This window comes from Drosophila rhopaloa, unplaced genomic scaffold (assembly GCF_018152115.1).
Source record: "Drosophila rhopaloa isolate 14029-0021.01 unplaced genomic scaffold, ASM1815211v1 contig_155, whole genome shotgun sequence".
Lineage (NCBI taxonomy): Eukaryota > Metazoa > Arthropoda > Insecta > Diptera > Drosophilidae > Drosophila > Drosophila rhopaloa.
The window spans coordinates 9,927,437-10,048,183 of NW_025335034.1; the positions used below are offsets into that span (position 1 = coordinate 9,927,437).

The window sequence follows — 120,747 nt, forward strand, 5'->3', positions numbered from 1 at the left end:
TTGCTTCATCTCTTGCTTTGATTAATATACTATTTTTTATTAAACTTAAATAAAAGATATCTTTGGTAAACAAAATTAATATTTTGTTCCACTAACCGTAACACCGGTTTTCACATTTTCAATTTCCTTTCGTTCGTTATATTTCTGAATCAGTATTATTTAAAGGCCTTGATAGGCGTAAGTCATCAAGCCTTCAAAATATGCTTGGTTAGCCCGTATAAGCTGATTTTGTCAAATTTGGTAAGTATTGAGTCAGTTTTGCGTATATCCTTGTCAACTCAGCCGAGCATCTCTGATGTCAGCCACTTTGCCTGAAAGCTGACAGCGTTTGGGCCATTTTGTATTAGAAAAGATTAACTTCAAGCCGAATCTGGGTCGTTGGTGCTTGGAGGCAATGCAAATTACCCAAAATCTTTTTCGGGCGAAAACTGTTTGTTTGTCTAGTTCCAGTGCTTCTTGGTACTCTTTTTGTTTTCTTTTCCAGTTGGCAACTCAATTGAGTGTAAAACAATTTCATTAAATTGACAGTCGACGCGTTCCTTCCGCGCACCCAACTTTTCTCAGCGTGTACGTGTGTGGGCTTGTGTTTACTTTATCGAACACTTTCATGGGGACCCAGTGTCCTCCATTTGGCCACATTCATTTATTGAACAGCGGCAGCAAACCCGGTCCCAAACGATCCGAACCTCATCATTGTGGATGTCGTCTGCTCGCCGGTTTTGTTCTATTTTTATTATTATTTTATTGTCTGGTTGCAAGGTCCATGTGGGAGTGGGGTGTGGGGGGACCGGAGCTCGAAGCCCTGGGATCGAGGACCAAGGACCTTCTTGCCATTGCAATTTATCGCATACGCTCTGGAAACATGTTCGCAGGCATTTTTATCATTTCCGCATTTATATGGTTTCCGCTTGAGCTGCAAGCAAACTAAGAAGTGGCTTTCTGCCTTATTGCCCCGAGAATCCGCCATTCGCCGTCCTCCATCCTGGATGTCCTAGCAGCTGGAACAGAAACCGAACCTCGCTCAGCCGAATGAATTGTTTAGGTTTAATTTATTGTACCGAGATTGGTTATGGGCTTCTGGCCGGGTCAAAATCACACAGTAACACACACATTGCACTGCCCGAAATGAATGACACACAAGGGGGAAATCGGTGGGAGGTCCAAGGCCGAAGTTTGACAAAGTTTCAGGTTTCAGTTTGATGACATCAATTTATTCATAAAACCAAGATGCATAAAGATAAATGAAAATGTCTGTGATTTCTGAAGCAATCTAAAACAATGAAAGAAGAATGGCGAATTTCTACACAAAAAGTTAATTACATTGAGTTAGACTCAATATTGAATTTTGGGAGTGAAAAATGATTTTACCAGTGGCAATGGAAACAAAATGGCATGCTAATCGATAAAGAAGCTTTAACTAGCATAATATTTTAATTATTTGCTTAATTATAAATCACGCTTGGAGCAAACAAATTTTAAATAAAACGAAGATCTTGTTTTCAGATAATTGAGTTGTATATCTCAATACATTTATTACCCTATTTAAGTCGGTGCTTGCCAAATTCACAAACATTTCTAAGGCTCTTTGTAACTATTAAGTGCTTATATAAATGAGATTGCTGAAAATTAACAACTAATGCACACGAAATATGCCACAAATAAATGTTTGAAGCCCATTATCTTAAATTAATTTTAAATTGGTAAATAATGACATATTATGTTGATAAATGTAGTACTTAATTAAGAAATTATATTTATTCAACAAAGCTACTTTAATTGTTAATTTTGATAAGTGTTGTCGAAGAAGCCAGACCTTACAAGTAATCTATTACATGAATCTTGCCATATGGGACCTTTAATATGATGCGTTATCATGGAGGGGGTTAAGCGAAAGACTACTCCTGTAAAGTTTTTAAATTTTTGGCATATTCTTTCAGAAATCGGAAAAACCATGATAACGTATTATTTGGAAAGCCATTGTCCTTCTTAAGATAATATACGATTAATAATTTGATATTTGGTATTGTTATTTTTAGGATTTTAGTACTTCGGTCTTACTTTTATAAAAATCGAACGACTGAATCATAAAGCTGTCATAGCAACGATCGAAAAATGTGTAGGAAAATAAATCATTAACTATGATGTATTTGGACAAATGAACAACTTGAACTGTGTTTTCTCATATCAAAAAATCTCCCCTGGCCTATGAGCACTAACCCAAACTTCTTCCCTGTGTAATTTTCAATAAAAAATATAACACTGGAAAGGATAGGAAGCAAAAAATTACAACTCTTACATTGTGTCTGCTGCCAGTTCTCCTCCATTAAAAAATGGCAAAAAGGAAGAGAAGGGCCAGAAAAGCAAGGGACACAAAAAGGGGCAGCGAGACTTGTTAAGGGTCAGTAATAAATCTCGGCAGCTTGTGCTGTAACTTAAATTAAATGCTGCAAAATCGGCAGGGCAATGGGCATCTCGTGTGGACTTTTGACAGCCGCAAAGGAAAACTACAAGGAAAATGTAAGAAAAGAGAAAAAAAAAACCGCGCCGCACGCAGGCGACTTGAAAAATGAGAGACAAAAGCGCACTGAGACGTGAGCTAGGCGAAACAAGAAACCAAATTAAACAGAATTTGGAAAACAAGCGGCTAAATATGCCGCAATTGCTGGCTCTGTCAGGAGGTCTGCTTTGCCCGTCTGCCATTTCTCAGTTTTTGCATATGCAAAAGTCAGGCAGCCAAAAACGGTCTGCACGTGGCAAACAAAACTGTTGGCCACTTTCTAGCAGAAAAACGGAAAATTTATGGCTGCCAGCATTTGCGTGTTGGCAACTTTTTTGGCCACTCTCCACCTGGAAAAGATGAAAATATTACATATCCCACACGTAGCGCATAGAAGAGTTAAATTGGTAAAAAAAAAACAAAATGCAAACAAATGAGTTTTCCTATCAAAACTCCTTTATAATGGGGTAAACTGAGCCCTCTCTGACTATTCAATTTGCGTTAATGGCTGAAATATCGGTAGGGCTCAATTGGGGCCTCTCAGTCATGGCATAAATATTTCACCGGCAGGGCAAAGTATTTCGCAGGAAAATCGGCTTACATCTAATTTGATTTTGCTAAATTATAATTTCATAGAATGGGGCTAAACAAATTCCGTTTGATTTATTTCGTTCCGGTGCGTGGTATTATTCATGATAAATTGGAAGCTAAGCGTCAACCGCGTTGCCTTTCATTTTCACTACAATTGGTTTTGGCCAGACAATCAACGCCGAAAACTAATCTAAAATTTCCCACCAAAAACTGAACCAAGGGGGCCGCCACCGTCGTAAATTAATATCATGGCGAAACTATAAAATTGAAATTATGGCAACATCCAACTAATGAACAGCGATAAAAATAAACACTGGAGCCTGGCTCTTGCAAACTGCCGGAGAAAGTTCGCCACTTGCACCTGAATGACTTTCGAGCCAGCTCCGAAACTATGTCAATACATTTTGAGCCTGGGTTCAGAGTCATTGCTTCGAACTCGTCCAAAGTTTCTGAAGTTTGCGATGCGAAACGTGTAGCATGCTCTTGTGCGTCTCTTATCGCAGTCGACTGAAATCCGACCGTTCTCACGAGCACTTCCGAAAGGTCTCAGAAACCGAAGGCACTTCGGAGCTTTGGTTCTCTTAGTTTTCCTGGCTTTGCAGACTCTCTTAGTGTGAGAGTGAGCAGGGGATATATTGCTTGCGCCGCGAAAACGAGATGGCAGCCATCAGTCCGCACCACTCGCACCTCGAAAGCTCCACGGCGAATGCCACTTGTGACTCCTGGGAACAACAATCCTTAACAAAGCAAACTGACTTTGAGTTTGTCAACAGGAGGAATATAAATAGGGAATTCGACGTTCAAAATTCCTCATCTACCCTAAAAAATAGAAGGCTTTAAAAATTGGAATCATTTTTTAATACTGCAGTTTGAGCAAACCGTAAACAACAATGCCAATAGATAAACAACTTTTAAATTTAAAGAGGATACATAAGTTCCAACTCTTAACAATATATCAGATTTATGTCTCAACAGTTCTTAAACCACATAAAGCAGCGATATTAAAAAATATAAATTATTTTTAAAGACTATAAAATATCCCGCAAAGTCAATTAATTATGTGTTTTGCAAGATTTCTAGGGCTTATCTATTATCTATTCTAAGTTCTCAGCACGGTAAGTTTAAGTTTGAATTCCTTTTTTTAAGTGTAAGACTTGTGTTTGTGTACGGGTGCGGGATGCACATGCAACATTTGGCATTGTTGGTAGGCGGTGTTGACTTGTTTCCTAGTCGCCGCTTGCTGCTTAGGGATTTGCGATGGCAAATGAAAGGGTGCAGTGGGGAGGGGGAAATGCATTTCAAGTCCGCTGGCCACCGTTGCTGTTGTTGTTGATTGTTTGTTGTTTGCACCGCTCACACGCACACCAACAACAAGGCGACAGCTGAGTGGGACACGTCTGAGCCTTTAAGCGGGGAAGAATGTGGGTTAATGGGTTTTTAGTTGCCCTTTTCATTACTCAACCGGCACCCACATACGCGCCAACTGCAAATTGTTGTGTTCTGCGAAATGCTAATCAAATTGCATTCCACCCGCTCCTTAAGACGCTACAGATATAGGTACGGCCCTCAAGTTTTAGCCAAAGTTTGATTGCCTTTCGGCCAGGGTAAACACCTGCCCATTGTGGCCAAAATCCAATAAGGCCCATATTCTCGCAAAGTTCTAGCCGCATATTAATGGCAACAGTTTCCTTTTTCACGCTCCGCTGATTAGCATGTAAAACGCGTAAGCTACGCACACCATAAAAAAGAATGACTAACGAGAAATATTACACAAAAAAAAAAAAACAATTCTATGATCGATTGGTTCAATTGCAATACAGTTATATACTAAAATGTTTCAGGTGTAAATTAGTAGGTATTAACTTATGATAATACAAAATCTAGTTTTCGAATACATAACACATTTATTACCTTTTTTCATATTTTTTAAACTCGAAGTGCAGTGCTCAAATAATAATCAATCTCCCAATTGTTTTAAATAGTGAGTTCAATAACTAACAAATTAGAACGCAAAAATTAAACATTTTATTAATTTTGTCAGTGCACATTAACCTTCAAGAGAGTGCACAGCTAATTCAAATTTAATTAAATGACCGCTCTGAGCACGTGGAAAACCTTCGTTGGGATGCGGCCAGGCGTTGGAAAATTCGTGGAACTCGTTGCGCCTTCCATCGCTAATTAAATTAGCAACCGTATGCATGCAGGGAACGATTTATGAATTACACTCCGGTCCGAAAAGGTGCAACATGGAATGGAGGTAAATGGGAAATGCTGCACCGACCAAACCGTAAAAATGCCACACAAAACGAGCATTTTCCTAATTGAACATGTGTCCGACATTCAGGAGCACACTATATGCAAGCAATGCAAACACAGACCCAAAGTACACCTTTCGCATTTGGTTTTTGTTCCCACTCCGGCGCTTTACAGTTCATTAATATTGCGGGGCTGCAGTGGGGAAGGTTTATTGGAAATTAAAAGCCAACTTCATTTGTGTTCTAGCTGTGCTTGCCTCACTCTCTTCCGTGGGTGTTTTCCCATTTCCCTAGGGCCAGCTAATTTAAATTTTTTGCTTGTTTGCTGCGGAATTTATGCTTGACAGAGGGTGGAGACCACACAAATTGAGGCATAAATTCGGTTGCATTTCCATCTTTTTTTCTTGTTAATTTAAACATTGCCTTGGCAACAAATATTAACTAATAAATATTCAAGCTCAGACTTTTTCCACGTCAAGGTAATGGGATAAATGTTTTGACAACTGAACAAGTAAGCTAATATTGTTAAGGTAATAACTGTGCTATACATAAATTTAATAAAAATTGCTGAATAGATAAATGCTTCCTCTAAAATTGTCATACAGTTTTATAATGAATGTAATGTAATGAATTAACCGGAGAGAAACGTTATTATGTGGAAAATAAAAGATTTTAGTTTTGTTAGTTCAGTCCTTTTTTAAGATACATAGTCAATGTTAATTTATATGTAAAACCAAATTTAAAAGGTGTTAAATTTACAAATAAATACTCAGGTTGCTCAAGTCAGCCTTGATGTTCCCTTAAATGGTTTTATATATTGTTAAATCCAAAATGTCTTAAATATTTAAAATTACATAAATGGTTAGCAATTAAGAAAAACTTTTTGCAAATTAAAATAAACCTTTAAACTATTTCTAAGTTAGCGCTTTTTGAAAAATTCCAAAACAAAGATATAGTGCTTTAAGTTAACCGTGAAGACAGAAATGTTTTACATTTTAAACCAAATAGAAAAAAACCGAGTATTTTAAAATGCATTTCCAGTTTAAAGCCCAGTCGTGGCATTTAAAAAGCCCATTTCGTAATAACTTTAATGACAGACACTGGAAGGGCACTCAAAAGTGTTTTTAATTTCAATTAATATACAAGGCTCGAGGGTTAAATACAGACCCGGTGAAATCGACTCACAAGTGACTCGGGTCCTTGACCAAGACTCAACTCATCTCAATGGCTCCGAACGGAAATCAACTCAAGTGGCTTCTGGCTTTGATGGCTGTCCAGTCGTCCATCTGCAGCTGCACGAAAAAAGAGGAAAAGTGGGCGCAGCTAAGGGGCGATCAGCAAATGCCTTAAAGTTGGGTTAGACTTTCGCTGCTGGCCAAGAAAATTAGCAGTGATACCCCATCGTCGGCTTAAGGGCTCCTGCGCCATAATGCCCTCATTAAGGGTAGCTAAAGTCAAAGTTTGAGCGCTGGAAAAGAGTGTTCCGACATGTTCCGAGCTGGAATGCCCTGCCCTAGCAGGAAAATAATTTAACAATGCTCAGGGACTGCAGGACGGAGTGGAGATGAGACGAGCATGGAGCATGATGACAATGAGGACCCTGGTGCATGCAGCTATGAAAATGGCAAAGTGCTGACCTAAGCCCACAAACAAAACGGCACACTACACGGACACACGCAGAGGACCAGACAACAAAAAAGTGTCACAGCAACTCAACACAAAAACTCAAATTCCGAGGGCTCGGGTCGAACACTCCGGCCAGTACTGAAACAGAGCCCGGTCATGACGAAGTGTCAGTGGCTCAGAGCAACGAAATCCCTATGTAGCCAGTGATAAGGCCAACTACAGAGCCACGTGTTTGCTTTTCAATTTGTGCCAGCAGCGGGCTGCGGAATTATGAATAGGCCGGCACAAAAACAAAGCGCCCAACAGAGATAGACATCGTGAATGGGCCAAGTGGAACGGCTTTCTGGAGGCGACGAGGAGCCAAGGGTTGGCCAAGGGGGCCATCGGGGGTCCACGGAGCGTTAGAGCCTTCATTGAAGCTAAACAGGATGCGAGGTGTGGCGGGGAGGGATTGGGATTGCAGGGACGGGATGTGAGTGGACGGGGTGGGAGGACCACGCTTCGATGCCGACAGCCAAAGGAAAACAACTTTTGCAAAAGTTGTACTCGATTTGTGTTCTACTTTAGAGCTCCTGTTCGTCCTCTTCTTTCCTGTTTTTACATCACTACTTATGGCAAGCTGCAGTGCATGAAATGCAAATGTTAATCTGCAAGGATTCAAAGTCGCTTCGGCTGAGCACACAAATTTCATGGAAGGCCCTCTGATTGCTTCAAAAATTAAGGTCCAAGAGTTCGAAATAAGAACTACCTAACCAGAAAATTAAGCTAAAAAAATTAGAATTATTTTAAATTTTTATTTTATAAATAGGATATGGAGCAGATTGGCTGATAGTTGTGTATTCAGTAGCAATTTATCAACAGATTCTTTTTTACTTAATAAAAGCATGAGTAGTATAACTTAAGTTTTTTAGGGCTTACATATTTAACATCTTTAATCATCCTATTTTACAACTACTTACTTAATTAATTTAGGTAACAGTAAGGAGTAAACACACTAGCATTATTTTGCGATTTTTATTTTATAAATAAGATATTATTTATATTATGCTACAAATGGTACAAATTCATAAGCATTTATTAGTTTTGAATTCAATGTCAGAATTTGTCAGATAAGTCAATAAAAATGATCTATTACTTTGAGTAGATTTTAAAAATTTTAATTTAAAAAGGACCATTTCTTACATACCCAGAGCCTAACACTCACATACAGACATACATAACAGTCCGAGAGTCACACACATGTAACAAAAATATACGATTTAATAGATCGAAACATAAAAACTCATCCACAGAGATACACATCCACCCAACACCAACCTTCAAAATGAGCGAATCGATTGAGCGCAAAACCCTGATTCAGGAAAAGAGAAAACTCATGGAGGAGAAGAGGATGAGCATGGGAATGAAGTCATTCTGCGCTTCTTTTGTCGGGACCAATTTCCGACTGAGTGAGGAGCCGCAGTACTCGTTCTCGGCCATGATAAAGCGGCATAAGGCTGATAACCAATTTGTTGATGTTAATTATGAGGACTTAGAGCAAGAGGAGTATGTGCCCATTTATCAAACTGTATTCTTTGACGACAAGGACCCCGTGCATGAACCCACATTCTCTAAGCACCGCATACCACTGTAAGATCGCCAAGAAAATTAATGTCAATCTTTCATATATTTTCCTCTTACAGGCAAATACGATGTCTGGAGCGGTACCACAATTCCAAGCGGGAGTACGCCCAGCAGTTCAAGCGCGAAATTAAACTCCTGATCGACAATCAGTCTACGGCCGAGAGTGCCTGGCAATTCGTAAGGTATATAAATAAATATGTTAAACAAAGAAACAATTCCCCGGAAATTCAGGAAAAGTTCAAATTTTATTTTATTGATGAAATTATAATTAAATAATTAACTACCAGAAAAAGATTTTATACAATATTGAAATGAATATCTTGATTTCATTTGATACGAATTACATTTCTTTGATAGTGCACAATGAGCTGAATCATTTTCTTAAATAATAAGGCACTCATACTAATGACTTTAATTACAACATTAATATTTTATAGGACAATGGCTTATACCACTCTTTGGCCGCCGCTTCATACAAGAAAAGAACTAAAGATTTTTGAAAAGGATTTTTGCAAACTTTCTCCTACTGAGCAGCATCGGTACAATAAAATAATGGCGACAAATTTTACATGAAGGCTCTGAAGTTACACATGTGAACTATTTATAATTCCAAGAAAAATATAATTTTAAGAACCTTAGTGTTTTAACCCCTTTCGATTTTTATGATTTTTTTTAATATTATTTTTTCAAATCAATTTAAAGCAAATTAAGTCCGAATTTGTTATCCGTGACCCACATTAATCAAAAAATGTTGAACCGACTTCTTGAAAACGATTTGAACACTTAATTTCGATTTTATAAAATAATGGTACTCAAAAGAAAAGTTACTATCTGTATATGTTTTTTAATCATTTATTAAATTTAAGATCAAGAAATTGATGATTTTTATCTCATAGAAGCTCAAATAATAAGATTTAAGCCAGGATGTTTCGGATGCTTTTAAAATTAAACGACTATATAATGGATAATGGATGGCTCGTACCAAACTCAACTTGATAATTATAAACATAATATTAAATAATTTATTATTTAAATTCTTAATTTTAATAAAAATATTTGTATTTCTTGGCTATAAATAACAAAGAACTGCTTACTTATTTATTTATTTACTATGTACTAAAATAAATGTTATTTTATTTATAATTTAAAATAGCGTTGCAAGATTGATATTACTAAATAATACGACAAAAGACAGTTGATTATTAAAAATAACGCGTTGAATTCTATTTGAGATATAACTGATAGTAAAATAACGTCGGTGGAAATCCAGCAAAAGAAAATTTGTGAAGGAGAAGGCTATGCCTTACTGTATCAATCGCCCTGCTAAAGTCAGTAAAAATATCATCAGCCTAAGATTTAGTAAGGAGACTGCGGTGAATAAGTGAACAAAAACATAAAGTACTTTTAAATTAACCAAATGGCCTGATAAAAATTACAGGCTTAACGACAAAATGTAAACTGTCTGAAGGTGGAGTGGCGAACACGTCCAATAGATTGAATTCAGTGTTCTAAAATATGATTCCTAAGATATGATTTGCAAGCCTAATTAACAATTAACGAATAAAACCTCTTTTTTGGTTAAAATTTCACAAATTGTTGTTAAAATATGCGCTTATTTCTTGCTCTTCATACCATATTGCTTTATTTCATTTTATTTTATGTGTTCAGTGAACAATTTTCTTTCTAATCTTCCTAACTATTTTATTATTTATTTGTTTTTTTAAGTATATTTTTATTAAAAAATTTAAAAAGTGTTGTGCTACCCATGTGGCAGCTTGACCAGGTTGTAAATATAATATTGCTAATAATAGGTATTAGACTTCTGCATGAATGTACTCATTTGTAGCATAACAGATCTGTACAGTAGTATAGTGTTCTTAAAAATACTGCACTCATTCTTTACTGTACAGATGAAGATAGCACAACATTTTCAGTGTACTTACTTCGAGTGAGTAGAATATATGGTTGTAGTCTTCGTGAGTGAGTACAGCATTTGTCCTTTTTTAAACACGCAGTGTGTTGACTGTGTACAACTGTGCAGATGAGTGCAGTCAAAAATTGCCACCACTGAAGACATGGTAAATAAAATAATGTTTCTTCATTCCAATATTAATAACTTGAATATAGATTCTTTAATAACATAAAATAATTGTTACAATTAGTTTTAATTAAAATATTAATAATTTCTAAATTCTTTATTTTATAATAAATACATTTGAAACGAAAATACAAATCAAATTCTATGACATACATACACACGATTTTGGATGCATTCATGCAGAAGTCTAATAGGTATAACATAATATACATATCACATTTCAATAGTATATATTTATAATACTTTAGAAATTTTAATTAATATATATATTTATAATTTTGAGATCTCTTTCGATGTCTGTAGTTCTCATGTACCAGGGGGCATTGCAAAGTAATCTAACGATTTTACTTTGTGCAACTCGAATTTTTATACCCGTTACTCGTAGAGTAAAAGGGTATATTGTATTCGTGCAAAAGTATGTAACAGGTAGAAGGAAGCGTTTCCGACCCTATAAACTATATATATTCTTGTTCAGGATCACTAGCCGAGTCGAACTAGCCATGTCCGTCTGTCCGTCTGTCTGTCCGTCTGTCCGTCTGTCTGTCCGTCTGTCTGTCCATATGAACGCTGAGATCTCGGAAACTATAAAAGCTAGAAGATTGGCATTTTGCATGTAGATTTTAGGAGTTCCTACGCAGCGCAAGTTTGTTTCAAAATGGTGCCACGCCCCTCTGACGCCCATAAGCCACAAGCTGTGGCCACAGATTTGATGATATTATGAAAATTTTAATTGATATGTATTTGTTTCGTCAATAAATATCGATTGGCCTAATAAAAGTTTGCCACGCCCACTCTAACGCCCAAAATCCCATTAAACGCTTAAGCCTGGCTAGCGCCTACATTTCCGCCTTTCATGGCGCCATCTAACGGATGACTTTGGAACAGCTGGCCAAGGTGCTCAACAGAGTCAACGTTAATTCTCGATAAGGATTTCTATTAAAGGAAATTGCGATGGTTTTCATTTGTCAATACCGAACTATATCCCAAGAACTATGCAAATCAACTCTAGTTAGCCAAATTTGAGGTCTGAGTCAAACAATGGCGTATGTGTGTATGTATGTAAGCATATACATATGTATGTATGTATTTACATTGTACACAGTTGCAATTGCCCGGCAATTATAATATTAAGTTGTTTAGCTGAGTAACGGGTATCTAATAGTCGAGGCACTCGACTATAGCGTTCTCTCTTGTTTTAAGGTTCGATTTAGCCGTTAGCCGTAGACTTGTAGCTCGTACTTCCATATTGGGCTTAAGATGTTTGCCAGTGAGAGCTTATTTCTCGGAGACAGGAGCCACGACATCTTGGCTGCCTTTGAAAGCAATGACTGCTTGATCATTATTTTATGTCTCTGAAATGTAAGTTCTCTGTCCAAAATCACACCAAGGTACTTATAAAAAGTCTCGTGACGAAAAGTAGTGCCAAGCATAGTGATTCCAGTCAAAAGGTCTTTTCGCAAATGTGACACAAGCACATTGGCTGCAATTAATGCCTATGTTCCATTCAGGTGTCCACTTTTCGAATCGTTACATACTCCTGTTGTTGCAATGTCTATGCTTGTACTCCTGACCATCACCGCAGAGTCGTCGGCACACGTTGCAATAAGCATGTCAACTACATTCATAGGAATCAGGCATATCTAAAGTATACAGCGAAAATAGAGTCGGGCCCCATATACTGCCTTGGGGTACGCCTGCGGAGATAGGACGTTTGGACGACTTCTTACCGTCGACAACTACACTAAATTCCCTATTTGATAAAAAGCTTTTGATAAGGATAAAAAGCTGGGCCGTTAATAGAGTCTTTAGCTTGCTCAGAAGACCATCATGCTATACCCTGTCAAAGGCAACTGTATACATTTTGTGCTCCATAGCTTCCAAGGCAAAGTTTACCCGGTGAAACCAAACTGCCACTTTGGAATATCTCTACATGCGATTTCAAGTTTAAGAACTCGATCCAGTAAACAATAATTTTATTATAACCATTTCCTGACTAAATTGGTGATGCATATCTTTCGGCGAAAAATTTCTTGTCTAGGCAGCGTTAGTTGCTCTGAACTGGTAAAAGTTGCAGTTCTTGTTGCTAATTTGTTTTAAAAGCCAATTTTTAAAAACATTTAGTTTGAGTTAAAATTTGAGGAATCTTAAGGCTTTTATACTTTAAAGAACATTTTAAATGCAGGAAGCCAAAAAAAGATAAATTTAAAAAAAATGTAGCTAACATTTTGTAAAATGTTAAAATGTTAAATGTTAAAATGTTAAAAAAAAATATTTCTGTTCTTAAAAAAGAAAAAATAAGAAACAAATTTTAGACTTAAGGCCATATTCAAATATAATTTTGTTTTGTTTAAAGGCGAAAGGTAACGATTTTTATGAGTAAGCCTCGATTATTAAAGAACATTAGTTTTGAAATTGTCGCAATTTACATCATATGTATCTCAGCAAAAACTTCAACATATTCGTGTTTCAAATTCCAAAGAGAACGTATACAGCTCTCAGCACTCTTAAAGCTTTTTACCGAGATCTCTTTCTCAGCTGGAACAAGCTAAGCCTGAGCCTCTCGATCGGCTTCGAAGCTTTACTCGCGACCTCTCTCTACCGCAATCTCTCATTGATTATCATCTCCAGTCGTATTTAAAGGTCTCCCATCCGTCAGCTCGCGATCAGTTGTCGGGGCGTCTCAAAGGCGGTTGTAGTTTAAGTTGCCTTCCCGGTTTTCTGGTTCGAGGTCGGAGTGCGTAATCGCAAAGACGCGTTTTGATTGAATTAGCTGGAAATTGTGTTATTACGATTGCGGGAAATATCCCATACGATGAAGTCAAAACTCCAAGTAATTTGGATTTTTTGGACAACCTGCCTTCTGCCGTTGACCGTTCTACAAAGTGCGCATGCCCAAGGAAGTTAGTACCAAGTTGCATGTGATTCACTCAGAGCTGACTCATTAATTGTACTTATCCAAGCTAAGCTCAGTATCTGAACTAAGATTCAATGTGATTGTCAGACTCGATTTTAACAACTTTCCCATGTCAATGACTTAAAAAAGTGCCCTTGTGTGCGAATACTGCTGAATGAATTTAATGGGTACAATCGTCCCACAACAGATTACATTATCAAGCTATTTGTGTTTTTATATTAGTAACTTATATTATTCTACACAGTACTCAATGTTATTTTATTTAAGACAGTAATTATAATAATGTTAAAGATAATGTAACTCAAATTTCAAAAATATTATAATTTGAATCTAAAGTATGCCACGCTGTGATGAATCCATCCGCTAGCCAATGAAGTACCCATCAAAATTATTGATAAGCTTAACCTGGGGTACCAATATAGAGATGTCTGTATGATTCACAAAACAAAATAAGTTATTAAATATTTTCGTTTGAACTGCCTGGGTATAAACGTTCGGGCTTTCCAAAGCAAGCTTTGTTTTCTTGTTTAATAAAAAATGTAATTGATTTTTTAAACTATCTAATCTACTGCTTAGTCTGTCGAAATCCAAACCAGACTCAGGGAAGATGCCTGTCTATCTACGACTGCCCAAGTCTGCTTTCCCTGGTTCAACAAGCTGTTGTAGGTCCGGAGGACAGGCTGTTTCTTCGCAATTCCAGGTGCTCAAATGGAGTGGGCCAAACACCATATGTTTGCTGCACAAGTGATCGGGGTATTAGAGCTCAGGAAACCACCTCAGCGGCACCACCAGTGACGCCTACCAGTTCAAGTCAGCAGGGTCAGCAAGGTCAGGGCAACCTGCTGCCCTCGCCACCCAAGTGTGGGCCGCATTCCTTCAGCAACAAGGTCTATAATGGCAACGACACGGCTGTGGATGAGTTCAACTGGATGGCCCTCCTGGAGTATGTAGATCGTAAGTTCTATCTTAGGTGATATGATGGAGTTGTTACTAAATGGATGTATTTCTCTCTTCAAAGGTAGAGGACGTCGTGAGCTCAGTTGTGGCGGCAGTCTGATCAACAGTCGCTATGTCCTCACAGCTGCCCATTGCGTCGTTGGGGAAGTAGAAAAAGAAGTGGGTCGCCTGTAAGTAATAACTAAATGACTCAAAATCCTACAGATTCTGTAAAGAAGGAAAATTAAATAATACAAAAATACTTATTTTTAGTTAAATAAAAAAACAACGAAGTATAAATTAATAATGTAATATTAATAATAATTAATAATATGACATTATTTTCAACATTCATTTCTTTTTTGACTCTTTCAAAAAACCGTAATTTACAAAATCCATTTTGTTTGTACTGAAATGATTACTATTTGTGTGTGCCTGTAACAATGGCGTCGAACACATAAAGACACAATGTATGTCTAAAGCATAAAGTGCTTTTCATGTCATTTATTTTAAACTAAATTCTCTACGTTTTGTTTGGCCATAGCCCTGCACCAAAATGACCAATGTTGTGGAGTATTTTTGAGTACAAAAAATAAGATTCGAACTTAGTGTGAAATTTTACAATCTTGTTTTTTACTGATAAGTAATAAACAAATTTTAAATGCAGTTGTGTTTTTCGATAGTCTACCATATGAATTAACTTCGTATTACTATTGTCTTGTTTAGCTCAAACTTTATAAATGGAATCAATAACTTTGCAAAAAAAATTATAGCCCTTAAACTTTTGATCAGAGTAGGATAAAAGGATTTATTTTATTAGCATAGCAAAGAGACTTCTACACCACAATAAAGACTACTAATTTTATTCCAGCACGTTTTTAGAAATCTAGGTTCATTTTATTAGGCGCGCTTTGATTAGTTATACCCGTTACTCGTAGAGTAAAAGGGTATATTGTATTCGTGCAAAAGTATGTAACAGCTAGAAGGAAGCGTTTCCGACCCTATAAAGTATATATATTCTTGATCAGGGTCACTAGCCGAGTCGATATAGCCATGTCCGGCTGTCCGTCTGTCTGTCTGTCTGTCCGTATGAACGCTGAGATCTCGGAAACTATAAAAGCTACAAGATTGGCATTTTGCATGCAGATTCTAGGAGTTCCTACGCAGCGCAAGTTTGTTTCAAAAAGGTGCCACGCCCCCTTTAACGCCCACAATCGCTTAAATACGATTTTAAAAATTTAAATATTTCGGAAAAGTAAAAATGCAGTTATATTGTGTTTATCAATACCTATCGAAATGTAGAAGAAATTTTTCAAATCGGACCATTCGTTAAAAAGCTATGCGTGATCAAAGTTTCTATCTCCATCTCCCTCGCACTCCCTTTACCTGAGTAACGGGTATCTGATAGTCGGGGCACTCGACTATAGCGTTCTCTCTTGTTTTAAATTGTTTATTTGAAGTTGAATAGGTTTCTAAATTTGACTATTGGATGATGTTTAGTTTAAAACGAATTTTTGTGATTTATTATGGCCTCTACTGATTTTATATAATTTCACCGACATGTTTTGAAGAATTTAAGTAATTAATGTTTCTGTTTTCTCTTTAAGTTTATTTAATATTGTATATCAAAATGATTTGAACAAAATCAATCTGGGAGTTGGAGCTTATACCATTTTTCGTTTTCCCGTGTTAATGAAAAAATTAATTAATTGAACTGACATATTTCAGCACTACTGTTCGACTGGGCGAATACGACACCACCAAAGACATAGATTGCATAGATGACTACTGCAACCAACCTATCCTTGAAATGGGAATTGAACAGACCATAGTGCATCCTCAATATGATCCTGCCAACAAGGACCGCATACACGACATCGCCCTATTGCGACTCGATCGGCCCGTTCTACTTAACGAGTATATCCAGCCAGTGTGTTTGCCTTTGATCAGCACACGACAAGCCATCAATCCGGGTGAAATTTTGGTAGTCAGTGGATGGGGACGAACCACTACTGGTGAGTTTAATGATAAAAGCCTTAAAATGGCGAGGACCTAAGACGTACTTAAATAGTGCATAGCTCTTGAATAACTTTTCGAATTTATAAGAACACAAAAAACTAGAGTTCTTCTAAGACTTTACTTTTGTTTAACTGCAACTGGTCCTATTAAAAGAAGGGTCCTTATTAAATAACGAATTTGACTACTAAATTTTTTTGCTGTAAATTATTATATATTATTATTATAATTATTATTATAATATTATTTTACGCGCTTTGTTTTCATTTGTTTATTTGATATTCAATAGGTTTCTTGACTTTCAATTGCACTTTGGTTGGAAGAGATTTTTTCTGATAAACCTTATATATTCGTTAGATTTTTTTTCCACCTTCTCAGTGAAATAAGAAAATTGGAATTGCAAACATCTTAAGTCTGGCCAGATTTATGGCAACTTTGTAAAGCAAAGTTTATTTGCCCTTGCTAGTTTAAGATAATGTCTTTTTAAACCAGTCAATTTCCTAATTAGTAATTTTAGAGACCAATTGGTGATACTTTTTTAAGCTCCCGACCATATGAACTAGCTTAAGAAATAATATTATTTTTTAAATAATATTATTTTTTTACAGCCCGAAAGAGCACGATAAAGCAGCGTTTGGACCTTCCGGTAAATGAGCACGATGCCTGCGCACGGAAGTTCGCCACGCGCAATATCCACCTGATCAGCTCGCAGCTCTGCGTCGGCGGGGAATTCTACCGGGACAGCTGTGACGGGGATTCCGGAGGACCTCTTATGCGGAGGGGGTTCGACCAGGCTTGGTACCAGGAGGGCGTCGTGTCCTTCGGCAATCGCTGCGGACTGGAGGGCTGGCCGGGAGTCTATACACGAGTTTCCGACTATATGGACTGGATCCTGAACACGATTCGACCCTGAGGAGCGCAACGAAGGCCGCTTTTGTTCAAATGATGTTTTAATTAAAGTCAAGTCGAGAGTGTTTTTCGGGTCTGGGCGCCCATCTTTTAATTAACTTGCATTCAATGCGATTTTATCAGCTGCTGTTGCCCCGCTGCGTATACGTAATGCGCTTACAGCCGAACGTTTGCGGTAATTAAAACCGGTTTTCCCCGTCCCCGTTGGTAGGAGTCGAGTGGAATAACTTTCGAGATGCGGCAAACTTGCCCTGCAGCACCTTCTTAGCGCTCTCAACGATTTTCTATGCAATTTGGCAATGAATTTCTATTATGCAAGCAGCGCTTTTCCAAGTATCTCGCGCTTCCCATCCCCAAGCTTGCACTTGTTTGCTGGCTGATTGCATTGCAGCAGGCGTGGCGAGGCTGGAAAACAAAGTAGACAATGGCTTGGCCCATTAATTGTGTGCGCGCAGAAAGGTTAATGATGCCTGCAGGAACCAGTTAGCACGGACAAAGGGGTGGTGCGCCTTTGTGGCTTGGGTTTCTTGACCAAATTCAATGTACAAAGTTTAATGGAGTCCCAAAAATAAATATAATAAGTATGCAAGCATTTTAAAGATACTCGGAAAAGGTAAACTTTAATATTTAAGTACACCACCCTCAATATTAATAAACGGATTTTCAAATCTTACAATTTTAAAATAAGTTGCATTGTTTGGTTTTTGGCGAATGCCATGCAAACGCAAAACCAACTCACCCACCCTCGAGGATAGTTGAAATAAAACGATTAAATGTTGTGTAATAGACGCAGATGTGCCTTAAATTATCTGTATTAACATAATTTGATGTCCCATAAAAATAAGTTTCTCAATTAGAAATATCGATTTTAATGTCAAACATGTATATATGAGGATATAAACATTTTGCTTAAATTTAAAGGCGAAAATTTACCATGAAGCGATATGCAGATAACAAGGTACAAGGTTCTATCTCCAAACGGAATGACCAAATTATATTCTTTTTTGTACCCGTTACTCGTAGAGTAAACGTGAATATTGTATTGTTTGGAAAGTCACGGGTAGAAAAAACATTTCCGACTCTATTTAGTATATGTATTCCTGATCAGGATCAGCAGCGCAGTCGTCTTGTCCATATATCTGTCCTTATGATCATCAAGCTCTCGGAAACTATGCTCTCTCTTAGCTTGTAGTATAGACACTGGATTTAATAATCCAGGCCAGTACATAAAAAATCACTATAGAGCAAATAACATTTCACCTTTATTTCAGCGTTATCTTGTTAACGTGTAAGAATATTGTCGGTGCTTTTCATTTTTTACGATGTGGACTTTATTTATTTTTATACCCTTGCAGAGGGTATTATAATTTAGACATCTCCGACCCTATAAAGTATATATATTCATGATCAGGATCGCCTCCTGAGTTGATATAGCCATGTCCGTCTGTCTGTTTCTACGCAAACTAGTCTCCCAGTTTTAAAGATATCGAATTAAAACTTGGCACACACCCTTGATCAAGGTATGCGTAAATAAATAAGACTTGGAAAAATTCATGTCAATAGCCTTTACACAGCGTTAAATATCATCAATTCTTGAAAGGTATATCCGATTGTTCCTATGGGAGCTATAGGATATAGACGTCCGATCGACACGCGCTTTTACCTTGATCAAAGAATGCATAAAAAAATACGATTTGGAAAGATTCCAATTCCGATTGTTCCCATGGGAGCTATAGGATATAGACGTCCGATCGGGGCTATTTTCAAACTTGATCTGCGTAAACATGTTTTAGGACGACTGTGAAAGATCGCTAGCTTTTAAACTGATCTCGCAAACGGTATTGAAACAGACGGACAGACGGACATGGCTATATCGACTCCCCTATTGATCCTGAGGGTCGGAAACGTCTCCTTCACTGCGTTATTTCGTAGCAAGTTTTAAACGAAAATATGTGGCAATTGAAAGTGTCCGAACTTTTTACTTTTTAAAGTTTAAATATTTAAACTGGCTTGGGCATAGCCTAATACTGAATCGAGACACATCTAAAATAAATCTTATAAAATCACAATAATAAATTTAGATAGTTTGAAATGTTTTTCCAAGTGCAGTCAAAAAAATTTGTTTTTAGTAAGTATATTTAGCAGGTATGGATTTTGATCGCTTTTTATATTCGGATGTTGATGCACTGTGATCACCGCAAACAAGTGGCCCTTAAGACACCAAGCAGTGCTTGTTACGCGCGGAGCATAATAGGCGTAAAAACGAGATCGCGAGAAGTTAAAAAGCACAATTCTCAATTTTGGGCATTCCTATGGTGTGAAAGTACCTAAGTACATAAAACAGCTTACTATATTACATAAATGTTCCATGTGGCTTACTGAAAATGTCGTCTCAAAAAGAAATGGTGGTGCTACAAGAATATGTACTTCAAATAATTGGAAAGACAGAACCCCAACTAAAAATATTAATAACGAGGACGGAAGCTAACTTCGGCAAGCCGAAGTTTTAATACCCTTGCAGACTTTCCCGAAATTGCTAAGCCTGAAAAAGTTGCCAAAGGAATAAGTAAACTAGATTTGCATCGTTTCATGTCAATTGCTTTTATACTGCAAAAATGTCATATAACGAGGACGGAAGCTAACTTCGGCAAGCCGAAGTTTTAATACCCTTGGAGACTTTGCCGAAATTTCTAAAAGTGAAAAAGTAGCGAAAGGAATAAGGTAGACATAAGTAAACTAGATTTGCATCGTTTCAAGTCAATTGCTTTTATACTGCAAAAATGTCATATACAAATAGAAAAAAGGGATACTTTCGCAGCCTTTAACAATTTTTCCTATCTTATTTAAGATATAGACTTCCGAGCGGCAAGCGCTTTTACCCTAATCAAGATATGCGTAAATAAATAAGAATTGGAAAAATTTATGATAGTAGCTTACACACTTCGCGAAATATTCTGATAATCATTAAATTTGGACCGATTTCACCCTATTGTTCCTATGGGAGCTATATGATATAGACGTCCGATCGGCACGCGCTTTTACCCTAATCAAGGTATGCATAAAAAATACGATTTGGAAAGGTTTATGTTTATAGCTTTTACACTGCGCGAAATATCTTCCATTCTTGCAAGTCATATCCGATTGTTCCTATGGGAGCTATAGGATATAGACGTCCGATCGGAACGCGCTTTTACCTTGATCAATGTATGCATAAAAAAATACGATTTGGAAAGATTCATGTCAATAGCTTTTACACTGCGCGAAATATCTTCCATTCTTGCAAGTTATATCCGATTGTTCCTATGGGAGCTATAGGATATGGACATCCGATCGGGGAGGTTTTCAAACTTGATCTGCGTACACTTGTTTTAGGACGACTGTGAAAGTTTCAGATCGCTAGCTCGGAAACGGTATTGAAACAGACGGACAGACGGACGGACGGGCAGACGGACAGACAGACAGACGGACATGGCTATATCGACTCCCCTATTGATCCTGATCAAGAATATATATACTTTATGGGGTCGCAAACGTCTCCTTCACTGCGTTACAAACTTCTGACCAAAATTATAATACCCTCTGCAGGGTATAAAAAGAAAGGAAGCAAACTTCGGCAAGCGACTACATTTCGATTTCTATGCATATTTCTAAGGAATAGAAAAACAGAAATATACAAATTTGTTAATTTTTATTATACCCGTTACTCGTAGAGTAAAAGGGTATATTGTATTCGTGCAAAAGTATGTAACAGCTAGAAGGAAGCGTTTCCGACCCTATAAAGTATATATATTCTTGATCAGGGTCACTAGCCGAGTCGATATAGCCATGTCCGTCTGTCCGTCTGTCTGTCCGTCTGTCCGTCTGTCCGTCTGTCTGTCCGTATGAACGCTGAGATCTCGGAAACTATAAAAGCTAGAAGATTGGCATTTTGCAAGCAGATTCTAGGAGTTCCTACGCAGCGCAAGTTTGTTTCAAAAAGGTGCCACGCCCCCTTTAACGCCCGCAATCGCATATATACGATTTTAAAAATTTAAATATTTCGGAAAAGTAAAAATGCAGTTTTATTGTGTTTATCAATACCTATCGAAATGTAGAAGAAATTTTTCAAATCGGACCATTCGTTAAAAAGTTATGCGTGATCAAAGTTTCTATCTCCATCTCCCTCGCACTCCCTTTACCTGAGTAACGGGTATCTGATAGTCGGGGCACCCGACTATAGCGTTCTCTCTTGTTATATTAAGTTGTTTAGCTGAGTAACGGGTATCTAATAGTCGAGGCACTCGACTATAGCGTTCTCTCTTGTTTTTTAATATTTTTTTTTTGTCTATGGGATGATGCCCGATTTTAATTTAATTAAGCCCGTAATGCCGTAGTATTTAAATATTACCAAATCCAAAAGAAACAAAAACAAAAAATTAATTATACCTTTTTTAATTTTTTTTTATTGTTCCTATGGGAGCTATACTTATACATTACCTGAAATAGAAAGACAACTTTTGGAAAAGTTTCAAGCAGATAGCTTTACAACTGAGGGGCTAGTTTGTGTAGACACGGAGGGACGGTCGGACAGACGGACGGATCAAAAATATTGGGTAATACTCTAAAGGATTTTAAAATCATGAATCCGTTCGCAAGTCATTGAGTATCAAAAATGACCTAATCATTTTTTTAACTATAGTAAAAATTCTGAAAGCGCTGACTTTTAGTAACATTCTCGTCGACATGATCAGATTCAGCATTATTTGCAGAACCTTTTTGTTTCAAACCCAAATTAAACATTATTCACATATGAATTTTAAAAATGTCATGTTACCCATTTCTGAAAATACGCCAGCCATCAATGAAGCCTGACATAACACTCAGTCAACATTTACACATAAGTATAATTAAAACAAACATACTCAATTCCACTGTACGAAAAAAAATCACCTTCAGAGATAAGCATCTATATAATGGCAACTTTCAAAATGAGCCATTCAAGTGATCGTAGAACCCTGATTCAGGAAAAGAGAAAGCTCATGGAAGACAAGAGGATGAGCATGGGAATGAAGTCTTTCTGCGCTTCTTTTATTGGGAGCCAATTCCGACCGAGTGACGAGCCGCGATACTCGTTTTCAACCATGACGAAGCGCCATAGGTCTGATAAGCAATTGGTTGATGTTAATTATGAAGAGACAGACGAAGAGGTATACGAACCTATTTATCAAACTGTATTTGCTGACGACAGGGACCCAGTGCACGAGCCCACTTTTTCTAAGCATCGCATACCACTGTAAGATTTAAAGAAATACAACCAATCAGTGATAAAACTTGAATAAATTTTCCTTTTCCAGGCAAATACGATGTCTGGAGCGGTACCACAATTCCAAACGGGAGTACGCCCAGCAGTTCAAGCGGGAAATAAAACTTTTGATCGACAATCAGTCGACGGCCGAAAATGCCTGGCAATTCGTTAGGTAACCACATATTCCATAAATTTGTCATAGGTGCTAAATAGGGTTAAAAAAAAAACTTGTAAATATTTTAAAAAACTTGTTAATATTTTTATACCCTTGAAGAGGGTATTATAATTTTGGTGAAAAGTGTGCAACGCAGTGAAGGAGACATCTCCGACCCTATAAAGTATATATATTCTTGATCAGTATCGCCTCCTGAGTTGATATAGCCATGTCCGTCTGTCTGTCCGTCTGTCTGTTTCTACGCAAACTAGTCTCTCAGTTTTAAAGCTATCGAATTGAAACTTTGCACACACCCTTCTTTCCTTTGCACGCAGTATATAAGTCGGAACGGCCGGGATCGGCCGACTATATCCTATAGCTGCCATATAACTGATTGATCGGAAATGCAATAACTTTGGTGTTTGTGAAGTTAGGAAGTTGGGATTTTCAATGGGTTTTATATTTGGCCAATCAATCCGACCTACCAAATAAGGATCGGCCGACTATATCCCATAGCTGCCAAATAACTGAACGATTGAAAATGCCATAACTTTGGTGTTTTTAAAGTTAGGCAGTTGGGATTTTCTATGGGTTTTATATTTGGTTAATCAATCCGACCTACTAAATTTCATAAGGATCGGCCGACTATATCATATAACTGAACGATTAGAAATACCATAATTTGGTGTTTTTATAGTTAGGAAGTTTGGATTTTTTATGAGTATTAAGAATGCATCATATGAAGAATTTTGGAGAATATAATTTACACAATATTCTGCAAGGGTATATCAACTTCGGCTCCGCCCGAAGCTAGCTTTCCTTTCTTGTTTTTAATTTTTTTGTTTTTCTTTGGGTTTTGGTAATACTTAAATATTAGGGAATTACGATTTGAATCAACTGCTAGGATTTATAAACATCGGCTTGCCGAAGTTTGCTTCCTTTCTTGTTTTTTAATTTATTTAGATTTAGGATGATTTCATACACTTTGAGTAAATTAAGTTTTAATTGTTTTTAAATTCAACCAATTAGGATAAATTTCGGATTTTGAAAATATAATGAGTTAACAAGAATTTAATATTTTGTAGGACCATGGCTTATACCTCACTTTGGCCCCCGCTGCATACGAGGAAAGAGCTCAAAATGTTTGAAAAGGACTTTTGCAAGCTTTCTCCCACTGAGCAGCACCGCTTCAATAAAATAATGTCGACAAATTTTTGTTAAAGTTTTCATGAACTTTTATACAAGTAATATTTTTTATGACAAATAAAATTGGACATATTAAAACAAAGAAAAAGAATAAAATGTATAAAACGCTTAAAAAATTGACGTAAGCGGAATAAAGAATAAAGACTTCTTATCTTGGAACATAAATCTTGCAATGATTTATTTATCAGAAAAACTAATATTTATATAAAAGGTAAATGTACGCCGTAATTTTACTAGCACACTTTTATCATCTTTTAGGTGGAATATTCTCTTTCTTTAAAGGTCTGGGTTGATACGTACAATATTAAAGCGATATAGACCTTTTTATACACAACCGAATCAAAAAAGATATTGGGTACTTATGTTTTAACAGAAAATTGTGTAATAATAATAAATCAGCGCATTACATAATAATATGTGCTATTCAAATCCGACATAGGCGTTTAAAATTCAATTCGTTTATACATGCACAAATTTGAATATCTTTTATCTTTACTAAACCATTTTCTTTTTTGGTTATCACTAGCTAAAAACTGGAAGAAACTTTTGCCAAAATAGAATGAAGAGAAAATTTCCCAGCTCAGCTAAACTCTCTGGGCATGTGTGGCTAAATTGCGCAGGCCAAAACAAATAACACTTTTGCTAAATGCTGGCGAGCGAAAAACTTGTAATTCAATTGTGAGGGCCAACTTTGCCCAAATGCAAGCCAAATGTAATTAACACGCACACAGACACTCGCACAGGCGTTGGTTATGCTGCAATGGAGTGGCAAAACGACTTGTACACCTGCCAGACGAGCAGACAGATATTCCCGACCCAGCCCAGCCCAGCCCATCCCAACCCCACTCTGCCCAGGCCAACCCAATCCCAATCCGACTGCCGTCGATTGGCATGGAGTGTCCAGAATCACACTCTAACTCCGTGCTTGTGCGAATTTCTGCTGCTCGTGGGCAGAAGTGGAAACGGCCAAGTGGGAGGCTGCCTCCGTCAGTTACAGGCTTAATTGAGTTGTGTTCGCAGCATTTAAAAAGGCCAACTGCGCTAACGATCTGCCCAGATACCGTGGCTGAAAAAACAACATTGAACAAATTAAATATTAAATTTCCATAAATTTACAACGCGTCAAATAACACTATTAAGCCATTTACCGTTTATTATATATGAAAATGCACTTCAAAACAAAAGCAAAAAAACTTACAAATCATTTTGGTTTTGTTTTATTTTTTGTTGAATCAACTTTAAAATTTTGCGTTAAAAATTTAAAACACATATTTTTTCTATTATTGAGACTAAATTTCCCACAGTACGGGCGGCAGAATTCGAAATTGGATTAAATGCCGACGATTTGCAAGCGAAATTCTTGCCCCTCTTACTAAGCAGAAAACAACATTTAAGCTTAAGTGGCCAAAATCTAATGTAGTGGTAAGCGGAATGAAAGAGAACCCTTTTTTAAACAAGTTTGCGGCAACAATCGCATAAATCTAAACTATTTTTTAACAAACAAAAAAAGCATGAACCTCAGACATATTCGGTGATTGATGAATTGAGCGAGCGCAACGCATACGCCATGTGGGCCGGGCAAAAAATTGCAATAATTTAATTGAACATGCATAGCCAAACTGGCTCTGTCACAACGCTGCCCAATCCCACGAACTGAACCGATACCAAAGCCCAAGCCCCCAGAACGATTCCCGATTTTTGTGCAATTTATGGCTTTGGCCTGGATGCACTCGTCACAAATGCCAAAGTCGATTTCGCGGCCTCTCGCGTGCTTTTGAATGGCTTTCAATGGCTCGAAAATCTATGCATTTCGGAATATTTGTGTAGGGGAAGCGAGAGAATTTAAGGAGTCGGGAAATTCAGTTGTGTTAGCCAACAATCGAGTATTGGAAATCCATTTTGTCGGGTCTGAACAGTGCATGCGAACGCTGCACATTTGACTACAGAAGGCCACGGGAGCTGGCTAATGCGATTTGCGAGTGCCCTGCTGATTGTTACCGCCGATTCTGCCTCGGCCACATCATTTGCCGTTTTTCCAATGACATTATTTACTTAGCATTTGCATTTCCAATTTTGCATGCTGTGCATTGGCAATTGCCTGTGCAAACACATATGAAATGCCAAAGGACAGTGAATTTTACGTCTGCTGATTGCGCTTTTATTATGTTTATTTGGTCCCGAATAATGAATGGTACAATTAATTTGAAAGGGAAATCAAAAGGGGCTCAAGCTATCACAGAGTGACCAAGGGCATTTTGACCATTTCCCAACTGAAATGTGAACTCCTTCTGGAAATCGAGTTAGAAAATTACAAACAAGCTGCCAATCAATGGCAAAGGGCTTAGAATGCCCTTATTGAGAGACAAAGTGACCCTTCTCTGCACAGTTTTTAGTTTCAACTGAAAAATTAAATTTGTCGTTTCAGTTTTTTTCCGATTCTTTGTGCGCAACAAAATAAAAGTCGAACGTGCATTCTCAGCCATTTTTCGGGCCAGTCAAATAGAATGCCTGAAAACATTCTAAAAGCATTTTCAACATGTTGCTGAAGCATGGAAAATTTAAAAAATTTGTTATACGCCGAAACTATGAGTTCAGCCTTTCCTCCCCAAAACCAAACTGGCGATGGCAAAATGTTTGATTAAATTTTCATTCTCGAAAGCATAAATTGAGGTTATTCATAAGCATTAAAGGCCTCTTACATGGGCTCAAAAGTTTCAAATCATTTGGCCTAAAATACGGCCTCCAGGTAAATGCGATGATGAGGCAATTTACTTGTGTTTATTTTCGGCATTCGTTTTCCCAGAGTTTTTTCACTTCTTTGCCGATGTTTTACAGGAGCCCTCCCCAGACCCTCGAAGCATTGAGATGATTAAGTGTTCGCTGGCAGGGCAAGTATTAATAAACTTGTGGCACACACTTTTCCACAGCGAGCGGGAAAAATGTGTTTGTTCGGCGAGGGAATGACCACCGAGCCGCAGAAACGGCTTGTAAAGGGAGCGACAATATAATTTAAATTTATTTAACAACCGACTAGTAGTAAAGCGGGAGGGATTGGATGGGAACACACACTCCCAGACTTAACAGTGAGAACTGCAGTACAACAACATTAAGTAGCTCATTAAATTTCCTTAACCAACAGAACACAACACAAACAAGCCACTGGCAGACCAACTGACTTTTCGTTTTTATTTTGTAAGTAGGAAATATTATAGTAGAAAAACGGCGCCAAAAGAAATGAAATCTCCGGCGAGGGCGGGTCAAGGGAGGCGTGGCGGCGGTCTGCCTCAGAGCGGGCGAGCTGTAAAAAACCCCGTAAGTGTATTTTTATTGCGTATAAAATGCATTTTGCAATGCCACACAAAACTCAAGTGGTGTGCGTTTTGAGCGGAAGTTACGACCAGCGGGCTAGGACCTCAAACACACAGATACTCGCCGGCTTGTGGATGTGTGGGTGCTTTGGTGCTTATGTGTGCGCCACGAAATCATGATGTCGGAAGTTATGCACTACGAAATCAAGGAAATCGTATGAAATTCTTTCACTTTTGCTGTTTTTGCATTTTTTAAATAGTGTTCATTTAGAGTAAGGCAATCAAGCGGAAGCAATCAGAATACTGGAACATTATTTAACTATTTATGGTGTACCTTTTGAACACAGCACGAGCCCATAAATAATTGAATTTACCACAAAATAAAACATTTTATGGGTTGCCAACTAGTTTGACTTTACCGCAATTGCAGTCTTACAAAAATATAAACGAAATTGGAAGAAATTATTTGCAAAAAGGAGCATAAACTTACGGAGGTAAAATATGGTTTTCTCGCACAACTATTAAACCGTTTTTAGTAAAATATATATGAAATATCTGTGAAACTCCCGCAAAAGAAACGCGATAATGTCTCTTTACCGCAGTCTATAATGAGGGAAAATTATACAGTCCTTAACAGCTTTGAATGAACGGAACGAAACACTACTCTGAGCACTCAAATATTCAAGACTTACACTACTTACGCTTAAGTCCGCAGCAGAAGTTAATCATATTTTCCGCAAAGCAAACTTCCTCAGCCAGTGCAAATACCCCAGTCAAGTAAAACAAACGAGTTGGCAAGCAATGATTGCTCAGCAAGGCTACTTGTTGTTAAATATGTTACACAAACAAACAACATTCATTACACCAGCAAGTGGGTTGCTTCGAAGGGAATGAATGGGTCTTAAATAAAGGATCGTTTATGAGATAGTTGGCAAATTGGGTGTGCGGCGTAAAAATCTGAAGGTATTGCCAGATGGTTATAGTTCGGTACTTTGGTGAAAAGTTTAAAGTGAAGAAGGCATTTCCGACTTAAGATATATCATAAGATCAGCATCACCAGGAGAGTCGATCTTGCCTTGTCCGACTGTCCGTCCGAACTTTTTAAGCTATCTGGATTAAACTTTCCCAAAAGACATTATATAACTCCTATAGGAACAATCAGAAAGAAAATTATAAAAAATTTAAGCTTCGTTTTTTTTTAAATATATATATTTACATTATATTATTGTACGTTAGAGTAATAAGTAAACTAATGTACCTATAGTTTGTTCTTTAAATGTGTCCAATGTTAGACATTGCTCCTTGAGTAGCAAACATAAATCGTATTCCATTCGAAAGCGCTTATGAATGATAAATGGTCCTTATGTTGGGCTGAGTAATATATATAATATTTAAATAAGTTGGGTACAGGTACTTTAGCCACTGCTTAGCCAGTGCGTATGAGTAATAAAAATTCGTTGCTTTACGATGAACAGCTTGTGGCTTGGCAAGCTTTAAGTTATGCATAGTTTGGTTTTTTTGACGATGCTCTTTTCGAGCGCTATTAATTATAATTTTTTCTCCGGCCACTCTGGCAACATATGTATGTATGGGCACGGACACGGGTGTCGGCCAAACATTTTTAAAATTATATATGTGCATAAAAGGGAGCAGACACCGACACGGACTCTGACACGCTCACATGTGCCGGAAATTGGCGCACACCTTGCAGCCATGCAGTGGCAAGGATTTTTTCCATAAGCATCATAAAACCAGGACTGCCGGACGATGGCCAGCCATTGGATATATTGTGGCGTAAATGGGGGCTGGGGCAGCTCAGCATGCGGAAATTATAATTTATAGCTCTGAGCTGCGGATGCCAGAGCTTCTCGTGTGTTTTTTCCCTGTGAGGGCTCTTCTTCTGAGAAGCGACTTTAAAATTGGTGCAACTTTGGCATTAATTGAAGCTGGCCATCGAGGTTGAAAGCCCACTCAAGCATGAATCATATTCTATGGCAGTTTCCAAGTGTCAGAGTGTGCCGAGAAAAAGGCGAGAGCCTCCATTTTTGTTAATACCGGGTGTTGCATGAATTGGAGCGGAATATTCTCTTTGTGTGCATAGTTTAAAACGGAATTAAAGCTCCATTCTATCTTGCCAATGATTAAAACATCACACTCTAATGCCCATAAATTGTTAAGTCACATTGAAAACAAATGTTTTATTTAATGACAGGCCTGACTGCATTCACAGCTCTGGTTTCATGTCAAATTACTTTCAGCTGACGAATCATTCATGATTGTTTATTATTGTGGGCTATGCAAAAACAAAACAATTAATTGTATTTGATTAATTTTAAAGAAATTTAGCCACGGGGATGCCTGAGTTAAAGAGCAAAATTTACATGACGGTTGCGTGCCATTGTTCACTAAGTAAACATTTGTCCAGTTGACCTTTTTCAGGTGTGTTTACACAGAGCAAACAAAGCTCGACTCAACTGGTAAAAAAATGGCCATAAACTAGCTTTTGACAAATGACGCACTTCCTGTCATCGCACACAATCACAAATGCATACATTTGTCTCATATCGCGAACTGGTATAAAAAAGGTCGAAACAATTGCTCCGCGTTTAAATATGAATTTTCCACATAGTTACATTGTTCAACAATAAAATAATTTATTGTTTGAATTTATTTATGAATGCATCTGCAAATTTAATATGCACAAACGGCAGTTTGTTTAAAAGCAATTTAGCGGAAAAATGTAAGCAGATGCGGATTTTATTCATCACTTTTTCGCTTACTGCCTGTAGCTAAAAATCTTTTTGTGAGAAAGATCTAATTAAAATTTAATAAGTTAATATTAACCGGTATTGTTTACTGCTTAAACCGCCCACAAAACATTCACAAAAAAATGTTTCGCCTTTTTAATTTCAGAACAGGAAAATACAACAGATTAATTGCAAAATTAAATTTATCGGTTTCAGATTTTTTCCATGAAGTAATTATCCCGCTATTGCAAAACATAATTGCAAAATTAAATCTGCTAATTAAGCCATTGCCAAATGGAATAAATGGCAGAATTTACTTTGCAATTGCATAAGCTTTAGCACCCTAAACCTAAATCGGTTTTCATGAGATATTCGACCCTGCGTTTTTCCTTTGGAGTCATTTGAAAGAATTTGGAGACAAAGTTATTCAGCTCTCGCTTTGTATGCAGAGGGGGCCAACGTGTTTTATAGCACAGGATACTGGAAAGCGAAGAAAAACCAGGTGAACTTTGCGTTTTCATTTTAAACTTTGAGCTTACTTCTTCAGAAAAAACTGGTCGCAGATATGGCGTTGATTGGCAATGAAGTGCTCCATTTCCTGCAAGAACTGCCGTTCGTACATCGCCTTGGCGTCCAGATACCGAACATAGCAATTTAGATCACTGTAAAATAGGGCAGCTTATAACTAAGAACTCAACACATCTGCTATAGCCGCACTATGAGAACTGCTTCATAGCGTAGCTGGGATGCAAGCTGACATCGGCCTCATCTCGGAACCAAATCCTCGGCTCCCACCACTCGTCCAGTTCCCGGAGGCTATTGAACTCGAACCGGGAGCTCAGCCCTCGCAGGGAAATCAGGGAAGCGGACTTGGCCTTGGTCAGGAACTGCTCCACCTTCTTGGTCTTTTCTTGGGCCTTGGCCATCAGACTCTGGCTAAGATGGCTAACGGGAACCTTCTTTCCCCGCAGCACATCCGCAAACGAGGTGTTGGAATTGATGTGTTCAATGTCCACTGCGTCCATATTGATAATTTGTCACTGCTTTACGGGAATTTCAGAGCCGACAGACAAATGCGTTCGAGTTGTTTTAAATGGCATACTTAAGCGAGCCGCACTTTGATCGAACAATTAATGCTTTAATAAATATGTCGCATAGCTGTCATTTTGAACAGCGTGCGTATCCTTGGGGATTTTTTTAAGCCGCTGGTGTTAATTAATAAAAATGGAAATAGCCGAGAATATCGTGCGGACTTATCAAACGATATCTGAAAACAGGACAGGCTGCCGCCTTTTATTTACAGAGCCATTCACATGGGCATTTCAAAAATCATTCATTAATTTTTTAATTCAACAATCAGGCTGTCGCAAAAAGGCGTTGAATAAAATCAAAAAAAATCTCTGTAAAAATATCACATGCAATTAATGCAGGCAATATGCATGCAGTTATGGTAAGGGATACGTATTGCCACAGTTGCCGACACAAAAGTTTCCTGTAGGCGTATTTATTGCTTTGGTCGATTGTCGATTTGATTGATGATATATGAGAGTTTTTGGGCCATTACAGGCCATTTTTGGGAAAAAATGGAACATAAAATAAAACTCTTGAGGAGACTCATGCTGAGTATTTTAATTTTCAAATTATTATTTTCGGTTTTCCAGTTAAAATAAAAGGGGAGAGAAATTAAAACACATAATGGTCAGTTCTAAATGAAACAGCTAGTCAACCCACATGTATGCTCATTATCCAGGTTGGTTAAATATTAACTTCAAAATAATTCCACACATATTCGCACCATTAAATATGCATTCGCGCATTTAATTATATTCTTTGAACCGCTCCGAGAGGAGGAAACAGAGCCATCCGCTGGACCGCAGGAGAGGCCTATCGAAAGGGGAATAGGAGCTGCCGCTGACAGGAGACCTGGCCAAATGTTTGCCCGCAAGAACATGGCCAAAATGCTGTGTCTATTAAGAGCACATTTAAGCAAAGACCGGTCTCCGGCACGTGTGCAATGAAAACAAACGAGCCCATTATTGTTACACTTTTCTTTGGCAGCCCGGCCGCACAGCCCATTAATGATGTGTTATGGCTTCAAGAGGCCGGCCTAGGCGATCCTTGAACTTTGACCAGGCTGAGCCTCTGAATTGAACTCTAATTGCACATAATGAATTGCACACATTAGGTCAATGAACAGTCCGGACTGCCACAAAGTGGCTAATGGAAATGCAATGAACTATTTATGGGCATTGGTAGCCGGCTGGCTAGAGTTTGATCACGCGCACGGATTATTAAAGCCGGATTTCCCTTTAAAGTGGTCCCCGTAATCGTGGCTGTTTTCCCTGGCTTTTTGTCCGGCATTTTGGCCACCACGAAATTGACAGCAGCTCCCCATAGCGCGTAATGACAAAACACTGACTAAAATGTTAACAGCAAATCCAATTTATTACACCGTCGACCGGCGACGGACATTAATTAGCAAACCGAACACGTAAAAGGTATTAAACGCAAACTCAATCTGCCAACAGGGAGAGTGCCAAATAACAGAGTGGTTGATCAAATCTGGTAACGCACGGGAACATCTAAAATTGCCGCAATCGGCGAAAAGTTCCCGCAAACTTGCTTCTTTAATAGCTGCATTTGATCTGGTTTTGTTTATTAGAAATACCCCTGCATGCGATTAACAATTAACATTTAAAATGTCGATGGTCAACGCGAATGCAAACAACATTTAATCCCTTATGTTAGGGGATTACGAATGTAATTTATAAGCCCCTCTGAAATGACATGAAACCAGACGTGCAAATTGATTTCATACAAGCTGCAAAGTCCATTAAGGAATTAAGATTACTTTTCACTCTGCCAATATTTTAAAAAATATGTATATTTGTCAATTATTTTACTTCGTTACTTACGGACTTTGCAACAGCAAAGTAAAACAATTTCACTTATGCACAAGTATTTCATTTTGCCACACAAATTCATTTTAAGCCCTCGCTCCAATGTCCCCGAATCCAGCAATCCAGATATAATCTCTGTCAAACCCACACACATTTGCACAGATGTTTGAACAACTCAACTGAGACTTAAGAGATTTTGCAGCTTCCTCCATTGTTTCAGGGTCCTTGGTCAACTTTTAATTTATTTGATTACTGCGAAATTGCGCACCTTCTCTAGTTGAGGAGGCAGCAGGATGACTATGACTTTTGTATAGTTTTGCTGGCAATTAATTTCAGCCATGGCCTCAAGCATTATTCACGTCAAGGCGGACATATTTTAATTTGATGAAGACCTAATAGGGTTTCGAGCATATGTTCTCAGCAAAACTTGTGAAAGGGAAAAACTTTAAATGCAAAACTTGTACGACAAACGATGGCGTTTCGGATGCGGTTTTCTCCAACATGCAGAGATAACCTCGGCAGTACTTAATAACAAGTCAGATTTGGGTCGAACCGAGTTGGCGGAACACCGCATTCCTGAGTCATCAGGTTAATTCAATTTGAGTTGTAGGAAAATTTTGCACAAATTAAATGCACAAACTTTTGCCATTGACAGACACACACGCCAACCTAGAGCAATAAATTTCCAAAGTGTTTATGTAAACGACTCGGATTGTTGTGGAGAAACACAAAATGAAAGCCATCGTCTGGCTGCACTTTGTCACCAGGCATGCGGAACATAATGCCGATTTTTTCGCCTGGAAAATGGCAGGGTGATAATAAATCTTCCGCTTGGAACAAATCACAGCCATTCCATTATGTACACATTTAATGATGTTGCGAGCCAAAGCCGCCAAATCCGAATCCCAATCCAAAGAAACGAGCCGGAGACAATTACTTGCAGCCGCGAGCAAATTCTATGGCTTCTTGCAGAGAAAAAAACTGGGGCATGATTCCGAAGCATCAGTAGATGTGGGCTATTTTTTTTATTTTTCCAATTAAATACTTGCGATGGCAGCTTAGTGAGTTTAATATTAAATTTAAAACATTTGTTTTCTCATTTGGAATTCGTGAAGTTGTTTTTTAGTGTGTCTTTGGGGCGAAAGGTTCTTTTGGTCTTCAGCGGGTGCAGCAACATGGCCAAGTTGTTAAAATAATCACAAGGAATGGCCAACCTGCTCAGGGAATTCCCCACGGCGGAATAGGAGAGGAGTGAGTGGTTTTCCGAGACAAAGACAAAGTTGCAGTGCAGCTCCGCTATTGCGATTATTTTTAATTAGCAAAATTTCTTTATGCATTGACAGTGGCAGAAAGGTAAAGGCAAAGTCTTTCATTAATTAGAGCCAGCCGCAAAGTATGCAGCCTTTTTGTTGTGTTCTCTCCCCCCAACACACGGAAAAAGTGAAAATAGGGAGAAACACCCACATGTGGGCACTAAACTTTCGCCACCTGCCTAGCCTCAACGTCATCACCTCGGCTTTATATTTACCCATAAATCTGCCACGAAATAGAACAGCCCGCAAAAAGGCGAACATGGACGGCGACAGAGTTTTCCCTCGGGAAAAATATTTCCCACTGAAGCTGCTTATTAGCTTTGACATTCGAGTGCGATGCACTCTGGCCAGAGGTGTTTCGCTTGATGTTTTGCAATCTTCGTTTCGTCATCCGCATATACATTATTTTTTAAGGGCCGCATAAAACATAACTGAGGAGGAGATGGAGGGACAACATAATTTATTACCCGCTGTCATGCAATTTTTAAAGTTTTGCCAGAAGTGGATCTCCTAGAAAAACAGGGAGAGCATACAGAGAAATTATGTTAGATGGATATTGTTATAATTCTACAATCCAAATAGTGATCTTTTTCGGTGTCTTAATAAAACATTATATTAAGTAAGAAAACATCTTGTAACCACAAAGGGACTATAAAAATATGTATTTATCTTTACTATAATGCAATTTTTACGACCATTCAAAGGATATTATAATTTTAGTCAGAAGGAGACATTTCCGTAATTAATCTTGATTAACTTGTAGCTCGATTTTAAAGCTATCCGTATAAAACTTTGCCAAAAGTCGGCACTGGTCGGACAAATACATATATATCAGCCATTAAACCTACAAAAAGTCTAAAAAAATTTTAAAATATAATTTTGCTGTTTCAGAACATCAATGCTTATAGTAAAATATAGGATAATAATAAATCAGACGACATTTTCGTTATAGATGCTAGGTTCAACTGAAGTTTGCCATTGTTTTAATTGTTTATTTAAGTTTAGCTTTCATTTCATTTGTATTTTTTTAAAATAATATATACTTTTTATTAATTAAATTTATTTATTTAGCGCATGTTTATAATTTTTTTGGCATCATTGACCTTTTTTGTCAATTAAATAAAAAGCAAAACCGAAAATGATAGCGTTTTAATCCGCAATAAGGTGTTTTAAAGTCGTCGCTCCTAATTTCATTTGTCTGCAATATTTTGGGAATATGTCGTATGGAAATACATAGTTGTCTTAAAGTTTTTATATGAAAGTATCTTGTCTGCTGACCTCAATGCGACACATTATGCCCAACTTTCAAGCTTTGGTCTTTGCCTGCAACGCTATAACCACAGCCAGGCATCGAGTAGCCAGCTCACCAAAAAATATCATAAAACTTTGTAACTTTTCCGTTTCAATAAATGTGTGTGAGAAGGCGGGTCGAAGGAGATAGGAATAGCAGCTTCTGAGCCATGTCAAAAATGGCTCGCTCACGTTGCGTTGTTGACCGCACCACGCTCCAGAGCATAAAGCAATTACTGGCCGTGCATTGAATCCTGCCGCTCCTTCAGATACTCGGGTCCTGCTGCACGCACCTCCCGGCGGCACTTTGATTTATGAAATTTTCCGGCATCAGACCCGGCTCTTTACACCAGCAACATAGCCAATGGTTTCGGGTTCGGGGGAGCAGATTTGATTTCTAGTCTGTCATTGACTTGACTTGACTTGGCTAACAAACTTTCTGACGCCACTGGCATGTGTGCTCGCACACGGGAAAAATAACAAGAAAGGAAAGCTAACTTCGGACGGAGCCGAAGTTGATATACCCTTTTTTTTCATATGATGTATTCTTAATACTCATAAAAAGTCCCAACTTCCTAACTTTAAAAACACCAAAGTTATGGCATTTCCAATCGTTCAGGTATCCTTATGAAATTTGGTAGGTCGGATTGATTGGCCAAAAATAAAACCCATAGAAAATCCCAACTTCCTAACTTTACAAACACCAAAGTTATGGCATTTCCAATCAATAAATTATATGGCGGCTATAGGATATAGTCGTCCGATCCTTATGAAATTCGGTAGGTCGGATTAATTGGCCAAAAATAAAACTCATAGAAAATTCCAACTTCCTAACTTTAAAAACACTAACGTTATGGCTTTTCCGATCGTTCAGTTATATGGCAGCTATATGATATAGTCGCCCGATCCGGCTCGTTCCGACTTATATACTACTACCTGCAATAGAAAGACAACTTTTAGGAAAGTTTCAAGCAGATAGCTTTAAAACTGAGGGACTAGTTTGCGTAGAAACGGACGGACAGACGGACGGACAGACGGACGGACAGACGGACATGGCTAGATCGACTCTCCTGGTGATTCTGATCAAGAATATATATACTTTATAGGGTCGGAAATGTCTCCTTCACTGCGTTGCAAACTTTTGACTGAAATTATAATACCCTCTGCAAGGGTATAAAAATGAGACAAAAGCAATGAAGATTTTTTGTTTATAAAAGATATAAATTGAATACAAAACCACATTTTTAAGAAATATTATTAAAATACCCTTTTAAATTTACAATTATCAGGTAGCTATTTGAAGCAGCCAAGTAAGAGATGCAATTAAGCAAATCAAGTTTACACGTGTTAATACAACAACAATCGCACTTGATTAATACAAAAACTTCAATGATTCATAATCAAGAACGTGGTGTAATGAAAGTAAGCTAAGAATACATTTTGTAACTTTTTATTTAAGAGAACAGAACGATTGGTCTTTTTTCTTCAAGTGGCCACCTGCAGTCGATTGAATTGGATCTGCTGCATGCCCCATTGCTCTGAAACTTTTTTGATGGATACCGGAAAAGTTTCGGTTGCATTTGGCCGTTGTCTCTGCAGCTCGGAAAAGTGGCTTAGACTGTCGACACAAAACTCCAGTCAGTCCCGGCTTAAATCTTGTCAATTCCTATCTTGGTTTTTTTTCTGTGGGCGGGAGTGTGTGCTTCTGGTTTTCCTATATTTCGCAGAAGTGACAATAAAGTTTTTAGTTTTGGCTGAGAGTGCGTGACGAGTTTTTGCCATTAGCCAGAGCCGAAAAACTTTTTGGATTATGGAGACCGAGGCGAGCTGCCTGTTAATGAAGCCATAATGAGTCCTGTTTTGAAACTTGATTCAAAGAATGGCCGGCCTCGTAAACAAAGCGAAAGAGAACACTTCGTTCGCAGCGGTAATTTTAGAGGATTTATTTGGGCCACCTTCAGTGCATGTCGGGAATTGCTTTTCCACTTTCACGCCACTAATCACAAGTGCCCAATCATCTTTATTGCTCCACTGAAACTCAAATAGCGCCTGTAGATGCCAAACAAGGATGCCGAGTACCTGGACAAGGATTTGGGGGTTTGCGAACCTCTCAAATTGCTGCCGTCAAAGCCGCTGAAATTCGTTTGCGGGGCGAAATTCACTTGCGATTGTTTGGCAGGTGGGCTTTTCATGTGGGTGGGGTCTGACGGGATTGTGTGGTGGCTTAGCAGGGGCAACCATCGGTAAAATACCCGTAAAAGCCGCAGCACACACACTCGGAGCCAAGGACAAGCAACTCGGGAAAGGTGCAAACCAGGCGGCATAAACAAAAAACACGTTGCGCTTCACTTAAAGGAAAGCAAAACAGTAACAGCTTTTCAGCAAGAAAGCATGGAGAATGCGGGCGAGGCCCAAAGGCAAACCGAAATCCTAAACCCAAAAAAAGTAACCGGAAAATCGGGTCCACAGAAAATGCTAATTTCGGTGTCTTGTGCGTCGGTTGGAGGTCCGTAATGTACAATGTTGGCCAGCCAATTGGGGTAAGCATGTCTATCTATGCGGCACGTACATTGGCATTATCTATAATCCATTAGGCTTCCAGACTGAATCAATTGCAGGCACTTGACACATGAATAAATGGCTTTTAAACTGACACTGAAATAAATTAAATAATAAAAATCCCAACAACGCCTTGGGATTTGTTTGGCCAAAGCCGTAAAAACTCAAATGTTTCTACTCTAGAACAAGGCAATTTGCGTTTGATTTCAGCTCCTTTAGAATTTGATCATCTTTAATCCAGCTTCTTTTTTAGAAAAAATTTACTTTCTAACGCTCTGTATGTCTTTGCATTTATTTCACCGCCGGCTCAGCACAACTAATTGGTTTTTTTTCTGTTTCCCAGTTCTTGCTTTGTGAAAAAACATCTAAATTCCAAATTTCAGCATCAACCGACTAAGCATCAGAATCCACTCGGTACAAGAAGCCGAACCTAGTTATGCATTTAGTTTGCCCGGTTTGGCATTCGGACATGCCAAAGCCAAATGCCAATTACCACGAAATCGCCATTGAGTAAGCTATTTAAATGCAGAGGCTAACTACAGCTCCCCAATGCGTCTGCGAGTCCTTCGAGAACCCAAAGCCAGATATCCCACAAGACTGGGTCATTGAAGAGAGCAAAGCGCGAGGGGCATTGCTAAATGCGGTCATTAGTTCGGCGCACTTGTCCAACTAGATTCGGCCGGGTGCGACGTCTACGCTACTCAATGTGGGTGCACTGGACAAAATATTTATTTCGGCTTCAAGTTTTATATCTTTTTCAATATTTCGGAACCCAAAAAATTTTTTTCTTAAGTAGTATTCAGTCCGGCAAAAATTTTATTCCTACCCTATGGCGTCCTTTAAACTCTCAAAAATACCAATAATACAAATGTTTTCTTTAAATAAAAAAATAAAAACCTAGAAAAAAGGAAACAATCTTCGGTATATTTACCAAATATATATTAATTTTTATGAATATATGTTTAAAAACAATGAAATTAAATTATATTAAATTAAATTAAATAGCTGCCATATGAACAATTGAAATAAAAATTTAAATTCGTTGTTTTTTAATATACACGTGTATTTCGATCTATAATGATTTTTAAGATTTTCGATAAACGTTTGAACTTTATAAAAATCCTTCAGTAACCAAAAAACAAAAGCTTTGTTCTTTGTAAATATAAAAGTATGTATTTTAACGAATAACATAATTTATTTAGGTTTAAAATGTCGTATTTATGTCTGCAAGGTCCAAAACTAATTAAATTTTAATTGCCTATAAGTATTTGACGATTACACCGCTATTGTCCAAAGAACTTGCCTTCTAACAAAATTTTGTTACATCAAAATAATTTTTTAAACTAATCATGAGTATATCTTTTTTCTCTTTGTACACTGTCTTAAGCCGGTTGAACGTATGGAATACGAGTGAAAGTGCAGTTTATTTATAATTCCAAGTAAACTTGTATTAAGTTAAAAAATCCGGATTATGAGTTTGCAAAATGCTTTTAATGCTTAATTCCCACGTGTCAATTGCTTGGGATATGCTTACCCAAACCAGAAGGGAAACCCCCTGCGTTCAGAAGGGACAATCCCACAGATTAACAACCTGAAAGTTTGGCTTGGTAGGTGGAGAGATGTGGATGGGTCACCGGTAAGCACGAGTCCGCGAACAAATGGGCGAATGATAAAAACCAAACATGTCCGTGGATGGTGTTTTGTTTTCCATCCCAGAAAAATATCATGATGTTTGACGGCATCATGAGCGTGCCTGGAGCTTAATTTAAGCATTTATGGCGAACGCCCCTTTTTTTCTGGGACTCTGCCTTTATATTTTAATACAACAGAGATTGACAAGAGACTAGCAATATTTGAGATTTGTTTTGAAAAACCTTATTTAAACCTTTTTAACATAAGTGTTTAATAATATTCAAAGGTAAGCAGCTTATTTTTAAATTAAAACCAAAAACAAATTACAATCAAATCTGTATTCATATCATTAAAGGTATTAATGCGACTAAAAAATTTTAAATACTATTTATAATATTTAACTGCGACAATAAAAATATTTTCTTTATATTGTAGGGCGACGCTATAGATTCCCTCAAAAAATTTTAATATTTACTATAATTCGAGGTTAGAAACTAAAAGTTTGATTTAGATCTACATATACAGCTGCGGTCAAAATAATAGTAGTGCCCGCAGAGGTTATCTAAAAACCGCAAAAAAATAACTTGTGAAACCTCTTTGCAAAATGTTTTTAATTTTCATTGAAACTCAGCTAATAGTAGGTAATAACAAGAAAGGAAAGCTAACTTCGGGCGGAGCCGAAGTTGAAATACCCTTGCAGAATATTCTGCAAATTATATTCTCCAAAATTATTCATATGATGCATTTTTAATACTCATAAAAAATCCCACCTTCCTAACTTTAAAAACACCAAAGTTATTTCATTTCCGATCAATCAGTTATATGGCAGCTATAGGATATAGTCGGCCGATCCTTATGAAATTTAATATGTCGAATTGATTGGGCCAAAATAAAACCCATAGAAAATCCCAACTTCCTAACTTTACAAACACCAAAGTTATGGCATTTCCGATCAATCAGTTATATGGCAGCTATAGGATATAGTCGGCCGATCCTTATGAAATTTGGTAGGTCGGATTGATTGGCCAAATATAAAACCCATAGAAAATCCCAACTTTCTAACTTTACAAACACCAAAGTTATGGCATTTCCGATCAATCAGTTATATGGCAGCTATAGGATATAGTCGGCCGATCCTTATGAAATTTGGTAGGTCGGATTGATTGGCCAAATATAAAACCCATAGAAAATCCCAACTTCCTAACTTTACAAACACGAAAGTTATGGCATTTCCGATCAATCAGTTATATGGCAGCTATAGGATATAGTCGGCCGATCCCGGCCGTTCCGACTTATATACTGCGTGCAAAGGAAAGAAGGGTGTGTGCAAAGTTTCAATCCGATAGCTTTAAAACTGAGAGACTAGTTTGCGTAGAAACAGACAGACGGACAGACGGACAGACGGACAGACGGACAGACGGACAGACGGACATGGCTATATCAACTCAGGAGGTGATCCTGATCAAGAATATATATACTTTATAGGGTCGGAGATGTCTCCTTCACTGCGTTGCACACTTTTGACCAAAATTATAATACCCTCTGCAAGGGTATAAAAATACATAACAACTTAGGATAATTCATAAGATTTTTCAAAAAAAAATAAAAATGTGGAATTTTACCAAAATTTGTTCGTTCAAAATAATAGTAGTGAAACTTTTAAAAATTCACCACGGCCAAAAAAAACGTTTAAAGATTAAATGATTAAATGTATATAATAGACCTATATTTAAGGATTATTTTAATATTTAGTTGCATATCCTTTGTTTGCAATAACGGACGCACAGCGCTTATGCATGGAATCAACTAAATTTTTACATCTCTTCACTGGAATAGAGCTCCAAGACCTTTGTACAGCTTCCCAAAGTTGAATGTTATTCTTTGGTCCTATTTCCGAGACTGCTCTTTTCACGTCACACCATAAATTTTCAATTGGATTAAGATCGGGTGACTGTGCAGGCCACTCCATGACACTAACTTGATTGGCCGCGAACCACTCTTTGGCGAGTTTACTCGTATGTTTGGGATCGTTGTCCTGTTGGAACGTCCAAACAAGTGGCATGTCCTCGGCAGCATATGGAAGCATCACTTCGTTTAAAATTTTGACATATAAATAACGGTCCATGATAGTTTTGATCTAATATACTGGCCCAACTCCATAGTATGAAAAGCTTGGCCAAATCATAATTGATGAACCACCGTGCCTTACCGATTTTAAGGTATATTTCGGAGAAAAAACACATAAGGGTGGTCGTCTAATAAACTGCCGAGTGCCACGGCCTCCAAACAAAACTATTTTAGACTCATACGACCACAAAATATTCCTCCACTTCTCCAATGGCCAATTCAAGAGCCGTCTTGCAAACTTTAAACGTTTCGCGGCATGTTTTTTTGTGAGTGACGGCACTTTTCTTGGACTTTTTGAAATGAGGTTATTATCTCTGACTCGTCTTCTTAATGTTTCCAAACTTGCATTTAAGTTACAAGTTTTTTTAGGGATGCAGCAGACGAGAAGGGTTCGATTCTTGACTGTCTTTCGAGCGATCCACTGACCTTTTGTCCAATATCTTGAGTCGACCAGGCGTTTCATTTGCTGGCTCATATTTTTTAGCATTTCTAACCATTGTAGAAGACCAGCCAATAATATTTTGCACTTCGACATAAGTTTTCTCAGCAGAAATCAAGTTTTAAATCAGATCTCGCCTCTCGGCAGCATAGAGTTTGCCACGCCCCATGTAGTCAGGACTGAATGTTAAAGAAAAATCTCAAAATACTTGGGACTGTTAAATAACACCCAAAACTATTATTAACCACCACAAAACTCTTTTCAAATTAAGTAAACTATATTAGTCTTGCTAATTTCTCTGGCACTACTATTATTATGACTGAGTCTAACACGTGAATCTTTGCAAATGAAGGCGAAAAGAATAAAAATAAAGGCGAGAATCGAAAATAACTACGAATTATTATAGAGCAGTTAATTACAGTTACTAATGTAAAAAAAATGAATTGGATTTTTGAAGAAATGGAGAAAATATTGAGAAAAAACTTGTTGCTTAACCGGCACTACTATTATTTTGACCGCAACTGTATATCTCTACACGGCCGTCGAGAGCCACACCGGGCATTGGGACACGGCCCCTTTTTCGATTCTTATTTGAATTATACATATATATTATACATTAGAAGCTACATGAGTTTAGTCACAGAACCAAAAGTGGACTTTTTGATTTATATTTTTCTTTCTCAATTTTTCTTAACATCTAAATTTTCGAAACAAATTAGTGCCATTTTGAGATTTTTTCAAACAAAAAAAGTCGGATTTGGATAGTTAATTTTGACCAAAAACTCCTTCCATTTTGTTGGAACTTTTATTGATTATTATTAAATTTAATATATATATGTCACAGTGGTCATACAATTGTCATAGAGTAAACATCTGTATAGAGGTGTCATTTGCTCAGAGCTGCCAACTTTTGCTAAAAACAAGAAAGGAAAGCTAACTTCGGGCGGAGCCGAAGTTGATATACCCTTGCAGAATCTTATGTAAATTATATTCTCCAAAATTATTCGTATGATGCATTCTTAATACTCATAAAAAATCCCAACTTCCTAACTTTAAAAACACCATTTCCAATCGTTCAGTTATATGGCAGCTATAGGATATATTCGGCCGATCCTTATGAAATTTAATAGATCGGATTGATTGGCCAATCCGTCTGTCCGTCCGTCCGTCTGTCCGTCTGTCTGTTTCTACGCAAACTAGTCTCTCAGTTTTAAAGATATCGAATTGAAACTTTGCACACAGCATTTCCTTTGCACGCAGCATATAAGTCGGAACGGCCGGGATCAGCCGACTGTATCCTATAGCTGCCATACAACTGAACGATCGGAAATGCCATAACTTTGGTGTTTGTTACGTTAGGAAGTTGGGATTTTCTATGGGTTTTATTTTTGGCCAATTAATCCGACCTACCAAATTTCATAAGGATTAGTATAGTAAATCCTACAGCTGCCATATATCTGAACGATTGGAAATGCCATAACTTTAGTGTTTTTAAAGTTAGGAAGTTGGGAACAGAATATTCTGCAAGGGTATATCAACTTCGGCTTTTCTTCCTTGTTTCTATTTTAAAGTGCTCCAAGATTTCCGTGATTCCTTCCTTGTTGGTTGACCAAATTTTCTCTACGGAAAAAAGGGTAATGTGTTTTAAAATTTCAAAATTTTCTGGAAGCCTTTGCTTTAGCTGCTTGATAAGCTCAATCACAAAAGTTAATTTCTTTTTACAAATTTTCACAAATTTATTTTTTAAAAACAGGTCAACTGCTTTTTAAAAAATCCAGAATTCCCGCTTTCCGCAATTTCTTAGCTTTTCCCGTATTTCGATAGAATTGGCAGAACTGCATTTGCTCAGCCTGCGAAAAGAATAAAAAATGTAATGTAGCGTGCACTTTTCAGTGCACATTTTAAAAAATGGAGGGAAAAAATACAGAAACCCGTATAAGTCGATTGCAGGAATTTACCTCTGAGGACAAAATAACATTAATACGATATGTTAAGTCCCGCCCAGTATTGTGGGATTTGTCAAATAAAAGACATTTTGATGCAACCATGATAAAAAGAGCGTGGGAGGAAATAGCTGGAGAAATAAAGTTGGTAATTGGAATGTCGGAAATATATCAAAATATATACATTTTTCCTCTTAAAAAATATTATCATCGCGATATTTTTTGCCAAAAATATTGATATTTTTTGAGATGATATTTCCGATATTTTATGATTGGTCATTCTTAAGCCAAAAAGCAACTCACCAGAAATGCTTTTAGTGGAGGATCTGAATATTTGTCGCGATTTTTTCCGTGTTCTCCAACCTTTTAAAGAAGCCACTGATAATGTGAGCGGAGATTCTTACGTGAGCAGTCGGCTTAGTGATTCCTATGATTTCTATGATTAATACAAAATTAAAAGAAGCTGATATGGTTACCGCTGAGGGCATCCAAACAAAAGATACTATTCTAAAAATATCAGAAAAGCGATTGAGTGGTTTGCTTCAGAATAACACACTGATGAAAGCTACTATGGTTGCTTATGCCACTTCACGTAAAAAATGTCACCAATGAAATCATTGAGCAGATGCTTGAAAATAAACAAACAGAAATACTGCCTTCGTCTGAAGGAGAAATGGATTGCGGAGAACAGGACATGGTCGCATTAAGCGTGGATCTGCACAACAGGACCATAGAACTCTGAGACTCTGTAGTCCAGAGTTCCGAAAGAAAGAAAACGCAGCTTTTCTTTAGAATGCCATTTTGTAGTTGGGAGACAAATCCTTTGGAATTCTGGATCTCACCAATATCAACTATGCCTATGCTAGCGAAGGTGGCATTAAGTTGAATGATCACGCCTGGTAGTTCAGTTTCACCTGAACGGTTGGCTTCTGCCATAAAGTGTGTTGTTTGTGACTCCCGTAGTCATATGACAGACCAGCATGTAACCGAACGAGTTTTTCTAAAATCATTAAATACAAATTTGCTTTTCAATTAATAATTAAAAGCATTAAGTACAAATTTATTCCATGAATTAATAATTAATACGTATTATTATATTAAATAAAATTGAACACAATGGGCTTTGCTCTATACCATATCCTTCATAATGTTGTTATTATTTTGTATATCAAAGAACGTAAATAAGAGTTGCTTAAGAGTGGGTATAATATTTGTTTTTTCAAGTTCGATTTTTATTCACTTTTTAAAGCTCTTGCAGTTCATGGTTGAAGAAATCAAATATTAAAACGTTTTTTTTTTGATTATACATATTCTTAGGCCTACAAAACACCCAAGTTTACAGAAACAGGAAACCTTTATTTAAAATTAGCTGAACATTAAATAATATCAAAAATACTCGATATTTTTACGATATTAACTGATTATAACTGATTGATCGGAAGTGCCATTACTTTGGTTTTTGTAAAGTTAGGAAGTTGGAATTTTCTATGGGTTTTATATTTGGCCAATCAATCCGACCTACCAAATTTCATAAGGATCGGCCGACTATATCTTATAGTTGCCATATAACTGATTGATCGGAAATGCCATAACTTTGGTGTTTGTGAAGTTAGGAAGTTGGGATTTTCTATCGGTTTTATATTTGGCCAATCAATCCGACCTACCAAATTTCATAAGGATCGGCCGACTATATCCTATAGCCGCCATATAACTGATTGATCGGAAATGCCATAACTTTGGTGTTTGTAAAGTTAGGAAGTTTGGATTTCCTATGGGTTTTATTTTTGGCCAATCAATCCGACCTACCAAAGTTCATAAGGATCGGCCGACTATATCTTATAGCTGCCATATAACTGAACGATTGGAAATGCTATAACTTTGGTGTTTTTAAAGTTAGTAAGTTGTGATTTTTATGAGTGTTAAGAATGCATCATATGAATAATTTTGGAGAATATAATTTACAGAGTATTCTGCAAGGGTATATCAACATCGGCTCCGCCCGAAGTTAGCTTTCCTTTCTTGTTATTAATATTTTTAGTTGGGGTTTTGTCTTTCCAATTATTTGAAATACATATTCTTGTAGCACCACCATTTCTTTTTGAGGCGACATTTTTAGTAAGCCACATGGAACATATATGTAATATAGTAAGCTGTTTTACATACTTAAGTACATTCACACCATAAGGAGAAATACTCAACATAAATTCTAAAATTAAGTGATCAAAATCCATACCTGCTAAATAAGCATAATTTACAGAATATTCTGCTTTCCTTTCTTGTTTAATTTAAGATTAAAACAAGAAAGGAAAGCTAACTTCGGGCGGAGCCGAAGTTAATATACCCTTGCAGAATACTCTGTAAATTATATTCTCCAAAATTATTATACCCTTGCAGAGGGTATTATAATTTCAGTCAAAAGTTTGCAACGCAGTGAAGGAGACATTTCCGACCCTATAAAGTATATATATTCTTGATCAGCATCACCAGGAGAGTCGATTTAGCCATGTCCGTCTGTCCGTCTGTCCGTCTGTCCGTCCGTCTGTCCGTCCGTCTGTCCGTCTGTCCGTCCGTTTCTACGCAAACTAGTCCCTCAGTTTTAAAGCTATCTGCTTGAAACTTTCCCAAAAGTTGTCTTTCTATTGCAGGTAGTATATAAGTCGGAACGAGCCGGATCGGGCCACTATATCATATAGCTGCCATATAACTGAACGATCGGAAATGCCATATCTTTGGTGTTTTTAAAGTTAGGAAGTTGGGATTTTCTATGGGTTTTATTTTTGGCTAATAAATCCGACCTCCCAAATTTCATAAGGATCGGACGACTATATCCTATAGCTGCCATATAACTGATTGATCGGAAATGCCATAACATTGGTGTTTGTAAAGTTAGGAGGCTGGGATCTTCTATGGATTTTATATTTGGTTAATCAATCCGACCTACCAAATTTCATAAGGATCGGCCGACTATATCTTATAGCTGCCATATAACTGATTGATCGGAAATGCCATAACTTTGGTGTTTGTTAAGTTAGGAAGTTGGGATTTTCTATGGGTTTTATTTTTGCCTAATCAATCCGACATATCAAATTTCATAAGGATCGGCCGACTATATTCTATAGCTGCCATATAACTGAACGATTGGAAATGACATAACTTTGTTGTTTTTAAAGTTAGGAAGTTGGGACTTTTTTTAAGTATTAAGAATGCATCATATGAATAATTTTGGAGAATATAATTTATAGAATATTCTGCAAGGGTATATCAACTTCGGCTCCGCCCGAAGTTAGCTTTCCTTTCTTGTTCATATGATGCATTCTTAATACTCATAAAAAATCCCAACTTCCTATCTTTAAAAACACCAAAGTTATAGCATTTCCAATCGTTCAGTTATATGGCAGCTTTAAGATATAGTCGGCCGATCCTTATGAACTTTGGTAGGTCGGATTGATTGGCCAAATATAAAACCCATAGAAAATTCCAACTTCCTAACTTTACAAACACCAAAGTTATGGCACTTTCGATCAATCATTTATATGGCACCTATAGGATATAGTCGGCAGATCCCGGCCGTTCCGACATATATACTGCGTGCAAAGGAAAGAAGGCTGTGTGCAAAGTTTTAACTCGATAGCTTTAAAACTGAGAGACTAGTTTGCGTAGAAACAGACAGACGGACAGACGGACATGGCTATATCAACTCAGGAGGTGATCCTGATCAAGAATATATATACTTTATAGGGTCGGAGATGTCTCCTTCACTGCGTTGCACACTTTTGACCAAAATTATAATACCCTCTGCAAGGGTATAATAACGTGTCCGGAATAGGCCAAGGGCCAGCAAGGTTACTAGCGGAAATATATACTGATATCAAATGACGACCATCAGGTGTCATAATAGAACTTTCCCAAGCCTCCCTGTCTCAGCTGATAAAATCTTTTCAGGCTTAATTCCAGTCGCGGAAAATGCTACAAAACTAAGTCCCTGGATGTTATGTAGCAGCCAGCCAATCTGTCCGCCTAATAGGCTAAAAGGGAATCACCACCCTTAAATTTCATGGTTGGATTAATAATTAATAAGAACAGGGCGTCTAACAGCACCAATAAAAACAATTTTTCTTCTGGAATAAAATAAATAATATAGAATAAACGATTTAATTTTGAGAACTTTTGCTATTTTCTGCTTTCCACTGCATTTTAAGTTTTACGATATTTACAGCTCTCTGCACTTTTAAGATATAATAATTTTTAACGAAACTCTCGGAGGACCTGTTTATAGATTGAATTATTGCGTATAAAACATAAATTCATAAATACATTTTTGAGTAACAGCATGGCCACATTTAGTACACATGCTATAACTTCTGCACGTTTGGGATAACTATAATTCAAGTCCCAATTTCCATTCCTTAATAACTGTTCTACCAAACAAAATTTATAAATATTTTCGACTGAATGCAACAGCCAATAGCTTATCCTTAAACCTCACCTATTTTACATTTTTTAATTTTACTTCTTATAACTTTTTTTTGACATGACTTCATTTATTATGTAAAATTTTTACATGGGTGGGTTCGAAACTTGGGACTAGAGATGGGGGTGTCAAGCTTTTGCAACACGGCATTATTAATTATTTACACTGCTGCCAAAAACAGACGCGGCTAAAAAGTTGTTGCGACCGATTCATACATGCGTCCGCTGTTGCAAAAGCAGCTGATCGGCGTACGAGAAGCAATCAACCTAAAAAAAAAGGAGAATAAATTTTAAAGCTGAGTTTTCTGCAAAAAAATTAATTACTAGCTATACCCGTTAAAGTAAAAGTGTTATTTTATTGCGTTTCTGACCTCATGAGCTATATTTATTTTTGATCAGGATCAATAGCTGTTTGTCCGTCCGTCCGTATGAACGTCGAGATCTCGGAAACTACAAATGCTAAAGATTTAGCAAGGGATACTGCTCGCTCTCATCTTCTGGTGTTCACTGCAGTTCGGCGGATGGCGCCAATTTCATATTTAATTTGCTTAGCATTAGCAATTGGAATGATTTCGGCAGCCAATTATTTCAAATGAAACTCGTCTCTATTAGAGTTGCCTGGACGCAAGGACTCAAACTAGCCTTTGATGAATGATGCGATGAGCACCTCTCTGGTTCATAATTATGCTGGCTTTCCTAATATATATAAATATTGTTTTTCTGCGCTCCTCGTAGGTCGTCTAATCTTTCGACCCAAAGGTCAATAAAACTATTTTTATTGTTTTATTGCGGAAAGAGAAAAGTGCTAAAAATCATCAACTTTTGCTTGATAAAACCACTGTATATGTTTTTTTTTGTAATATTTAACAATGAAAGTTTTTCATTTATAAAAATTTCCACACTTTGCTTAAAATGTGAAACTGTTCATCACAGAATCTACATCGCAGTATTTCAAGGAAAGTTTGAAAATATGTGTTTACTACACTGCAAACTTGTATTTTTAACCATACCTTTAGGTTGTAAGTTTATTATGCTTGGTATTTTTAAAGGTAAAAATCGGGGTAAAAATTGGTATTTTTAATTGCCGTGAATTTTACTTGACACTTTTGGTTACACCATATGGTTAGTGGTTACACTTACTGTTATTTACAAATGTCGGTTGAAGCTTTTTAAATGTATAATTTATTGAAACAAAGTTAAAGTGATAGCTCATTTGATAAAGCTTTGGTTGACGAACCCCGCATTACGAGTATTAGCCGAAAGCACAGGCGTAGGGCTGGGTATACTATACACAGGATAAAGAGGCGCGAACTCATTGATCCCAAAAGCATGGAGTTCTTCCTCGTTGATATTGCCACGCTGCGTGTGTCGGGATTCCTCATATTTTGGAAGTTCTAGAGATTAGAAAGATGTAAAATGGTTTCATTTAACGTACCAAACATGACGAAATATGAGATAAATATATATTCAAACAATAATGAAAGCAAACTCCAACAAGTCGAAGTTTATATACCCTTGCAGTTATTACAAAACGATTTCTATGCCTATATTACTAAAAACAATAAAGCTATGTCGATTTTGGGCTGCATTTTGCCATCGTTTCTATGAAACCCATATGACGGTGTCCGATTTTGTAAAAATAAAAGCGTAATTCTAATATAGCTCCCATAGACAAATCAAAAATTTAAAAAATAAAAAAAAATTGTATTTTGCAGTTTTTATATTTGTTAAAATATTCCTTTGAGATATAGTAATTATATAGTAATTATATACTATATCTCAAAGGAATATTTTAACAAATAGATATAGTAATTATATACTATATCTCAAAGGAATATTTTAACAAATAGAAAAACAGCAAAATACAATTTTTATTTTTTTTTTATTTTTTAATTTTTTGATTTGTCTATGGGAGCTATAGTAATTATATACTATATATCAAAGGGATATTTTAACAAATAGAAAAACTGAAAAATACAATTTTTTTTTTTACATTTTTTTTTTTTAATTTTTTGATTTGTCTATGGGAGCTATATGAAATAGATGTCCGATTTTAATTTAATTAAAATCGTAATTCCATATTATTTAAACATTACCAAATTAAAAAAGAAAATAAATAAAATTAAAAGCAACAAACTTATACTTTTTAAAAAATTGGCATTTTCGATCAATCAGTTATATGGCGGCTATAGGATATAGTCGCCCGATCCTTATGAAATTTGGTAGGTCAGACTGATTGGCCAAAAATAAAACCAATAGAAAATCACAACTTCCTAACTTTAAAAACACCAAAGTTATGGCATTTCCGATCGTTCAGTTATATGACAGCTATATGATATAGTGGCCCTATACGGCTCGTTCCGACTTATATACTACCTGCAATAGAAAGACAACTTTTGGGAAAGTTTCAAGCAGATAGCTTTAAAACTGAGGGACTAGTTTGCGTAGAAACGGACGGACGGACAGACGGACGGACAGACGGACATGGCTAGATCGACTCTCCTGGTGATGCTGATCAAGAATATATATACTTTATAGGGTCGGAAATGTCTCCTTCACTGCGTTGCAAACTTTTGACTGAAATTATAATACCCTCTGCAAGGGTATAAAAACAAGAAAGGAAAACTAACTTCGGGCTGAGCCGAAGTTGATATACCCTTGCAGAATATTGTGTAAATTATATTCTCCAACATTCTTCATATGATGCATTCTTAATACTCATAAAAAATCCCAACTTCCTAACTTTAAAAACACCAAAATTATGGTATTCCCAATCGTTCAGTTATATGATATAGTCGGCCGATCCTTATGAAATTTAGAAGGTCAGATTGATTGGCCAAAAATATAACCCATAGAAAATCCCAACTTCCGAACTTTACAAACACCAAAGTTATTGCATTTCCGATCAATCAGTTATATGGCGGCTGTTGAGAGCGAAACTAAATTGTTTTTACAGCAGCCCACACCACTCACTCGAAAGCACAGACGGAGAGCATTAAACTATGTATTGAAAATTATCTTTATTTAAATTTCAGCTTCCGAATCGATGTGAATTACAGTTTGCGTTGCGGAGCACGCTTAAAAACTTTGTCTTTTCTCCTTCTCTTATTTCGCTTATGTCATTTTTTGAGATGGTTCTTAACAACGTAAAATGAGATCGATATTCCTTACAGCGATATCTCGATGTTTATATCGAGTGCTTATATATAACAAAAAGAAATCAAAATTAAATTTAAATTATGGCGGCAACATTCCCCCTCCTGTAATTGATCCTAGGGTGGTCAGTTACCATCTTCTAAGCCGACATCTAGAACCGCAATCTTCGTAGCTGGTCGATCGAGAACTCAATGCTGCGTTTTAATAGTGGCTCGACGAACTTGTCCGTCCTTGGCAGGAAAAGTGTTGATCACGCGTCCTTTAAGCCATAGATTTCTAGGCAAGTTTTCATCGATGATAATGACCACGCTTCCAACTGATATTGGGGGACACTTTTCAAACCATTTAGTGCGTCTAGTGAGCACTGGTGTAAACTCTTTCACCCAGCGTTGCCAAAAGCGATCTCCAAAGAGTTTTACCTCGTTCCAATGACGTCTTAGGTTAATCTTCTCTTCCTTGATTGGCTTGTAACCGTTCGATGAACCCATTAGCAGGTGGTTCGGAGTCAACGCAGAGTCGTCCTCGGAGTCCAGGCTGACGAAAGTTAAGGGACGTGAGTTAATGATGAACTGTGCTTCCATTAGAGCACACCTCAGGCTTTCGTCGTTGAATGAGTAATTCGGGCAGATGTTTTTTAGGACTGTTTTTGTAGTCCGCACTAATCTTTCCCAAGCACCGCCCATATGGGGTGCTCCTGGAGGGTTAAATAGCCATTTAATGCCATCAAACTTGATTGCGATTTTATCAAAGTCGATCTTGATCAGCTCCTCTCGCAATGTCTTTTCAGTGGCCTTAAAATTAGTGCCATTATCGGAATAAATTTCTCTTGGTGTCCCACGAAGTGCCATGAAATTAGTGAAACACATCACACAGGAGCTTGTATCGAGGCTGTGAGCGATCTCAAAGTGGACTGCACGCAGGGTTAAGCAGGTAAACAGCGCAACCCATCTCTTCTCTTTGCGTCTTCCAACGTTGACTAGGATAGGCCCAAAATAATCGACGCCGGTGCACGTGAATGGTTTTTCAAAACTTGCCAACCTAGCTTTTGGAACCGCGGCCATTTGTGGAGGCTGTGGCGTGCCGCTACGATTTTTACATAATTGACAGGCTTTTCTTACGGATTTGTATAGTACTCTTAAGCGCAGAATATAAAATTGGGATTTTATATCATTTATCACGGTTTCGTGAGCGAGGTGGTGATATTTTTCGTGATAGAAACGGACTAATAAGAACGTTACTCGACTCTCTGGTGGCAATATTATCGCGTCCATAGTATATCCGATTGCATTCACTCGACCTTTAGTGCGAAGTATTCCGTTGTCGTCCAGATATGCGTTTAAGCCAGTCAATCTGCTTTTTGCGCTTATTGTATTTTTACAATTTAATGAATGGATTTCGTCCGCGAACTCCAGCCTCTGTGCTTCCTTGTATAGAAGGGTCTGTGCTTCTTTGACGTCAAATTCGGTCACTGCTGTCGGCATGTCCGTCCTTTGGCATTTAGCTTGTAGTCGCCGGATATATAGGGACATGTTTGCGACGGCTCTGTACAGGCGCCGCCAATCCGAGAGATATTCCACGTCGAGTAAGACTTTATTCGCACGGGTTATAAAGACATGTCTGCGGAGTTCGGTCGTATCGATCTCCGTTGCCCGTGACGGAACTGTTGGCCAGTTACTGGGTTCCGTTTTCAGAAACTCGGGTCCGTAAAGCCATGTGTCCACGCAAGGATTTTTGATGACCTTCGTTGCCCCGTCTGCGACGTTGAGCTTTGATGGGATCCATCGCCATTGATCCACTCGAGTGGTCTCCAGGACTTCGCCGATTCTGTGCATCACAAATTGTTGAAAGTTGCGAGGGTCCATCACCAGCCATTGTAGAACGGTTCGTGAATCCGACCAGAACGTAAGATCGTCGACTCGAAGATTACGTACGTTGACAATTTTGTTTGCTAAGCGTGAGCCCATCACGGCGGCTTGGAGTTCCATGCGCGGAATAGATAATGGCTTTAGTGGCGCCACTTTGCTTTTCGCGGCCACTAGCAGTACGTCCACCTCGTCTTTTTGTGACACTCGGAGGTAGCAAGCAGCGGAATAAGCATGCTCGCTAGCGTCCACGAACGTGTGCAGGTCGATTCGGGTTTCTGCAGATATCCTTGGGGAGTAGCATCTCGGAATGCTAATTGTTGCCACTTGAGGCAGTAGCAGCTTCCATTGATTCCAGTCCTCCGAAAGTGATTCTGGCAGCTCTTGGTCCCAGCTGATATTTGCACGCCAGATTTTCTGCAGAAGGATTTTTAATCCGATCGTATGACATGACAGCAGGCCCAAAGGGTCGAAGATCGACATGAGAACCTGAAGGACTTCTCTTTTCGTTGGGACTGCAGGATCGGTAAGGACGTCTCGCGGGTCGTCTTTATGTGGGTCCCAGTACATACCCAAAACCTTTTCTGTAGCGCCGAACTGCACTGGCTCCTGTTTTTTAGCGTCTCCATCGTTCTTAAGATACGAGAGAACTGTACTGGAATTTGACGCCCAGTTTCGAATTTCGAATCCGCCTCTGGAGTGGACCTCTCTTACTTGGCTGGATATTTCGATGGCTTTCTGTTCATCACTCACTGTCGATGAAGTCGTCGACATAGTGCGCACGCTGAATCGCATCCAAGGCTAATGGGAATTGCTGCTGGTGGACTAAGGCATTTTTGTCGCGCACGTAGTGGGCTATGAATGGTGCGCAACTAATACCAAACGTCATTGCACACATGACGTAAGTGTTTATCTTACTTTGGTTGGCATCGTACCAAAGAAAGCGCTGGGAATGCATGTCTTCTTGGCGAATGTTGATCCTGTGGAACATTTCGGCGATGTCGCCACTTACGGCGACTTTTCCGACTCTGAAGGCTAGAAGAACGTCGATAAGTGGGTTTAAGCAGTCCGGTCCGCTTAACAGAAGGTCGTTGAGGCATATCCCATTTGTTTTTGCTGCCGCATCCCATACCAGCCTTATTTTTCCTGGCTTATTCGGATTTAGGGCTATAAATATTGGTAAGTACCAGGTGCGAGTTTCTTCTTTCTCCGCCTCCTCGTCAGACAGTTGCTTGGCGTATCCTTTGGTAAGAAGATTTTTGATTTGGTCGTCGATTTTCGTAAACAGGTCCGGTTCCCTCAGAATTCTTGTTCTCATGCATTGTAGGCGCTTTAGAGCGGTAATGCGACTCTCGGGAAGTCTTTGAATATCATTCCGCCAAAGAAGCCCAACTTCGTATTTTCCACACTTGTTTTGGCAAGTCTGATCTAGGATTTCGACTGCTCGTTTGTCCTCGCTTGAAAAGAGTTTTTTAGGCGAGATTGACTCGAGGTTGAAGTGCTCCTTTACTTCATCGTGAAGCTTTTGCCAGTTGCAATCGCAGTGGTGCATAGATACGTGACGATTTGAGTTTGCCGATCCCTGGATGGTCCATCCTAACATGCACTTTGACGCTATTGGATCGTTCCATTTACCTTCGCGGATCCTGCGAGGAACGGCTATTTTCCAATTGTTTGTTCCAATTAATAACATTGGCTGCGCGGAGTAGGTCTCTAATGGCAGGTCTTTTAGATAGCTGTACTTACTGCGCAACTCATCCATATCAACTGTTTGCTTTGGCAGTGCAATGTTTTTGACAGTATGAACGTTGTTGAGCCAGTAACGTGTTTCGGAGCTAACGCCTGAGATTTGGATTGATGCTTGCACGGATGTATTTTCGAACCGGGTTGTTTCTCCAGTCCACTGTAAACAAATCGGTGAAGGTGTACCTTTTATATCGAGCTTGTCAAAAATTGATGAGTCGATTAGGGTAACAGATGATCCTTCATCCAGAAAGGCGAAAATTTCGATTTTTTTGTCAGCGTAATGTAGAGTTACGGGAACGATTCGGAAGAACTGGTTTCCTTCTACGTCGCCATGATGTGTGCTTACATGTCTTTGATTTCCCGCTTCGTTGACTGTATTGGGAACACTTTCCGAGTGGAGTAGAGGGTGATGTTTTCTTGTACAACCATTTACTCCGCACTCCTTTGTTCGACAATTATTTCGGTGAACTTTCAAGCATCGAAAGCAGGCCTTTCCGGCTTTAGCGACTTGCCATCTCTGATCTACCGCGCTGGTTTTAAATTGTTCGCATTGTGTTACCCAATGATTTGTGGACTCGCATGCAATGCACTTTCGATTAGGCTGTTGCTGGACTGTAGATCCCTGGCTCGAACTGGCTGCGCAGCTATTATGGGTATTCACAGAACTTGTCCTGTGAGAAAATGGTGTCACGACAGTCGACGCCGCCTGCGCTATTTTGTAGAGCCAGTCGCTGAAAGCTTTAATGGGAGGGACCGATTCGTCGCGGAGGTGCATCGCCCAGTTTAGTTTGTGGTTACTTGGAAGTTTGTCTACAAGCTCCTTCACTAACATTGGGTTGTTTAAGTGCGCTTGTAGGCTGCAAGCTTCGATCGTGGCGCAAATGTTGCGTACTGCGAGCGCGTACTCTATTATGGATTCCAATTTTTCTTTGGGTGGCGGTAGCTTCCTCACCTTGTCGATCATCCTCTCCAGGATTTGCTCGGGTCTGCCGAAGAACATTTTCAGCGTGCTCATTACTTCCGGAACTAGGCTAGGAAGTAGAAGCTTATCCTTCACCATTTCGCGAGCCCTACCTTTTAGGCACTTTTGTAGACGGAGCATGTTTTCAACATTGGAGAATCCTGCTGCGGAAGTGCTGTGCTCAAATGTACTGATAAACATTGGCCACTCCTCAGGATCCCCGCTGAACGAAGGAAGCTCCTTGGGTATAGCTTGTCTTGCGGCGATTTGGGAACATGACGGTGATGCGGGAGTCGCCTGAAATAGCCCGTCTGTCGATCCGTCTTGCATATTCATTTGTAGTAAAATTTTATACTTCTCCTCAATAAATCTCTGTTCCGAAGCTTTCTTTTCTTCCAACATGTCGAGCATTAGCTTGCTTTTGTTGACGTTAGAATTATCGTCGGGTATAATCTGTCCGCCGCTGGGTTTATCCATTTCGATGAGCGCGTCCAGCTGTGGCTTATTTTGGTTTACGGATAATGAGTTAGAGATGTCGAAATGATTTTGAGGCGGTGATCGCATCATCCTTCCAGGTGGATTTTCGGAGCTACCTCCAGCAAGACACAGGTCACAACTCCAATCCGTATCCTCGACGTCGTAGCCGACACCTGCGCAGTGAAAGTGGTACCAACTATCACAACTGTCGCATTGAACCCAGCTTTCCTCAGTTCCTATCGCTTTTTTCTTGCATATTCTACACACTTCTTTGCTCATCTCCATTAACTTTTTAAGGTTATGTCAACTTAGCGTGTGTCGGAATTGTATTTGTGTGCGTAATTTCTGTGGTTTTTTGGCTCCGTTTACGTATTACGTTTTTCTCACCTTACGTTCGAGAAAGGGATGCGATCGCGATTTCACAATATTATGGCTAATTGGAAATGCGTCGCTTCGTAATTGTACAGTTATAACGGCAACCGGTTGTGCACAAAGTTTTTAAGAATGTTGAGAGCGAAACTAAATTGTTTTTACAGCAGCCCACACCACTCACTCGAAAGCACAGACGGAGAGCATTAAACTATGTATTGAAAATTATCTTTATTTAAATTTCAGCTTCCGAATCGATGTGAATTACAGTTTGCGTTGCGGAGCACGCTTAAAAACTTTGTCTTTTCTCCTTCTCTTATTTCGCTTATGTCATTTTTTGAGATGGTTCTTAACAACGTAAAATGAGATCGATATTCCTTACAGCGATATCTCGATGTTTATATCGAGTGCTTATATATAACAAAAAGAAATCAAAATTAAATTTAAATTATGGCGGCAACAGCGGCTATAGGATATAGTTGGCCGATCCTTTTGAAATTTGATAGGTCGGATTGATTGGTCAAAAATAAAACCCATAGAAAATCCCAATTTCCTAATTTGAAAAACACCGATCCGGCTCGTTCCGACTTATATACTACCTGCAATAGAAAGACAACTTTTGGAAAAGTTTCAGGCAGATAGCTTTAAAACTGAGGGACTAGTTTGCGTAGAAACGGACGGACGGACAGACGGACATGGCTAGATCGACTCTCCTGGTGATGCTGATCAAGAATATATATACTTTATAGGGTCGGAAATGTCTCTTTCACTGCGTTGCAAACTTTTGACTGAAATGTTAGTACCCTCTGCAAAGGTATAAGGCCAGTATAAGCAAGTGAATCTCAGAAAGTTTAAGAGCCAGGATGAATACACAGACTTTTATGAAACCTCACTCAGATCAAAGATGTTTCAAACTTTGGTTTACAAAAAGTGAACATTCTTTTGTGCAATGCGTTTGTGCAATGTTTTGACAGTATAAAGCTGCGTACTTAGTTCTTTACGGAATGATTTGATAAGATTGCCATTAATCATAAAAAGTTCATTGGCACGTAGGAATGGGAATATAAGAAATGATCTCACCTGAAACAGTTGAGTTGGGCGTCAGATCGTTGGGCACACTACCAAGTGCGGTTACCATGGGCAGCTCGTCGGGAGGATCCCTTCTGGATCGGGGTCCTTCGTAGTGGGCACTGCGCCGGGGGGGTTGTTGAACCACTATGCCGGAAACTGCCAGGGGAATAGTTCCAATAGTAACCGGCATGACCATCAGCTGCTGTTCGCGCAAACTCTTCACCAGAGCCTCCACCTCCACTTGGTAGGCGATCTGGATGATGTTGCTCAGCTCCACGCAGGTTGGCGGAGTGGATGGCACGGGAAGCTCGATGGTCAGCGAACGGGTGCACTGCTTGAGCACCGAATCCCCCTTGGCCCGCGAAATTATGATCCGTTCCACTCGAGAGTGCTCCGGACTGACGCTGTAGTATCTGACCAGCATTACGAGTGAAAGCCGGAGCTCGGAGACGGCCACGGAACTGCTGTTGACCACCACCACGGTGACGGGGATCTTCTGGCCGGGCACGTAGCCCGCTTGCGGCAGGTTCAGCTCCAGTTTGAGGGGATCCGTCTTGCAGGGCCCGCAGCAGAATGTGCGGTACCCCTCGGAGTGGGCAGCCGACTACGGTGATACAAAAGCAATGAGTACAAATGTATAAACAAATAAATAGCCGTGTTTTACATCAACACATTGAAAATGTTTGCATTAATAAGGCAGCTTTTTATACCCTTCCAGAGTGTGTATACCCTTCCATACTTCATGAAACTATGCAGGTAGTATATAAGCCGGATCGGCCTTTTATATCATATAGCTCCAATAGGAACAATCGGATAAAAGGGAAATAAAATAATAACTTCGTCTGTACTCCAAAATGCAGTATTTTTTTACGATTTCAAAATTATGGCTTAACTAAAAATCGGACGACTATATATAAACTATAATAAAAACATCAACAATAGTTAAATTTAAGTAGTTTCCATTTACTTAAGGTCCTGGGTAAAAATTGTAATATTATCATTATGGGTTTTATGATACAAAAAAATCAGTATAATAATGATAATGTAATTATAATTACTTCCAAATTTTTTATAAAAAGCTTTAGAAATAAGTATTATTGTTTGATTTAAATTAAACTTAGTATAAAAGAAATTTATTTAATTTATTTGTAAATGTTCCCATGCGGCGTAAAAACGAGATCGCGGCATGAACGGAATACTAATTTCGTGCTACGATAAAATTATCCTTTTAAGATTGGCAAATAATCGGTGGTAAAAATAATATGGTATGGTCTATTAAATTCATAACACGATACTCCAAAAGTATATCTTTCTGATACTTGTCATTTATGTCCATAAATTTATTTTAAGCTTTAAAAAATTTCAAAATGTATTTCAATTTATTATTTATTTATTTTTTAATTTTACAAGCCCTTTAATAACATAAGACTCTAATATTAGAACTCACCCGTAGCTGAGGCGTGTCAAAGTTCAGGTCCAGCATCTTGAGGACAGTAAAGCCCTTTGTATAGGCCTGATCAAACTTCCAAGGTCTAATCAGCAGGACTTTGACTATGTAGCGGATGCAGCCATAGCGACCCTCAAAGGACGAAGGACACTGGTAGGGCAGTTGGCAGGCGAAGTTGTAGCTGTGCACCCCAGCCTGAATGGTGTGTCTGTTGTTGTCTTTCAGAGATACAAATGTTTATGAGTGCAAACACCCCACAACGTTCCATAGGCCTACTTACTTTGCTCGGAACCCAACAGATAAGTGTTGGATGCTAGATAATCCTCACGGCCCGCATAGAGCTTTGACGAGCCCAGACTCTTCTCGCTCCATTTGGTTATAGAGTATCCGACTACCCTGAGCAATACGGCTGTAAAAAAGGGGAGACGGTGGGAAATTGAGAACGAAATTAGTCGAAAAACGAACATTATCTTAAGGCACACTTAAACAACAAATAAAGTTAAGGCGGTTAAAAAAGGATTAATCCACTTCTAGTCCTAACTTAACTATTTATATATTAACTCAGATTAAATTTTCCAATAAAAAACCATATTTAGAACAAAGTTTAAAGTTGAATATTTAATTGAAACTAAAAGTCTTATCGAAAAACTCTTTCTAATCTCGTTATTAAAATAAATAAAGTACTTTCGGCTGTTATCAATCAACTTCATACATTCCGCACCAAAGAATGCCCGCTAAAGTCAATGTCGTCATAAAAATATACAATTCGCACATATACAGATATCGCTATCGAGAAAATATTTATAATGCCCCGGCTTAGTTAAGCTAATTTTAAACAACTTCCCGGAACCTTAGATTTATTTTCAAATTAGGATTTAATATCTTTTGATGAAGTACCTTGAACCTCCTTTGATCTGTCGCATTTGAGGGTTGCGCAGCCGTTGACAAGTTGACCGGCGTAGAAAGTACCGTGGACATTATTATCGAAGCTGATCTCACACGTAACAACCATTTTTCCCAGATTAAAAGTCCGAGCGTGAAAACTACTAATACCACTGGTCTGGGGCACCAAGTTGCGACTAATTTAAGTACAAAACTTCTGGACTGCTTGCGGTCGCAGCCGCGTCGTCAGATAAGCGATAAGAACCCTCAACTTAGAACCGAAGGGGCAATCGTGTTTCCCCGGGAACGATATGGAATCTGAGCCCAAACAGTATAAGAGTCGACCAAAAGTGCCCTTGCAAGTGTTCTGGTTATATTTCTTTGGGGCTTTCATATGTTTCGTCCGTTATCGGAATAGGGAAATAAGACCTTGGCCCTGGCGAAGTTTGTGCCAAGCATTAATGTTTCATGTGCTAGCAATTGCTATGTCTCGTATTACCATTTCAGAAGTTTCGGATTCTCGGAAGGGCACTTTGTAAAGAAAATAATACGGAGAGCATGAAGACTCGTTATCATGGAACTATTTATATATATATTTTTTATATTTTTTGTTAAAAGCCCTATTTTGGCATACCACGAAGAGAAGATTACGGTCTATTCCCTTGCACATCCACAAATTTAATTTTAAGAGATCAATACATTTTCGAAGCCTTGTAAGTGAATTTAAAATTGGTATTTGTATTATCTTGTATATTTATAGTTTCATATTTATCTACATGCTTTATCGTTCTTAATTTTCTTTTGTAGTTTTATCGTTTCGTTTTTGTGTTCATAGCCAAGTGCCCTTGTCCTTGTCGACATCGAGGCCCGGATTGACAAAGGCCCTCTCGGCCATGTAGTTCTGCGTATAATCCGCTGGCGGTGGGGCCGAGGGACTTGGAATGTCGAAGACGGGGTACAGTGGCTGGTAGGCACTGCCGTCCAGACTAAGAGTATTGGGCTGTACTGGCTCCGGTTCATCTGAATTGTCGGGTTTGGTGGCAGCCGTGGACCGCATGTGAATGGCCTCCTGGTAGTTGGGGGGAGCTGAAGGGAAGTAAGGAATTTTGAAAGTATAAATAAAATACTACCGATGACAAACTCACGAATGGAGTCATCGACAGCCCAGGGGCGTGAGGCATTTTGAGGCGGAGCCGAGGCTACACTGGCGCCTGTCAGCCCATTCACATCCAGCGGCTGAATGATCTGGCCACGTGGCTGGATTAGAACTTGCTGGGTCAGAGGAACACTTCCAATGGTCACAGGAATGCTGACCACCTCGTTGTTGTGGCAACCCTTCACCCTGGCCTCGACCTCCACCTGGTAGGCTATCTGGATGATGCCGCACAGGTTGAAGCAGGTGGGCGGGGTGGCCGGCACCCGGATGTCGTAGGTGAAGAGCTTCTTGCAGTTCCTCTGGACGGAGTCCCCCTTCAGAGAGTTGACCACCAACCGTTCGGAGGTGCTGTTGGGCATTGAAGGCGGCCTGCTGTGGTAGGTCACCAGCATCACAAAGGTCATAAGGAGCTGCTCCACCGGCACGTGGCTGTCGTTGGTGATCAGCACACTGAGGGGAATACTCTGGCCCGGCACAAACCCCGTCTGCGGAACGGTCAGTTGGAGGGCCAACGGATCTGAGCGGCAGGGCCAGCAGCAGTAGGTCTTCGAAGTCTCGCTGTGTGCAGGGACCTAACAATAAATGCTCGATTTGGTGAACTCTACGTATTTTAATAACTTAACTGCAATAACTTCTATTCTGATAACTTATAAAATTATTTGTTTTAATGGGGTGGATTCAAAAACATACCCTCAATAGCGGACTGTCGAAGTTGAGGTCCATCACCTTGAGCACTGTAAAGCAACGCGTATAGTTCTGGTCAAATTTATTAGGTCTGACCAGAGTCACCTTGGTCATATAACGCACCCTCCCATTGGTTCCCTCGAAGGACGAAGGGCATTCTGCGGGAATCTGACAGACAAAGTTGTAGGTGTGAATGCCAGCTTCAATGGAGACTTGACCTGCGGAAAGCAAATATAATTAATTAATTAATTCTAGGATAGGACGGCATATACGAACTGCTCAGATTGGATCCCACCAGAAAAGTTTTGGACGCAATATAGTCCTCACGGCCGTGGAATGTGCGACGTCTCCTCCTCCGGTTTGTGGTTACCCTTTCGATCCATCGCGTCTCGGCGTAACCGGTTATATTCAAGGTGATGGCTGCGGAGAAAACGCTCAACTGATAAACACGAATTTGGTAAACAAGGTACATAAACATTTACTCAAAGGGGAACCATGTTTATTCGCACATGGGATATTTTTCCCAATATTCTCAAATAACTCGTGCACCAGTTTTTGTTAAATTTAAAATGTATCTCGCTTTGTCATTATAAAAGTCAATGATTTAATTTAAGACTGGTGAATTTAATTTATTTATTTATTAAATATATTTAATTTTTAGTATTTGTGTGCGTTCCTGGTTGTACATTTTTATTAATGTATAATTAATTCAATAACAATTAAACAAATTTAAGGCTATTCTCTATTTTCTACATGCTAACCATTTTTAACGTTTGTAGTCTTAACATTTATTTTTTCACCTTAAGGCAAATAAGTATCTACCGATATTTTATATCAATTAATGCGAAAACCATTGATTATTTAAAAATAATTTAATCTTATCGGCCGCAAATATTTATCATTGATGCATTTGTGTATGTTCGCCGAACACCTCTTTGTGGACATTAGATTTCGCACGTGTGGCTCCCTCGCCATTAAAAATATTATGAGTCACTGCTCGATCTTTGTGGCAAACCGTTTAACCGCACTTTAAAATTCGTCGATAAGATAAGGATGACTCATGCCGTATCGACAAATTCCCAAAGTATCCCAAAGAACACCCTCACCTTTCACCGACTTCATCTTGTCCAGTTTCAACGTAACCCGGCCAGTCAGAACCTGGCCCCCGAAATAGGTGCCATGGGGATTGTTATCGAAGTCGATTTCACAGGTAACAGCCATAATTGTAATTGTAACCGTAATTGCGCCTTTATTGGCTGATACAGCTCTGATGCCGGTGCAAACACAACTGATTTGATTTTAATGCCAATGTTCAGTATTTACACCCTTACTTCCGAGAACTCCAGAAAGATTGGATTGGACAGCTCCGGGCTGCGATAATAACCACACATGCCCACTTGGCTGCCAGAAACGAACTGAGAATGAAACAAACATTGCGATGGTTTTTCATATTGGTAGCGATGGCCAGGCCAACTTTTATCTTATCGCTGTCACAATTTTTTGATTTAAACATTTCGCAAAGTGCAGCCGCGCAATAAATAACCCTCCACAGAACCGGGAAAAGCCCAAGGATTCCTTGATAAGCAACCGAAGAAAATGGTGACCAATTATTCTCAAATTTGAACTATTTTTCTCGGCCTCACTCATTTTTTTCCCCTTTGTCCAAAATAGCCTTTTCAACCTTTGCCCCAGTTTGGGTTGGTACATTAAAGACCGGATATAGTGGCTTAAAGGACTTCTCTTCTAGATCTTTTGATTCTGGCTGTCCTTGTTTGGGCTTCTCCGTGTCAGGTTGCAAATGAATTGCCTCAGCATAGCTGGGTGGTGCTGTAATTTTCATAATATTTTACTTTTTAAAGCCCATACTATCCCAAAGAAAACTTACATTGGATGGAACCCTCTGACCACGGATACGGAGGATCTGCTGGAGCACAAGCACCCTCATCCTCAAGCAGAGCTAAAGATCGTTGGTCTGCAGCCTGGGGCCCAGAACTATAAGGTGTATAATGCACCATTTGCGGCGCTATCGGAACCCCACAAATTGTCACCGGCATCACCAGAGTTCCGTTGATATGCATGCCCTTGACCTTGGCTACAACTTCGATCTGGTAGCCGACCTTTATGATGCGGCACAGATGGAAGCAGGAGGGCGGAGTGGGAGGAATCAGCAGTTGAAAGTCGTACATTTTCCGGGAATTCCTCATGACCCCGTCGGCCTTCAGCTTGGCCACGGACTTTCGCTCACTGTTTGTGCCTGAGCTCAGGTCGCTGTAGTAGGTGATCATCATGGCCAGGCCGACCTTCACTTCGTGCACCCGGATTTTGCTTTCGTTACCAACCAAAACATTCACGGGGACCGTCTGTCCGGGCACAAAACCAGTCTGCGGCAAGTTCAGCTCAAGGGTCAGCGGATCCGAGCGGAAGGGCCACACCCCAAAGGTCTTCTCAGTCCTGGCCTGCACGGGAACCTAATCAACAATATTTATTTAAAATTAAATTAAATTGTTGTAATGAAAATAAAATAGTCGTAAAGCATTTTTATACCCTTGCAGAGGGTATTATAATTCCAGTCAAAAGTTTGCAACGCAGTGAAGGAGACATTTCCGACCCTATAAAGTATATATATTCTTGATCAGCATCACCAGGAGAGTCGATCTAGCCATGTCCGTCTGTCCGTCTGTCTGTCCGTCCGTCTGTCCGTCCGTCCGTCCGTTGCTAAGCAAACTAGTCCCTCAGTTTTAAAGCTATCTGCTTGAAACTTTCCCAAATGTTGTCTTTCTATTGCAGGTAGTATATAAGTCGGGACGAGCCGGATCGGGCGACTATATAACTGAACGATCGGAAAAGCCATAACGTTGGTGTTTTTAAAGTTAGGAAGTTGGGATTTTCTATGAGTATTAAGAATACATCATATGAATAATTTTGAAGAATATAATTTACAGAATATTCTGCAAGGGTATATCAACTTCGGCTCCGTCCGAAGTTAGCTTTCCTTTCTTGTTACTCTACATATCAAACAATTGATTACTTTTAACCGATAAAATTACACTGGGTTAAAACATTTGAACTTCTTAAGATAATAAAAATATATTTTTCTAATGACCTCAAAAAAATCGCCCATTTATTTAAACTTAATGTTTTGAAAATTCTTTAACATCATTTTCAATTTAGTTTTAAGATTCCTTTCAACGCAGGTAAATAAGGTACTAAAAAGTTGTAGAATTTTGTAAAATAAAAATCTAAATTGTTGCAATTAGTTATATTACAAAATTTTTGAAAATATGAATCCGTTTGCTGTTACTAAGGTTTTTTATCATTTTCTGAAATCGCGCCAGAAAGGAACATTTTCGTAGCCTGCTTTGTATTCAGAACACCTAAAACTATTATTTTCAGAGTGGTTCAAATGATTTAGACACAAAGGAGAGCAATACAAAAATATTAATATTAATAATAATAAACAATATTAGATAAATTATTGTAATTTAAGTGTGACCTTAAATTGTGTTCTAAGAGCCTACCTGAGAAACAGTCGCATATGTGTTTGTGTCCATAACTTGAATTACAGTAAAGGCTCTTGAAAAAAGACTGTCGTACTTCCAGGGCTGTATTATACTGACATCCACCATATAACGTATGCGACCATGCGTTCCCTCGAACGATGAGGGACAGTTGATTGGAATTTGACAAGAAAAAGTATATGCCCTGGTTCCGGGCTCCAAAGCTATTTCTTTAATAATAACAACAAGTTTAGTATGTGAAGAAAATTCAAAAGTTTCATATTAGTCTTACCGGTGCTTATTTCAGAGCCCAACAGATAAGATTTACTGGAAAGGTATTTCTCAAATCCATTGTACGATTCTGAGGTGGACTTGTTGTTCGAATCAGTTTTGCTTTCGGTCCAATGCGTCTCGGCAAATCCTTTAACCTTAAGCCTGATCGCTAAAACGAGAAAAGGGAATAGTTAAAGCTAAGTTTTAAATTATTGTCCACTTAAGCAAAGTCGAATTACCAGCAATATCAACGAATTTACATTGATTCGATTTACACTTTACCTTTAATTTGAATCAACTTGTCCGTACAAAGAGTCACCTGTCCAGAAATCGATTGACCCGCGTAGTAGACTCCTTGCGTATTGTTGTGAAACAAAATTTGGCAAATTATTCCCATGATTTTAATAGCAATGTTAAGCTGTTTCCTCTTTAATGGTCACAAGCAAACTGAACTATAAAGGCATTAATCTATTTCTTTTGTGCTTCGGCGACCCATCGTTTGAATAATCTTATCAGTACATAAATATAATTATTTGTAAAAAAAACCCCCCTAACATTCCTTTACATGAAAGGCCTGATTGATTACAATCGAACGTGTATGCAATCTTATCAGTGATAATAATAAAAACAGCTGATGGCCAATTTCTGGCTAACAAAACCAAAACCCCTAACTTTTACTCGAGAGTTACCGATTTGAAGAGAGCCCTTTCCCTGAACTTGAATTATTATTTCCACTACAGCTCTCAGTTGCACTTGTTTTGGGGATTTACAACATATTTGATAAGATAGCACACAACTCAACCAATTCTGCCTACTGTAAGCGACAATAAAATAAGTTCTCCCATTTTCTTATTGGTTTATTTGAATCATTTAATAATAATGAATATACAATTGTGATCCTTTTTTTACTCTTTTAAAGCCAAGTGCTCTTGTCTACTGTGTCATTAACATAGCCTCCATCAGACTTATTTTTATTAGGACGCACAATTATTTCTTCCAATTGATTCGACAGATCAAAGACACCGTACAAAGGAGTAAACGAAATGTCTTCCTTTTTTTTCTCTTGCGCCCTTTTGCATGATTTTCTCTGAAACTTCTTTTTGGCTTTCAAGAATTTCTGTTGATCCGGTCTGATGTGTTTGGCCTCGGAATAATTCGGCGGGGCTACAAAAAGGAATGATAATGGTTTAGTTTTTCCTAGTTGGAATCAGATAAATTAATAGTACTAAACAATTTTTAAAAAAATGCATATATGTACAATAAATATTACCTATTTTAATTTGTTTTACCCCTTGGAATAGCTTAAAAATAAGTTATAATAAAAGAATAATACTGACATAATTAATATACAATTTCTTGGGCGACTAATCTTAAAATGTGAATTAGATATTCTTCTCTGCTCTGAGATATTTTCTTTTACATATAACAAACTCATTTGAAAACCCCTAAAACTCACCAATAGAAGGATCCGCAGACCACGGACTGGGAGGGCCAAGGGTCTCTTCAGCCGGTTCATTCCCGATTAAAACCAAAGCTTTGGCATCCAGTTGCTGAGGTAGTAGTTCTTCGCCCCAAAATCTTGGTTCTCTCTGCAGTACTTTCGTTAGCGGGACGCTGCCAATAGTTATTGGCATGTGAAGCGACTGACTTCCGTGGCACCCTTTGACCCTGGCCTCCGCTTCCACCTGATAGCCGATCTGAATGATGCTGCACAGGTTGAAGCAGGTTGGCGGTGTGGCCGGCACTTTAAGGTCGAAGGTGAGTTGCTTTCGGCATTTGGTCGACACGCCTTCGCCTGTTTTCAGGGCCATCACAAAACGATCCTTGTTGGTGTCCGCGCACGGGGGTTGACTGTAGAAGATCACCACCATGGCCAGCTTCACGGTTATATTCTCCACAGGCACCCCACTGTCGTTGGAGACCGTTACTTCCACCGGTACAGTCTGTCCTGGCACAAAGCCACCCTGCGGCAGGGAGAGGCGCATACTGAGTGGCGCCGACCGGCAGGGGAAACAGCAGAAAGTGCGCTGTGACTCAACCTGGGTGGGTACCTTAAATAATAAGAAAATATCTTTCCCCATGAATTCCAAGGTACACTTATTCCTGCTACTAATACATAAGACCTTTAAGACCTTTGTAATTTTTAAGCTAACTTTTCACCTGTTGACTTCTTTCGTTGTTTTGTTTTTTAGATGTAGATACTATCTGCATTGATTTTACATACAAGCTGGATTCAATTAGAAGAAGTTCAGGTGCTTTTTTAACTACACTTAACCTTAACTAGACTTCAAGTTAAATAACTCTTAATATTCTTTCATAAACACTCAATTTAACAGTTTACTATTTACAGTTCTGTTGAAGTTTCAGGTTTGATATATTTATAAAGAAGCGTGTTATTCAGCAGAGGACCTAAACAACTTACCCTCAACATCAGACTCGCGGAGTTTAAGTCCATTACTTTGAGTACAGTAAAACATCTATTGAAGTTGTGGTCGAATTTCCACGGACGAACGAACCTCACGTTTACCAGATAACGTATTTTGCCAAGTGTCCCCTCAAAAGAGGACGGACATGTGATGGGCAACTGGCAGGCGAATCTATATGTGCTTGTGCCGGGCTCAATAACCACCTCTGAAATAGAGCTTTGATTTCGTTATCTCTTGATTTATGGTGATTTATCATCTTGGAACCCACCTATGCTGGAACTAGACCCGTACAGATATGACTTAGTCTCCAGGTAGTCCACATGTCCGTTGAATGACTCGCCGTTAGACTGATCCTCCGGATCGTATTCGGTATCAGTCCAATGGGTTTCGGCGTATCCTTTGACTTGGAGGACCACAGCTGAGGGTAAATATATGTTATCAATTTACCATCTATTTTTAGCACTACCATTGCATGCGCTTCAAATCCAATTAAGTCTGTCCGCAAATAAAGTTCCCCTTAAATGGAGATAACCGCTTAAAATGAATCAGCGTCTTACCTTTAACTGGTTTCGGCTTGTCAATGCTGATCACCACCTGTCCAGAAATCAGCTGGCCTGCATAGAAAACCCCCTGGGGGTTATTGCAGAACTCAATATCGCAGATTACCATTGTTCGGATTGATTTTAGTGTTAATCCCGGAGCTGGCTACCTTTTGCCCTGTCTGCGTCGTGTCTCCCAGTGAACTGAAGTCACCCACAGGGTCTGATTTTATTTTATTTTTTTTGCAGCATTTTATTTTATCTTATCAATGCGATAGGTATTTTTGTATTTAAACACCAATTTATACCGTTGCTATCGAAGTATTTACATATGTAAGGGACTAAGAAATTCGTAGGCAGGCAGAAGTGATCGATGAAGGGCAATTTGTACAAGGTTGAGACAACAGTGATATACATTGTTATGCGAGAGCCACTTTGCCATTTAACTTCCGAATTTTCCTGGCAGTTGTTAATACATCTATGGAGTTATTTCACTCAACTCGCCGCGTTGCCAACTAAGCGTTATTTTGCACTCGTTATGGATAGAAAACATTGCAGTGGGTTTTGTAGAGAGTTAAGGCGATAAGATAAGGCCTATTAACAGCAAACATTGGGTAAGAGAGTCTAGGCCCTGTTAGCAATGCAGATAGCTTCAGTTCCCATTCGGCAGTGAGCGCGAGCGGACCGCTCTCGAGAACAATAACCCTAATTAGGGATAACCCCGTTACTAATTCGCCATCATGTCGAAGAACTGCATGATAACGTTCGACCAGAATGAGCACGGCACCTACTTCACCGGCCAAGTGATAACCGGCAAGGTGATCGTCAATCTAAACAAGACCAAGAAACTGCGCGGTAAGTAAGCCAACCAGGATCCCGGAATATCTCGTTGCCTAGTTCAGGTGCTTTCGCTTATCTAGTGTGGCGTATCTTATCGAATCGGATAATGTCAGACTTGGCAAAAGCAAAAGTTTCAACAAACCATTCAAATAGGTAATTTAGTGATAACCATGCGGACCCTCCAAATGTGCGATAATTGATGATTCCTGGAGCTTAGGGACAGAAATAATTATCTTACTTGTGGTAGGGGATATACACAAGTGATTTTAATTCGTTTCGAGGAAATACCGGAGGCGTTAGTCACCGTATTTGTTTGGGCTTGGCAGTGATAGTAGCTTATAGTGTTTCTGCATGGTGATCTTTAAGCTAAATTTTATTTTTTTTTTCGAAAACGTTGTAACAATATTGGCCGTATAAATTGCATTCATGTTTCTTTTTAAAACAGTAGTTATTGTACGAGCATTTTCATTGCAATAATTGCGTTTGGAAATGTTTTATTCATTACACTTCGCAAAAATCACAACCTAACTGTTTCCGGTTTCGGTTGTTATCTTATCTTAATTCTAGGCCTTGATAGGCACCCAGTTTAAAGTAAAAAATATCTTTAATCTCGCTTGCAAAAAGATAAACAAAATGTAAAATTTTCATGAGCTTACCCCCTGTATCTTTTTTTACAATGTTTTAATTTTACTTCTATATTTTTCTATCCTAACTTATATTTACATGTGTTTACTCGACTTATTTGCATAATGTAGAATGCTAAATATAGTACCACTGTCTCTCTTGGTCAGACAGTTCATTCTATCCACGGAAATTTTACATTAAATCAGCATAGTAATATCTCGTTTTTTTAGGAATAAAGCTGCAGATCAGTGGCTACGCTCAGGCACAGTGGAGACTCCGCAGACATGGCCGGGCGGTGGCCATCCAAAATTCCAAGAAGCGATCGAGAAACCAGTACAGCGGTCGGGAGGACTACATATCCTCCACCACTTACCTAATGGGCTCCGAGCAGGGCAGTAACTTCAGCATGGACGCTGGCACGTACACCTACACTTTTGCCTGCCCCATTCCCAGCCACTGCCCCTCGTCCTTTGAAGGTGCCTACGGACACATCCGGTACCTGGCCAAGGTCACCTTCCTCAAGCCGGGCGCCTCCAACCGCACCCACAACGTGGGCTTCACGGTGCTGAAGCTCCTCGACCTCAACCAGGAAAGCAAGATGCTCCGCGAGCCGGCCAGCAACGAGGCCGTGGAATACTTCTGCCTGATGCACACGAAGCCCGTGGAGCTGAAGGTTACTCTGCAGCAACAGGGCTATGTGCCGGGCCAGTTTATGCTGGTCCACGCCCAGGTGCGCAACGGGTCCAGCTCAGATTGCCGGAAGCTGCTGATCATGCTGCACCTGCGGGCCACATACACGGCGGACCAGCCGTCGCTGCGCACCACCTCCGAGAAGATAATGCTGGTGAAGCGCGAGTGCGGCCCGGTGCCTCACAACGGGCAGAGAACCTATACGGAGTCCCTGAGGATTCCGGCCACTGCACCCACCTGCGAACACTTGAGCAAGGTGGTGCGGGTATCCTACGAAGTGCGGGTGGTGGCTGTGATGAACTGGCTGATGGCCAATCCGCGGCTGGTCATCCCCATAACCATTGGCAACGTACCGCTGGCCACTGGGGCCTCGGGCCCGGACTTCCTGCCAACCAACGCCTTTGCCGTCGGAAGCGGAAGCCCGCTGCCCACCCATTTGCCCTGCACCTCCACACGAGCCATGGAACTGGCCCAGATGTCCAGCAGCGGGGTCAACAACTCCGGCTACGAGGTGAGCGAGGATCTTGAAGACTTTGAGCTGCCGGAGGACGGAGACGATGAGTTGGAGGCGACCGACGAGTTCGTGCCAGATTTACGTGAGTTAAACTTACAATTCTATGCCTTATAAATATCTCATTTAAGTCTCTTGTCTCACAAAAGAATTATTTTATTCAAATGCCGAACTTATCGTATGGATAAAGTTGTTAATTGTAATATTAAGCTAAAGGGGTCGGACGATCACATTGCTAGGTACTACACAGATAAAAAAATATCCTGAAAAAATCAAGAATATTTTGATTGAATATAGAACGCGTTTTCTTGAAATTTTTAATCACGTTTCGGGATTAAAAGGTTAAATAAATCCCGATTCGGGATTAAAATGCCACAATAATCTGAAACGTTCTTGATTTAAGCTTAAAAATTCTTAAAAAGTCAATTTTTGCTGAGAGCGAGAGCAATCTCTCTCTCGTTTGATCTCTCTCGTAGTCTTCGGTATTCTTGGGAACTCCAAGTATTTGGAGAGGCATGCGAAAGAAAGAGATAGCAAGTTCAATAGTGCGCAGTTATCTTAAATTTTCGGTAAAATGTACCATGCCATGCTCGGTGCGTACATTTTAGCAATTGAGTCGAGAACGTCGAGAGAGCAACAGTGAAAAGTTTCAACAGTGAACGTGAAAGTGAAAATGTGTAAAACTCCGGATAGGTTGCTAAACCTGCTGAAAGAGTTTCAACTTGAAAAAGTGCACGACTATCTAATCGGTAAGTAGTACTTACTATGTATATAATATATATATATATATGTATATATATATACTATATATTAATCTAAGTTGTGTGCCGGCAGACAGAGAGCAAATGCATAAAATAAATTAATAACTTAACATAAATACATACATACGAAGAACGAAGCTGCAGACGAAAAAAAGTACAGTACTGTATTTCTACATATACGCAAGTGCGTTACCATATGCCACATACATATAAATGTGAGTATGTATACATACAGACATACATACATACATATGTATGCAGAAATTACAGTTATATACAGCTTTTTGTCTTCAGCTTTGCCTTTACATTCGTCTCAGCCTTATGCGATAAATTTGCCTATACAGTTATTACTTTAATTTATTTAGGTTTCAATAAGTTTCTCAAATTGGTTTTTATTTTCAGATTGAAATTGACTTTCAAATGCTCTATCCTGGCAAAGGTCATTTGCTTTTGTCGAAGTGGGAAGAATTCAAAGTCAACATTTTGACTCATTACTCAACCCACCTTCGTAACGACTTTTATAAACAACAACTGGCAGTAGCAAAGTCGTCTACAAATAAAGGTAATTATTATTGTTATTAATAAATATATTTGTTAAAACAAGTTATTTCTACATTACAGATCTCCAAGACTTCCTTGTATCGATATTATTAAAAAAACTGACGATTGCGGATTCCCAGGAGTCTTTCGTACTTCAAATAGAGACCCTGAACAATATACGCCCTAAGATAGACGAACTAGTGAATAAGTTCTATTTAAAAAAAGAATCCTTGCAGCCATTTCTTAGCCTATAACTAAACTAAAAAATAAAACCATTTCAAAATAAAATGTATATACCAAAAATTAACAATTTTAAGACTTTTTGGGATAAAATCAAGAATTTGAGGATTAAACATTTTAAGAATAGTTGGGATTAAATCAAGAATTTTCGAGACTAAACCTTTTAAGAGTAGTCGGGATTAAAAGAAGAATTTTCGGGATTAAATATTTTAAGAGTAGTCGTGATTGTATCAAGAATTTTCGGGACTAAAAATTTTGAGATAGTTGGGATTGAAACAAGAATTTTCCGGATTGAAAAATTTAAGTACGTTCGTACCATAAATAAGAAAATCCGTGATTATCCTGATAATGATACCGTTTCAGATTGTTTTTGCCAACTTTATCCCGTTTTTTTTTATCTGTGTACGTGCATTCGACTTTATAAAACTGTTTAAACAAACCATTTCGTCTAAAGCCTAAATAGTTATTTGTAGGAGTTATTTAAATCACTTCTTTTTGAAGTGTACGGACCTACACTGTACAACTGAGAAAGTTTTGAACATTTTTCATTGCGACTTAGAGCATATGCATATATATTCGTGCATATCTTAATGCATCTGGTGTTTAAAGTCATTTTTTCCTTACTTTCCACAGCTCCCCCGACGTACGAGCAAGCCATGTTCATGACCGCCGATATTGCGGACACGGACGCGAACACCGTCAGCGAGTCCTCCCACTTTACACCCCGCTACCCGGTCTTCGATGTGGACACCTTTCAAAACCCGCCGCCGAATCCTCCGCAAAAGAAGAGGCGCCGCCGCCGCAGACGACCCGCCGATCCTGGACAGTCGAAGCAGCGTCCGGAGAAACAGCCCGTGGAGTCACCCGTGCAAATCTGAGGGACCTTATCGCTTAAAATCACGACTATATCTTATCTCGGCAGTATTTATTTCTTTTTCGGTTCGCCAGTGTACTAACCAACATGCTAATATATATATATATATGTACATATGTATACCTACGCAATGGTAAATAAACAAACAAGAATATAAAAGTGTCTCCTGGGTGATTTGCGATAAACTTTAAAGACATTAACAAAAATTTCTGATATCAATATGTTTACATTTAAAATTTTGAAAAACTGCTCATAACACCAGCGTACCAGTGTTGGCTCTTTAACGAGATCAACTTTAAACACCATTTTCTTTTGCTAATTTGTGAAAGATTCACCAAAAAACCAGTCGTGTTATTATAAAAAATTTCGGAAAAACAAAAAAATACAACTTTAAGTGATCAGACCGTAATTATTGGATTTATAAGCTCAAAAAGTGAAGTGGAACTGCCAGAAAATTCTGCGTTGATTGATTTTTAGGACTTAACATGCTAAGAAACTACTGCTGTTCTTTTCTAATAATATTTTAAGATATACAAAAAAAGGTAAGCGCTAAAAATATAGGAAGGTAAGATCAAAAACAAGAATGAAAGAAAACTGCGGCCAGCCGAAGTTTATATACCCTTGCAGTTATTTCAAAATGACTACCTTCCGATTTCTTATGCCTATATTACTAAAAACAATAAAGTTATGTCGATTTTGCGCTGCATTTTGCCATCGTTTCTATGGCAGCTATATGATATCCCGATTTTGACAAAACTAAAAGCGTAATTCTGATATAGTTAATAATTACTATAACGCAAAGGAATATTTTGATAAATAGATTTTCGATAATTCGATTTTCTTATAGGAGCTTATGATATAGATGTCCGATTTTAATTTAATTAAGACCGAAATTCCATAATATTTAAATATTACCAAAGAACAACAAAAAATTAAAAACAACAGTTATTAAAAAAAAATTTTTGTTCTGATTGTTCCTATGGGAGTTATATGATATAAATGTCCGATTTTAATTTACCTAAAACCGCAATTCCATAATATTTAAATATGTACTACCAAATTCCAAAGAAAAAAATTTTAAAAACAACAAAATTATTATTTTTTGCATTTTCTTCCGATTGTTCCTATGGGAGCTATACTGATCCGGCTGGATCCGACTTATAAACTATCTGCTATAGAAACACAACTTTTGAAAACTTTTTTCAAGCAGATACATAGCTTTAAAACTAAGGGACTAGTTTGCGTAGAAACGGACGGACGGACAGACGGACTAGATTGACTCTCCTGTTGTTGCTGATCCAGAATATATATACTTTATAGGGTCGGAAATGTCTCCTTCACTGCGTTTCAAACTTTTGACTGAAATTATAATACCCTGTGCAAGGGTATAAAAATTTATTTGCATTGCGGATATCTGCCCTTCGCTGCATCTCGTATAATCAACTTGCTCCCAACTTGTAATCGGACTAAATAACTGTTTTTAACAGGAAGAGCAACTTCATAATAAATCAAGTTTAGAAAACGCCATATTCCGAACTGCTGAGAGCACCAGCACTCCATAACTATTTTAGTACTAGTTATGAGATATTTCGCCGAATAACTGGCCTCTCTACGAGGTCCCTTAAGTTTGCTGATTTGTGGGCGTTATTATTATTTGACTATTATTGGACTATCATTCCTTTAAGGTATATAACCTCTCTGAAAAAAAAACCAAAAATGATATATCTGCTGAGGACGAAACGTTAAAATTCAGTTAATATACATTTTCGGTAATCTTGATTGTTTAGAAATAAAAACAGTTGAAAAATGCGATCCACATTTAAACAAAAAGCCAGTATTTGGACTACACTCAGCTTAAAAAAATTGTTTTGGATTAACTTTTCTCAAATGGCTACTTTTTCAAAAATTAGGCGGGATTTCATCCAAGCTGTTGCTACGGCGATATTTTCCGTAATTTATACTAAAAATTTAATTTTTATTCAATTTAAATTTTAAATAAAAATTATTAACATTGTTTTTATAGTAACACCACTAGGTTTATCTTGCAATAAAATCAAAAATTCCGATATAACCAAAGAAAGGGTCTAAATACATTCCTGGTTCAGCCATCTCCATGTGATCCTTTTGCCAGATTAGCCTCCAGAAATATCCGTTATAGATAATTTTAAGTCAATACTACGAAATATCGTTCGAAAGTATAATTTTTTTAAATATGTATAATACCAAAAAGATGCTTTTTATAAGTACACAGAAGAAGAAAAAAGTGGGTTGAATCAAATCAAAATAGTTGTTGAATAAAATAGTGGTTATACTAAATATTTTTATAATTTGTGGGTCGAATTTGTTAAGTGGTTCAAATAAGCTGTGGGCCACTGTACATACAATGCATAAATAGACTTGACCAACTTCAGGAAAATAATGCATTTTGTTTACAAATTTTATATCAACATCAATAAAAGAGAAAATTGGAGTAAAAGGCGAAGGGAGCGCAAGCCACAAAGCTCGCTCGCTCTCTATTGCTCTCAACCAAAAAAAGCTTATGCTCTCGAAAAGTGATGATGTCACAAACAATCGCACACCGGCGATTCTTACATTATATCTCACTTCGGGCGCGTCGCTTGCTTTGCTTGGTGCTGAATAAATTTCTTCTTTGCGTGTCGGACTTCTAATTTTTTAATTTTCTAATTTTGTATCCAAAATTTTAGACGACGTTGTTGCTACTAAAAGGGCTTGACAATGCCATCAAGCTGTATTTTTGAGTTTGATCGCCCTGAACCTATTTACTATAGTGGAGAAACGATCAATGGACGGGCCATTCTCACAACAACAACCGAAAAGTCAGTAAACGGTGAGTATAAATAAACAAAGTGCAGAGGTTCTTCCTTATCTCGGCGGTACTAGGTGTTCGTCTGTTATAATACTAAGCCAGTTTAAAAAACAGCAAAAACAAAACAAGATTAGATTTATTAATATTTAAATGGATATAGCTTTTAATATTGAAATGCTTTCATGAGCTCAGCTTGCCCTATTAAAGCCAAGCAAGCTTCACTTCAACCATTTAAAATGTCCAATATATTCTTTTCCAAAAATGAAAATACCAACAAAAGCCAGAAAGCTTTTAAAAGAAACATGTTTGTATGCATGTACATATGTATGCTTAGAAAATACAGCAGAGATAAGAGAGCAACAAGTATTTGATACAGTTGAATAACTGTCAGGTTAATGGTTTCAGTTTAGTTCAATGCTATTTTAAATTTTGCTAAGCGAATTTTCGAATTTATGTAGCAACAGAAAGCAGATGTCTGAAGTGGAATCTGATAAAGCATATTAGCTGTCACTGTCGACGGCAGCTGACCTAGTGACGAAGTTCACCGTGGCTGTGCGTCTATAGCCGCAGAATTAAAAATGGATACGATGGTTCGATCGAAACGAACGATATACCGATCAAAAGGTACTGCTTTATCCAATACCGGTTAGACAGAATATTCGAGTTTATTCGCTTGGTTAAAGGATTGATTAGAATATGCGCCGAAATGCCTATTATGAATCTAAAACTCCATTTTAGCTCAATATTACTTAGCGCACAAAATTCTTGTTTTTATTTCCAATTTTTCAAAGTAGGTGCCTCTTGGCTATCATTATCGACAATTTATTTCTTTAATTTTCTGTTTCTCCATAAGTTAAATTAAAAAAAAAACGATTACGAAAAACTATTATACCCAAAACATGTATTTTTATTTAATATACTCTATTTATTTTCGTAATACAAAAACATAAACAAAAAAATCAGCTAAAAACTTTCGCAATCGACTTTATTTTTTGCGTAGATTAAATTCAATCCCGCAGAGCGATACAGCTTCTATTATTTTCGTTGTTGTACTTCGATTTTTTGCATAATATTTTAGGCTACACAACTGGAGTAAGAAACAGGAAAATTGAAAAAAAATCTCATAATCCCTCAGATTACAGAGTAGGCAACTTATTTGTTATCGAACAGTGAATCGTTAATTAACTTTTTATGACAATTATTATTTTATTATTATATTTAAATATCAATTTATCCCCCTCTATTCCCAGAGGTGTACATACTTTTCGAGGGAGAGGCGAAGGTGCGATGGGATGAGCAAAAGTCTAGAACCAGTAATGGGAAAACTGAGCACTACACGGAGCATTTTCGGGGCAAACAGACGTACCTCAACACTCGCACCAATGTCTTCGGATCCGGAAATCTACCAGCTGGTACGCACACCTACACCTTTTGTATTCCCTTGCCTCTGGAATGTCCCTCCTCGGTGGTGGTGCAGTACGGCAAGATCTGCTACGAGATATCCGTAATCATCGATCGCCAGTGGCGCTTCAACAACGTCTTTAAGCAGCCACTGACAGTACTGCAGACCTACAACCTAAACATGAGTCCAGAATTGCTAGTGAGTCCAATTCAATATCTTCTCGGAAGCCGAAATAAACCTAAATACCGCAAATATCCACTAAAATAAGTGACTCCACACAAAGGAGAAGTTGTAATAATTTTAAAATTACTGTTAAATGACCACTAGTGGGCGACCAATGTTTTTAAAGTTTTTAAGTACGAATCAGTCCATTTTTTTTTGCTAAATGAAAAATCAAAAGCTGACTGAGATCGAAAATATTTAGAAGTGAAGTGTTATTTAAAAAAAAGGAAATATTTTAACGCATTGATCAAACAAAATCTGCTTATCTTAATATGTATTAAACATATCGATCCACTATCGTACTCCCCAGATGCCCCTGCAGCGAGAGGATGTTAAGCACTTCTGCTGCTGGCCCTGCAGCTCGGGACCGGTTCTTTCTACCCTCACAATACCCTTCGGCGGCTATGCACCCGGGCAGAAGATCCGCTTCACCTTGGAAATCGACAACCAGTCCAGTGGCTATGACTTGGACGGTATTGAAGTAAAACTGAAGCAAATCTACAAGTTCCAGGCCCAAACTCCCCACCACAAGACTCGCGAGCAGGAGCACAGTCTGAACAAAAGCTGTCAGCAGGAACGGGTGCTGCGGCAATCAAAAAAGATTATCGAAGGTGCACTAGCTATTCCGGCGGTGCCGCCCTCTTCCCGCTCTAATGGCATCATATCGGTCAGCTATCAAGTTATTCTGTCAATCGACATGGGCGACTGCCACGTGGACTCGGACTTCAAAGTGCCTATTGTCATCGGTACCATTCCATTGATCCAGAGCGCAGTAAATCCCACGCAGGCGGCAGAGTGGATACCCCAGACACCAGACACTCCGGCCGGAGCTGCTGCCGACCTGCCGCCCAGCTACGACAAGTGCAGTGAGTACTCAGTGAAGACAAATGATGTCAGAAGTATAGACAGTTGGTTATAGTCAAACTGTTGATTTGAGGTTTAAGTTTAAGAAATTAGGGTATTTAACAATCCTAGGTGAAACAAATATGGATATGAGGCTTTGATTGCTGCAAAAATTTGGATCTCAAAAGAAGTTACTAAAATACTTACTTGACTACAAAATAAACAAGGGAGAACGCTATAGTCGGGTGCCCCGACTATCAGATACCCGTTACTCAGGTAAAGGGAGTACGAGGGAGATGGAGATAGAAACTTTGATCACGCATAACTTTTTAACGAATGGTCCGATTTGAAAAATTTCTTCTACATTTCGATAGGTATTGATAAACACAATAAAACTGCATTTTTACTTTTCCGAAATATTTAAATTTTTAAAATCTTATATAAGCGATTGTGGGCGTTAAAGGGGGCATGGCACCTTTTTGAAAAAAACTTGCGCTGCGCAGGAACTCCTAGAATCTGCATGCAAAATGCCAATCTTCTAGCTTTTATAGTTTCCGAGATCTCAGCGTTCATACGGACGGACAGACAGACGGACAGACGGACATGGCTAGATCGACTCGGCTAGTGATCCTGAACAAGAATATATATACTTTATAGGGTCGGAAACGCTTCCTTCTACCTGTTACATACTTTTGCACGAATACAATATACCCTTTTACTCTACGAGTAACGGGTATAAAAAGTCTGTGTTCGAGGCAAATTTCAAATTTTTATTGTTTTAAAAGTTGAAGAAATAATGTAATTTTTGTTTTTATGTGTTTTTATGTTTCATAGTCATTATTTTGGGAACAACGAGGTTTGAAATTTGGTGCACCCGTTTTGCACTCAAAATTTTTGAAATTTACACCATTCAAACAAAATTACAAGTCTGAGCCGACACATAATCTCGAGTTGGCTAAACTTCTCAATAATTTTCAAACAATCTGCAAAGCAATCAAAACTTTGTCTTATCAAAACGAGCTTCCGTTCTAGTTTTATACCCTTGCAGAGGGTATTATAATTTCTGTCAAAAGCTTGCAACGCAGTGAAGCGGACATCTCTGACCAAATATGATGAATATATTTATTATTCCGTCTGTCCGATTCGATGGAATTTGTTATTTCAGATCAAAATTACGAATATCAAATTACGTTTACTTTTGTAAAAATTTGAACGATCAAAAAATATATCAGAAAATCGACATGGCTTCGTTGTTTTTAAACATAAATATAGAAATATAGAATATTTAATTTTAACAGGTGCAAGTATTTAATATTCGGCTTGACAAAGTTTTGCTTGCGATCAAACCTTTAACGTAAAATATTTCTAATATACAATTTCGGGACGAACAAATATATTTTTAAAATTGTTTTAAGCTAAACCTCTTTATTTTGTAATATCTCAAAATTGAATCGACTTTTAACAGTTTTATTTTTCAAACTAATGAACGTAACTTTATCAATTAAACATTTAATATTTAAAATATTTTCTATTTTTTTTATTCACAACATTTATTTTTTTAATTATCCCACAGAACCACCGACGTTCGAGGAGGCCACAAATTTTGGAGAAAAGTTTATTGATATCGACGTGGACGAGCACAACCGCACGGATGACTTTATACCCCGTTACCCGATGTACACAAACTTTGCCTCTCCATCGGCCCCACCACTTACGACGGACGAGCCGGATTCCCCTCTTCTACAAGGGGCTCCTGTTCTGTCGCACCCGCATAATGCCACTGCCCCAGTAATCGGGGGAAACTCCAACGATCGCCCCTCAGCATCCTACGGTTGGAGCTCGAACCCATAAAAACGTTTATGCATCTCATACGTAAGATAATTGAAGAAACTTTATTTGTCTTGACAAAACAATATATTTTACTCGTTCACTTAGCTTAGCTTTTTTGCGCACATAAAGATGAACCTTTCTACCTCTTGTAATATTAATTATCAAAATGCTGATACATTCAAAATCTATATCATTTTATAACTTTTTTCCTGATGTGGCCAAAAATTTAGTTGTTTTTAAGACTTAAACCACAAATAGAACTAGATATTCGTACAATATTTGTTTTTCAAAATTTTTATAATGAAGTTTAAAGCACTAAGGTACTTAATTACTTCTTACAAACATCATCCATCTAACTACGCTTAAAAAATTTGTTTGGTATTAATAAGAGCTTTTTGTTTTTATATCCAGAATCTCCATATTTATACTAATTTGTTAAAGGAAGCCATAAATCTACATTAAGTAAGCAAACACAGTGCTTTGGTAATGAAATATACAAAATTTGTGTGTGCTTATATAAAAAATTAATAAAATAAGTTTAAACGTTGTTAAAAAATCCACCCAGAAGAAAAGTACAGTATAATCAACAATTTTTATAATACCATTATATGCTTTATTTAATTATACACGTATTTAAAGTAAACATTATTTAAATGGTATTGTAATATGAAAAGAGTAAAAAGAAGAAGCAGTTGAATTGATGCGAGCCATGGAAATTAAAAAAATAAAGCGGACAAAGCATTAAAATTTAATATTTTCATTATTAACCTTTTAATTAAAAACTATACTTGTATAACTGTTTTATGTTACATTTCAGGTTAACATGAAAACGTTTAAATTTATTGTTTTTAAATCGAATTATAGAGTGCTTTGTTGCAATCAATGGGACTTGACTTCCTCCGATTGAGTCTGTTCCATTTCGTAGTAGACATAGCGTGGCCTAAAGTCCAACTGCTCTCCGGACAAGTAGTGTTTGTTGGTTTTGTTTAGATTGGTAGCGACCATGAACTCGGCTTCGCGAAAATTAGAAGCTAAAGCGATAAAAAACCGTAATTAGTTTGGGTTAATAAAATCTAAAGAGAAACTTACCCAAAGAGGTCATTGAAACGCTGAAATTGGGGGCCAACTTGTTGGCAGTTTCGGCAGGGGGCGTGGGTTCCGGAGCAGTGGCATCGAGCGGCTCTTGCATCAGAAGTCTGCCAGGACAAGGCGGCGTCACATTGCCTATGATCACTGGAATCCGGGACGCAATGAAGCGTTTCTCCTGCTGAGTCGTCACCAGCACCTCCACCTCGTAATTAAGCTGTATGCAAGCACATCCTGCCAGACTCAAAGTAGCCGCAGTTTGGGGCACTTGAAGCATGTGAAGGTGTTGGAAACTCTGCAGCTCACCACGAGGCAGGCTATGGAGCTCGTGGCTACTGCTCAGGATCGTTTGTCGTTCTACTTTGCTCTCCAAGCGCTTGGGCTTGTTCCTCAAATGTGCCACATAAGTGCTGATCTGAACGAGGGAGTACCTTACTTCTCGGAGTGGCAGTTTCTCCGGATTGTGCAGCTTCACGTGAACGGAAATGCCCGCTCCTGGCGAATAGCCCTGCCTGGGAATCTGGAGCTGCAAGTGTAGTGGTTTCATCCAGAATTTCAGTCGAGGGGTCTGCTCGTGGATCTGCACTTCGCTGCTTCGTGTCTCCTGGCTGAGATTGTTCTCGGGGAAAATCTGCAGCTGCCGCACGTGAAGAGCCTCCAGCGGTCGATCTGCACTACTGTGGACTAGCACTTGGAGTGTGTACCGGATGTGACCGTGGGCTCCCTCGTAATTACCGGGACAGTTCTTGGGCAGTTTTAGATGAAAACCGTAATTGTACGAGCCCGCTTCCATTATCTGGGGCTGTGAGGCCTCCGAGCCCACAAAATAATCGATTTTGGCAAAATAATCCACGCGATAATCAAAGTCCAAATACTGATTCTGCACTTGCTCCTCTTTGTTCTTAGATTTTTTCTGCTTTTGGGGCTGCTGCCAGGCGGTACTCGCATAGCCATTGGCCTCCAAACATATTGCTAAAATAATATGGTTGTAAAGTAAAGGTTTATGGGCACAATCAAGTAAAATCTGTGTTCTATTTTGGAAAATTTGGAAAATAAAATAAGCCAACAATATTTAACATATCAATAAAATATGCGTAAATAAACTAAAAGGTAATTTTTAATAGCATATGAATAAAATTACTTAGGTGATGTCCGCAAGATGAAACTTATTTAATTTTTTTTGTTCATGCTCATACCTACATATTAACATTTTTAAATTTGCTAAAGAACTAAAATTCAGTGCAGGCTAATGGATCGCGTATATGTACATATTGTCTGTTTTAGATATCTATGTTGGTATCGTTTGAAGGCTGGAAAAAAGTTTCTAATAATTCCTATATTAATTAACTTAAATTTTTTTTTGGCTTTATTTTTTAAATTTTGTATTTCTGAATGCACAACATTTGAATAATATTGGGTTAAAATTTTAGATCGATCCGAGTAAAACTTCTGCAGTTATGGGCAGTATAAAGTAGGTAAGTTTGCTCGTTTTTTATTGGATTTTTTTGGGTGTCCAAAACTTAAAAAGTTGCCATTTCAAAGTCGGTGAACACGATCCTGCAAAATCTACTGGACGCATCGTTTTGAAATTTTGCACACAATTTCTGTACCTAAATCCATAGGTACTGCCATTGACTTTTTATTTTTCTGATTATTTTTCATTTTATAATAACTACTATATCGAATTTCTAGGCTAAATCACGGTTTTGACTTTAAAGTGTTACCAAAAATCGAAAAAATTTAATAAAAAAAAACTCAACGTAGTTACCTTTAGAAACGTCTTAACTAACAAACAACTTTTTTCTGTTTTTTGTGATGATCCAGTAACGAGTTATGCTGTTCACCGCAAAACCTTTTTTCTTGGAGGCGCCTATGGAGCTTGGCTGCGAACGGCTCATTTATTTTTCTTTTCGATGAAAATTTGTGAAAACATAGCATTTATGTTGTACTTTGATAAATTTTGTGAAATTCATGAATTCATGAAAATAGGCCTTTTTTTTGGCCGAAGAAGGGACGCGGCCAAGAGTTCGTGCCACTTGCAAATCTATAGGCGCGGCGCACCACAAAAATGTGGAGCCATCTGTATTTTTCTGCTAGCACTGACCTCATTTTCAATGTTAAATTAAATTCTTAATAGCTTCTGTAAAAATAAAATATATAAATACAGACTGAATAATCTTATGCCGCTTAAAAACTGTCCTAGTGTCCGACGTTCATACAGACAGGCAGACGGATTTTACTAGATCAACTCGGCCAGTAATCCTGATTTTATATTTATCTTTTTATGGCGATTTTCTTGAATTCATTTAGATTTATTCTCATGATAATAAGTGATTGATAAGCCATACCGGTAGGTATTAGCAATTAGATTTCACTGCGACAATCACTATCAGGCACTTATTTGCCAAACCATAAATGAAACTAAATCTTGATCGGTGAGTCACCAACACACGATGGGTCTGATATGCGGGGTTGCCCCATGAGTCACGCCCTTACTTACCTTTGATTAAAGCCCGCTCCGAAAGGGTCAAGTATACGTGACCATTGACCGTCTCACCGGCCCGATAGGCCCCCCGGGGATTGTCCAACTGGATGTCACAGCGGTGGCTCATTTTCAGCACTCTCCTCTATGTTGACGGCTCGACTTCTAACCGATGTCTGGCAGTTGTTGACAATATGCTAGCCCATTAAGAATGGAACTCAACGTGGCCTTATCGGCTATACTAGGTGTGAATGGCAGTGGTACCATGGCTATTATCGCCAAAGCCGTTATCTAATCTGGCCTAGGACCCTGCTGGGCGACAACCGTTATCGGGTATCAATCAATTTGTAATTTAATTAAGGTGCATTACACCGGCTGGGAGGTGTAGCCTACATATGAGCGGTAAGTCCGAGCGGATGGCGGTTTCAGGGACCCCCAATACCATTGGTGAAGATCTGGGTATTTCAAATAATATTTCAAATGTGTATTTCAAAAACATAACAACTCTGGAATTCTGAAATAAATAATTTTCTCTTAAAAAAATAAGGAAATAATCCTAATAATACAGTATTAAATCAGTAACAAAAAAGATTTACGATTTTGAAAATTCAATTCATCCAGCGATTTTAATAAAAATGTAACTTAATATTTGATAACCTTGAACTATATTAAATCTTCAAATAACTTGATATATCCCACCACTACCCAATACCGAATGCAATTATCAAATTGATTGAATTGTATACTGCATATATTTATTGTCCACTTAAGAACTTTTTAATTAATTCTTAGGATAAGTAGTACAAATATCAAGTCGAATATTTAAACCGTAAATATGTGATGGATGTAAAAAAGCGGTATGTTAGAAAAAAGTAATTTTGGCACTCAATAAGTTCGATTGGACTTTACACGATTGTACAAATCCGGGCAATGAAAGCTCTCTAAAACTAAACGACGGACTCGAGTCCGGCCTAAAAATCTTGTATAAGCCTTAGTCTTGAACACTTAAGTTACTTGTTACTTGGGATGGTAATACGTTTATAAGACACTTCTCCATTAGAACAGGTGTTCGTCCTGCAGCTCCTCCTCGACCTCCGCTATTCGGGCCCGATGCACCTGAACAGTCACATCCAGAACCTCCGTGCTCTCCTCAGCCTCTTGCTCCTGCTCCTGCTCCTCCACTTGCTCGGACAGTGGACCGCAGAGGGATCCGAAAGTGTCCAGACTTCGGCCCGTGTGGTCCGTGTTCAGAGAGCCGTACGACCGATACATGTGCATGTCCAAACCGGAGTCCTCCATTCCGTGCGCTGGAGCTGTCCCAATAAGCGTGCTAAAGCCGGGAAACTTCGGTAACTGAATTCGTTGCAGGGCCACAACGTGACTGCTGCCCAATGTTTGCTGACTGCCTGCCAAGGTAGCAAAGCTGAAGGAGGGCGGAACTGCAAGTAGAAACGAAAACAATATTACAAAAGCTTCAAAAAATCAGAGCCATTTTATATTCAGCTCTCCGTTCCCATATTTAAAAAATGTATAATAGTTAAAAAATTTCGTGACGATTGCAATTCGAACATACTAAATTTCTGATATCCCTTTTTGTGACGAAAAATGATAAAGCATTACTAATGAACACACATTTTAAAATTTTCTTATTCGTGTACTGCAAATTTAGAAAATTGGATCAAGGGTGTCCATTTCAAAGAGGATAACGAACGAAAAAAAAAGTACTTAAGTACTTAACTCTTAAATTCGGTCAGGGGAAGCTTATTAATGCTCGTTGTAGCTATGTCCAAGACTCTGATAATTATATGTAACAGCTAGAAGGAAGCGTTTCCGACCCTATAAAGTATATATATTCTTGATCAGGGTCACTAGCCGAGTCGATATAGCCATGTCCGTCTGTCCGTCTGTCTGTCCGTCTGTCTGTCTGTCCGTATGAACGCTGAGATCTCGGAAACTATAAAAGCTAGAAGATTGGCATTTTGCATGCAGATTCTAGGAGTTCCTACGCAGCGCAAGTTTGTTTCAAAATGGTGCCACGCCCCCTTTAACGCCCACAATCGCTTATATACGATTTTAAAAATTTAAATATTTCGGAAAAGTAAAAATGCAGTTTTATTGTGTATCAATACCTATCGAAATGTAGAAGAAATTTTTCAAATCGGACCATTCGTTAAAAAGTTATGCGTGATCAAAGTTTCTATCTCCATCTCCCTCGCACTCCCTTTACCTGAGTAACGGGTATCTGATAGTCGGGGCACCCGACTATAGCGTTCTCTCTTGTTTTTTTAGAAAGCATCCAACCTCCGCCTCGCCGCGTCATGCCTTTTTATACCCTTGCAGAGGGTATTATAATTTTGGTCAGAAGTTTGTATCGCAGTGAAGGAGACGTTTCCGACCCTATAAAGTATATATATTCTTGATCAGGATCAATAGGGGAGTCGATATAGCCATGTCCGTCTGTCCATCTGTCCGTCTGTCCGTCTGTTTCAATACCGTTTGCGAGCTCAGTTTAAAAGCTAGCGATCTGAAACTTTCACAGTCGTCCTAAAACATGTGTACGCAGATCAAGTTTGAAAATCGATCGGACGTCTATATCCTATAGCTCCCATAGGAACAATCGGATATAACTTTCAAGAATGGAAGATATTTCGCGCAGTGTAAAAGCTATTAACATAAATCTTTCCAAATCTTATTTTTTTGTGCATACCTTGATCAGGGTAAAAGCGCTTGGCGATCGGACGTCTATATCCTATAGCTCCCATAGGAACAATACGGTGAAATCGGTTAAAATTTAATGATTTTTAGGATATTTCGCACAGTATATAAGCAATTGACATGAATCTTTCCAAATCGTATTTTTTTATGCATACCTTGATTAGGGTAAAAGCACGTGACGATCGGACGTCTATATCCTACAGCTCCCATAGGAACAACAGGGTGAAATCGGTCCAAATTTGTTGCTTTTCTGAATTTTTCGCGTAGTGTGTAAGCTACTGACATAAATTTTTCCAAGTCTTATTTATTTACGCATATCTTGATTAGGGTAAAAGCGCTAAAGATTTTGAATTCAATCTTTGCACATCATAAGGATCGTCCGACTATATCCTATAGCTGCCATATAACTGAACGATCGAAAATGCTATAACTTTGGTGTTTTTATACCCGTTACCCGTAGAGTAAAAGTGTATATTGTATTCGTGCAAAAGTATGTAACAGCTAGAAATAAGCGTTTCCGACCCTATAAAGTATATAAATTCTTGATCAGGGTCACTAGCCGAGTCGATCTAGCCATGTCCGTCTGTCCGTCTGTCTGTCCGTATGAACGATGAGATCTCGGAAACTATAAAAGCTAGAAGATTGGCATTTTGCATGTAGATTTTAGGAGTTCCTACGCAGCGCAAGTTTGTTTCAAAAAGGTGCCACGACCCCTTTAACGCCCACAATCGCTTATATACGATTTTAAAAATTTAAATATTTCGGAAAAGTAAAAATGCAGTTTTATTGTGTTTATCAATACCTATCGAAATGTAGGTCAAATCGGACCATTCGTTAAAAAGTTATCCGTGATCAAAGTTTCTATCTCCATCTCCCTCGCACTCCCTTTACCTGAGTAACAGGTATCTGATAGTCGGGGCACCCGACTATAGCGTTCTCTCTTGTTAAAGTTAGGAGTATTAAAAATGCATCATATGAATAATTTTGGAGAATATATTTTACACAGTATTCTGCAAGGATATATCAACTTCGGCTCCGCCCGAAGTTAGCTTTCCTTTCTTGTTAATTATAGTTCCATTTTGAATATAAAGTAGAGCAAAAAGATTTTTGTGCCCCGTAACCTTTTTTTTGTGATGTCTTTATATTTAAATGTCAACAGATGATATTTTATGGTAAGTGAAATTCACAAAGAATAATTAAGTTCATAAGACTATATGAATTTTATAGAACTGACATGTACAGCTGTTTGAAAACAATAATGCAATATTAAAAGTCAAGTTCAGTTTAAAACAAAAAGAAACGCTTAAGTCGAGTGCTTTGACTTTCAGATACCCTTTACTCCTGTTACAAATTTTAAAAGTAAATAGCCTTCATGTACATGTTACAAACATTTTATATATTCGAGAGTGTATATTTATATGCTGATCTTAATTGTTGAAATAATTGTATAATTTTAAAAATTTTTAATCTGATCGATTTGGGCACAAAACAAGAAAAAAAAGCTAACTTCTGGCGGAGCCAAAGTTGATATACCCTTGCAGAATATCCTGTAAATGATATTGGTTGGCCAAAAATAAAACCAATAAAAAATTCCAACTTCCTAACTTTAAAAACACCAAAGTTATGGCATTTCCAATCGTTCAGTTATATGGAAGCTATTGGATATAGTCGGCCGATCCTTATGAAATTTGGTAGGTCGGATTGATTGGCCAAAAATATAACCTATAGAAAATCCCACTTCCGAACTTTACAAACACCAAAGTTATTGCATTTCCGATCAATCAGTTATTATATATGGCGGCTATAGGATATAGTTGGCGATCCTTATGAAATTTGGTAGGTCGGATTGATTGGTCAAAAATAAAACCCATCGAAAATCCCAACTTCCTAATTTGAAAAACACCAAAGTTATGGCATTTCCGATCGTTCAGTTATATGGCAGCTACATGATATAGTCGCCCGATCCGGCTCGTACCGTCTTATATACTACCTGCAATAGAAAGACATCTTTCGGGAAAGTTTCAAGCAGATAGCTTTAAAACTAAGGGACTAGTTTGCGTAGAAACGGACGGATGGACAGACGGACATGGCTAGATTGACTCTCCTGGTGATGCTGATCAAGAATATATATACTTTATAGGGTCGGAAATGTCTCCTTTACTGAGTTGCAAACATTTGACTGTAATTATAATACCCTCTGCAAGGGTATAAATATGCCTCAAGCTGATAAGCATTTCCTACATTTTTGAAACACGCCATCTACCGAACTGCAGTGCAAGCACCTTAAGCTAAGACCAAGCAGCACCCCGCCCCCAGGTAACTGTTTTCTCGCTCTCTTCCACTTTCTCAAATACACGTTTTCAAATATGCAGTGATGTCATATTTAACAATTAATATGGCATATAACTTCTAAAGTAACAAGGTATTTGAGTCGTGCATATTGACCGTATAATTATTTAATATTCCGCCCAAAACGCGGTCCCTAAATTTATTTGCGATTTTTGGGCTAAATCCCAAATATGTATCTTGTAGTTTCCGAAATCTTTAAGTTCATACCTACGGACAGACAGACAGACTTACAGTCATGGCTAAATCGACTTGGCTATTGATCCTGATCAAGTATATATATATAAACGCATCCTTTTACCTGTTACCGTCTTTCCAACGAATAAAATATACCCTTTTACTCTACGACTAACGGGTATAACTATGCCCCTAACAGATTTCTTAATAACTTTTAAAATAATTTCTTGATTAGGAAAAGTGTGTGTTTTTGTTGATTCAACTACAATTTTACCTGTGCGCACGTTATTCTTGTTCCCCTTGTCCATAGCCTTCCTATAATGCTGGATTCCGCCTCTGAATTATTTCAGAAGTTGCCACACAGTTATGGTCATTTATTTACTTATTAATATTATTTTGTGAAGTCTTTATCCCGCTTTCACCAGTTCACTTAACTTGTATTTTTAAGCGTTGTCTCTGATTTTGTGTAGGGGTCGGAAGCTTTTCTTCCACCGGTTTTACACTTCTTAATGAATTTACTCCACGAGTAAAGGGTACTGTTATGACTGTAATTTTATATTAAAAGCCAAGTATTTATGAAACTATTCCGTTTACCCTGTATCCGTTTCGGGTCTGATATGCAGCGGCTAGACTTCCCGTTTATAGTTCAATTCATTTCAAGGAGGTAAATAAAACTCACGGCAGCTGTCGTAAGAGGGCGGCTCATCGTCCTCGATCGCCTGGTGCGGTTCCTCGGTGGCCGCATCCGCTTCCCCGCCTAATTCCTCCTCCACCGTCGGCGGTCGGGGGGTCACCCGCTCGATCAGTCGCTGTCTCTCCGGCGTGGGCGTCCTCCTCACCGGCTGCTGGGTGTGAACCGAGTCCCTGAGGTGCTGCAAAGAGGTGGTGCCCACGATAATGGGCACCGACAGGTCCGTGTCGTAGTGGAAGTAGCCCGTCTTGAGCTTCACCTGCAGCGTGTAGTGCAGGAAGACGATGTAGTTGGGATTGAGGGTGGATCGCGGGGTGTCCATGGGCACACAGATGCTGGACTCGTACTGGCGCTTGGACAGGCGCAGCGTGCGGTCCGAGATCAGTTCCTTGACCAGCGTCTTAGTGTAGAAGTTTCGCTTGACGGGCTTCCGCGACAGAAAGACGAAGTGCTGCTTTATGGACACCTCCACGCCGATGATGTCGTAGTGCGGCGATTGGTTGTCCACCTCCAATCGAAAGGGCACTTCCTGCAGGGGCGTGAATCCGGAGGCGGGCAAAACCAGGGTAGAGCAGATGGGACCCGAGATGCAGGGCCAATGGCAAAGGTATTTGAGGTTTTCATCCTTCACGGGCAGCTGGTGTAGGGGAAGGTATTAATAATTAGAGTACTTGGAAATGGGAAGGTTTGTTAACACCAACATGATTTAAATAATGATTAGAACGGTAAGCGTTTTCGAAGTTTAAATAATGATTAGAACGGCAAGCGTTTTCGAAGTTTTGGCTTAGAATGCAGGGTCCTGCAATGTTTTTGTAACTGCCCTCTTAATAAGACCGATTTTTGTTAGCACTTGTCAATGAAGGGTTGTGAAAGCAAAAGTTGTTTCCTCTTTTTAATACAGCCTTTAAGTTGCACAAATTTGCACAAAAGCACTAAAAATGTACTTGTCATTGGACCACCCAAAAACTTACTGCAAACTCCGTATTGTAGTTAAGGTCCAGCGTCTGCACCACATTGATGGGCTTCCGGAAGACCTCGTCGAAGCCCCAGGGCTTGTCGATGGTCAGCGAGATGGTGTAGGCTATGTAGCCGTAGGGACCCTTGCAGGTGCTGGGGCAGTCTGGAGGAATCCTCAGGGTGAGTACATATACGTGGACGCCAGCCCGGAAGAGGGTGTTATCGAATACATTGGTGCGGGAGTGTAAATATTGCTGATGACCGGAGTAATTAGCCGTCTCGCTCTTGCCGCTCATCGACCACTGGACCTTGGCCTCGCCCTCCAGCGTCACATATACGGCTGGGGATGGCAGAACATGTAGTACCCCCGCTGGAAAAGGGTTTCAGGAGCATTTTCAACCCACCATTGACCCGCTTCACCTTGTCCGTGCGTAACAAAATGCGACCGCTGATGTATTCGCCACTGTTGTAGACCGGATTCAGGCGATCCAGCTGAAAGACACAGGTGGTGGGCATGGCTGCGACACTTCCCTCCGACTTGTGTTCCTAATCTTCACTGTTACTCCATCACTGCTGCACTCAGGCCTGGAAACGGAGCAGCGAGCAACCCAACTTCCACACAGCCAGACGCGCACTGAGTTCTGAGCCGCGAGTTCTTTGTCAGCATCCGACGCCATCGGGCTTTCGCTTTTCGGGGAGCGGAGGCGGCGTTCGAATCAATAAGCTGGCGCCTTGCGTCTGTGTAGCTGTCTACTGTCTGCTTCTGGTCTAATATTTCAGCGCGAAACGTTCGGAAATGGAGCAGCTTTTGGCCGTGGGTCCTTTCGGTTTCCTTTGTTTGGCTTTGGCCAGCGCATACACTCACGCACATAGCACATAGCCAGAGAAATTGGGGACGAAAGCCAACGGGGCGGATGCTGGCGAGGTCAGGAGCCAATACACAACACATACCGAGGTACATTTAAGTTATTACCATATATCAAGCGTCAATACAACGCCCGAACGAGTGTCAACAAAAACACTGATTCGAGCAGTGCGTCACAACAAGCACTTTGTTTTCGGGGTGTTGGCCGTAACCCTTTGGCCACTTTGTTGCCGCATAACGTGGCACTATTAGGGCCTCAAAATTATTTGGGCACTCACTCCATTAATCTGGCATGCATAATTCCTATAATGAGAGCTCCGAAATTGACTGAGGGCAACAAATGAAACTTTATTATTTGCATCAGCATTTCTAAATTATTTATAAAGTATACTAAAATTGTATATTATGTCCTTAATAGATGTTGCCACTTATAATTGTATTAGGTTGCAAACAAATAAATTGGAGCCTTCTAGAGGTAAGGAATGTTTATCTGCCAGCGCTGATATTATTGACCATTTACTTGAAACTTAATTTCTAAATAACTTCTAAAATAAATGTTCAACAAGAATATGTTTCTACTATGCCTGCACAGAATATGTGGGCGTTGGCTAAGGAGTGGCCAATTTTTCAAATAAACTTGCGCTCAAAATTATCACAATAATCAATGAACTCTTTGGCTCTTATACTCACCGTGATCTCAAGGAATTCGACACAGGCCTTACTCCACGGGCAACGGATATAAAAAAAATTGTATTTTTATTTTTTTGGACAAAAATAATAATTGTTTCTGTGCAGTTTAATAGATTTGATTCCATTGAACTCTAAAATATCAATGCTTGACACTGAAATTCCAATTTGGACACGTGTCAGGGTAAAACGTTTTTATGAAAGTATCGCAATGCTAATTGCACGTACGACTTTTGTCTCTTCGGGCCTTTCAGTAACTCGATGCGTTCACAATGTTTGTTCAGAGCCAAGGCGCCAATTTCCAGGGAACAGTTGTGGGCCAGAAACTGATTAATTGGCGTACACAGCTCGCTCTCACTGAGGGCTGGGAGAAGACCAACATTTAATTAATTGTGAATTATACGGGGTAAAGAGGCTCACCCATGTTAACAAAGCAAAGTCGGGAGGGTTCCATGGAGGAGTACACGGGTGGTGCTGCAGTGACTACAAATATAGGGAGTTTGAGTGGAGGATCCTGGAAGTTAAGTGTCTCTATATAATAGCTGATTTGTATAAGTCCCAACTGATCTGCGTGGCTCATAATGGGAGCTGTCAGAGGCAGGCGAAGGTTACTTTTTAAGTCGGTGCACTCGGATAAAACTTGTATAACTTTTTTAGTCTTTGCATTAGGTTTCTGACATGTGTAACAGATTTTTTTACACAAACGGGTTAAGGGCTCCAAGGATCCATCCTTTGAATTAATTTCATAGCCAACATTTTGACCAGGAACAAAGTAACTTCGGGGCAGGGAAAGGCTAATATTAGACGTCTCCTTAAATTGTGGATTGAGATCACTAAATTCCAGATTCTTTCTTATCACCACTCGCTGCTGAAAGCATTTGTTATGTTTTCCCCTTCTTTCAAAGTCAACCCTTAGCATATATTCCACATTGCCGAAAGAAAGACTACAAGTAGTTGGCAAATTTTCAGGGAGCTGGAATCTAAAGTCACCGAATTGAAAAATACCAGGTTGTAGGCGTAGTCCGCTAGTCAGCTTCTTTGTTTGATTTATGTGAACTTCAATGCCCTGGTAATCCTCTTTGGCACACTCCAAGTTCCCGGTGCTATCATTATGTTCGATTTCCGGAGGACCACAATTTGGTTCTCGCCAGTGTACCGCTGAGACTCCATAGAGCGTTATACTTACGCCTGTCAAGGGGAAACAACAACAAGATCAGTACATTAGATTGCCCACCTATGTGCACAACTCTCTATCTAATCACTAGACCAACTCATTTGCCTAATGGCATCTTTGACTCACCCTCAGATGCAAAATGTTTTTTGCCGTGAACTGTCACAGTGAGTGAACCCGAGACTTGCTCGCCAGTGTAATAAATGGCAGCAGCACGCGATAAATTAAATTCACAATTTATTGGCATTTCACTGGCATTATATTTGTGAGACTCCCAATAATTCGTATTCACTCGACTGGGACTCCAGTTACGACCTCGTCGACAGACGGCGAACCAGCGACTGTGACAACTTCAAGTTTTGCCGAAGCTGATGGAAGTCTAGAAATCTGTTTCCACACGAGTCGGTTTTACTACTAATTTGGCCCGAAGTCTGTTTTGGCTGTGGCGACATAAATATATAAATTCAGTTTATAGCCAGGCTTAGTCTGCTGAGACTTGTTACTGATTGTACACTGTATCTGATCTGTTATCATAACATGCACCCATTCGCCACTTAAAGCAGTTCATCTAAACATTCTGGGATATACATAATATATTTTGCTTGTTTAGCTTTATTAAATCGGATTGAATCGAATTGAAGACAGTAAAGACTTAGTAATAGACTTATGTGATTGCTGATTAGACTGGCTTTAAAATCAGAGGAAGTACAAAGTATTTAGTAAGAGGGTTTACACAATCAAAGGCAAACGCTTGTATGTAAACTAGAGCAAAAGACACCTTTTATAGTTACAAAATATATCTATTAGACACCCAATGGTTAAGTTGTTCTGATGACTTGTTCCAACTACAATTTATACTTTTGTGTGAAGTGTCGTGTAAAATAATATAAGCTAAGTTCAATTTGGCTAATCTTTGCTTGTAAATTTCTCATAGATACTTAATAAATACAATATTCAATATTGAAAATGAGTTTTGAGTCTCCTTTAGATAAAATTGTGCAGATTTTGTTCGGGTTTATCTAATCTTAGGGCTAAAGGATTTCATTTAACTTTTCACTACGTTTCTTGTGTATATGTTGCCAGTGATCACTGTGGTACGGCCCTATATTTGTTTACATTTTGTATTATTTTTCAAAAATATAAAAGATAGTTCAAGGTTAATATTGAAATAAGACACAGAAAAGGGAAGAGTTAAGATTAAGAAGAGGGTTAATAGAATATATGCAGGATAAAAAAATGAAATCTTTTTCGAGCAAACTAAATACATTTTAAAATAAGTACATATTATTCTGCAAAATATATACCATTCTGTTTGGCTTTGTAAAAATGTGTTTGTTTTGCTATATCCAATTTTCATTTACGGCTCAGACTTAATAACTACTATACTATTACATTAGCGTTTGAATTATTTTGTTTATAATATTTTGATTTCGAGTAAATATGTCAGTGTTTTTGCAGTTTACTTATTGGTTAACATTTGATGCAGCTTTTCCCAAATCGTTTGATCCCAGGCCGTCTCATTTCTTCTCGCAGGCGAAAGACTCTCCTGCAGGCGCGTTCGTGGTCACCTCCTCATCCACTTCCGCTTCCGCTGGCGCCGAGTCCTGACAGCTGAGTGCGAGTCGCAATTGGAAACTGGACTCATCGTAAAGCGTCTCTGGGGTTTTCGAGTTTCGTGGGAAGAGGGTGGTAGGGGTCGTGAATGGACGGTATAAAATGTTGCATGTTTCGGGGCGGTAACAAGAGAACAAATTTAGAAGTTAAGCACATTTTGAAAATTTCTCTGCTCGGCTTATATTTCATTAACAGAGAAATGCATAGTAAGAAAAGTAGAAAAAGGCAAGATAATACTTTAAAAGTGTTTAAATACTTTTCTTAAACAGTAATTGGTTAATGTATATTCGGCTTAAACTTTTAAATACGCTCTAATAAATCATCTTAAATTTGTTCAATAAAATTTAAAATTGATAATTGTAGTTGATACAGACATATACATATATTTTATATTCATTTTTATTAAGATAAAATGTTGATAATAATAATGAAAATATATTTGTAATGGAAGGTAATGGAATAAGTTGACTATTAAGAATAATTAATTAATTCTTAATAAATAAATTTAGTGAAAAACTCTGGTTAGCTCTATTAAACATCTAAATATAATTAAACGTGCAAATATTTTTGTTACACAATTTTATATAATAGGAATAAAATTTAATTTCATTAAGTAAGTGATGAGATTTAATTGGAAGAAGATATTGAGCTGAACAGACGCACAGTAAAAACGGAATATTGATGATTAAAAATTCGGATGACCCCAGCAAACTTTTATAGGAAAGTAAATGATCCCCTGAACATTAAAGCGGACCATCTTGGATGAATGTTGTTTTTCCATATTCAATCTCAACACTTTAACAAAATACAAGGCATCTACGAAAAATGCTTTAACTACTAGTAAGTAAAGGAATAAAAGAATAATTTTTAAAAAAAGCCACTCAGCCATTCAAATATTGGTTCATTTTTGGTTTTTTTTTTTGTAACAATTTTTGACATTTTTTGTATTGGAGGGGATTTTATGTGTCGGATTCATTAGAATCATCACTACCGGGCGGTATGGTCGGTGTCTCATAATCGTAATAGACTGGATAACGCGGCTTAAAGGGCTCACTTGTGGTAACATCAGCCTGAGCGGACAAAATACTGCTCATGCTAACGTTGGTCAAGAACTCAGTATCATCGCTGAATTTCTCACTCAGAGCCATGGCATCTTCATACGAGGGCGGCACTGCAAACAGATGGAATTTTAATAATGTCAATTAGAGTTAAGGATAAATATTAAGTCTGTGATTTGTAATGCCATTGCAGATGTCTTTGTCTCGAGAATAGAAAATACAATGAATACAACATCCCTATGTCATATTGCCAAACCAAACTGGAGGGCAAGTAGCGCTTAACGACTATATTTCATGCAATTTTGTCTCTATGTTTTATACTTGTTTTTACTTTCACAAGTCAACATTTTCCGGGAAAAATGTTATTTGAGTGCCTAAAAAGGGGGCGGTTGAAATTCATTAAAGTTTTTATACTTTTTGTTTTCTTACATAGCTTTTCTTTAGCCTACGATCTTTTAGTATGATCATATCATTTAGTGCAAGCTCTTGAAGACAAAATTAATAATAAGTTTCTCTTCATTGAGGGAAAGGCAGTTGTTTTAAGCAAAATTACGCATTAACCTATAAAAACGTATAAAAAGTGGAGGTTATAGCTTTGGAAGTTCTACTGTATTTTTAAGCATGTATGTAGCTTTAAATAATTCAGAGTCCATCTGCAAGGGCTAATAGAAAGAGTGTTCGGGGTCATACTCATGGGAATATAGTCCGGGGGATTATCGCTATCGCTGGTCACCAATATCGCTGGCATGGCCGTGGGCCTGAGAGCGGCAGTTGTTGGCGTTGACGATGGCGTGGAGCTCGAGAGCGTGGGACTTGCATTTACTATCATATTCATATTGCTATTGGTCGGCAGTAGTCCACCCACAAAGCGTCCATGATTGTTGTTGTTGATACTGCTGATACGTCGCTGCTGAACTGAGGCACTTTCCCGATCCCGATCCCTAATCCGATCCTGATCTCTATCTCGATCCGGGTCCAGATCTCTATTAATATCGCGGTAACGATCCCTTTGGTTCTGCCGCTGTTGCGTGGACATTTGTAAATTTTGACTAACTACTTGGTGCTGTTGCTGCTGGCGATTGAACCGCAGCAGGGCCTCCGGACCATCCATGATCGGAATACTGCCGATGGTCAGCGGAATTTTCAGCTTCAGCTTCCAGTGGAACTCCGTGGGGTTCACGATGATCTTAATCGAATAGTTAACGCTAATGGGGCATGTGGGCTTCACCGAAGTGGGCGGTATCGAGGGCAGGTCCAGATAGCCCCGGTACACCTTCCGCGACCATCGCAAAACGTTTCCGAACTGCTTCCGGGCGATAAGGTGTTTGTCGTAGCGGTACTCGTGCTGCGGGTCGTGCGACTCGTAGCTCACCTCCTGCTTTAACTTGACTTCGCACTCGGTGATGTCAATCGAGGATTCGTTGTTGATGTACAGCACGAAGTGGATCTTCTGGCCGGGCGCATATCCGCAGTACGGCGTGGAGAACTTTACCGTCAGCGGACCCGTGGGACAGCAAAAGCTCCAGAAGCGCTTCCGATCGAGGATCTCCAGGGGCACCTACAAAAAAGAATGTTCTGGATGAAGCACGCTGTTCGAAAATTACACATTGTTCTTATAAAGAGTAAAAGGTTAAAATTAGATTATAACTTCGGCAAGCCGAAGATTAAATACCCTTGCTAATATATAGAAATAAAAAAAAGGGATATTTTCCCAGCTTTTAACAATTATTCCTATGGAAGCTATAAGATATAGACGTCCGATCAGCATGATCGGCCTTGATCAAGGTATGCGCAAATAAATAACTTGGAAAAATGTATATCAATAGCTTATACACTGCGCGAAATATCCTAAAAAACATCAAATTTGGACTGATTTCACCCAATTATTCCTATGGGAGCTATAAGTTATTGACGCCCGATCGGCTTTTTTACCCTGATCAAGGTATGCATACAAAAATACGATTTGGAAAGATTCATGTCAATAGCTTATATACTGCGCGAAATATCCTGAAAAACATAAAATTTTAACCGTTTTCACACTACTGTTTCTATAGGACAAATGTATCATACAACAATAAGATTTGGAAAGATGCATGTCAATAGCTTTTACACATTGCGATATATCTTCAATTCTTGCAAGGTATATCCGTTTGTTCCTATGGGAGGTATAGGATAAGACGCCCAATAGCTTTTCAAACTTGATCTGCGTACATATGTTTTAGGACGACTGTCAAAGTTTCAGATCGCTAGCTTGTAAACTGAACTCGCAAACCGTATTGAAACAGACGGACACGGCTATATCGACTCCCCTGTTGATCCTGATCAAGAATATATTCACTTTATGGGGTCGGAAACGCCTCCTTCACTGCGTTACAAACTTCTGACCAAAAATATAATACGCTCTGCAAGGGTATACAAAAATATTTACCGGTGTGCTACAGAAATCTTTTCAAAACCAGTTTCAACCGAAATGTATGCGCTTTCAGCTGGAAGAGGTTCTGCCTCCCTAGTAATATTATTTCAATAGTTTTTAAGATCAATAGTGATCAAACCGATGATGTCAAAGAGCGTTTTCTATAAATTGATAAATGATAAACCCTGTTTAACCTGAACATAACCTGAACATTTTGTATGCATTCAAGATTGTTGAAAATCTTTCTCGATTTAATACAGCTTTGTAAGTTAAGATTCATAACTTACCCTGTAAATAGCATCGGCGTTCAGGTCCAACGGTTGTATCACGGTAAATGGCAGCTTAAAGACCTTCGGGTAGCGACCGGCCCGCTCGATGGTCGTGATGATCTCGTAGTGAATCTGGCCGTACTTGCCGTCGAATGACGTGGGCAGATTGTCGGGCAGAACGACGTGGAACGTGTACGAGTACTCGCCGGCCGGCCAGTCGATGCTCGAGTTGTTCGCGCAGGATCCGAGGACGTAGGACCGCGAGGACAGGTACGATCGGTAAGCACGGCACATGGCTCGCTCGCTGTCGCGCGGATATCCCTTTTTTATCCAGCGTATCTTGGCATAGCCGCTGACGGTGACGTGGATGCCTGCAAGAGGATTTCCCCACCCCGCCCGATGTGACTTAGGATTGCCAAATTACTTTCATGAATACATTGAAATCATCAAATATTAATTAAATCAAAAATCTTAAAACTTAAGCAAGGAAAAAAAGTTTTTTTTCCCGATATTGGCAAAAATAAAAGAAATATTTTAATAAATGGAAAAATAATAATAATTTTTTTTCATAATCTTTTTTAATTTTTTAATTTAATTAGGACCGGAATTCCATAGTACTTAAATATTTCCAAATCCCAAAGGACAAAAACAAAATTAAAAACAACAAAGTTATACTTTTTAAAAGATCCAGCTCGTTCCGACTTACATATATACTACCTTCAGTAGAATGACAACTTTTGTGAAAGCTTCATGCAGGAAACTGAGGGACTAGTTTGCGTTGAATCGGACGGACGGACAGATTGACAGACGGACATGGCTAGATCGAGTCTCCTGGTGGTGCTGATCAAGAATTTATATAATTTATAGGGTCGGAAATGTCTCCTTTACTGCGTTGCAAACTTTTGACTGAAATTATAATACCCTCTGCAAGGGTATAAAAACGAGGAAAAAAAAACAGTATTACGCTTGTCGGCAGCTCTTTTTACAAAATGTACTTTTTTTCAGATTTGCTTGCTGATTTTGTAAAATTTTGTGGTATTTATATAGTTTTAAAGTTGATTTACTTTTTAAACGATTTAAATTTCAAAAGTGTGCAACGCAGTGAAGGAGACATCTCCGACCCTATAAAGTATATATATTCTTGATCAGGATCACCTCCTGAGTTGATATAGCCATGCCCGTCTGTCCGTCTGTCCGTCCGTCCGTCTGTCCGTCTGTCCGTCTGTCCGTCCGTCCGTCTGTCCGTCTGTCTGTTTCTACACAAACTAGTCTCTCAGTTTTAAAGATATCGAATTGAAACTTTGCACACACCCTTCTTTCCTTTGCACGCAGTATATAAGTCGGAACGGGATCGGCCGGGATCGGCCGACTATATCCTATAGCTGCCATATAACTGATTGATCGGAAATGCCATAACTTTGGTGTTTGAAAAGTTAGAAAGTTGGGATTTTCTATAGGTTTTACTTTTGGGCAATCAATCCGACTTACCAAATTTCATAAGGATCGGACGACTATATCCTATAGCTTTCATATAACTGAACGATCGGAAATGCCATAACTTTGGTGTTTGTAAAGTTAGGAAGTTAAGATTATCTATGGGTTTTATTTTTGGACAATCAATCTGACCTACCGAATTTCATGAGAATCGGCCGACTATATCCTATACCTGTCATATAACTGAACGATCGGAAATGCCATAACTTTGGTATTTTTAAAGTTAGGAAGTTGGGATTTTTTATGAGTATTAAGAATGCATCATATGAATAATTTTGAAGAATATAATTTACAGAGTATTCTGCAAGCGTATATCAACTTCGGCTCCGCCCGAAGTTAGCTTTCCTTTCTTGTTTTATGTAAGAGAGGTCAAAAAAATTATATAAAAACGTGACCTTTTGTTCAAACACCTTTAAAACATTACATTTTCACCTATTTCGGTCAGAGTTTGGTTCATATTCTTAGAAAATATGTTACAATCAAAACTGCGACCTCCAGGTTGCCCACAAGGGGTCAACTCTGATGGCGATCGTCAATGGACACCAAGGTCTGACTTCCCCAATGCCGGCGGAAATGACTTACCAAAATTTGAAGGTATAGTTTAAAATAGAAATAAATTACCCTCCAAGTTTAAACAAATTTGAATTATTATTCACTCAGAAAAAAAATTTAAAAAAAAACGAACTTCGGCCTCCTTAACTGGTTTACCTCTGCAAAGCAACTATTTTCCAAGTGTAATTTGCTTTTACACAAAAGAATAACAAATACCTAAATACGAGTTCATGGATAAATGAAAATGGCGGCATGCCAAAAGGAGCACAAGAGCTGCAGAATGTTCCACTGTGACAGCTACAACCACCATAAACATTAGGGCGGGGGCAGGAGCCACGATTAATAGCACGTCATGTTCAAAACGGCGTCCGGGGGGAAATACATTTTAATATTGCCATTAGCCGATGTTCTTCGTGCATTTAAATGCACCGAATCGCCGCACCGAAAAGCCAAGTGACCGCATCACCCATACGCCCCGTGACTCATGGGCGGCATTTTCGTAGTATACAGTTGGGCTCACCTTTAATGCGTTTGGTGGCGTCGACGCTGAGATCAACAACTCCGGATAGCTCCTGTCCGGCATAGTAGACACCTTGTGGATTATTATCAAATGATATAAGGCACTCAATGGGCATATATTGCTATATAGTTGTCGTGTGTGCTTGTGTGTGTTCCGCTGGATATCCCCTGTCTGTCTGTGTGAGTGTGGCTGTGTGTGTCTGTATGGGTAACTTTGTGCTGTGCAAAAGCAGGCCACAGTTGTAAAAATATCACTTTTTCCTTGTCGGTTGAAGAGTATGAATCGAAGAATTTGGGAAATGGGCTGGTCCTGGTTCGTTCATTTGATATTCGCTATCAAGCCATTTGCACTTCGCCTTTGTCGCCGTTGTGACACTTGCACTGCATTTTCTTAACACCCCGCGGCCTACACACATGCACACGGAAAACTTGTGAACGCTTTCCCGGAGCCTCCGACCATCCGACCTCAGGATTCTTTCCGCCGTAACCTACTTTTATTCGCACGCACTCAAACGACGGGGCAATCACTTGACGCGTCTATGGAAATGTCGGGAACAGTCGCAACATTAACAAGGGCGAGGAATGTCAATTTATATTGGTGAGGCCCCCTTGCTTGTCTGTCTGTCTCTTGTCCTTCTATCCCTAAGTTTTCTGGCTTGAGCTCCGTTCTCTTGGCGTTTATGTTCGATTCAAGTCACACGCAGCTCGCAGCTCACAGCAAACACGTCCAGCAGCCGTTCGTGTTGGATTTGCTCTATCCGCATGCCATCATCGTCGCAAGCGTCCAAGCCCCCAGCCGAGGGTAGGACATACGTACTCGGCCCGCTCGTGCGAAGCCGAAAGGACTCGCCGCTCTGAAAACAACAACCCCCAGAGAGTGGGAGAGAGAATGCCCCGAGCTGAAAGCCACGCACACGTGCTGGTGATATTTGTTTTTTGTACATATTTTGCGCATTTGCCCTGGTCCTTTTAAAATGTTAACCGGGATGTTTTACATTGCGTAAATTTTATTTGTTGTTAAGTTTGCAATTGTTTACTGTAACATATTTGGACATATATTAGCTCAGTAACACATTTGTTCATAACTTTTAGCCTAAAAAAAATGTAAGTTAACTTTACAAAATACCAGCTAAAACATTTTTTCCAGTTCTTTGCCATAGAAAATTAGACTTTCTAGACTTCTTTAATGCCTTTTGTTCATAAACATTTAAAATATTAGTACACAAAACGAAAATAAAAAATTTTAAATGGCGGCTTTAGCTCTTCTTCATAAAAACCTCCTTCGAAGTGGTTACAGCGTACCTATAAGGCCCAAAAATGTAATAAGATTCTTAAAATATTAGTACTTAAATTAAAGTCCGAGTCAAACTGAAACATAAATAATTTTGGCTGAAATTCATTAATGATCTAACGATCATTTAAAAACGAGCGCTTCATTAATTTGGCCTAGCCTTAATCGATGTTAACATCGATACTATCGATACTTTTGGTTTTCGGAAAACATCGCCTGGTTTTAAAAGAATTTTCAGGAAGTTTCAGAAAAGTTTAATTATGGCAAACTTTAAAGCTTGTCAAAAAAAAGGGTAATTTAATTTAAAATGTTTGTATTTTATTATATAAATAATAATGTGTTGATGGATCGAGAGAAATCAATTATACAAATTTTTAGAAGTTAATGAATATGTGCATATTTTGTTTTATGTTTTATTATTATTGTTTATATTATGACAATTATGATTAGAAAACCACAAGAAATGAAATAACTAGGACTGTTTATTTGAAAAAACCCTAGTGTTCTACTGAATTGGCTTTCAATTGCTTATTTATTTTCCACACATATACTTAGTATTGATTTTGCTGAGGAAAGTAAGGAATTTTTGTTGTCCGTTTAAATTTATACCTTGAGGTAAATCTCTCTATTTGCTGAAAAAATGAAGTTATATCGTTCTTCCCATTATTTTCCTTTGAATTTTCGAATATTTTCTATGGAAATATTTTCAAAAAATTTAAATTTTATTTCTGAAATTGTGAGCAATTACTAAATTTTGGAATATATCATACATCCATAAAAACAACGTTGATATAACATAAATTGAATTGTTAATTTTAGTCCAGATTATTTGAAACATATATGACTGAAATTTAATAAGCTCAAGACTAGGCCCCAGTGTATGCCTTCAATAATTTATTTTAAAAATTTTATTTTGCGCGGGTTTGCTAACGTTTTGCCCGATAGGTGTATTCGATAGACGCACTAGTTATCACCCCTGGCATAATCATATCCAATTCTGCAGTGTGGCAACTTCATCTCAACCAGCTGTTTTTTGCATATTATTTTCGCCAAACCACTTTGCGATTAAGCGACGGGAGATAAAAAATTAACCAGCAGATAAGCTCAAAACTAACCTTGAATAAGTACGTGTTATTGTGGCCTGCGCTGGTTGAACTAATCAGTACATAAACCCCACAAAACAGTGAAGTTCCTGCAAACAATCCGCAAGATGAGCCAAGAAATCTCTGACGTCAAGCTTTCGGGTGGGTAACTTTAATATATTTTGCACTCGTTATAGTAAATCTAAATCCCATTTTAGCACTTCGTCTAAAGTACCATGAACGGAAGGAGGCTTTCCTGGAAGAGAATATCAATGTAAAAAACCCCTTTTGCGTGTTTCGCGATTGGCTGGAGTTGGCCCTGAAAACACCGGAGATTTTGGAGCCCAATGCCGCCGCTTTGGCCACCGTCAGTCCCGAAGGAAAACCATCGAATCGATTTGTCTTAGTGAAAGAAGCTACCGCTGAAGGTTTCACTTTTTTCACCAACTACAAAAGTCGCAAGGCCGATGAGATCAAGGCCAATCCCAATGTAGCCATATCTATCTACTGGCTTCCTTTGCGAAGGAGTGTCCGCATCGAGGGCGTGGCCGAGAAGATTCCGCTAGAGGATTCCCTTAAGTATTTTCACGAACGGCCCAGGGCCAGTCAAATTGGATCCGCTGCCAGTCCTCAAAGCCAGCGGATTCCGTCGCGAAACTACTTGGACCAGGTGGAGGCAGAAATCAAGGAGAGACTAGGTCCCGATGGAGAGGTTCCACTGCCCAGCTGGGGCGGTTACCTAGTGCGGCCCAACCTCATTGAATTCTGGCAGGGCCAGACCGATCGCCTTCACGATCGTATCCGCTTTAGACGAGGTGCTGGAGTGGAATCCGAGGTCGACGGGGAACTCGTCCACAAGGGAGAGGATGGTTGGGTCTACGAGAGATTGGCTCCCTAAGCATGAAAATCTGTCTTTCAGCAACATATGGATTCGCACTGTCTTCCAAATGTAATTGAAATGGACGAGAAGTTTTTCAAATGTTAAATACACAATATTGCTGATTATTCTTATGAGTTTTAATTAAGAAGTGTTATGCTCAAATCTGTGAATTCACTTTCATGCAGCTATCCCAGAACTTTATTTTATTTTTAACAATAAATTATATATCTATCTCAAGTTTAGCGATTTACCTTCGTTACCTTTCCACTTCCTACTCAAGATCGGTACATCAGGCAAGTCGATCCAGCCACGACCATCTATCCGTATCCCCGACTCAACTCAATGTATGAATCCGAAATCGTATACAACTGTAGTATTTATATGCTATAGAAACTATCAGAAAATCGAAATGACTTTAATGTTCTAATTACAATATTTCCATAGAGTATTTCAATAATGTTGCTTAATATTTTATTTCTTTGCTTGCTTTTAGTTTTCTTTGTTTCTATAATAGTTTAAGTTACGTATAATATGTTTTACTGATTAACTTTGCCATATGTAAGAGTGTTATAATAATCTTAATGTTATTTAGGTAGGATTGGATTTTTATAATCTTGATCTTATTAATTATATTGAATTTTCTCCTTCCGAGATTAACAATAATATAATACATATAAATATTATATTAATATTAACTTAACTAAAATTCATATTGACTGGCACAGAGTAAGTGCGCCCCAGTGATAGTTATCAGTATTTTTGATTGTGCGCGCTGTATAATGTCTATGTTGATTCCGCGTTCCCCCACAGCTGGTAGCCATATGTCCAAATGGGTTTAAGAATTGAGTTGTAAAGTTTATTTTTATATGCCAGTCAAATAGCCACCTCCCGACTACATCAAGATAATCAGCAAGTTGGCTTGTTGCTCGGATTGGTCATCTTGAGCGACTCAGCAGTATCGTCGGAAAACGTGGACGTTGTTAGTACCTTGTTCGTAGGGATATCCGCAGAATATGTATGTATATGACAAATAGAGTAGGCCCAAGTGCGCTTTCTTGTGGAACTCCAGCTTCAATAATTTATTCGTTCGATATTTCTGCTTTGCATCTCACTAAAAGTACTCTATTGTAGAAATACGAATCGAGGAGCTTTTGGGTGGAGATAGGCAAATGCATCTTGCTTTTATGTATGGGACCATCAAGGCAACTCGGTCGAAAGCTTGTGATGCATCGAAGAATGTAGCGCTATAAAATGCTCGATGCTCAAAAGCTGATTTTATTCTGTTAACTTGCTCGATGGTTTATTGGTTTCTTCGGAAGCCAAACTGATCTGCCGGGATGACATTGTGCGCTTCCAAATATGGAATTTAGACAAACAAGACAGTATTATTGGTCTGTGCGATGACGGAATTGTGTGGTCTTTTCCGGGCTTTGGTATCATTGCACTATGGGGCCAACGACCACTTTTGTTGGCCAAAATTATTAACTCGCTTGCTTAAAGCCTAGTATCCTGATCGACGAAAACCGTACGCCAGTCATGAGAGAGAGCGAGAGGCAAATATCTGGCGTTCACTTTTCGTCGGGCCTTTTTTTCACGTCGGTCCCCTGACGAACGAAAAAAATACCAGAAAATTCCATAGCGTTGCCAGTCTGCGGAAATGAGTTTTGGGTGAACCCTAGCGAAAAGATTAAAAAATTTAATCTTTTGGCGTGCGCTTCTCACTGAACATTATAAAGCCTAGTATCCAGATCGACAAACGATTACGCTAGCGTAAAAACTTTAATCTTTCCAGTGTGACCAAAAGTTTGAGAGTTCATCAGATTTAAGCCTGCTACGGTCGTACTGTCAATCAGCTGGGTTTGTTGACAAGCAGTTAAAATTCAAATATCGTATTTGCGGGAAAGAGCCTTTAAAAGATATTATCAAATACCTTGGCAAGACAAGTCTGCCGCTGTACAAAGAATTTAAAAAACAATACAATACAAATTTAACAGTTCTTTTTTTTTATTTACTGATAATTATTTGCTAATTTAAAGTTCATAACTGCACTTTTATTGTGTTTTTTCGTACATTCTGGACCTAAAAAACATTTTGCTCTGACAAGAGGCACCCCAGATAGTATTAATGTTATTTTGTCCTCTCATGTAAACACCTGCAATCGACTTTTGTGAGTTTTTTGAGTTTTTCCTTCCATTTCTTATAATGTTCAGTGAGAAGCCCACGCCAAAAGATTAAATTTTTTAATCTTTTCGCTAGGGTTCACCCAAAGTTTATTTCCGCAGACGTGGCAACGCTATGGAATTTTCTGGTATTTTTTTCGTCGATCAGGAGACCGACGTGAAAAAAAGGCCCGACGAAAAGTGAACGCCAGCTGTTTGCCTCTCGCTCTCTCTCATGACTGGCGTTCGGTTTACGTCGATGTGGATACTAGGCTTAAGAAATGTAGGGAAAAACTCAAAAAACTCACAAAAGTCGATTGCAGGTGTTTACATGTGAGGACAAAATAACATTAATACTATCTGTGGTGCCTCTTGTCAGAGCAAAATGTTTTTTAGGTCCAGAATGTACGAAAAAACACAATAAAAGTGCAGCTATGAACTTTAAATTAGCAAATAATTATCAGTAAATTAAAAAAAACAACTGTTAAATTTAAATTGTATTGTTTTTTAATTTCTTTGTACAGCTGCAGACTTGTCTTGCCAAGGTATTTGATAATATCTCTAAAGGCTCTTTCCCGCAAATACGATATTTGAATTTTAACTGCTTGTCAACAAACCCAGCTGATTGACAGTACGACCGTAGCACGCTTAAATCTGATGAACTCTCAAACTTTTGGTCATACTGGAAAGATTAAAGTTTTTACGCTAGCGTAATCGTTTGTCGATCTGGATACTAGGCTTTAATTTCAAAGATATCGAGATAAAACTTGACCAATCGTTTTTTGGTATTCTTAGGCAACATATATGTTAAAACAATAGAATCGAACGAATATATCCCATAGCTGCATTACGATCGATTTATTCAACTTTGTTGTTTTTTAAGATAATCGAATAATATTTTTTTTTATTATATACTTTATAATTACATTTATATTATATTTTTTTATATTTTTTATATCTGCCTTTGAATAGAATTAAAAATGGGAAACAAAATGTTCTTCGTTCCACAAAGGTGCAATGTAAATGCACAAAAATCGGATTAAACAAGTTGTATAGATAAGTATATAAAAGGCACCTGCTATTAAAACTCATGCTCTTCGAATTTAAGTCCAATATTGCATGGAAAATAGAAAAGATTCTTATTTTCATCGAAACTACTGTGAAAGTTGCAAAATTTGAGGCTAAGTACTTAAAAATTAAATTACGGAAAAAGTGGCAATAAGTGGCGATTCTAACAATATACATTTTAACAAGAATTTAATAATCTACAAATCTTAATAAGTTTCAGAAGTGGACTCCGCTGCACTCACTTTGTTGCTCTACTTAAAAGTTAGTTTTCTAATTAAAAAACGAGGTTTAGTCAACTCTAACACTTCAGTACAAAAACAACATGATAGATTTCAACCGTTTAGACACATAAACACTTAGTATACACCACCATTCATCGAAATTATATCAGAAAATTTTTTTGGAACGCTTTTAAACTGTTTTTTTAAACAGTTATATAAACAGAATATATACATAAGTCGAAATTCAAACGCACGAGACTTGCGTCTTAAACATCTGATTTAACAGCAGTTATCTTAACAGAAGCGCCCTCTATCGGAAATCCTGAAACGTAACATTGCAGATTGGTCTTCTATTAATGTATCCTAAAACAACTTTTTTGGATTTTACGACTTTTCAAAAATAGGTTTTGGCCAACAAAAGTGGACGCTGGCCCCATAGTGCATTGTGATAGATTTTTTCCACTTATTTGGGAATTAGCCGATATTAATGATACCATTAAAGAGTTTACAAACGAGCACAATAGCACCGTTTGGAAGTTATCATTTATTAGTTATTACCATTTTTGAGGTTAATAAGTCACCACCCTGTTTTGGTTTTAGTCCCCTAATGACTTTTTTGATTTCGTTTGGCTGAAACGGAGTTGGGAAAGATGTTGGCTGGAAAACACTTTGAAGATCTGAAGCAAATTTTTGCTTTAAAGATGGTGATCTGCTGGTCTGCCATGCATGTTAAGAAGTATTATTAGCACAGGCGAGTGGTCGAAAGCACTTTGGCACATATTAGATTACAAAATCAAAAAGATCTGGGAGATTAAATATTTCCTTTAGTAACCGGAACAACAACGAAGTTACACAAAGTGTATATTAGTATTGCACATATTATATTGCTCCGCACGGCTCTCATTGAAGCTGGAACAATCAGTAATTCCAGACCATTAACCTTTGTCTCCCTAGACTCAGCATACAATGAGTTACCCCAAATCACTTGCTTCTAGGACCATCGAACCGCTAAAAACCAATGGCAAAGGACAAAACTGATCTGACACTGCGATGGCATCAAACTCAATCCTTCGCTGGTAAATTTTGGAAGAGTTGGGTAAATGAATACACATTTACACTAACTAGGGGCAGCAAATGGTTCGCAAAAATTTCCACCAATCGCCATTTGAGATGTGTTTGTCTTTATTAATGATCAACTACTACGAAATCTGAAGCCCACGCGACGAATAAGTAAGAGCTCCAATATGGACACACAAAGGATTGATAAATTGGTTACACCAACACCAACATTTGATATGGTAACGCCTTAGGTTATAAGAGATAAGCAGCAACTCAAAGTTTATAAAGCCTTTTTAATTTGATTATATTTGGAAATAAATAAAGCTGCTATATGAATTTGTCAACTTTTAACTTTTGCGTCTTTCATACCAATGTTTTTATTAATAGAGTGCTTTGTGAAACTCAATTCACCTTCATGCTTTGTAGTGTTCATAGGTAGTTTACAAGAAAAAGCCAACTGACAATATTGGCTTCACAACAGTTGTATTTTTGTTAGAAAGTACAGTTAACAAAAGTTGGAAGAGAGTTGTGGTTGGTAATGTGTGCTTCTAGAAGAGCTAGTATACCTAGGTTGTGGGGTTTAAAGAGAGTGTGTAATTCTTTGTAGGTATTTCTATAGCCATGTATGCCGTTAGCATTGTAGAACAAAAGTGGAAAAGCAGTAGGCCTTAAAATAAGTTACTTAATTAAAGAATAGTAATTAATTATCTGTTTTCTTGAGATCTATTTAGTATTTAAAATTAAATAAATGGTGTAGTCTGGTGAAAGTGACTTTCTTGCTAGATTTTAGTTTTACTTTTAAAGTCACCTTGTTTTAATGTTTGGATGGCAATCATTGGGGAATGTTAGACATTTTTGGAAAAAGAGCATTGGCTTAGTTGGTCGTTTCCTTCGTATTCGGAGTAAGCACAAAACTTTGGTTTGGTCCAATTTGGAAAGGTAAAAACTACTACACAATGGAAGAAATATGGTCAGAAAACTTAGGTTTTGGGTCCAGAAGTTCACGAAGATCATAAACATGCATGATTCTACTTAACCCTAATCCACTTACCTAATACGTGGTATATTGTGGGTTGGCCCGAAAAAATGTCACCACCATCATTTAAAAACATTTAGATCCGATTGGAAGTCAGAACTGCGAGAATTTTCGCTATGTCTGTTTCTACGCAAACTAGTCTCTCAGTTTTAAAGCTATCGAATTGAAACTTTGCACATCCTATAGCTGCCATATAACTGAACGATTGAAATGCAATAACTTTGGTGTTTTTAAAGTTAGGAAGTTGGGATTTGTTTGGGAATTTTGGTCAAAAGTGGGCAACGCAGTGAAGGAGACATCTCCGACCCTATAAAGTATATATATTCTTGATCAGGATCACCTCCTGAGTTGATATAGCCATGTCCGTCTGTCCGTCTGTCTGTTTTTACGCAAACTCTCTCAGTTTTAAAGATATCGAATTGAAACTTTGCACACACCCTTCTTTCCTTTGCACGCAGTATATAAGTCGGAACGGCCGGGATCGGCCGACTATATCCTATGGCTGCCATACAACTGATTGATCGGAAATGCCATAACTTTGGTGTTTGTAAAGTTAGGAAGTTAAGATTTTCTATGGGTTTTATTTTTGGCCAATCAATCTGACCTACCAAATTTCAGTAGGTTTAGGAAGTTGGGATTTTCTATGGGTTTTATTTTTGGCTAATTAATCCGACCCACCAAATTTCATAAGGATCGGCCGACTATATACTATAGCTGCCATATAACTGAACGATTGAAAATGCCACAACTTTGGTGTTTTTAAAGTTAGGAAGTTGGGATTTTTTATGAGTATTAAGAATGCATCATAGGAATAATTTTGGAGAATATAAATTATAGAGTATTCTGCAAGGGTATATCAACTTCGGCTCCGCCCGAAGTTAGCTTTCCTTTCTTGTTTTTTTATGTGCTTGTTCTTTTTTATAAAGGTGGTGTATAGTTGTTAACGACAAAACTGGCGAGGGTTTGCCTATGGAATTACTTATTGAAAATGGAGGTCGAGACATTTTGTTTCCTTTCTTGTTTTTGATCATTTTGTCAATTTGAAATACTTCAAAATATGTTCAATAAATTTCAAGGCACTTTAGTTATACGCCACATTTCAAATTACAATGACGTCCGTTTTGGTACAAAAGCTTTGGGGCACACTTTTGTGGACCGGGTCAATTAATCGCATTCGGCAGCACGTGAACCACTTTTCCCACAATATAGCTAGTGAGGAGCATCGCATCTACGATGAACCATACGTAATCTTTCAGAACTGGCTGGTGGCTGCCCAAAAACAGGCGCCTCAGGTGCGTCCGAGACTCGCCTGCATGGCCACTGTGGACAAAGCCGGCGAACCTGTGACCCGGCTGACCAGCATCGAGGAGGTCAGCGCGAGAGGGATCACGTTCTTCACAACGCTGGGCAGTCGGCAGGCGGGCGAGATTAGTGCCAATCCGCACGTGTCGCTGCACTTCAATTGGGCGCCACTCATGCGAAGTGTCCGGATAGCTGGATCCGCCCATCAGTTGACGGAGGAGCAGGCGCTGGACCAGTTCCGCAGATATCCCCGCCACGTCCAGATGTACATCACCCACGGACCACGATACGCGGCGGCCGACTGGCAATCTCGCTCAGGGGTCTTTGCGCGAATCCTACAGCGCCTGAATGTCTGGCTTGGCAAGACGCCGGAGGAGATTCCAATGCCGTCCAACTGGGGAGGCTACATCCTGACGCCCAGCATTTTCGAGTTCGGGATGCTTAGCGGGCAGAAGGCCGGCAGGACACGGGTGACTTTCCGCCGCTGCCTTGAAATGCCCAGGGTAAGTCCCAGAAGTCGCGATTTTGTAATAAAATCCATGACTTGTTAGTTTAGATAAAAATTGGGATTACAGAGACTTCGGTCTCTGAAAATGCATGTCATGGAAGTTCGACAGTATTTTTTAAATTATTCCAAAAAAAGGGAACAAGTTTATATATAAGAAGAAAGGAAAGCTAACTTCGGACGGAGCCGAAGTTGCAGAATATTCTGTAAATTATATTCCTCAAAATTATTCATTTGATGCATTCTTAATACTCAAAAAAAGTCCCAATTTCCTAATTTTAAAAACACCAAAGTTATGGCATTTCCAATTGTTCAGTTATATGGCAGCTATAAGAAATAGTCGGCCGATCATTATGAAATTTGGTATGTCGGATTAATTGGCCAAAAATAAAGCTCATAGAAAATCCCAACTTCCTAACTTTAAAAACACCAAAGTTATGGCTTTTCCGATCGTTCAGTTATATGGCAGCTATATGATATAGTCGCCCGATCCGACTTATATACTACCTGCAATAGAAAGACAACTTTTGGGAAAGTTTCAAGCAGATAGCTTTAAAACTGAGGGACTAGTTTGCGTAGAAACGGACGGACGGACAGACAGACGGACGGACAGACGGACGGACAGACGGACAGGCTAGATCGACTCTCTCTCTAGTCTCTCAGTTTTAAAGCTATCGAGTTCAAACTTTGCACACACCCTTCTTTCCTTTGCACGCAGTATATATGTCAGAACGGCCGGGATCGGCCGACTATATCCTATAGCTGCCATATAACTGATTGATCGGAAATGGCATAACTTTGGTGTTTGTAAAGTTAGGATGTTGGGATTTTCTATGGGTTTTATTTTTAGCCAATCAATCCGACCTATTAAATTTCATAAGGATCGGCCGACTATATCCTATAGCTGCCATATAACTGGATTGGAAATGCCATAACTTTGGTGTTTTTAAAGTTAGGAAGTTGGGATTTTTTATAAGTATTAAGAATGCATCATATGAATAATTTTGGAGAATATAATTTACAGAGTATTCTGCAAGGGCTCCGCCCGAAGTTAGCTTTCCTTTCTTGTTATTTTATAATTTTAGTTAATCTTCTAATTTTCTCTTTGTGTTTTTTGCCTATGTTTTCGTTATTGTTAAATTGTTGTCCTCTTAGACTTTGTGTGAATTAAATCCTGGGGTGAACTTGGTCTCCGAATTTCCTTTCTGAACATTGTGTAATTTGCCTTTGCACTTATTAGAAAAGACAGGAATCGGCATTGTATTCGGTTTGTATTCTCCTAATATTTTGTTGTAGTACCCTTTTATTTTTAAAGGTATATTTCGCTTGGAACGCATTGATTTTCTTCAGGTAATAGTATCAATTGTTAAATAATACATCTGTGTACATTAAAAAATGTTCAGTCTATTCTTGCAAGCCTCGTTACTGAGTGGATAGAGTATTATACGTTTTAAATGTTATATAAATTTCTGTAATTTTGATGTTTAGAGTTCTGATTCGTATTGTTTGCAGAAATCTTTAAACAAGTTTAATAAAACTGTACTCATAAGTCGCACGTTATTTTATTCAGATGCCATTAAACTTTACATTGATCAGGCCACATTTATTCTACTCCGAGCTGGAAGTGTATATCCCTAACTCGTCTATAATAGTAAATATGCTTTTATTATTTTTTTAATTTAGGTATATGTGTTCATCGCCCGGTTTCTCTGCAATACTATTATTCCTGCGGGTTCCTATCAATTCTTATCGAAACTATTATTCTATTCCCCTATGGCTGCCAATTCTTGATTATTATACCCGTTACTCGTAGAGTAAAAGGGTATATTGTATTCGTGCAAAAGTATGTAACAGGTAGAAGGAAGCGTTTCCGACCCTATAAAGTATATATATTCTTGTTCAGGATCACTAGCCGAGTCGATCTAGCCATGTCCGTCTGTCCGTCTGTCTGTCCGTCTGTCTGTCCGTCCGTATGAACGCTGAGATCTCGGAAACTATAAAAGCTAGAAGATTGGCATTTTGCATGTAGATTTTAGGAGTTCCTACGCAGCGCAAGTTTGTTTCAAAATGGTGCCACGCCCCCTCTGACGCCCACAAGCCACAAGCTGTGGCCACAGTTTTGATGATATTATGAAAATTTTAATTGATATGTATTTGTTTCGTCAATAAATATCGATTGGCCTAATAAAAGTTTGCCACGCCCACTCTAACGCCCAAAAACCTATTAAACGCTTAAGCCTGGCTAGCGCCTACATTTCCGCCTTTCATGACGCCATCTAACGGATGACTTTCTAACAGCTGGCCAAGGTGCTCAACAGAGTCAACGTTAATTCTCGATAAGGATTTCTACTAAAGGAAATTGTGATGGTTATACCCGTTACTCGTAGAGTAAAAGAGTATATTGTATTCGTGCAAAAGTATGTAACAGCTCGACGGAAGCGATTCCGACCCTATAAAGTATATATATTCTTGATCAGGGTCACTAGCCGAGTCGATATAGCCATATCCGTCTGTCCGTCTGTCTGTCCGTCCGTATGAACGCTGAGATCTCGGAAACTATAAAAGCTAGAAGATTGGCATTTTGCATGCAGATTCTAGGAGTTCCTACGCAGCGCAAGTTTGTTTCAAAAAGGTGCCACGCCCCCTTTAACGCCCACAATCGCTAATAAACGATTTTAAAAATTTAAATATTTCGGAAAAGTAAAAATGCAGTTTTATTGTGTTAAATGTAGAAGAAATTTTTCAAATCGGACCATTCGTTAAAACGTTCTCCCTCGCACTCCCTTTACCTGAGTAACGGGTATCTGATAGTCGGGGCACCCGACTATAACGTTCTCTCTTGTTTTCATTTGTCAATACCGAACTATATCCCAAGAACTATGCAAATCAAATCTAGTTAGCCAAATTGGAGGTCTGAGTCAAACAATGGCGTATGTGTGTATGTATGTAAGCATATACATATGTATGTATTTACATTGTACACAGTTGTACACAGTTAGACTTTAATATATATATTACTATTTAAGAATGTATGTGTTTAGCCAATATATGTATGTATGTTTAATATTTCTAAACAATTTATTGCACTCAAAAACATAAATATAAACACAGCTGCTGGTGCAGGACAAAAGCTGCCTGCGCTAAAGCAGCGCTGGTGCTGATGCTCGTGCTGTAAAGCTGCCAGCACTAAGAGATCGCCGAATTCAAATTGATAATTTGAACTTTTTGTCCTTTTTTCCTGTGGTCACTATAATTCACATTATGTTAAAAAAACAAAAAAAAACACAAGAAGGCATATTTATATTAAGTTGTTTAGCTGAGTAACGGGTATCTAATAGTCGAGGCACTCGACTATAGCGTTCTCTTGTTTTCAATAGCTTCCTCCTGCTGGTCTTTTCTGTAATTTCTGGTAATATGATTATGCATCTCACTGCTTTGTTTATCCGACAATACGCAGAATATTTACAATACCAGTTCCTCAGAAATAGAGATCGCTTCCGCTTTATAATTTCCTTTAGCTTACATCCCTGTTATTACACTTTTTTCCTATTCCATGTGACTCAGATCTTGTTCCAGAACGGCACTACTTTTGTAGCTCCTGCCGTTCTCTACAACTATTTGAATGTTATATTCATTTATCATCATGGTTTCTTTATTTGATGCAATTTCTGACCACGTTAAGGGTAGATGGTTTGTAAATATATATCATAGTTTTGAACGGACAGATACCTCTATATCATGGCAGGCATTTCCTTTCCATGCCTGAATAGTACATTTCTTTACCAGTACTGTATTTCTGCCTTCAAGCTGTTTGTTGTTTTAGCAGCAAATTCATTTAAAAATATCTTTTATAACAAAATAGTCCTAGGAATGATGTTGGAAAATTTCTAATAATTCGGTTACATGTCTGAAATACTCAACTTCTCTTCTTCATTGCGTTATATCAAGGGTCTATCGACTTGGTGAACACCGTGGGTAATAGTTCATGCGCTCTTGTAAGGACGATTAAAATATGATATCATACACAAATAAAAGACGGCACTTTTCCAGCAAATATCCAAAGATATTATTCGTTAATCTTTAAAGAGTTAAGAAGCTTTGCTAAACGCGAAAGGCATTCTTACTTATTAAAACTGCAGGCCTCTACTGCTGTGGAGGAGGTACCTAACTTTTTTCGACTTCACCATTTTGCATTTTTCCTCCCGAATGGCATCCTATCTTTAGGTGTCAACCATGGAGTGCACCGGTAACTAGATGCCGAATGCTTATATCAACTCAGGATGCGATCCTGATCAAGAATATATATACTTTATAGGGTCGGAGATGTCTCCTTCACTGCGTTGCACACTTTTGACCAAAATATAAAAATAAATGACTATACATATTTTTCAGGGGTCAAGAGCTGGTTCCGTTCAAGCTGAGAGGCAGGATTGGATCTATGATTCGTGTGAGGAAAATTAATAAGAAATTTCCTCAAGATCTTATTCGGCTTTAATTCTCTCTTGTCATCATAACCTTAAAATCCGATTATTTTTTTCCCGGCCATCCTTCTAAGCGTGAGCTAAATTTTAAGTCAACTAAATTACATTTTTATATAAATATTGTTAAAAAAAACTTAACTTCTGTAAATCTGCGAAAAATAAAGATATCTATCAAATTAAAAATGGCGTTTCAAATGAAATCAAATGGTTGATCCTTAAGGAGCTAGCACAAATATGGGAGTGGAATAGAACAAATACATATGTTCCTAAAATCACAATATTAAATACAAATAAAGAAAGCTTCGGTTTGATAAATACTCTATAAAACGACTCTAAATACATTTTTTCAATCGTTTTTATTTTCCCATTCATTTTTGGATCTCTGCGATGGTAGATATACGATATATAGTAGTCGACGTTTTTTAAATTAAGAACTTGTTCAAATTGTTAAAAATGACTACATCTTGGAGTAAATACGAATAAGATTAAACAAAAAGAACGTTTCTTTTTCAATTATGTTTCCGATGGTTTGTATGAAAGTTATATGTATAGTCGGACAAACTGATTTATATAATACAAGCATAAAAAAACGACTTTTGGAAATGTATTATTTAATTAGCTTTAAATCTAAAAGAGTAATTTGCGCAGGAACGCTAATGTTTGAATATGTTTAAGTCACACTGCTTAATTTGTTCAAGTCTTCTTAAGAACTGGCAGGTAAGTTAATCAGTATAATGATTTTGTAATAGCAAAACATCGTGGGCTACATCCTGATCTCGGCTTTCAATCCGAAAATTGTAATGCATCAATATCAGTTATCCCCATCATCATATTACGTGAACCGAGAAAAAGTTTTGGGTGAAAGGGAAGATTTCAAAGTTGCTCCCAAGATTACTAAATGAATATTCTTACTATAGAAGTTTTTGACTGAGTATTTGTCGCGCAGAGGAAAAATTCATATTTAAGTACCAGTGCTAGTTATATAATTGCATTAATTTTTATACACTTGCAAAGGGTATTATAATTTTGGTCAGAAGTTTGTAACGCAGTGAAGGAGACGTTTCCGACCCCATAAGGTATATATATTCTTGATCAGGATCAATAGGGGAGTCGATATAGCCATGTCCGTCTGTCCGTCTGTCCGTCTGTCCGTCTGTCCGTTTGTCCGTCTGTTTCAATACCGTTTGCGAGCTCAGTTTAAAAGCTAGCGATCTGAAACTTTCACACTCGTCCTAAAACATGTGTACGCAGATCAAGTTTGAAAACCGCCCCGATCGGATGTCTATATCCTATAGCTCCCATAGGAACAATCGGATATGACTTGCAAGAATGGAATATATTTCGCGCAGTGTAAAAGCTATTGACATAAACCTTTCCAAATCGTATTTTTTTATGCATACCTTGATTAGGGTAAAAGTGCGTGACGATCGGACGTCTATATCCTATAGCTCCCATAGGAACAATATACCTTATTCCTTTCGCTACTTTTTCATTTTTGCAATTTCGGCAAAGTCTGCAGGGGTATTAAAACTTCGGCTTGCCGAAGTTAGCTTCCGTCCTCGTCTTAAGTAAAATAGTTACGGAATTTAAGCTAAAAGTTAGTTTTTAATGCCCCCTCCTCGCGATTTCTTCAACTCAGGACGCGAACCTGATAAAGAATATATATACTTTATAGGGTCGGAGATGTCTCCTTCTCTGCGTTACAAACTTTTGACCAAAATTATAATACCCTCTGCAAGGGCATAAAAGAAATATCTTGATTTTGCTCGTTTGGCATCAAAAGAACATAGTAGTCTAATACATAGCTTTTAAACTGAGGGACTTCAGATAGCGGTTTTAGCAATAGAACCTAGCGGTGTTACTTCTTCACAAATGGTCGAGAGTTTTTATTTTATGAATCGCCCTAAATACACAGAAATTCGTTCCAAAACCACGGCGATTTACCTATAAACTAAAGAAAAGATGAGTCTAAACTAGAGAAAATTCCCCGAAAAAAAAAGAACAGTTCTGCTTTTTTCTAACGGCTGCCAATCCCCCTTGAATGCTTTTTTTTGATGTTTCTTATTTCTAGGCCAATGTTGCAGTACATTTTTTATGAGTGCATTAACATTATATTCCTTTACAAAATATCAAAAGGTATTAAGGGGATGGAAAAATAATCTATTTGCATCCGATTAAAAATCAACGGAGCTTAAGTCATTAACGTATTGTCGCCAAATTGGATTTAAGATAATTAGTCAGATTCAATTGCATTTAAAATGCTTTTACTGCAAGGTTTGCAATCCCTAATTGGAAGTGTGTGGGCACGTAAAAATTTAATAAAATAAATAGGCGAGTGCAGTCAAGCGCAAAGAGTAATGCCCGCCGGGAAATGTGGGATGGATGGACGGATATGATACAAGGATGTGGAGGGCAGAAGAGTGTAGGCTGAGCGGCACTGACAGCAGACAACAAATAGTGAAAGCCAAAGCGCAAGGCCGGAAAAGCACACACCCCCTAAACCACCTACACCGCCTACACCCACTACCTATGTACATTGCCAGCCCACTCTACAAATTTGACTTTGCACTTCTTTGTAATTGTAGCCATCGCTCTGGCAGCCGTTCGCTTCCTTCCTCTGTTCGTTTTTGGCTTTCCTGTTTACTTTGTCCTCGTCTGCGCTTTGTCTTATCCTTCCTCTCTCCGGCGTTTTGTTTTGCTCGGAATGTTTCGTCCTTTGCGAGCTCTCCTCTCACGGAGGGTGTGTGTTTAGCTGACTCTCTGTGCACCACTCTATGCGGCTCTCGCGGAAAATGTGGAGAGCAGGCAAACTTGTTGGCAAGGATAATGAATATTTCTTATTTTCTTTGCGTGCCATTCAATTGGAATAGGGATGTCACGGCCTTGCTAAATATGATATAATATAAATATATATTAATAAAAAATCTATTACAATAACTATTATTATTTACTCTATTATTGATAATAATAACAGATAGTT

At 38.5% G+C, this 120,747-nt stretch overlaps 16 protein-coding genes and 1 long non-coding RNA gene across 22 annotated transcripts; 8 read left to right on the forward strand and 9 right to left on the reverse strand.

The window, feature by feature from the left end:
- The first annotated feature begins 8,086 nt into the window (after positions 1-8,086).
- Positions 8,087-9,239, forward strand: LOC108053088. The gene is made up of 4 exons (XM_017135665.2): positions 8,087-8,195; positions 8,248-8,598; positions 8,652-8,774; positions 9,030-9,239. Exons 2-4 carry the CDS (start codon positions 8,294-8,296, stop codon positions 9,163-9,165), a joined length of 564 nt encoding a protein of 187 aa, XP_016991154.1. The 5' UTR covers positions 8,087-8,195; positions 8,248-8,293; the 3' UTR covers positions 9,166-9,239.
- Positions 9,240-13,370: 4,131 nt separating this feature from the next.
- LOC108053085 (serine protease 7) lies at positions 13,371-17,530 on the forward strand. Its single transcript, XM_017135661.2, has 5 exons — positions 13,371-13,590; positions 14,181-14,558; positions 14,623-14,731; positions 16,269-16,555; positions 17,165-17,530. Exons 1-5 carry the CDS (start codon positions 13,503-13,505, stop codon positions 17,467-17,469), a joined length of 1,167 nt encoding a protein of 388 aa, XP_016991150.1. The 5' UTR covers positions 13,371-13,502; the 3' UTR covers positions 17,470-17,530.
- Positions 17,531-22,323: 4,793 nt separating this feature from the next.
- On the forward strand, positions 22,324-24,274 carry LOC108053090. The gene is made up of 3 exons (XM_017135667.2): positions 22,324-22,737; positions 22,799-22,921; positions 23,989-24,274. Exons 1-3 carry the CDS (start codon positions 22,418-22,420, stop codon positions 24,122-24,124), a joined length of 579 nt encoding a protein of 192 aa, XP_016991156.1. The 5' UTR covers positions 22,324-22,417; the 3' UTR covers positions 24,125-24,274.
- Positions 24,275-30,306: 6,032 nt separating this feature from the next.
- LOC108053089 lies at positions 30,307-31,267 on the reverse strand. The gene is made up of 3 exons (XM_017135666.2): positions 30,882-31,267; positions 30,704-30,826; positions 30,307-30,644 (listed from the first exon to the last, which is right to left on the reverse strand). Exons 1-3 carry the CDS (start codon positions 31,187-31,189, stop codon positions 30,500-30,502), a joined length of 576 nt encoding a protein of 191 aa, XP_016991155.1. The 5' UTR covers positions 31,190-31,267; the 3' UTR covers positions 30,307-30,499.
- Positions 31,268-49,996: 18,729 nt separating this feature from the next.
- On the reverse strand, positions 49,997-60,986 carry LOC108038548 (arrestin domain-containing protein 17). The gene is made up of 5 exons (XM_017115373.2): positions 60,824-60,986; positions 60,207-60,335; positions 59,927-60,144; positions 58,489-59,083; positions 49,997-50,231 (listed from the first exon to the last, which is right to left on the reverse strand). The coding sequence occupies exons 1-5, from the start codon at positions 60,936-60,938 to the stop codon at positions 50,047-50,049; spliced, it is 1,242 nt and encodes a 413-aa protein (XP_016970862.2). The 5' UTR covers positions 60,939-60,986; the 3' UTR covers positions 49,997-50,046.
- Positions 60,987-61,526: 540 nt separating this feature from the next.
- LOC108038547 (arrestin domain-containing protein 17) lies at positions 61,527-64,084 on the reverse strand. 2 transcript variants are annotated; one of them, XM_017115372.2, is made up of 5 exons: positions 63,980-64,084; positions 62,925-63,068; positions 62,655-62,866; positions 61,954-62,536; positions 61,527-61,894 (listed from the first exon to the last, which is right to left on the reverse strand). In XM_017115372.2, exons 1-5 carry the CDS (start codon positions 64,080-64,082, stop codon positions 61,638-61,640), a joined length of 1,299 nt encoding a protein of 432 aa, XP_016970861.1. In that variant the 5' UTR covers positions 64,083-64,084; the 3' UTR covers positions 61,527-61,637. The 2 variants fall into 2 exon arrangements, with proteins under 2 accessions (XP_016970861.1, XP_044312882.1); XM_044456947.1 differs by having other exon boundaries at positions 63,755-64,073.
- A 1-nt stretch (position 64,085) lies between these two features.
- On the reverse strand, positions 64,086-66,840 carry LOC108038546 (arrestin domain-containing protein 2). Its single transcript, XM_017115370.2, has 5 exons — positions 66,701-66,840; positions 66,438-66,587; positions 66,167-66,375; positions 64,534-65,116; positions 64,086-64,475 (listed from the first exon to the last, which is right to left on the reverse strand). The coding sequence occupies exons 1-5, from the start codon at positions 66,813-66,815 to the stop codon at positions 64,288-64,290; spliced, it is 1,245 nt and encodes a 414-aa protein (XP_016970859.2). The 5' UTR covers positions 66,816-66,840; the 3' UTR covers positions 64,086-64,287.
- A 443-nt stretch (positions 66,841-67,283) lies between these two features.
- Positions 67,284-69,564, reverse strand: LOC108038545 (arrestin domain-containing protein 3). Its single transcript, XM_017115369.1, has 5 exons — positions 69,402-69,564; positions 69,113-69,262; positions 68,841-69,049; positions 67,875-68,469; positions 67,284-67,582 (listed from the first exon to the last, which is right to left on the reverse strand). Exons 1-5 carry the CDS (start codon positions 69,511-69,513, stop codon positions 67,332-67,334), a joined length of 1,317 nt encoding a protein of 438 aa, XP_016970858.1. The 5' UTR covers positions 69,514-69,564; the 3' UTR covers positions 67,284-67,331.
- A 489-nt stretch (positions 69,565-70,053) lies between these two features.
- Positions 70,054-74,620, forward strand: LOC108049283 (arrestin domain-containing protein 17). Its single transcript, XM_017130421.2, has 3 exons — positions 70,054-70,238; positions 71,078-72,133; positions 74,223-74,620. Exons 1-3 carry the CDS (start codon positions 70,124-70,126, stop codon positions 74,465-74,467), a joined length of 1,416 nt encoding a protein of 471 aa, XP_016985910.2. The 5' UTR covers positions 70,054-70,123; the 3' UTR covers positions 74,468-74,620.
- On the forward strand, positions 72,437-73,652 carry LOC123037219. The gene is made up of 3 exons (XR_006417416.1): positions 72,437-72,797; positions 73,212-73,371; positions 73,431-73,652. It is a non-coding gene; the product is annotated as an uncharacterized LOC123037219 (long non-coding RNA).
- Positions 74,621-77,056: 2,436 nt separating the features above from the next.
- On the forward strand, positions 77,057-82,339 carry LOC108049287 (arrestin domain-containing protein 3). 2 transcript variants are annotated; one of them, XM_017130426.2, is made up of 5 exons: positions 77,057-77,093; positions 77,169-77,311; positions 78,541-78,890; positions 79,225-79,780; positions 81,331-82,339. In XM_017130426.2, exons 2-5 carry the CDS (start codon positions 77,200-77,202, stop codon positions 81,606-81,608), a joined length of 1,296 nt encoding a protein of 431 aa, XP_016985915.1. In that variant the 5' UTR covers positions 77,057-77,093; positions 77,169-77,199; the 3' UTR covers positions 81,609-82,339. The 2 variants fall into 2 exon arrangements, with proteins under 2 accessions (XP_016985915.1, XP_016985916.1); XM_017130427.2 differs by having other exon boundaries at positions 77,069-77,311; positions 81,331-81,629; positions 81,693-82,339.
- LOC108049288 (arrestin domain-containing protein 5) lies at positions 82,178-85,312 on the reverse strand. Its single transcript, XM_017130428.2, has 3 exons — positions 85,174-85,312; positions 82,677-83,645; positions 82,178-82,618 (listed from the first exon to the last, which is right to left on the reverse strand). The coding sequence occupies exons 1-3, from the start codon at positions 85,283-85,285 to the stop codon at positions 82,467-82,469; spliced, it is 1,233 nt and encodes a 410-aa protein (XP_016985917.1). The 5' UTR covers positions 85,286-85,312; the 3' UTR covers positions 82,178-82,466.
- Positions 85,313-86,026: 714 nt separating this feature from the next.
- On the reverse strand, positions 86,027-92,654 carry LOC108049284 (arrestin domain-containing protein 3). The gene is made up of 4 exons (XM_017130422.1): positions 92,446-92,654; positions 92,056-92,381; positions 91,073-91,721; positions 86,027-86,594 (listed from the first exon to the last, which is right to left on the reverse strand). The coding sequence occupies exons 1-4, from the start codon at positions 92,555-92,557 to the stop codon at positions 86,212-86,214; spliced, it is 1,470 nt and encodes a 489-aa protein (XP_016985911.1). The 5' UTR covers positions 92,558-92,654; the 3' UTR covers positions 86,027-86,211.
- A 1,000-nt stretch (positions 92,655-93,654) lies between these two features.
- Positions 93,655-95,246, reverse strand: LOC108049285. Of its 3 annotated transcripts, none has more exons than XM_017130423.2 (3): positions 94,894-95,246; positions 94,014-94,781; positions 93,655-93,957 (listed from the first exon to the last, which is right to left on the reverse strand). In XM_017130423.2, exons 1-3 carry the CDS (start codon positions 95,009-95,011, stop codon positions 93,773-93,775), a joined length of 1,071 nt encoding a protein of 356 aa, XP_016985912.1. In that variant the 5' UTR covers positions 95,012-95,246; the 3' UTR covers positions 93,655-93,772. The 3 variants fall into 3 exon arrangements, with proteins under 3 accessions (XP_016985912.1, XP_016985913.1, XP_016985914.1); XM_017130424.2 differs by lacking the exon at positions 94,894-95,246 and having other exon boundaries at positions 94,014-94,537; positions 94,599-94,699; XM_017130425.2 differs by lacking the exon at positions 93,655-93,957 and having other exon boundaries at positions 94,450-94,537; positions 94,599-94,781.
- A 112-nt stretch (positions 95,247-95,358) lies between these two features.
- LOC108049282 (arrestin domain-containing protein 17) lies at positions 95,359-103,418 on the reverse strand. Of its 2 annotated transcripts, none has more exons than XM_044457069.1 (5): positions 102,685-103,418; positions 100,137-100,489; positions 98,127-98,994; positions 97,433-97,549; positions 95,359-96,421 (listed from the first exon to the last, which is right to left on the reverse strand). In XM_044457069.1, the coding sequence occupies exons 1-5, from the start codon at positions 102,797-102,799 to the stop codon at positions 96,282-96,284; spliced, it is 1,593 nt and encodes a 530-aa protein (XP_044313004.1). In that variant the 5' UTR covers positions 102,800-103,418; the 3' UTR covers positions 95,359-96,281. The 2 variants fall into 2 exon arrangements, with proteins under 2 accessions (XP_044313004.1, XP_044313003.1); XM_044457068.1 differs by having other exon boundaries at positions 97,370-97,549.
- A 1,568-nt stretch (positions 103,419-104,986) lies between these two features.
- LOC108041521 (pyridoxine/pyridoxamine 5'-phosphate oxidase) lies at positions 104,987-106,061 on the forward strand. The gene is made up of 3 exons (XM_017119452.1): positions 104,987-105,098; positions 105,159-105,218; positions 105,275-106,061. Coding segments are annotated over exons 1-3 (741 nt in total). The 5' UTR covers positions 104,987-105,097; the 3' UTR covers positions 105,955-106,061.
- Positions 106,062-112,554: 6,493 nt separating this feature from the next.
- On the forward strand, positions 112,555-117,929 carry LOC108041522 (pyridoxine/pyridoxamine 5'-phosphate oxidase). The gene is made up of 2 exons (XM_017119453.1): positions 112,555-113,284; positions 117,679-117,929. Exons 1-2 carry the CDS (start codon positions 112,589-112,591, stop codon positions 117,745-117,747), a joined length of 765 nt encoding a protein of 254 aa, XP_016974942.1. The 5' UTR covers positions 112,555-112,588; the 3' UTR covers positions 117,748-117,929.
- Positions 117,930-120,747: the final 2,818 nt, after the last annotated feature.

What these genes read in the sequence shown, in the direction of transcription:
- LOC108053088 (XM_017135665.2), top strand. Translation starts at nt 8,294, where the DNA reads ATGAGCGAATCGATTGAGCGCAAAACCCTGATTCAGGAAAAGAGAAAA. An exon ending in TCTAAGCACCGCATACCACT is followed by an intron (nt 8,599 to 8,651) that starts GTAAGATCGCCA and finishes TTCCTCTTACAG; the next exon opens with GCAAATACGATGTCTGGAGC. An exon ending in AGTGCCTGGCAATTCGTAAG is followed by an intron (nt 8,775 to 9,029) that starts GTATATAAATAA and finishes AATATTTTATAG; the next exon opens with GACAATGGCTTATACCACTC.
- LOC108053085 (XM_017135661.2), top strand. Translation starts at nt 13,503, where the DNA reads ATGAAGTCAAAACTCCAAGTAATTTGGATTTTTTGGACAACCTGCCTT. An exon ending in GAAAAAGAAGTGGGTCGCCT is followed by an intron (nt 14,732 to 16,268) that starts GTAAGTAATAAC and finishes GACATATTTCAG; the next exon opens with CACTACTGTTCGACTGGGCG. An exon ending in ATGGGGACGAACCACTACTG is followed by an intron (nt 16,556 to 17,164) that starts GTGAGTTTAATG and finishes ATTTTTTTACAG; the next exon opens with CCCGAAAGAGCACGATAAAG.
- LOC108053090 (XM_017135667.2), top strand. Translation starts at nt 22,418, where the DNA reads ATGGCAACTTTCAAAATGAGCCATTCAAGTGATCGTAGAACCCTGATT. An exon ending in TCTAAGCATCGCATACCACT is followed by an intron (nt 22,738 to 22,798) that starts GTAAGATTTAAA and finishes TTCCTTTTCCAG; the next exon opens with GCAAATACGATGTCTGGAGC. An exon ending in AATGCCTGGCAATTCGTTAG is followed by an intron (nt 22,922 to 23,988) that starts GTAACCACATAT and finishes AATATTTTGTAG; the next exon opens with GACCATGGCTTATACCTCAC.
- LOC108053089 (XM_017135666.2), bottom strand. Translation starts at nt 31,189, where the DNA reads ATGGACGCAGTGGACATTGAACACATCAATTCCAACACCTCGTTTGCG. An exon ending in GCTATGAAGCAGTTCTCATA is followed by an intron (nt 30,827 to 30,881) that starts GTGCGGCTATAG and finishes CCTATTTTACAG; the next exon opens with TGATCTAAATTGCTATGTTC. An exon ending in GACCAGTTTTTTCTGAAGAA is followed by an intron (nt 30,645 to 30,703) that starts GTAAGCTCAAAG and finishes TTCGCTTTCCAG; the next exon opens with TATCCTGTGCTATAAAACAC.
- LOC108038548 (XM_017115373.2), bottom strand. Translation starts at nt 60,938, where the DNA reads ATGGTTGTTACGTGTGAGATCAGCTTCGATAATAATGTCCACGGTACT. An exon ending in TCTGTTGGGTTCCGAGCAAA is followed by an intron (nt 60,145 to 60,206) that starts GTAAGTAGGCCT and finishes TATCTCTGAAAG; the next exon opens with ACAACAACAGACACACCATT. An exon ending in GCCCAACTCAACTGTTTCAG is followed by an intron (nt 50,232 to 58,488) that starts GTGAGATCATTT and finishes TCTAATCTCTAG; the next exon opens with AACTTCCAAAATATGAGGAA.
- LOC108038547 (XM_044456947.1), bottom strand. Translation starts at nt 63,869, where the DNA reads ATGGCTGTTACCTGTGAAATCGACTTCGATAACAATCCCCATGGCACC. An exon ending in TCGACAGTCCGCTATTGAGG is followed by an intron (nt 62,537 to 62,654) that starts GTATGTTTTTGA and finishes ATTTATTGTTAG; the next exon opens with GTCCCTGCACACAGCGAGAC. An exon ending in GGCTGTCGATGACTCCATTC is followed by an intron (nt 61,895 to 61,953) that starts GTGAGTTTGTCA and finishes ACTTCCCTTCAG; the next exon opens with CTCCCCCCAACTACCAGGAG.
- LOC108038546 (XM_017115370.2), bottom strand. Translation starts at nt 66,815, where the DNA reads ATGGGAATAATTTGCCAAATTTTGTTTCACAACAATACGCAAGGAGTC. An exon ending in GGGCTCTGAAATAAGCACCG is followed by an intron (nt 66,376 to 66,437) that starts GTAAGACTAATA and finishes TTATTATTAAAG; the next exon opens with AAATAGCTTTGGAGCCCGGA. An exon ending in CATATGCGACTGTTTCTCAG is followed by an intron (nt 65,117 to 66,166) that starts GTAGGCTCTTAG and finishes ATTGTTGATTAG; the next exon opens with GTTCCCGTGCAGGCCAGGAC.
- LOC108038545 (XM_017115369.1), bottom strand. Translation starts at nt 69,513, where the DNA reads ATGGTAATCTGCGATATTGAGTTCTGCAATAACCCCCAGGGGGTTTTC. An exon ending in CAAGCCGAAACCAGTTAAAG is followed by an intron (nt 69,263 to 69,401) that starts GTAAGACGCTGA and finishes ATTTACCCTCAG; the next exon opens with CTGTGGTCCTCCAAGTCAAA. An exon ending in CGGGTCTAGTTCCAGCATAG is followed by an intron (nt 69,050 to 69,112) that starts GTGGGTTCCAAG and finishes GCTCTATTTCAG; the next exon opens with AGGTGGTTATTGAGCCCGGC.
- LOC108049283 (XM_017130421.2), top strand. Translation starts at nt 70,124, where the DNA reads ATGTCGAAGAACTGCATGATAACGTTCGACCAGAATGAGCACGGCACC. An exon ending in CAAGACCAAGAAACTGCGCG is followed by an intron (nt 70,239 to 71,077) that starts GTAAGTAAGCCA and finishes TCGTTTTTTTAG; the next exon opens with GAATAAAGCTGCAGATCAGT. An exon ending in CGAGTTCGTGCCAGATTTAC is followed by an intron (nt 72,134 to 74,222) that starts GTGAGTTAAACT and finishes TACTTTCCACAG; the next exon opens with CTCCCCCGACGTACGAGCAA.
- LOC108049287 (XM_017130426.2), top strand. Translation starts at nt 77,200, where the DNA reads ATGCCATCAAGCTGTATTTTTGAGTTTGATCGCCCTGAACCTATTTAC. An exon ending in AACCGAAAAGTCAGTAAACG is followed by an intron (nt 77,312 to 78,540) that starts GTGAGTATAAAT and finishes CTCTATTCCCAG; the next exon opens with AGGTGTACATACTTTTCGAG. An exon ending in ACATGAGTCCAGAATTGCTA is followed by an intron (nt 78,891 to 79,224) that starts GTGAGTCCAATT and finishes CGTACTCCCCAG; the next exon opens with ATGCCCCTGCAGCGAGAGGA.
- LOC108049288 (XM_017130428.2), bottom strand. Translation starts at nt 85,285, where the DNA reads ATGAGCCACCGCTGTGACATCCAGTTGGACAATCCCCGGGGGGCCTAT. An exon ending in GGAGCGGGCTTTAATCAAAG is followed by an intron (nt 83,646 to 85,173) that starts GTAAGTAAGGGC and finishes ATATTATTTTAG; the next exon opens with CAATATGTTTGGAGGCCAAT. An exon ending in CGTTTCAATGACCTCTTTGG is followed by an intron (nt 82,619 to 82,676) that starts GTAAGTTTCTCT and finishes TTATCGCTTTAG; the next exon opens with CTTCTAATTTTCGCGAAGCC.
- LOC108049284 (XM_017130422.1), bottom strand. Translation starts at nt 92,557, where the DNA reads ATGCCCACCACCTGTGTCTTTCAGCTGGATCGCCTGAATCCGGTCTAC. An exon ending in CAAGGTGAAGCGGGTCAATG is followed by an intron (nt 92,382 to 92,445) that starts GTGGGTTGAAAA and finishes TGCCATCCCCAG; the next exon opens with CCGTATATGTGACGCTGGAG. An exon ending in ACTACAATACGGAGTTTGCA is followed by an intron (nt 91,722 to 92,055) that starts GTAAGTTTTTGG and finishes CCCCTACACCAG; the next exon opens with CTGCCCGTGAAGGATGAAAA.
- LOC108049285 (XM_017130423.2), bottom strand. Translation starts at nt 95,011, where the DNA reads ATGCCAATAAATTGTGAATTTAATTTATCGCGTGCTGCTGCCATTTAT. An exon ending in AAAACATTTTGCATCTGAGG is followed by an intron (nt 94,782 to 94,893) that starts GTGAGTCAAAGA and finishes TCCCCTTGACAG; the next exon opens with GCGTAAGTATAACGCTCTAT. An exon ending in ACTTTGCTTTGTTAACATGG is followed by an intron (nt 93,958 to 94,013) that starts GTGAGCCTCTTT and finishes GTCTTCTCCCAG; the next exon opens with CCCTCAGTGAGAGCGAGCTG.
- LOC108049282 (XM_044457068.1), bottom strand. Translation starts at nt 102,799, where the DNA reads ATGCCCATTGAGTGCCTTATATCATTTGATAATAATCCACAAGGTGTC. An exon ending in CCCGGACTATATTCCCATGA is followed by an intron (nt 97,550 to 98,126) that starts GTATGACCCCGA and finishes ATCTGTTTGCAG; the next exon opens with TGCCGCCCTCGTATGAAGAT. An exon ending in GACACCGACCATACCGCCCG is followed by an intron (nt 96,422 to 97,369) that starts GTAGTGATGATT and finishes CGAAAACCCCAG; the next exon opens with AGACGCTTTACGATGAGTCC.
- LOC108041521 (XM_017119452.1), top strand. An exon ending in CTCTGACGTCAAGCTTTCGG is followed by an intron (nt 105,219 to 105,274) that starts GTGGGTAACTTT and finishes ATCCCATTTTAG; the next exon opens with CACTTCGTCTAAAGTACCAT.
- LOC108041522 (XM_017119453.1), top strand. Translation starts at nt 112,589, where the DNA reads ATGACGTCCGTTTTGGTACAAAAGCTTTGGGGCACACTTTTGTGGACC. An exon ending in GCTGCCTTGAAATGCCCAGG is followed by an intron (nt 113,285 to 117,678) that starts GTAAGTCCCAGA and finishes CATATTTTTCAG; the next exon opens with GGGTCAAGAGCTGGTTCCGT.